General features: G+C 36.3%; 4 protein-coding genes across 5 annotated transcripts; 1 reads left to right on the top strand and 3 right to left on the bottom strand.

Annotated features, from left to right (window-relative positions):
- Nucleotides 1-30,974: 30,974 nt before the first annotated feature.
- Nucleotides 30,975-37,169, bottom strand: LOC113314385 (1-acyl-sn-glycerol-3-phosphate acyltransferase PLS1-like). Its single transcript, XM_026563180.1, has 11 exons — nt 36,890-37,169; nt 36,435-36,557; nt 35,910-35,949; nt 35,736-35,809; nt 35,485-35,544; nt 35,031-35,108; nt 34,774-34,932; nt 33,059-33,184; nt 32,156-32,248; nt 31,965-32,051; nt 30,975-31,588 (listed from the first exon to the last, which is right to left on the bottom strand). Exons 1-11 carry the CDS (start codon nt 36,968-36,970, stop codon nt 31,346-31,348), a joined length of 1,164 nt encoding a protein of 387 aa, XP_026418965.1. The 5' UTR covers nt 36,971-37,169; the 3' UTR covers nt 30,975-31,345.
- A 40,221-nt stretch (nt 37,170-77,390) lies between these two features.
- LOC113312180 lies at nt 77,391-78,888 on the bottom strand. Its single transcript, XM_026560933.1, has 3 exons — nt 78,468-78,888; nt 77,823-78,149; nt 77,391-77,764 (listed from the first exon to the last, which is right to left on the bottom strand). Exons 1-3 carry the CDS (start codon nt 78,886-78,888, stop codon nt 77,391-77,393), a joined length of 1,122 nt encoding a protein of 373 aa, XP_026416718.1.
- A 1,290-nt stretch (nt 78,889-80,178) lies between these two features.
- On the bottom strand, nt 80,179-83,242 carry LOC113311835 (ADP,ATP carrier protein 1, mitochondrial-like). 2 transcript variants are annotated; one of them, XM_026560637.1, is made up of 4 exons: nt 83,123-83,242; nt 81,398-81,913; nt 80,918-81,289; nt 80,179-80,768 (listed from the first exon to the last, which is right to left on the bottom strand). In XM_026560637.1, the coding sequence occupies exons 2-4, from the start codon at nt 81,890-81,892 to the stop codon at nt 80,472-80,474; spliced, it is 1,164 nt and encodes a 387-aa protein (XP_026416422.1). In that variant the 5' UTR covers nt 81,893-81,913; nt 83,123-83,242; the 3' UTR covers nt 80,179-80,471. The 2 variants fall into 2 exon arrangements, with proteins under 2 accessions (XP_026416422.1, XP_026416423.1); XM_026560638.1 differs by having other exon boundaries at nt 81,398-81,904; nt 83,123-83,231.
- Nucleotides 83,243-110,046: 26,804 nt separating this feature from the next.
- LOC113310977 (DCN1-like protein 2) lies at nt 110,047-119,351 on the top strand. The gene is made up of 11 exons (XM_026559808.1): nt 110,047-110,230; nt 110,563-110,624; nt 112,644-112,780; nt 113,269-113,327; nt 113,495-113,518; nt 114,669-114,751; nt 115,244-115,308; nt 115,555-115,604; nt 117,707-117,808; nt 117,901-117,960; nt 118,880-119,351. Exons 1-11 carry the CDS (start codon nt 110,228-110,230, stop codon nt 118,988-118,990), a joined length of 756 nt encoding a protein of 251 aa, XP_026415593.1. The 5' UTR covers nt 110,047-110,227; the 3' UTR covers nt 118,991-119,351.
- The last annotated feature ends 24,828 nt before the right edge of the window (nt 119,352-144,179 follow it).

Here is a 144,179-nt window from a genome sequence, read left to right as displayed (position 1 = left end):
AAGTTGCAATCAAGGAAAAGGTGGGTTAGAGATTTATGACCTTCATTACAAAGCTTACGGATTGCATTTATGTTAGGGAGGATAGATGTTATCCTCATATTAGTTGACAGAATGGCATGTGCAGCTCTCCACATAAAGTGTCTGACAGAGGGGGTGATATCCATCCCCCAAATTGTGTTCCAGTTTTGGTTTATTTTACCAGTAGAATTGATTTTCTTGTACAAGGACTTTACAGAGAAAATAAGGATCAGGGTGTTTTGTCTTCATCCTCTTCTGTTGTCTGATCATCAAAACAAATTTTTAGTTTACCCAAATCGCAGGAGTTTTGGGTAGTAATCAAGTGGCAGACTTTTGTTAAGCCAACAATTTTATTACTAAGTTTTTGAAGAGGGTGTCCAGTTTCATTCCATTTTAGTCTCCACCCCATTTTAGCTAACATTCCTAAATTAAAAAATTTCATGTCTTTTATTTCTGATCCCCCTTCTTCAAGGTCTTTACACATTGATTTCCAGTTTTTAAGGTAAACCCTCTTTTTACCTTCTTGTTTAACCCTTTTTTATTTTTCCCCCACCAATAATCTCTTTGTATTTTAGTTATTTTGTTGCATATTGTTACAGGTATCTTGAAGCAATTCATTTGGTAAACATATAGAGAGGTTGTTACATTTTTTATCATGTTGTTTTCCTCGCATTATTATGTTGGGATCCTTTCCAAGTAAGCATTATGTTAATCATTTTTTCGATTAAAGATCCAAAGCACGCTACTTTAGACGAGTGGAAAGCCTATAAATTTATCCGTTAAAGGGATAACAGAGACTCCTAATATATGTTTTAATTTGTGCATAATATGAGTTTCAGTTTTAGCACTAAAAAAGACTCCTGATTAGTAAGATTAATCAGTTGTACAAAGCATTTATGTTGTTCTGAGACCCCGGAAGACCAAAAAAAAAACGTGTCATACCCAACAATCATAAGAAGCAGCAGATTCAAGGATAACATTTAGTTTTACATAGTGACCTTATACTTACGGACCCAATAGGTAGGACAACCGATACATACCCAATGCATGTAATCAAGACTACCCAACATTTCTGAAAATCCCCCTTCCTGATTTTGCTTTAATATTTCTCTAACATTTGCATCAGTTGGTTTTCGTAAATAGGTCGGACCAAAATGATTAATCATTGCTTCACAAAACAACACAATATACTTGTACGCAGATGCTTTGCCCATACGAAGGTACTCATCGTTAGAATCCGGAGGTTTACCATAATCAAAAACCCTTAAGACCGAATTAATCTTTTGTTCAGGACTATGACCTCTAATATTCATTGCATCATACTGATAACTAAATTGAGGTTATACCTGACAAAGCTCACCAATAATATTTAACACCAAATGTCGGGGCAATGTGGAATCGACGTTCGAAATCTTGATCAGAGAACACATAAAGGAAGAAAATAATCTAACATCAACTTTCATTGGAATTCATCCCCCCGTAGGTATGTATATCTTCTTGTCAATATTTCTCTTGGCTGTGGATCTCTAGGTATCTTGTGATGGACCGGAAAATTATGCCTAGCGTGCATGCCATAACTCCTCAGATGTGCCATAATGATGCTACAAACCGGGCCTTCACGCTAGGAAAAAAGCACGTCCATTTGTCCTTGCAAACATGTTCGTGGAGCATGATGCAGCTAACTTAGCTTCCATACTGTTCTAACTTACCATAGAACAAAGGTATAAAGCCTTGCCTCAACGTAGGAAATTCATCACTGAATTTTCTATCTAGATGAGTAACTGTCAAACTGCCGAGTCTTGACCAGGCATAACGAAGGCCTTGGGTTTACGCATAGGCCATTGCAGGCCTAATACCCCACTTCACTTAGCTTATGCATTGCTGAAAGAATGCACATGTCTTTATCATGCCAAGGGTGCATCAATCAGGCTCGTGTCATACTCTCCTTTGGCTTATGCAAGCCCCGCTAACTTGCATATTTATATAGCTTACTTTCCAGGCCATGCCCAATGCGCCATTGGTACATGCCTAAGTCGAACGCCTTGATAGGAAGTATGAGTATCCAAGGAATGGAATGCAACTTGCCTCATCAAGTTTGACCACAATCATCTCTTTCATCAAACTGCCGAGCCAGATGGTATGAGAGGCCAACATGCTGCAATTATCTCTCAATTAGATGATGTGAACGACAAAATGCTGGACCGGCGATGCTGCAACTTATTGCGGCTGCCTACGTAGGCAGCGGTAATTCCATGCTCTAAGCGGGGGTATTGTGGTTGTTATACCCCGCTTTTTCACAACTCATTGCGGCTTCCTACGTACCATTCATTGCTTTAAAGGGATCAAGCACATACCGTAGTTCATCCTAGAAGGGACAAAATTTTTATTCAACTCGTTTACAAGGCCGTGGCCAGGAAATCATGGTGATGGCCTAGTCCGTATAGGCCGTTCCGTCAAAATGCACAATGATTATGCATTATTAATTCCGCAAAATGGCATAATGATGCCTTCACATCATATGCCCCATGTGCAAGGCTCCGGGGCTATGAATGTACCCAAATATACCTCAATCTAAAACTTTTCCACCTATAAGTCCTTTCTCCTAAATTGATTGTCTATGGACTGAGTCGAGACAATACAACTAATCGGTTCACACTTCGTGTGATCGTCTATGGATACGACATCGAGACAATACGAAAACGAAGTATGTTTACTTGATAAATGGTTCAGACTTAACCAAACACAATAGGATTACTATCCAGTAAATAGGAATTAACGTTTGTGTATTTTACTTCTAATTATAATAAAAACAATTACAATTGCGGAAATAGAAAAGTAAAAGACACAACAAGATTTTGTTAACGAGGAAACCGCAAATGCAGAAAAACCCCGGGACCTTGTCCAGAATTGAATACTCTCAGGATTAAGCCGCTATACAAAATCAAACCAACTTCGTATAGTTGAGACCAAGCAACTAAACCTATAGTTCACCTAGATCCGTCTGTATTCCCACGCCTCCAACTTGTAATAAGTCACGTACTTGGAACAATTCCTTTGGTTCGTATTCCAAACAGTAAAGGAACAACAAATCTGTTTGGTAACAACTCTTTTCAACCAAGTGATGTGAGTTCGACGAAAGGCTCTTCCGTTTATCCCAATAAACTCCTTTGTCAGGTCCTTAGATATATCTAATAACAATTACCAAAGTAATTGTCAAGATTTTGCAATCAATACTTTGAATCACAAAGAATTGTATTGATGCCGATCTACTCAACTAATCAATCCAATCTACCACAAGGATAAACCGATTATAGTTGGATCCTCTTTAACCGAAACAAGTATTATGCACACTAAAGATTGTGAACCCAAATCAGAAATCTTCAAAGTCTTCTTTGTCTTCAAATCTTCTTAGATCTTTAATAAACACATGCACACAATCAAATTGAATCTCTTGTGATCAATCACGTACAAAGCGGAATCCGTTAACAATGGATTGTCACAAGACGTATTTAGATCTACAAACAGTCTAAATATCCCCATCGAAACTTCGATCTAGTTTGAATGAATCTTATATCAGAAGAGAAGATTCTCAAGCATAAACAAACCAGGTACAATCCAAGTTCAACAACCGTTAGTCAATCAAATCAATCGAAAACTAATAATAAACCGCAATTATCTAGTTTCCCACCAACGGTACTAATAGAGCTTCTCAATCCTAAAGAAGTCTTTAAACCGAGCGGTCGTAAGAGATTTCGCCTAATTAGGTTACTTTCCTCTCCGAATAGCGGCTCCACCAGTAACAACACAACTAGGTAGTTTTCCTGGCTCTGAGGATTAGTTTGCTCGAAATGCAAACTTTGATATTTATAGACCAATGAAGTTTGGACACCAAGGAATTTCCAAAACCAAAAATATTCTCAAGATATGCAATATTTTTCCAAATTCGGTTTCCATAATTCCTGGAAATGCTTTGTCCGAACATTGACCGAAAATCTCTTAAAAAATCTCCAACTAGTAAATGCACATTACTAATTTTCAATTTCCAAAAATAAAATTAAAAACCTTAATTAAAAGATTCTCAATTTATTTTTCGATCCGGGATTTTCCTTTAGCTATTAAGGAATATCTTTGAACAAAAAAAGAGCGTTACTGCACATGTTCAAAGTATGTCGACATCTTTGCTTTGTAAGTCCTCTTTCATACTTACAATCTTGAAACCAATCACACTTACAAACAAGTTTAGAATTGGTTCATCATACTTTCAAGAACTATGTGATTGATTAAGAACACTCAATCACCAAACATGGGTTTCACGGTTCTACCGAAACAAGTTTCGGTTCTACTTCCATGTGGGTACTGGATTTAGTCACACTAGATTTCCAAAAATTAGGTTGACTAGGTACTAGGATCGGTTCCCACATATATATGGTATCTAACTTATATTTGTTGCACATGTCCATAGGATCGGTTCCCAATGTCTAAAAATGTGTTGCACATGTTCATAGGATCGGTTCCCAATATCTAGAAACTTGTTGCACCTCTTACAAGGATCGATTCCCATTTGTGATTTGTTGCACCTCTTACTAGGATCGGCTCACCTTTGCCTAGAGTTTGTCATACCAATTACAACAAATCGATCATACCATCTCAGGTGATTACTTAAGATCGGTTTCACTAATAAAAGTCGTACCAATACAAAAGTCAGGCCTTGTGAATAGTTTACCAAGAACATAAACAAGTCATGAGCGGTTATATTAATCACACATATTAGTAATTCAAAAGATATGCAATGAATAACAATACCAATAAGCCTAGCGATTTCCCTTTCCATTCACAAAACGAGTTTATGAATTTACTTCCTTTAAACGAATGTAAAACATTGTTTCCTAGGATGAAATCTTGTATACCCATACATAATCACAATAGCATTCAAACGAATATGTCGATGTCTTATATACAAAGTTTAGCGGTTAAGCAATAAACCTCGTATTGTATTCCTTAGTACTATGTCTAACTAGAGTATAATCATTCATGTTACGCAGTTATGTTTTCAATATGCACGACTTGAAAGATACGTTAGGGAATGAAACAGTTCAAGTCAAATATCACTAACCTCAAGTGGAAGGATGATGTTGTCATTGTATCTCCTTACTTCTTCAAGTCTTCGTAATACTTGTAATGTCTCATATCCTAATACTTTTAGGCTAACCTATACGAAGTTGACTCTAATACATAATCAAGCGACTCTTTAAATAAGTTTTGGCTCACTAAAATATGTCAACCAAACTTGACATACCAACGCTTGGTGGGTTCAACCGAGCTATGCTCTAACAGAATGAGGCTTAGTCATTCATTTATACTCTTCCGGCTAAGCTATGAAGCTTACTTGGTTCATGGTCCGCATATGCACCTTCAACCAACTACCCCTCCCTATATATGTTAACATACCATTTTTACAACTTAGAAAAGGGGCGAGGATTGACATGTTTGCTTCACTATTCATGACCGTTGCCATGTATTCGTGAATAACCGGCAATGATTGTTGAGTTCTATTTTGTGATGCACAATGATTGCGCAATACTGGTTCTGGCTATTGTACAATGATATCGCAGCATTTACTCTGGCATATTGCACAATTATTGTGCAACATTCACTCGGCCAGCCCTCTCTGGCCTGATACATAATGATTGTGCAATATTCACTCGGTCATCCCTCTCTGTCCCGATACACAATGATTGTGCAATATTGTCCCTAGGCCAATCGTCCGCATAATGCGCGATATTTGCGTTGTATCGTCCAAGGCCATCTATCCAACTGGCCTAATGCATCATGATGATGCAACACTGGCTCATGCCATGACGCATCTTTGAGCATACGCCATGCTAAAAATTCGTGGTGTTACATCATTCACCCCTTTAAAGAATTTCGTCCCCAAAATTCAAAATAAAAACTATTGTGGACAATCTCTTCGGTTTGGATTCCTGAGCAAAAGTCTCATACTAGATGCTCAGAAATAACAAGTGTTAGAGCATAGCTTGGTTGAACTCACCAAGTGTTGGTATGTCAAGTTTGGTTGCCATATTTTAGTGACTCAAAACTCATCTAAACTCGCTTGATTGTATACTAGAGTAACCTTCGTTTAGGTTAGACTAGAAAGTCTAGGAATGTTGGGACATACAAGTATTACTCCGAAGACCTAAAGAAAGTGAAGAAGAAGCAAACTACAACGACAACATCATCCTTCCTCTTGAGGTTAGTAATATTGAATTGAACTGCTTTCATTTCTAACGTATCTTTCAAGTCGTGCTATATTGAAAACATAGCTGCGAAGTTGTATGTATTATACATATTGTATGAAACTCTAACGATGTGACATGGTCATATTTGTATGATCATAGTATTAGGGAATTAGACTACGAAGTATAACGCTTATATTTTGAACTTCGCAGATGACATCGACTTAATCTTGTATATATTGTTATGATTATGTAAATGTACTTCCTTTAAACAAATGTAAAATATTATGTGATTGGTGTAACCAGTCCTGGTAATCCTGGTAACTGGTGTGACCGATCACAAGCAATACCGTGAGTATATGGTAACCGGTACTGGTAATTGATGTAACCGATCCTGGTAACTTGTGTGACCAATCACAAGTGTTTATATATTAAGGTATAACCGATCCTAGTGATTGGTAGAACCAATTTAACCCATGTATGTGATGTTTGATCAATCATATAGTGATCTTGGAATACAGGTGAACCAATTCTAAACTTGTTTGGAAGTGTGGTATAACCAGTTCCAAGAATGTAAATCCATGTAAATATGAATAAGGATTTACAGTGAAAAGATGTCAACATATTTTGAACACGTTCAGTAAATCTTATCATTTATTGTTCAAAGATATTCCTTAGTACTCAAGGAGATCTTGTGCCAAAATAAATTGAGAATTTTTTAATTAACGTTTTTGGTTTTATATACTTCGGTAGTCATTGGATAGATTGATCTAACCAGTCAAAGAAGTTTATTACATTAAACGGAAGATCCTTTGCGTATGACTTGAGATAATCTTTATCTTGAAAGAATCGAAAGAGTTGTTACCAAACAGATTAGTTGTTCCTTTACTATTTGGAATACGATCCAAAGGAACTGTTCCAGTGCGTGCACTTATCGAAGTCGGAAGCGCAGGGATACTGAGGAAACTAAGTGAACTAGGGGTAGTTGCTTGGTCTCATATATACGAAGTTGGTTTAGATTTTGTATACCTGCTTAATTCTGAGAGTATTCAATTCTGGACTAGGTCCGGAGGTTTTTCTGTATTTGCAGTTTTCCTCGTTAACAAAATCTTGCTGTGCGATTTACTTTTATTTTCCGCAATTATATTTGTTTATATAATTTAAAGTAAATTACACAAACGTTAACTCTGATATACTTGATAGTGATCCTAGAGTTTGGTTAAGTCTAAACCTATTATTAAGTATCACACTTTGATAGTCGTATTGTCTCGATCTCGTATCCATAGACAATCACACAAAGTGTGAATACCGATTTGTTGCGTTGTCTCGACTTTGTCCATAAACGATCACTTTCGGTAAGAGGACTTATATGTGGATAAATAAAAGATTGTGGTGTATTTGGGTATACTCGTCTTTTAAACAAGGTTTCTTCAGTTTGTCATGGAACATCAGTTAGGACCTTCTGAGAAAACGTCCCATACCGTATTCTAAGGAATCCTAAAAGATTCCACAACGTTACCAAGAATCTCAATTTTCCAGTTGCCAAAAGGATATCTCAAGCAGGTATCCTAGGTGGCGTCCTGATAAGCATGTAAATGCTACATTTTATACCCGTATTTATATTAGCTAGGACTCGATATTTTGGTTAATCACACTATTTTAGTGCTTTTGTAGAAAGTACTGGCGAATTTGATCATCCGGAAATAAGCCGCTAAAATAAGAAGTTAATGGCATTTGCGGCCAAGTCAACCACTTATGTAAGCAGCACCACGTAAGTCAAGTCATCACAGGGTCATGGTCTGCAATTAAACAAATAAATTTGTGTCCACTTAAGCACGTGAATCCCATTAGGGATGAGCGTAACATGGCTTACATTTCCACCACATCTTCGTTGTTGAGAGAAGAGTATCGAGCAGCACAGTCTGTTTTTGTTGAATGCAAGGATTTGCAAGGGTTTAGTGGTGTGGGTTAGTGATATGGAAGGACACAGTTGAGGGAAGAAATGAATGGAAGGGTTGTTAATGCAGACGGTGATTACTGCAACAGAAGTAGTTATTTTTGTCTAGTCTACAATGGGTATTTGATGTATTAATTTGCTGATGATGGTTGCATCGATGGGTTGAAAAGGAGATGCAAGTGGTGATTTGTACGAGTAGTTGTTTGGCGTTGATAGAGGAGATAGAAGAAGCAGCTGTCGAGATGTTGCCGCCGGTTAACAAGAAGGAGATGTATTCGTGACCTGGGTGCAGTAGGAAACGAAGATGGAGTTCTGTGTATTATGGACGGAGTTGAGGATGCTGGTTGGAACTGCAGGCAGTGATGGATTATTGGTTAATGGTAGTCTCGATCGTACAGCTACTGCGACGGGAGTTCGGAGATGGACTGCATATTGCTGGCGCTGGTTTGTTGTGGCATGTATTGCCATGGTCGTGGCTGTAACAATGAGTCTTTGATGTGGATCTGAGATGGAGAATGAATGGGAAGCAAACCAATTACATGAGCTGTTGGTACCGGTCGAGAAGGTTAAGTAAACGGAATGGTCAGGGAACAAGAAAGTGATGTGGTCGAACTGGAAAGTTTCGGGAAGAGTTTGGACGTGGGGTGAGTTCGAAAATTGGTGGTGGACTGGGCCTAGTGGGTATCTATCTTCTAGGTCATATTACTCTTAGCAGCATACTACATAAAAGAGAGAATGAACAGAAGAGAAGAGGGAGGCCGGCTAGAGAGCTGCGGCTATAGACGGAAACGGGAGTAGGGTTTGCATTTCTTTTTTCCAATTTCGTTTCGATCTGTTTCGATTTGCTAGTGATTTTCTCTTATATGTTTATGGCTTTTGAGAAAGCCATGTATTGCTAAGCTTTATAATTAGGTTTGAGTTGAAACCATTCTTGAACATTAGACCACTTTGATTGGAAACATATATGGTTTTGAGGCTATTTTGATTTGAATAAATTAATTTCATAATCTTATTTATTGATTAATCGAAATATGGGTTGTCGCTTCACCGGTTTTGTATAACCTTTGCGCATAATTGTTAGGATCGAAAATATATTTGTCTACTTATTTGATATTCCATGCTTGGGTTAAATCATTTGATTGGGTATGCTTAGAATAGCCAGGTATTATTTGAGGGCCTAAATTTAGTTTCTTATAATTTTCTCACTAACACAATTTGATGGTGCATGCTTTGGTTTAATCTTTTGATGTGTCATGCTTAGGGTGTCCAGTGATATTGCGATTCTAATAAATATAATAGGTGATGTCGATAGAACGAATGATAATTAAATATTCATGAATTATGTTTCATTTCAGTAATTAAATAGAAATAGTGGTGGATACTGTAAACCCTGGTTACCAACTTTGTCATTGAGTTTGCTTTGTTAGTTTTATTTTATTATTTCGTTTTCAATTTATAAAAATCCAAAAATATTATTGTTGGTTCATTTTATTAGAGATATTGATTACAGTATTTCCACCGCTCTTCGTAGAAACGACCCGTACTTACCTCTGTCTACTAGGTGGACATCGTGCGATTGCGGTTATTACATATAGGCATCTTCGGATCCTATCAATTTTTGGCGCCGTTGCCGGGGAGCGGTTGTGGAATATTGTGATTGGTATTTTTGATTTTGTAAATATCTTTTTATTTTTATTCTTTGTACAGTATTTTTTTTTTATTTTTAAGGATTTCTTTTTCCTTTTGATTTGTTTTGTGCTTCAGAATTTTATTTCAGGAGTCTTTTTTAGAACGATGAATGCTTTGCGCGAGACGTCGTTATGACGCTTGGTGAATATAAGTATGGGTCACGGTATAAGGAAGTTCTTGCTTATAATCGTCTCAGGTATGGAACTTGGAATCCACGTAATTTCGCTAGGGGTGGTTATTCAGGTGAGTATCAACCCCAATACCATGAGGGTGAAAATGAACTTGACACTAGAAGTGTTTTAGGAATTATGATACCGATATAATATCTGAATCTATTGTATGTTACCCAACTCATGATCATTTAACTGATTATTTGTCTATTCAAAAGGACGAGAGTTGTGTTAGAGACGCCATTTATTCAGATAATGATGATTTAGAAGAACATATTTATACAGAAGATACTATTGTTGGGTCTGATGACTTAGAGACAGTAGACGTGCATAATGAGATATTTTCTAATCATTCAAATAATGAGTTTCCTATAAGTCACTTAGTTGCAGATAGCGATGAGGCGATTATTAATGATATTGTTGCTCCATTGTGCTCTTGTTTTTCTGATCAATCTAGTGATTTTCTGAATGTTGATGTGAATGTTGAACATATTGATATTGGTCAGATAACTTGTGTCGATGATTTTGAGCCTTTATCTGTTTGTTTAGCCCACTTTTCTGATTCTGATGACCCTATGATTATAGATATTGTCAATGCATTGCGTCCTCCAATAGTTAATCAAGGTAACTCAACAACGGAAGTTATTTCCGCAGACTTAGAACCAGATTTAAGAGTTACTGATTTTGATAAACTTGAACCACAATATGCATACTTAGGTCATTGTGCTGAGTTTGATGACTCTTTGACTTTTGAAAATGTCGATTCATTACCTCCTCTGATGTATAGTGAAGATAATGTGTCGACCGAATGTATTTTAGCTGATTTAGAACCTGATTTAGAGTATGCTTCCCAAATAAAAAATAATATACATTCTATGTTTTTTCCCATGTGAGTGATTTATTTATCTCGACTAAGGACTATTTTCTATTGGGAATGAATTTACACTTCTTTTTGGAGGTTTATAGTGCTTGCAGGTTCAGATTCGCGGCAGACTTGATTTGTTGGATTAATCCCCATCTTTTCAGACTTTATATATATGCTTTGCTGCTTATTTTGGTGCAACCTCACCTTGTTTGAGGTTCTTTATGTGCGCAAACATGGATACAAAGATTATGCTTCATGGGATTCAACCCATCATATTTGTTTTCTTTCCTCTATCTTTTATTTGTTTGCTTGAATTTCCCATCCTAATTTCTATGTTGGATGACTTAATTACATTGAGGACAATGTAATGTTTAAGTGTGGGGGAGTGGCACTTTCGTTAGGAATTTTGATTAAAGAAAAAAAATTGAATGAATGACCAGCTGTTTAGCGGGTCTACAAAAAAAAAGATAGATCAGCTGTGTAGCGGGTCTTAAAAAAAATAATTTATCATATGATTTTCAGGGTTATGACCAGCTGTGCAGCGGATCTTGTGTATGGTAATTATCATGATCAGCTGTGTAGCGGGTCTTTTGTATGGTATTTTCTATGACCAGCTATGTAGCGGATCTTGGTATGGTATTTCAAATTTTCATTTTATGACCAACTGTGTAACAGGTCTAACTCTCTCTTATGATATGACCAGCTGTGTAGCGGGTCAGTTCTTTGTTTTGCTCGAGGACTAGCAAAATATAAGTGTGGGGGTGTTGATAAGCATGTAAATGCTACATTTTATACCCGTATTTATATTAGCTAGGACTCGATATTTTGGTTAATCACACTATTTTAGTGCTTTTGGAGAAAGTACAGGCGAATTTGAACATCCGGAAACAAGTCGCTAAAATAAGAAGTTAATGGCATTTGCGGCCAAGTCAACCACTTATGTAAGCAGCACCACGTAAGTCAAGTCATCACAGGGTCATGGTCTGCAATTAAATAAATAAATTTTTGTCCACTTAAGCGCGTGAATCCCACTAGGGATGAGTGTAATATGGCTTACATTTCCACCACATCTTCGATGTTGAGACAGTCTGTTTTTGTTGAATGCAAGGATTTGCAAGGGTTTAGTGGTGTGGGTTAGTGATATGGAAGGACACAGTTGAGGGAAGAAATGAACGGAAGGGTTGTTAATGCAGACGGTGATTACTGCAACAGAAGTAGTGATTTTTGTCTAGTCTACAATGGGTATTTGCTGTATTAATTTGCTGATGATGGTTGCATCGATGGGTTGAAAAGGAGATGCAAGTGGTGATTTGTACGAGTAGTTGTTTGGCGTTGATAGAGGAGATAGAAGAAGCATCTGTCGAGATGTTGCTGCCGGTTAACAAGAAGGAGATGTATTCGTGACCTGGGTGCAGTAGGAAACAAAGATGGAGTTCTGTGTATTATGGTCGGAGTTGAGGATGCTGGTTGGAACTGCAGGCAGTGATGGATTATTGGTTAATGGTAGTCTCGATCGTACATCTACTGCGACGGGAGTTCAGAGATGGACTGCATATTGCTGGCCTAAATTTAGGATCGAAATCTGGGTTGTCGCTTCACCGGTTTTGTATAACCTTTGCGCATAATTGTTAGGATCGAAAATATAATTGTCTACTTATTTGATATTCCATGCTTGGGTTAAATCCTTTGATTGTGTATGCTTAGAATAGCCATGTATTATTTGAGGGCTTAAATTTAGTTTCTTATAATTTTCTCGCTAACACCATTTGATGGTGCATGCTTTGGTTTAATCTTTTGATGTGTCATGCTTAGGGTGTCCCAGTGATATTGCGATTCTAATAAATATAATAGGTGATGTCGATAGAACGAATGATAATTAAATATTCATGAATTATGTTTCATTTGAGTAATTAAAAAGAAATAGTGTTGGACACTACAAACCTTGGTTGTCGTCTTCCCATTGAATTCATTTTATTAGTTCAGTTTTATTTCTTTGTTTTTATAATTCAAAAATCCAAAAACATCTTTGATGGTTAGTCGATTAGAGATATTAATTATTGGTATTTCCACCGCTCCCTGTGGGAACGACCCATACTTGCCTCTGTCTACTAGTTAGACTCCGTGCGATTGCGGTTATTATAAATAGGTATCTCCGGATCCTATCACGTCCCTTAGATTCACAAGGTTGAAGATGTCATAAAAATGACAATATCTTAGCACAGTACTATGTGGAACAGAATCCAGTTGCCCACCGTCCCTGACTGTCATCCTGGTTGTCACTCGTAAGTGGGATGTTAGCCAGGCCTGACAATGCACACCATTGGCCAGTTCCCAGCGTGTGGGGATGATCAGTCCCATTGTCTACCCACCATCCCAGACGGTCTTCCAAATTTCCATTCGTAAGTGGGGTGCCACTAAGGCCAAGCAAACTCACAGTACCTAAACAATCTCAACTCAATTCGAAAAGTAATTGGCATATCAGTTACAAACTATTCTCGTGCGAATGTTGTCCTACTCTCCAACTTTAAGTTATCAATTCAAGAAAAAATACTCGCTAATGAGTCCACTTCGCACAGTCCCTAGAGTTATCTCGGAACTTGCTCTAATACCAACTGTGATGGACCAGAAAATTATGTCTAGTGCAGGGCATAACTCCCGTGATACGCCATAATGATGCTACAAACCGGGCTTTCACGCTAGGCAAAATGCACGTCTATTTTTCCTTGAAAGCATGCTCGTGGAGCATGATGCAGCTAACTTAGCTTCCAGAACTTTTTCAGATTGTGTGTCACTTGATATTTTGGCCACATCTACTCGCTCGTTCATCGGATTGTCATGAAATTCTGACATTCCATAGAGGACATCCATACGAAGAGAATGGAATATGACCCATCCTCGGATTCCTTGTAGATTGCTCCCAGTTCATCTCTTAGTACATGGAAGAGTTCAGTTTCTTCAGACGAACTCATCGAAAAATGTGTTTTCATGACTTTCATGTTATTTGCTCGTGCCTTGAATGTAGTATGATGAACCTTGATGATGTTGCCTTGCTGGTATACTGTGTTTCATAATCTCCTTTGGATTCGTGACTCTAACCTCATGTAATCTTCGTATTAGGTGTTAAATACCGAAGTTGAGGATACTGGAGCCAACGATGATAACCCTAACCATTCCGGAGTTATTTATGAGGAGACAACCATCCCTGTATTTCAAGGCCATGAGAATGTCACTACTACTGCTGTTATGGAAACCCAGATGGTTGTTGCCTCAGTGATAGAAGAAACCGAGACAGCAGCGGAGAATACCGAAGGAACTGTTGCTTTAGTCGTGGGAGCCACTCCAGTGACCGAGAACCGTATAATAGTGTATGAATATCCAACTGCAGGGGTCGCTTTCGATCCTCCCTTTAACACTTCACTCCTGTATCATGAACTGGTCAGTGGATTCAGCGTTCCCATTGGACATGCACGCTTGTATGAGGCGATATGGAAGAAGTTCGGCCATATGATCGTTGATAGGAACCCTGGGCGTGCTTACGCTTTAATCATGCAAGTAGGCGTTATCTTACGTGTCGTGAGTGATATGCATACGAGACCCAGGAATATCGTGACTCCAGATATACTCTTTGATTGGGAGTTTAACTTGGAGAATTCAGAAACACTTGGCCTCAACGTGAAATGGCTTCGTAAGCAAATAAAAGTTATCAAGTATTCATGTGAGAAGAACATACCCTTTCCGAACGATGCTGTGAAGGAGAAGGAGGACAAGATTTCCAAGCTGACCGAGGAGTTGAACAAGGAGAGGGCGGCTTTGCAAATCTTGAAGGATGCTGATGAGCGAAAGCCTTTTCTTGCTGATCTCTTGAACTTCTGAACTTTTGAGAGATGTGAGGTTTATACTTGGGTTTTTGATACTTAGATGGTTTTGGATTGACTGATGGTTGAGGATTTTCTTGTAGATTTGATAGAGATTTTCTTTTACGAAATATGAACTGAATTTTGATAAATTGCTGAATTCAAATACTGATTGCAAGTATTGCAAATGTTTTGGAGGAATTGAAATACAAATGAAATAAAATCCTAAATGTTAAATCCCAACACCATGAGTGCTTCAAACGTCCAATACCTTAAATGTCCAATAATTTCAGATAAACGTCTTGAGCCAATTTTCGTGAATTACTGGTAGGGTTCTGCCATCTGTGTTGGTCAATTTGTAGTATCCTCCAGCCACGGATTCAGCGACCATGAATGGTCCTTCCCAATTAGAGTTCCTTGTAGAATGAAGACCGCGCTGAACTGCTTTGAGAACCAGGTCTCCTTCATGAAACTTGTCAGGCTTAGTCGATCGTGCCTTGAATATCTTCCGCTGATTCGGAATTCCCTGTTTGATGGAATTCCTCGATTGTGGCCCGTATGGACACTCGCGCGGAAGAGAGTATCCAGCATAGTGTTGATCATGCTTAGCCAAGTCTTCAGCAATAAATTTCTCGATGGAATGGCCGATTTGAAGAAGTTCTGAACCCAACCTTTGAGTGTAATATTGCTGAGGTGAAGTTACCCACTTGTATCTTTTGATGACTACTAAATTATTCATGGGGAGAAGTCTTTGGGACATAGTAGCGTATTTGAACATTGGTAATATTGGAGAAAGAGGAGGAATAAGACTTGCCTGATCTCGAAACCTTCTGAAAAAGGTGTGCGGATTATCTTCAAGTTCCTGTGTAAGTCCCATCAGAGTTTTTACTTCTTCCAGATGCTCAAACGGTGGTGCGTCCTATGCTTCGTCTTCCGACTCGGAATCCTTGTCGATGACAGGATGTGTTGAAGGCATCGTTGTCCTTTCAGCATGAATCCAAGTTCTCCCAAGGACCATGTCGTATCCAGGGTCTTCCCGGATTATGAAAAACTTGGCCTCAGTGCAGATCGATCTTTCCGTAACTTTGAGAGTGATGAAGCCGTATGCGTTTCTGGAGATTCCTTCGTGATCCCTGATTGCTATGGGAGCGTGGGTGGATTCCTGTCGAGTAATACCAGCAGCTCTGAGAGTTTTCAAAGGGATGATGTTGACGGCGGTACCAACATCGATGAACGCCCTCTTGAACTTATTTCTTTTAATGTGCACTGTGGTGAGCAGTCCCCAGTCATACATTTCTGTGTCAGTGGCTGAAGGTCCGGTGATAGTCTCTTGGATCAGCGGACGTCTTTCGGACACGATGTGGTTCAGTGCAGCAAACATGTCTTTCCTTTTAGCTTTCGAAAGATACAACAACTCGCAGACATGTTCGATCAGAGATTGGACCGTTTCCTTGACAGGAGGTTCGGAGATGGTAAAAGTTCTGACTGGGAGGGGGTTTTTGTGCACCCCCTCAGTCCCCAGGTTGAGCTCTCCTGATTCGACCTTTTCTTTGAATATGCGCTTCAAAATTTTGCAATCACTCGTGGGATGGCTGACGTATCTATGGAAGCGACAATACCGAGGATTTTCCATGGCCTCTTCAGTTGGTTCCTTCTTGACATAAGGCAATTTGATTGCGCCGTCTTGAATCCAGGCATCGAGTAGTTCATTAACTTCTTCCATTGAACAGGGAAAATCAGGTGCTTCTGGATCTTCCGTATGCTGAGGAGGGATTTTCGAATTCTCCTTCTTGTGTCTTTGAAGGGGTGGAGGAAGTCTGCTTGTGTTGTGGTTCTGCTTTTCGCTTACTCCCTTCCGCGACAGCATTTGTTGAAGGTTGCAGGTTATACTGCTTGTTGATCAGACGCCTGCTTCCTCGAGTGTCTTTTGAATCTTCAGTCTTTGTAGACTTTGCTCTTTCCAAAAGAGCGGGTGCAGTGGTTGCCGACCTCTTCGCAGCTTCGTGAAGCTCTGAGAAAGTCTGGAATCGAAGGTTTTAGCAAGGCCCTGTAGACCGGGAGCATGCCATTGATGCACAAGTCCACCAGTTGTTGTCCGTGACGTTTGGGTCATGACAATCCAGGGCTTGGACTCTGAACCTTTTCACATAATCATTGGGATTTTCACTGACCCTCTGAAACATTCTTCCAAGGTCGGAGAGGGTGACTTGTTCTGACACGAAGAAGTATTTCCTGTAAAATGCGTTAACCATTTCTCCCCAATTGTTGATGGTCCCTGGTGTGATGCTGTTATACCAGGTGTATGCCCTGCCTTTCAGAGATTTTGAGAATTCCTTGAGACGGACGACATGATTATGTTCATGTTCTCCCAAGGCTTCGAGAAAACGAGAGACATGTTCCCGAGCATTGCCAGTTCCATCATACAAGGTGAAAGTTGGAGAAACGTAACCTTTGGGGAGTGGAATCCTCTGCGTAGCGGCAGGATAAGGAGGTTGATGACGATGGTCATGCGATGTCTTGCCTTTTCCATGGTTCTCTAAGAGGTGCTCCAGATCCTCGCGAGTGATGAAATTCGGTGATCCCTTCGCTGATGAGTTGTCTGCAGCAGTTTTGTGGACTTCGTCGTCTTCTACTGTATGGATTGGAATTACTTCAGGACCGTCGTCCGAGGATTTCTCTTCTCCTTTCCCTTCTCTTGAGTCTTCTCTGACATCTTGTCAGTAAGAGTTTTGAGATAATTCACAGCTCCTTCTGTGTAGCAGCCATGTCAGTCTGGTTCTTTGCAAGAGTCTCCTGCGCTTTGATAAGATCGCAATGGTAGGCGGTGGATCTCCTCTGACTTCTTCAGGGTGTCGTCCGGACAGTGGATGACCTTCGGCGTGAGGAGGAGTAGTTACCACCATCAGTGTTGGAGGTCGGAATTGTCTCCGGGATATTCTGATTGTTGTTGTTGCTAGTGCTAGCACGGTTTGTTTAGGATTCGTAACTGAACCTGACCTGAGATCAACCATCTTGTGAAATTGTGAGATTGCAACCGAGAGATGATCTCCCACTGTGGTCGCCAATCTGTAGATGGGGAAAAACGATTTGCTGGTTTTTAAGGAATTGAGGAGACGACCGTACGGAGGAGACTCCTCGAACCGAGCGAAATGTTAAACCTCACACAGATGCACCGCTGCAAAGGGGGTGCTTTAGATTCGAGAGATCAATCTGTAGTACTCCGGCCTAAATCAAGACAATGACCGTTCCAGAGTAAATTCGGTCACAAGAGAGGATGGGTTGATCTGTAGGAGGGAAGCTGAGAAATGTGTGGAATCAATGGTAATCAAAGATTGTGGGTGTGTGAATTCCGAATGATAAGCTCTGAGTGATTGAAATTGCTCAATTGAGAGTAGTTGCTCAATTGATGAGTTGATGATCTCGTGTTGTCATGACGTGAGATTGATGATACTGATGATGATTCAATCATGATTCAGAGACTTATTTATATTGCTGGAATTGTAGACACCATGATTGATGGAATCAAGGAGTGGGGAAGTGGAGATCGTGTTTGAAACCAGTTGCTCAACGTGTGGAGACTTGGTCGATTTTCCACCCACTACCTCGTGAATTCCTTCAACTGATTGCACGACTTGCTCACATTCCATCGTGTGTTTGAACACACGTGCCGTAGACCGCCAGACCAAAACCCTAAGTGATATCCCCCAAGTGACACGATTGACGTCTCGTGGTTTGTTAGTCAATTGATGACTTCGTGGTTTGATGGGACGATGAGTCCATGTAGTCGTTGAGTTGAACATGATGTTCTGAAACTCATGAATTGAACATGTCATGAGACAGAGGTATAGTTCTTACGATGAAGTGAGCAAGTATTGCTCATTCGATGGATCGTTGAATATTGATTGTTGAACCAATATTGAGCAAATATTCCTCATCTGAGCAAGTGTGCTCATGTGATGAATTGTTGAATATTTGATCGTCTGAGCATGTGTTGCTCATCTGATGGATTATTGGCAGCGTACCAAAATATTAATTAGAATACTGGTCGTTGAACCGAGCATAATTAATAAATTAATGACCATGAGGTCGTCGTAAAATTATTAAGGTTGGAATCTGGAATGATGATCCTTGGATTCAGAAACCCTAATTTGATCAATTGATGATCAATTCATGGTTCGTCAGAATTTCAACCATGGGACGAAGGAGGGAGCGACTACATGGGACCGTGGATCAACCATGTAGTGTCCATATGCTCACGTGAGCAAATACGAAGAACTCCTGAAGAGTTGACGATTTGTTGGTGAAAGAATGATTAAATGCTGGTTTAATCATTTATTCGAAAATGCTCGTCTGAGCCTTAGGTGAGAAAACCTAATTAATTATGACGAGGCGAGGGACCGACCATGGAGTCATGAAACCGTCCCTGGGTTGTCCCGTGACCGCCTGACGATCACTTCATGAAAATCCAAAGTGTTTGGGAGAGTTTTGGACCTAATACGAGCAATTGTGCAAATTAGGTCAAAACTGTGAAACTTGATGGGACTGGCTCCCGTGAGCCAAAGAGTCAATCTTGGTCGGTCAAGATAGCGCGCTCGTGTCCCCAAGGAGTCCGTGTCTCAGTCCTGAGAATTTTGATATTTTCTGGCATGCAATTGAGCATCCACTCGAGAAAATATGCCAAAATTAGGGTTTCGACGAAACTGAGAAAAACACCATGAGATGATGAAAAATAATTATAAAATAAGGAATGATGAGGCGTGGGACCTCCGTGGTCAAGGCATGGTCGGCCGATCGTGACCACAGTCCCGTGGTGCCTTTTCCATAATTTTATAATATTTTGATGATTTTATGAAAAATTCATGAATTTTGAGGAATTTGATGAATTTTGGGAGTTTCCATGAATTTAAGGAGTTTTCATGAGTTCAAGGAATCAAAAAATATTAAGATAATAAAACAAGGGCGTGTGGGACCGTGGAAGGCATGGCCGGCCGGCTAGGGCTCGGTCCCACGAGTTTCCTTAATTTTATAATGATTTTATGAAAAATTCATGAGTTTTGAGGAATTTGATGAATTTAGGGAGTTTCCATGAACTGAAGGAGTTTTCATGAGTTCAGGGAAGCAAAAAAATATTAAAATAATAAAAACAAGGGCGTGTGGGACCGTGGAGGCATGGCCGGCCGGCTTGGGCCCGGTCCCACGAGTTTTCATAATTTTTTAATATTTTTTAGGTATTTTTGATGATTTGAGGGAATTTTTCCTAATTTGAGAGAAATACCATGAAATCAAGGAATTTGATGAATTCAAGGAAAACTAATAATAAAATAATGAAACAAAGGGGCGTGTGGGACCGGCTAGGGCATGGACGGCCGGCCAAGGTCCGGTCCCACAAGTTTTCATAATTTATATTATTTTATTATTATTTGATGATTTGTGCAAAAATACCATGAAATCAAGGAGTTTTTTCATGAAATTAGAGAAATAATAATAATAATAATAATAAATTAATAAGGAATCATGGGTGTGGGGCCGGTTGGGACCAAGGCATGGCTGGTTGGCCAATGGTCACTCCCCACACTCCTTACTTTAATTTTATATTATTTTTTATGGATTTATGGAGGTACCATGAAACCGAGGAGTTTCCTCGAGACGAAGGAAATTCGATAAAATGAGAGAATTTTCATCAAATCATGAAAAATAATAAAATGCATTAAAAATATAAAACTGGCGTGGGATTGACCACGACACGGTAGGTTGGTCGTGTGTCCGTGATCCCAGCACCCTGGTCAATATTTTAATTATTTATTATTTTCTTCTCTATTTTGCATAGGTTCATCGTTTCGTTGTATTTTTGAAATACTCGTTCGTGCGGTGACTGTTAGTGTATCATCGTTGAATATACTTTCACCATTTGAATCGGGGCTTACTTAGAGGTAGCTCAGACCCCCGGTTGTTGATTATTTATTACTAATTGTGGTATTCGATGGAGAATAATTCACAAAACTGAGCAATAAGATGTTTATTATTAATTCATAGGATCAGCTGAGGATTCGACTACGAATTCAGAATGATAAAGTGAGCATCACCATTCCATGGGATCGTAGATTCGACCATAGAATCAGAGTAATTATGATTTATCTATTACCATTTATGAGACCAGTTGTGGATTCGATCATGAAATCGGAGTAATGAGATAATATAGTTATTGTTATTCTATGAGATCAAGCCGTGGATTCGATCATAGAATCAGAACAAATGTTATTTCCATTCCATGGGACCAGTCGTGGATTCGACCATGGAATAGGAGCAATTAGGAATAAATAACTTTGTGGCTCCATATTGTAGAGCAAGCTGTCTAGGAGCATTAATCATCCCGATATGAGCTTGTCGGTAAGTCATAGCTTTTATATAGTCAGGGTAAACTCGTTGTTTGTTCCTGAAGACGTTATCGCTCTATACTAGCAGAGCAAGCTGTCTAGGAGCCGTCCATCACGTGATGCTATATAGAAATAATCACTGAAAGTATTCAGTATTCATGAGATATGTCGTTGTCCAGTCGTGAGACTTCATATCTACATGTACTCTGAGAGAAAGTATTCTATGTTGAGAATTCAATGAGAGACTCGTGTCTCGATACTCACGTCTGATTGCTGAATCAGAGTTTCGTATGATTATGAGTTTACGAATTTAGCCTTTGTCGAAAATCCACCATCTACAGGTTTCAAAACCTAAATTCTGATTGGGAAAACCTCTGTATGGCTGATGAAGATCCATTTGATGAGTTTAATCATAAAGTGTTTGAAATTGTTAATGCATATGTTGCATTGGGAAAGACTATTCCTGAAAAGGACATTGTGATGAAAATTCTCAGATCACTGCCAGCTAGATATGATTCTAAGAAACATGCCATCGTTGAGGGAAATAACCTTGAAACACTTTCCAGAAATACTCTTGTTGGGAAGTTAAAGATCTTTGATCATGATCATATATCCAAATCTGTAAAAGATATTGCTTTCAAAGCACAAAAGAACACTAAATTACTTGACAAAAGTAAAAGTGTCGGAAACTCTGTGGATGATCCTATTGAGACTGATTCATCAGATGAAGATCTTGAAAATTTAATCTCTCTGATCAGAAGACAGTTTAGAGATCTTCTTTTGAAGAGAAGTAAACGGTTCACCAGAGATAAACTCAGATCATCAATTAAACCTCATGATCGTGTTCCTCCTAAAAATAGGGGCACTGTCGACACTGATGGTGTGGATATGCCACAGTGCTTCAAGTGTCAAGGTATTGGTCATTTTGCTAATCCAGCGTAGTTCTAGAGGCGTAAGGAACGCGATTGTACCTTAATCGGTGTGAGACTTGGTTAGGGCTCAACTACATTCCAGTCCAAAGTTAACTTGTAGTATGCTAGTGTCGGTAGCGGCCTAATACAGTGTGGTGTTCAAAGATGGACTAGGTCCCGGGGTTTTTATGCATTTGCAGTTTCCTCGTTAACAAAATTTCTGGTGTCTGTGTTATCTCTTTTTCGCATTATATTTTTTTATATAATTGAAATATCACAGGTTGTGTGTTAAGATCAATCAATTAGAATATCCAACCTTTGGTTATTGATTTAAATTGATTGACACTTGGATATTGGTCTCTGGTACCATCCAAGTTATTATCCTTGTATTTGATAAAGACTCGTAGATTTCTATTTTCTTGAGTGAAGATCAAATCAAGTGAGAGAGATATTAACTCCTCAATATACTTTTCTCTAGATTGAGTCTGACTGTCTAGTTGATTCTCTAGAAAGTATATTGAAGTTGGTCCATACAGATTGCTAATCGAAATATTGGGTGTGGTTGTTATACCCCCGCTTTTTCAATTGGTATCAGTGCAGGCAAACACGTTTAAGACCTCAAAAGTATGTGTTTGTAGCGATCTGACTCTATGGACCAAGGTGTTATATCTGATGAACGCGTCACCAGAAATAAAGATTATGTTTCTAATAGGTCTATTATAGGTCTATTAAATAGAAAGATTTTCAATCTCGGGAATAGACGAACCCAGTGTTCAAATGAAACAGACTAACATTGACATGTGTTATCCTGATGAATCTAACTTTAATATTCAAGAGGAAACAGCTAGAGAGAGTAAACTAATTCTAAACCTTGTTAGAATTCAAGCTGAAAGATTCAAACAGTTGAAAAAACATGTCAATGTTCTTCTCGGTGTAGCAACAGACTGTAACTCCAGTGAAAAGGCTTCTCTTAAAGAAAAACCTGAAGTTCGATCAGCTCATATCTTACTTGAGGCTAAACTTAAAAAGGATGCCTTAGAAATTGAACATCTCTTGAGTAAACTCTCCATTCAAGAATGTTCAGAAAAAAACTGCTATACCGTCTACTTCTATTCAAACTGAAAGAGATCCAGTTTCAGAAGTAATTCCTAATGAGCAGGAGATTCACACATCAGTTGAAATAGAGAAATCTCCAAACAATGATGTTAAGTCTGCAACCTCTAATCACTCCCGTGATCAGAAAATGTGCCTTCTTTGTGATTCAAAAGGGCATATAGTGCAAAAGAGGAAACCCAAGTTGAAAAATAAATCGTGGGTTCAACTTCAACACACCTTAGACTTAATTCTTAAAGGTGTAACTGATATTCGTATGTCTAAACCAATTGGTTTCAGTACACTTCTTGTGTTTCCCACCAGCAAAGTCAGTTCAATAAATTCCTCAAATGCACAAAAGCACAGTAGACCACTTGACAAATATCATTCAAGAAGAACTCATGTTCTCTCTCCTGTCAGTAATGAAGATAATGTTAAAACTGATGTGAATCATGCATCAAGTGAAGAATGCAGATATGAACAGATGGATGACAATCTAAAATTGATTATTGAAGGATATAAGGAAATCATCAACAAGCTGTCAGATCCATCTAGACGTTCTTCTTCAGGTAAGAATCCTTACTATATGTCGTATTATGATGATAGTAAATTTTATAATAACTTTTCACATCATAACAATATTCTTCCTGGTAACATAAGAAAATGGTTTAACCGAAAACAATGTTCATTTGTTGAGCTAAAAGCTCATACTTGTGCTACTTAATCACAAGGTTGGATGATCTCTTACAAAAAACCTAGTTAAGAGAGATATGTTCAGGTATACTTGTTGTAAGTGTGTTTTAGATTCTCAAGCTATGTTTTTATCATCTTTAGCAGGAGTATCCTTACAAACATGTTTACATAAGTATTTGTTTTTCTTCAAAAGTTACTCTCTTTGATTTTTTATTTTTTTGGTTTAAACCATTTGCTGCATGTGTTCTCAAAAATAGGTTCTCTATGAGACATAATTTCTTTTGAGGCACTAAAGGTTCTTCATATAGTAATTTTTTTTTTGCAAGGTCATGTTCATACGACCCCTGTGGTTCTTTTGGGTGGAAATTGTACTCGTACTGGTTACTCGTGTAACTGATACAAACCAATTAAGGAAACCCTATTTTTCCTTCCTATGAAACCTTTAAGTATCCAAGCTACCGAGTTACATAATTCACGTACGCAAACTCTTCTTTTAGGTAGTCAAGGATGTCTTCTTTTTCATCTCATTATGGTGATTTTGTTAAAGGATTCCTTGAGAAAGGTTTTGGTTTAGAAACAAAAGGAAGGAAGAAAAGAACTCTTGTAGAAGATGACACTCCTAATGCCTCATCGTATATTGCTTACTCTCATCAAGATGTTAAGAATGAGGATATGGTTTCTGTTGAAGTGGTTCATGACTTTCTTAAATACTTTGAGAAAGAAAAACAATAACAACTCGTTGAGACTATGAAGGATCTTGATATGGTGAGAATTGAGGTGAAGAAGGTTTCTACCGAACTTGGTCTCATAAAGTCACATATTAAAGAACTTATCAATAAGGATATCTTCGCCGAAGACGCAGTTGATAACATGAATCACAAGCTCGAAGTCCGTGAAGCTGCCGTACGTGAACTCTAATGTAGCTTGTGATCGGTTTCAGTAGATTTGGTCTTATGTTTTTTTTGTCTAGTAAAACTTCTTAAGAGAATTTTATTCTTGTTTTTGTTTAAGAAGGACAACTAGGGTTTGGAATAGCCATTATTGTGAGTACACATAGCTATGTCCAACGTTTTCATCTTCATGTTTTTAGATTTATTTGTTTAAATTCTAAAAGTTGGTTTGGAAGATGATTTTTGCAGTATTAATCTTTATGGTTTTATATATTGCAATATGTTATGGGATATGTGTGGTTGCGTCCGTGAACTATTATTGTCCCATAGAATGTCAAAAGTTATCTCGTTCATACGTCGATATGCATGTATTGATACAAGATCGATGAACTTTTGACAAACAAAAGTAAAGCCTATTATGTCAATTCATTGATGGAAGATAGGTTAAAATCTTTTGTTTACGAGGATTATGTCTATTGTATGTCGTTATGCAAATAGTGATGAAGATAGAATGAATCCTTGTATATTCCGCAGTATTGATCTTTCCTTGATTCATATTTTATGTGTATACTGTGCGGCTCCATAAGTCTTCTTGTGTGAGAATTTCCAACTAAAATAATCATAGATTCATATGTGATTATTTTGGTTGTGTATTCCGGTTAAATTAATCAATGGTTCTCTTATGGTTAGTTTAATTGAGAATTCTTTTGGATACAAAATCATTTTGTGGTTTTTGATGTCCAAATAAATCCTTCTTTTCTTGTAAAAGTAAGTTCGCTCTTGTTGTTCTTTCGGGAATGACATCAAATGGGGGAGAGTTCTTTTGAACTTGCATTTAATTTACATATCTTTGTGGGGAGTGCGGCTGTGGAATTTTGAGGAGTTATCTTATATCTTTATAAACTCCATGATGAATGCATTTATCTTAGGCTATATGATTGCATCAAAACAAGTTGATATGTGCTTTTCTTTGGTCTTGAAGTGTCTCCATGAAAATTTCATTAGGATCCCGTTTTCGTACCTTTTCCAATTTTATTGACAAAAAGGGGGAGAATTAATATGTAATTCACACTACAAATACATATGGTTTTCGGATCATTATGTAAGGGGGAGTGATTTTCGTGTTGAGACGAAGTATTGACTAAGGGGGAGTGATACATATCACCATAGTATTGTTGTCGAAGTTGTGATATAAGAACTTTGATATTGTATAATAATACTATGACACTATATAACAATGATCGAGAGCGTTTGTTTTCTCATTGTTATGGCTATGGAAATTCAACAACTATGATGTTGAATTGAATCATGGGAGTACTTGGAAAAGACGAAGTTTTCGAGTAATGTTGAAGCACCAAGGAGATCAAGCATGTGGACGAGAAGCTACAAAGTTTTATTTATTTTGTAATCCATATGTATTGATAGTTTTGCCACTAAAATTGACAAAGGGGGAGATTGTTAGAGCACTGCTCGGTCGAACTCGCATGCGTTGCTAGCATGTTTGTCAAGTTTAGGTGTCAAAACTATATGTTTTGATTTCTAGACTACTTATAGCTAAGTCTCGGTTTAGGACAAATTAGTGTAGTTGAGCTCCAGACTCCATGGTGATTTCTTACAAAGACGAAGAACTACTCGAGGAACTAGTGGAACTTCATCCGACTAAAAGGTATGTGGAGACTTGAACTTATCTGTCACTCAAAAGTCTATCTCTCTATCTCCTACTCTTGAGACAAAGTCGTATAAGTATGATAGTTTTCGTACATACACATTTGCTATTTCGAGTCGAGTTTACTCGCCTATCTTTTTCTCGAAATATGTGTTGGTAAGCTTTCGTTTTAACCACTTTTCATCTTTATCCGTGACGAAAATCATGATGAGGTTTCAATCTTGAAAATATCTTTGATGACGATAGTCGTGAATAACGATTGTTATAACATTATAGAAGGATGTTTCAATGATTGAAATGTAGAGTTGAGATTATGTAACCAACTATAGATATAAGCATATATAGTGTGTTCGCAAATTAGTATATAAATCCATGTGCCGGAAACCAATTGTGTGCACTTGTGCATGCGATATTGGTAAAGGAGACAGGTTGGGTACGCGTACTGGCGGAAGTTTTCTGACCGAAAAATTCTACTGGAGTTTGTAGTTTACAAATTGGAAAGCCAATCACCTTAAGTAAGCGTACTCACAGAAGTTTTCGAACCGAAAATTTCTGCAGAGTTTCTAAACTCAAATACGGTAGCTAAGGTACACGTACCCGTACGCGTACCCAAGCTGGTTATTTCTCAAATCTGAAGTTCATGAACTTAAAACAATAAATCAGTAAGGAATTCAATTTTTTCAAACCATGGCTATATTGTTCATGAATTGATTCAAGTGAATGAAACCAATTTTGTTTCAATTGTGTCTATGAATAAAGACCTAAGCAATTGAACAACTCTATCAACTAGTTCTTATGAGTCATTTGAACTAGTTATGAGAAAGATGAATATGGTTGATATGAAAGTACCCATATGGCTATTTTCGGTTAAGTATTTGTGAACCAACCAAGTGTAAACGTTTAGGTACGGTTACTCAAACCTAAATGAAACACATTTCATTTGTGTATGACAAGCTAAGTTTCGATCTAACGGTTGAAAGATATTAGCTTGGAGAAATCAGGTTTTTCATCTAACGGTGAATATTGAATGCTTTTTTACCAAGGTAACTTGGATTGCCAACCCTGATTTGAGAACTATATAAAGGAGACTTCTAGCAACTGGAAAAACTAATCCCCACACCTAATGTGTGATACTAGTTAGTTTGCTAGAGCCGATTCTCCTTTAACCTCAGGTTTCTACCCGAGACCCTGTAGGTTAACGACTGAAATACTTCATTGGAATTGTGAAGCCAGACGAAACTACTTTTCTTGCAGTTGAGCGATCTAATCTTGCCATTTTATATCGTACGAGTTCAATTGAATAATTGAATAATTGATTTGAGATTATATCTCCGATAGGGCAAGATAAAAAGAAATCACAAACATCTTCGTCTCATCGTTTGTGATTCCGCAACATCTTGTTTCGGTACCATACGATTAAGATTGTTGTGAGGTGATTGATAATACTAGGTTGTTCTTCGGGAATATAAGTCCGGATTATCAATTAGTTCCTATTCACCTTGATTTATCAAAAGACGGAACAAAAAACTCTTAGGTATATCCGTGGGAGACAGATTTACCTATCATAGACTTTTCTGTGTGATACAATTTTTTTTATTAAAGTCTTCGACTTTGGGTCGTAGCAACTCTTGGTTGTGGGTGAGATCAACTAAGGGAATCAAGTGCGTAGTATCCTACTGGGATCAGAGACATAAGGAGCGCAACTGTACCTTGAATCAGTGTGAGATTGATTAGGGTTCAACTACAGTCCAGACCGAAGTTAGTTTGTCGTAGGCTAGTGTCTGTAGTGGCTTAATACAGTGCGGTGTTCAATCTGGACTAGGTCCCGGGGGTTTTTTGCATTTGCGGTTTCCTCGTTAACAAAATTTCTGGTGTCTGTGTTATTTCTATTTCGCATTATATTTCGTTATATAATTGAAATATCACAGGTTATGCGTTAAGATCAATCAATTAGAATATTCAACCTTTGGTTGTTGATTTTAATTGATTGACACTTGGATATTGGTCTCTGGTACCATCCAAGTTATTATCCTTGTATTTGATAAAGACTCGCAGATTTCTATTTGCTTTGAGTAAAGATCAAATCAAGTGAGAGAGATATTAACTCCTCAATATACTTTTCTCTAGATTGAGTCTGACTGTCTAGTTGATTCTCTAGAAAGTATATTGAAGTTAGTCCATACAGATTGTTAATCGAAATATTCGGTGTGGTTGTTATACCCCCGCTTTTTCATAGAGTATGAAATGGTACAAGGCTTCAGAGCTATGAATGAGGCTTAGGCATTCATTTATACACTTCCGGCTAAGTTATGAAGCTTACTTGGTGCATGGTCTGCATATGCACCTTCAACCAACTACCCCTCCTTATATATGTTAACTTACCATTTTTACAACTTAGAAAAGGGGAGAGGACTGACATGCTTGCTTCACTATTCATGGCCATTGCCATGTATTCCTGAATAACCGGTAATGATTGTTGAGTTCTGTTTTATGATGTACAATGATTGCGCACCATTCGTTCTGGTTATTGCATAATGATTACCCAACACTCGTTCTGGCTATTGCACAATGATTGCGCATCACTTACTTTTGTGTATTGCACAATGAGTGTGCAATATTCACTCGGTCAGCCCTCTCTAGCCAATCCCTGGCTCCGCCACTGCCATCGCTTCACAATATTACCATAGTGGCACCCACAATTTACCAGACCACCTGACATAGCATATGTTTGGGTTTGCCATCCTCACATGAACCGACCTTCATAACAATTAACTGATTTAATCTTAATCTTTGGTATCAGGAAAAATAAAAAGGTTTACAAAGAATTTTTAGTTTTAGAAACAACAAAAATAAATTATCGTAGCTGACCAACTGATATTCTTCTCCAACGTGACTCAACACTGTGGAATGGACGGACCTGAAATCCCAGAAAACACTCGGTTGCTTTTATGGAAAGCAAATTTTCTACCGTTGAGTCTCTTCATCGGGTGCTTTCTCTCTTTCAAACTTAAATGAAAAACTAGATGATGTTGCATTATCATCATCACTCTGATTATGAAAAGTTGAAAACACTTTAAGTAAGGTGACAAATGTCCATAAGTATTACACGCTACGTTATCACTCGCAGGCTGATGGTACTCTTTGTTATTGTTCAAGAGATCCACTTCTCAGACGGAGACACGGATTCTGTGAAAACTTCATCTTGTGGTATCAAATAGAGGGACGATTGTTAGCCCCAATGAACGCTACCATTCTCCAAGCAACAAAAGGTGACGCGTCTCTTTTCTTTACTGCAGAGTCCATACCTAAAATCCCAATATAGCCGTTAGAATGAACTCTTATGTGTTCGTTCATGTATCAAACTTTGATACGGCTCACGATTCCTGGTCCTACTGAACAAGATTTAATGTATCTTGCGGCTATAAATATTTATTAGATACGTGTCGGTTATATAGTAGGTTTTCAAATCTGATATATGAGTCGGTAATATGAATCCATCTAGTGTCTTCTCCTTTGGTAGGACGATGGTCCCCATAAAGACATGTGAAACCTGGTATTTCCTGTTTGTTGGTCCCACCAGCCGTAAGAAAAACGGCAGATTTTTCAGAAAAGAAGAAAAGCCTGTGCCTATAAATTCAAGACAACTCCATCTCAAAACCTCACAACTCATAACTCATATTTCATCCGCTTTCCATCTAGGGTTTTCGATTTTGTCTCTCTCTGTTTCATCATCTCTAAAACTTAAATCCTTCTACAGAAATGGCATTCACCAGCAGAGTTGCAGTTCAATCAGTCTTTTTCTTCCTTGCTATTGCTTTGTTCATTTCAGCAACTTCAGTAAAAGCTCAAATTTCACTCTCACCAGTAGGGATGGATGCTGCACCTTCACCTGTAGGTTTGGATGCTGCACCTGCACCAGTAGGGATGGACACGGGAAGAGCCGGAGGAAACCTTATTTCTGGAGCTTCCATTTCTGCATCTCTCCTTCTATCTGCCATTGCCATTCTATTTCAGTAATTTGTTTGGAAGGATTATCTGGTTACACTAATTCTTTTGCTATTTATTTTTTCGGGGGGATTCATATAGTTGTATTGAATAGTTGAGGTATTTTTATTATGATTGCTTATGGATGGATGATGGATTATCTGGGAAATCTTTTTTCCCTGATGTCTTTAGATACTTAGCGTTTTGTATGGTGAGTGAGATGAGAGTAATGCCACTGTGATGTATGTACTTGATATGATTTATGGAATGGAATAATTTAGTTTTCATCAATGTTCAATGACTCCTTCCTGAACTAACATTTTAGTACTATTGTCTCTACATTCATAAAATACATGTCCGGCTTATCATCTCTGAGAAGTGCTCTTAGTAAAAAAGATGAGAAACACCTAATTTTAAGACCCAACACTTGCCAACTCAATAATACGATGCTGCCATGACAATAACAGAAACCAACCAGCCTGGAATGCCAAAAACGCTCAACTTCAGGTGGAAGGGGAAAAAAGAGTTAGGATAAAATGTCTTGTGCTCCAACCAAAAACCGTTCAACAAAAATGAAAAAGAAAGAATGAAGAAATATAGAAACAAGAATCTTACAGATAAAATGGTACAACACTAGAAATAAGCTACTTTAAAATCTGGTACACCATTAACCTACTTTTAGGTTTTAACAATAGGGAATCAATTTGTTTTCTGCTACAAAAAGAAAAACCTAATGACATACTGGTGTTGCTATTATGCTATCTGAAGAGAAAAGAAGAGAACAGGATGCAGAAAACAAATAAATATGGCCTGCCTATATCATCATCGTTTAAGAAATCCACAAAATAACGACTTTCTTTCAATTGCTTCAGATAATAACTGGCTGCACAAAAAAACAGGTCCGCAGGAATATTTCAATGATAATGAGGGATTTATAGGCTGCTTGCTACTGTTGTTTATCTCGGCTTGTATCTGAAGGTGCTTGTTTTAGTGTTTGCCTGGCATTTGCTGCCTTAGCAGAGGTGGAACGTTCTGACTGGGAGAAGACAACTAAAATGTGCATAAGAAGTGTAACAACTGCCAAACCAGCAACTGAGAATCCAATTCCTTTCCACGAAGATAGGAATGATGACCATTTGAAGAGCTTTATTGCCCCGAATACAAGGAGACTAGACCAAGAGATAACAACCTGTTTATGAAACATAATCAAATGAGGGAAGAATAAGCAGTCAATTCCGAAGACAAAAAAGAAAAGAAAAGAAAAAAAGAAAAAACATTTATCTGGCTTTGACCATGCGCTGTTAGATGTTTTAGTAAGGGCCTACACAGTTGGGAGAAAGTCCTAAAAATATTTTTTAACCTGTTGAACTTTGACCACGTGATATAATAACAATGTTACCAGGATGCCCTTATTGGTCATTAGACTTGGATCACCTCCATGCGTCACTCACGAGATGGATACTGTGAATCCTTTCCGTATAGTTCATATCCTTCTTTTATTAAATTACTGACTGTCCAACAAGTATATAAATTATCTATATTATTGATGAAACTAGAAATATTACCAATAAAGATTTCTTTGGCCGACCGGTGTTTTGAAGTTGTTCGTTACCGAATGTGTCATCTGCCATATGCTTGTCCAGTAAAGCATCCTGATATATCAAGAGTGATACTTAGAAGAGAGGCTCAGCAAAAGTAATCAGAAAAGATGGTGCCAAGACCCAGGAAATTTAGAGGAACAGGAAACTCGACTTACCTTGGCCACAAATATATCTTTACACCATTGTGCAACTCCTTCCTCTGTCTCAGGCAAGTCTTTCATCAAATGTCGCTTGATGTGTACATGGATCTGCAAAAAGTAAGTGGTTAGCTACAAAAGACAACTTAAGCAAATAGATTCCAGATCATGCCTAAACAGCAGGCTAAGCGTGAAAATTATTCACATTGCTTTCAACCTCTTCAAACTGAGGTTTAATTTGCTCTATAATATAATCTCTGCGCAAGACCACTTTCATGAAAATGCAAAGTTTCCAATCAGTGTACGACCAGATGCAAAGTTTCCAGCATTCTATACCAATTATCCTCCAAACTGATTAACTTGCTACACTCGTAGACATACTGTTTCCGAAGCTGAAAGACAAACTTAAGTATGAACGTGTGCGCCCGAAGAAATCAACCTTGAAACAACAACTTCGATACAAACTATGAAAATGCTGGATCATTTCACTGGTGATGACAAGTTTCTAATTTGGTTTTTATCTTCTTTCTCATAGCTAACCTCGACTTGGCAAAACATCCCAACATTCTCAAGCAATTACCTTCCAAACCGATTAACTTAACGCATTTGTGGGCAAACAGTTCAATATGCATAACACAATTTTAAGTATGCACGTGTGTCTGCCGAAGAAATCAGTGATAGTTGAGAAAAATTCACGAAAACTAAGAAGCTGCCTACAAACTGAAAATGCTGTTTAGCTAATTCAGCCAAATAGTTTGGCGAGTTCTAAAGGTAACATACTCCTCAATTATGACACTCCCTAAAGATACAACTGAAACCACACAACAGTGCGCGATGAGATATAAAATACAAATATATAGAGTATGTAAATGACTATTTGTTCTTATCCAGTTATTCAATAATTGTAGAGATCATGCATACCACAGAAGGTTGACCCTTTAAGAGTCTTAGCATTGTAGGAGAGGGCTGATTTTTGGGTACGGCAACTGTTGCGTCATAAATAGCTGGTACGAAGGTGCGCATATTGCTTACAGATGCAACAAAACCCTGTCAGTAGCAAATAGTATCAGAGATAAATCATATGAGAGAAGATATCAAAAAAAAAAATTAAAAAATAGCAAAATAATTGTACTATAAAATTCTGTTTCAACATCGATTGTAACTCAAAGTGCTGTTTTAATGAGTCTTGCTTAGTGCCAGGAGCAATGGAACTACAGATTTTCAATAAAAAACTCCTCCTATATTATTTAACATGCACAATGAACGAGGTGCTCAGTACCAATAATAAACTAGTGGAGCAGCTGATTTCCTTGTTGTTCGGTAAGGCCTGAAGTTAATTCTTTCTTTTTTTTTGTTGTTGTTATTATTTGATATAAGCCGGATGCCTCCAACAACAAGCAAAGCATGACCAATAGCTCTCATGTCGGAATTTAATAAATCGAACACACACAAGAAAAATTCTACACCAAAATAGTTAAATCTACAACATAAGGAACATAACAATAACATAAGGAACATAACAATAACATAAGGAATAAGAAATACAATCAAACGGCTAGTGCATTTAGCAGATAACACTACCCAATACGAGGAAATGTGATTAATCCAGTTATAGAAGTATAAGGAAACTATAGCATCCAAGTTCTCAGGTAAAAAACGGGATTAGCAAGGCAATCGAGTGTGATAACCGATACCAGCTTAGATCGTTTACAGAACGGGGCAAAGGTAGCCTCGACTTAAAAAGTGTTTATAATTTTGTTGACTTCTAAGTTGACCAAAATCTTTGCAAGTAATAATTCCACCAATTCTATCAAATTTCCTTTTCTAAATCCTAGAAAACTTCACAAGTTTAGATACATCCTTATCCCTATGCTACATTTGATTAACCTGGGGAAGATTAATGAGCTGAATGCATCAGAAAAGCTTCAATGGCAAGCCTTACTTCAGATGGAGGCTGCATTCAAGTGAACCATATTCCTATACAATTGAGTTTGAGTAGTGTATCCTTGAGCTTGAGCTTCTATGGTTGTTTTGAAACCCCATGGAGGTGAAGTATATGTATTTCATCCGTATCCTATATAATTACAGAATTCATCCAACCTAACTATCTGATGCCAGTGCGGAACTATTGGTACAGTAGATTTAAGCAAGGACACAAACTAAAATATGAGAAATACCACATTTGACTTCTTACTTTTAAGAAGCACAATTACAATTTCATGACTTGCGCATGAAGAACCTATTATGCACCTATTGATGAATTAACACTGTCTCTCTTCCTTTAGGAGCCCAAACTATGTAGGTGTAAACAAAGCGGAATAAGGAACACTTTTCTGCTTTTCTTACCAATAGCATAAATTTTTTTAGATTCAGACTAGTTAAATGAGACACATCAGCACTACCCTAGGTTCCTTGTTTGTGCATTTTGGGCTTTAGACCCTATGTTGCTTTATGGACATGCTTACAGCTTATTGTGAGTTTCACGTAATCAAAGAAAGTTAGGTATACTTAAGCAAACAAGATTGCAGTCGAAGGAAAAATTATACAAAAGCTGGCCATAACAGAGAAAAGATATTGAGAGGTTAAAAACCAACTATGCATTCTACTGTTAAAAAAGAAGGTAAGCGATATTTGACCTTGGTACGAGGAATTAAGACGTTTTTAGGCACAGGCAACCCCTGTGAAGTTGCATATTCTTGAGCTGCCAAGAGCTTTGCTTGTGTAAATCGAGTTCCCTCAACAAAAAGAGCCAACCAGAATGGACGAGGAAAGTCCTTCAGTCGCTGAAGACCTAACTGCAGTATCGAAAAAGAAACTCTCATGAGATGCACAGAAGTAGACAGGGGGGAAAAAAAGCATGCTTTCGACAATGAATTAACATATTAATTTTAACCTTTAGAGTATTTTCATCCTTGGCCCAGCTTCTTTCCAGAAAAAGGTACTCAGAAAACCACATTGACCAGCCAATGACCTGCACACACGAATCACGTTTTTTATCTCCACAAGGGCATAAATGAATGAGTGAAGCTAAAACATTTACGCGAATTCACACTTTGCAGTTTATACAATTCACAGATGCAACTCGTGCTCTATTTCTCTAGTTAATTATATGTCATTTCTCAGGCAATACTTCAGTCAGTTCAATTTCAGCCTTCCATATTAAATTGCACAACTTCTTTAAGGCTGTAATCCCGCGTGACCAAACAGGCAAACCAAAGAAAACTTGCATACATGATTCTGATGATATGTACCCCAGTTTCACACTTGTCAAAATTAAGTTTCATTATTATGCACTGCCAACCAATAGCTTGAACTTGACAACAGTAGTCTCACATGTAAAAACTCACCGGAAGGAACTTTGATGATTTCTTCATGACAGCTAGAGCGCTACCAAGGCAACCTGCGCGCTGTTATGAACAGAATGGATGATCAATCAATGGGTGACAATAAGTCAGACATGACACTAAGAGCACTATATATCAGAAGGGATAAGCGAAACCAAGTGCATGTGACGTACACCCATAGGTACACATATATGCACCTATAATGCTAACTTATGAATGAAATTTTCAATTAACAACCATAACATATATGCAACCTGAGCTAAAACCCATCCGACAAGCCAATCAATATCACTCCTGTGATTCGCTATCAGAAGTGCGTGTTCTTTACCTGAAAGAATTCTCCAACTTTAGATGTAATACCAACATATTGTAATCAGCATATGCATACAGCAAATAAAATGCTCAAGATAGAATATTTTTATGCATACCCATTAGTTGGAAAGTTTCAGGATCCATATACAATTCAATCTGCAAATAGAAATCCATCAGTTTCTCCGGAAAAAAAAAAGAACATTAAGAACTGAGGTAAACTCTTTCTAACAGAAAGAGAAGAAAAGAACCTATTCCCTATTTATTGCATCTGTAAGCTTGGTTGTTGTTTTTCTAATTCACCAAACTCTCTACTTCTAAATGATAATGTTAAGTACATCAGCAAATTCAACTAAACAACCGATATCAACGGAGTGAATTGGGTGCGTAATATGAGCCATGGTTTTGAATCCTAAAAATTGCAGCTTGTATTCGGGTAAAACAAGATGGCAGCTTAGGGGAGTAAGGAAGAGATGTGGGTTCCAAATTTCAACTCTTAAGCAGGTTAGGGTTATGCAAAAACCCATGGTTCCATTTAATAAAAAACATTTCCACCCTAAACTCAAAGTATGAGAGAGACCAAAAGTGAAAGAAAATTCCAAAATCAAAAATTAAGAGAAACGGACAAGCAAATATGACAGCACCTTAACATTAGCCCACCAATCAACAAGCCATACAAGCTCCACCCACAATAATTCTGCTACTACTCTGTTGATTCTCCTGTACAAACTCTTGGATATCGGTCGAACAAGAACAAAACAAGATGCCTGAAAAAAGAAATTATAATACTTTCAATATAATTTTTTCTACAACTTTCAGCACAAACTTATATAAGTCGAACAATTAAAACCTAGAATCTAAAATTGCACGATCAATCAAGGAAAATTCCAATAATAATAATGTGTAATTTCTGGAACTTGATGAACCACATTTCCCATAAGCAAAACAATAACAATGAAAAAACCAAAATTCTTAAGGAAAATTAAGAATCAGGAACTGAAACTTTAATCAATTTAAATCCCTAGAAATAAACGAAGAAACCTAGTAATAATAGCGAGATTATTACGAAAGAGAGTGAATTGATCTATGAGAATAAGACCTGAATGATATTAACGATGATGCCTGAGAAAAGGAACATAACACCTAAAGGAAGAACCACAGCCGCTGCTGCGATCGCCATGGCTGACGACGATAAAGAAAAACAAACCTCCCAACAGAGCAGAGAGTGAGAGATTCAAGAAATTTGGATGGTTTTTCGTCTTCTGGTTTTATTTATTTATTTTTCAATCTCTGAATCTAATCTGTGGTTTTGCTTTGGTGTTCGTTCATAAAAATTTAATGTTGTCAGACTCTTCTCTCTTCTAATTTACACCGATTTAATCGCCGCTTCTCATTTGTATTTACTCCCTGGTCCAACCAGACTTTTCACATGTAGGTGAAAGTGGATAAGAAATATTTGAGGGCCGCTCACCGGTATTGAATCGGTACAAACAAGAAAAACGTTTGTTGTTATCGTAAATCGGCTTGGATTCTTACATTTTACTGGTGGTCGTAAAAAATGTTTACCGGGGTGTTACTGTTCTGTAAAACCGACTCTCTTGAAAGAATGCATTTTTGTAATTGAATTATGATCCTAATAATCGCAGGTGGGCCGCTCAACCTCATCACCTCGTAGAATGGTTACAAGTCATCCCATGTGCGTGATGAAACTGAAAACAAGAAGTCTAGAAGAATGATTAATAAAGCAATGAAACTTAAAATGTCAGCACCACCAAAAGAGTGAAGAGAACATAAATGTCATTTACATTTGACAACGTACAATCACACTTGCGATCTCGTTTTTATTGAGTCGATAATATTTATCTTCCACTTCCCAATGTTTTCACACATTTCGATCCCAACTACTTTTGCACGATAAGCCTACTCATGAATAGTTTTCGAACGGACCGTTCATGCAACACCTCGCAAACCGTATATCCTTACCGGAAAAAGAACTGTAATATTAAGTTCGGTTCTTTACATGTACTTGTTAACTCGGTCCGGTTCTGAATCGGCCCCGGTTGTATACCTGTGGCATATGTGTACTTATTTACCTTATTGTTGATGGTGGATTTCGACAAAGGTCAAAATCGTGAAATCATGATACTGCATGTTTTTGACCCGGCTTCAGGAACGCATGTGACGATTTATATTTTATGATTCGTGAACCGTTTCACGATCTTTGACTGAGTGCGCGTTCCTCTCAGAGCTATGATGAATATGTTTCTCGAAAGGCCTCCCCGCTGAGCGGTCGATGCTTCACACATTTCATCATCACATCTACGTAGAATCTTAATGATTGGGTGGTTCCCTAGACATAATTGTTTGTTAGAGAGCTTAACGCCTTCAGGACGTCACGTCGTTCGTGGTTCCCTGACTACATAGAGAGACCCACTGATAGACGCATTTATGTTTCTAATTTGTCCTCAATGTTTCGTATTGTTAGTACTCGATTTCGTACTTATTATGGTGTTTTCTGTGTTTGTAGGCATTTTTGGGAAATAAACATTTTTGGAAAATTCGGCTCGAAAAGTTGACCAGGGCTCCCTTGGAGGACACGTGTTATTCGGACTCTCACCGTTGGACACCTCGGTTTATAAGGGGCACCCTAACTGGACAACTGCTATTTACACTCCACAGCCGGATAAGAGGCACTTCTTCTTCTTCACGGGAGACAGAAAATTGGCGGGAATTCTTCAGTTCAAATATTTTGTTACGGCAAATTTCTGGCGGAAGATTTTGAGGCGATTAATTGAGACTCAATGCCCGGTTTTGATTGTTACAACCCTGTTTCGATTAAACAGTGGTGGTAATGTGTTTTATCTCGGAAAATTTGGGTTGTGTGCGTGGGAATGACGTGAAACATGATTGAGAGACTCAGGGATTCTGTTGGATTCGTTTTGGAAAGTTGGAGCGAGTATACAGCGTTGTCATCTCATTCTGGAACGTGTATCAATCGGTTTGGAGTGTGTAAACAACAGCTAGATGCGTGAGAAGTTAAAACAGGGAAGAAATTCCCGTATCTTGCATGAAAATAATTTTTATTGATTACCGGGTAATGGAGGATATTTGGGGAGTAATGGCGAGATATTTTGGTCTTGTTGAGTATATATAGGGTGCTGGGAACTCAGAGAGGGAGGATGGAGAGTTAGGGGTGAGAACAGAGTATAGAAATTAGAGTTGCAGAGAGTTGTTGCTGCTGCCATTAGAGAAGAACACGAAGAACAATAGACTGCAAGTAGCAGTCATTTTCTAGTGTCTTAAAACCGTTTCGTTTTCTTCCAGAAAAAAGACTGTTGCTTCTGCGACTGTTTTGTGCTATAATTTTGTAACAGCTTCTTTGCAACATTTGTAACACCCGTAGACCATTGCAAATCTCTGTTTTATCTATTTCTCCAATAAAAACACCATTTGATCTATGAGTTATCTTTTTGAGTGTGTTTTCACCATGTGGAGCTAGAACCCATCACTGGGACGACGGAGGAAGCTGTATTTCATCCTTGGGGTAATTTAATAAATTCCTTATTTACTTTTTGCATAAATTTTAGATGATTTATGATTTCTATTCATCATTTTTTATCTTGTTAGATAGTGTATGCTTAGTCTTAGATGCTTTAGATACACTATGCTCGTAATTTACAATTGATGTTTTACGAAATCTACTTTCGCAAATTGTTTCTTTTGCTTTGAGCTATAAATGTCTAGGATTAATTTATGAACCCCATGAACATGAAAACCAGTGAAATCCCGAGTCCCGGTCTCTCTTCATTCTGTGACAAATTTTGTATATATATTTTTCCGTATTTTATTTATTAAATCTTAAAACAAATTCTCAACAAATCTGAGTGAACGAATCATCTTACTACAACATCATTGAAAAATCACATCAATTTTTGGCGCCGCCGACGCGGATTTGTTTATAAATTTGTTTTTAGTTTTTTTTTTTATTTGTTCTTTTTTACGCGTTTTGGTACTTTTGTTTGCTTTCAGATTTGGAGCTAAGCTAAAGAAAAAGAGAAGTGCTGAAAAGAAAGACGAAGCCCAAAAAGAAAAGAAAAGAGAAATCCAAAAGGAGTGAAGAATAAGATTTTGTAAATAATTTTTTTTTTTTTAGAAACTGTAATTAAGTTTTTTATTTTTGTAAAGTTTTATTTTTGTAAAGTTTTATTTTTGGACATTTTTATTTTTGGACATTGGACATTTTTATTTATTTATTTAAAACCCTACGGAAGGGTACTTTTAAATAAACTGTTTGCAGAGAAGGACGACGATTACGATATCGTCTCGGCCCCTCGGGTTCGTACACTGACATTGGAGTCGGTGGCCCGAGTCGACTTCAACGGTTCATCCCCCGTCTGGAATGGGAGGTAAGAATTCTAAACACCCGCGAATCTCCTGTCAGCGGGTTTACTGGATGATTTTGTATCCTATATGTTAAGGACCTGAAATCGGATTTAATTTTCTAGTAAAGGGCAAGGCCTGGCCAAATCAAGATAAGGACTCGGATTTCATCACCGTTTCCTTCTTGCCCGCCTTAGGAACACGTAACCTACGTGAACCTAAGCCTAAAATTTTGACTAGAACGAGACCGATAGGGTAACGAGCTTAATAGGAAAGTCATTCGAAAAATATTGGTTACTCTTTTAAGCATACTTCGAAGTTCATGATGGTTTCTGTGAGTTGAATGCGTGACTGCGCCGCCTTGTAATGCGGTGAGGCCTTGGGTATGAAAGCTCCACGCAGCTTCCCTCGCCTCTATTCAACTTACTTTGACTCGGATTGATTCCATAGGGGTTTGCTCAAATTGTAACGAATTCCCTTTCGAAGGATTAGAAGCTGGTCTAGAAACAATCTAAGTGGATCCATCATGCTTTTTGTTTGCTAGATAAAATAGGCTTGTTGTGGTCGAGCCAGCCTTCTTTGTGTTTGTTTAGAATTCTCTTGCAGTTAGGATGTCGAACTGGTATTATAATAGCCAATACAATGAGTATCCGACTGAGCAGCTTGGACATTATCCTTTTTATGACCATAGTGTGAATAGTGATTGGGAACGCGAAACTTTTGAAGGTTATGGTCCATACCATTGTGAGCCCAATTACTATCCACATACCCACAGGTCATGCGAGCAAAACAATCCTTCTATTTCTCTAAAAGAGTCTATCAAGAGTTTCAATGAGTCAGCACGGAAGTTATTTATGAAAGATACTTATAATATTCTTCTCCCAGAAGAGTCCGTAGAGCGGTCAACTAAGATATCTCTAGAAGAGACCCTCAAGCAATTTACTGAGAATACAGATAGGATTGTGGAAAAACTTGCTCAAGATAGTCTTAATTTCCAGTGTAGTTTTCCCAATACCACCCTCGAAAACAAGGATAGTTTTTATTCACATAATCAAGATGACGAGGTTAGAATTGGTAACACTACTTGTTTTGATAAGGTTCGATCATTTTCATGTTATTATAGTGATGATTATGATGAGGATAGTATTGATGAAGAACATGAAATATGTAGGCATAGTGATCAGGAATTTGTTACTCCGATTGAGCGTTATAATGATAGTACTGTTTCTAGTACAAATCCAAATAATTTTACTAATTATTCACCTATTCAAAAGGACGAGGATTTGACTAGAGATACCCCCGTTTTAGATGATGTAGTATTTCCTGTCTACGAAGCCGTGATAGTTTTGAGGAACGAGTTTATTCGGAGAATATTGTTTTAGAGTCTAGAAATTTAGAAACACTAGTCTTAGAAGATGATAAACTCGTAGAAATGAGTGAGTATGAACCCAACTTAGAAGAATCTATTGACCATTTCCAGGAATCTGACGACCTAGAAATTAGGGAAGTTGTGACTGGTCTTTCTAGAGACACAGAAAACTCTAAGTTTGGGGGTGATTATCATTCTCCGTGTGCTTTAACTCTTAGAAAGTATCCTCCTGTAGGACTTGACATTTGTGCCTCAACCATCTTACAAGATTATCTTCATACACATTTTCCCGAACCTAATGATGTCCAGAAAGAAGCTCAGTTGTTAGAAACCCATCCTCTGGTTGATGTGGTTAACCCAGGCTATGATACCAAGATTGACTTTGTTTTCCCACCAAAAACTTTTCAACCAATTGTGGGAACTTTTGATTTTAAGATGTGTCGGTTATTAAGTTTTGAGACTAAACCTAATCACTTTAGGATATTAGGGTCGACACATTTTCTTAAGGAAGACCACCTCTTTCATTGTGGTCAGCTGTGTGAGTCAAATCTGATTGACTTAGAGGATCCCCGGTTATTCAGGTTGTTGTTATGTGCTTGTAAGTTCTTAGTTGAGTTTTTCCAGACTCTAATACCTGAACCGGATCTTAGCTTTGAGGAAATCCAACCGATGAAAACTTGTTATCTAGACCCAGTTATAGAACCTGAACCTGAGCCACAACTAGATGTAGTTGCCTTAAACAAGGGTATGTTAGGCATCTTTTTGGTCTGTTGCAGTTTCCTCTTCTTGTGGGTAATACTTTTTGATCCAGATGACCCACAGTTATTCCGACTACTTCTATATGATTCTATGAGGTGGCTAATTCCTTCCGATGTCTGGCTGAACACTTTAAACTTAGCACTTATTGGGAGGTAACCCAATATTCTTGCGACACGGTAATATCTTTCCTTATCTCTTTTGCTTCAAGTGGTAATAGTTTCTCCTTGTTCAGGCTTTTAATTTTATCTTTAGAACATTGAGGACAATGTTAGATTTAAGTTTGGGGGTATGGGAGAAACATTTTAGTCGCATTTTTGAAACTTCTAGCGTCACATAGTACCCGGTTAGCTAAGTTTACATATTGTTTCTCACCGAAAAGATAGAAATTGGAATGCTAGAGATAACAACCTATTGAGACATTAGAGAAAAAGACATTGAGATCCTTGAAATTCAGGAGAAAACTTGTTCCTTTCAGAGGGTAACCGTGATGGACCTAACCATCCATGATGGAAAGGCGAGTAGGTCGGGAGGAAATGCCAGAAAGACAAAGCAACCTCACAATGTAGTCTTAGTTACTGGATTATTACGACTCTCTCTCAGTAGAAACTTATCATCATCAACAAGCGGAGCAACATCAAAATATATGAAGAAAGTTGAAGACGTTTAAGGTTTAGAAGTAACAATATAAAAGAATATTTCAAAAATCAAAGTTGAAGACTTAGTTACAAAAAGTTATAAGAACAAATGATATAAGTTGTTGAAGTTCATGGTACCAAGACATCACAAGTTGCGAAGATCCAAGTTTTGAAAGTCCTTCTCTCATGGCCATGTAAATTTTTGTCTTGTAATTTTTTGTTCATCAAAAAAAAAAAAAAAAAAAAATGAAACATCATTACGTTCTTTTTTTCAATAAGGCCATAGGGAAGAAGAAATTTATAAGTCAAGCAAGAAATCGAAGAGAAGAGTTAATTGTCAAGGTTATATGAGGTTCGAGAGTTTATCATCAACAGTTGAAGACCGAAGAAGACGTTATTTCTACTGAGCATTGTGAGAGAGTCGAAGAAAGATGTATTTTGGTTGCTTTGTTAGTCTGCTTTCAATCTGGCACAAGATCTTTCTAGCACTGGTTTAACTCATCACACGTAATTAGTCCAGCTGTGTAGCAGATGTCCCTCTCATCTTTATATCTCTCCTAATCTTATCCAGCTGTAAAGCAGCGGACGCATCTTACAATGATTATCTAACTGTGTAGCGGATATCTCTTTATCTAGCAGTGGTGCGGATGTGTCTCCCCTTTTCTTCAGTCAGCTTTAGAGCTCACACCTTTAATTTCTCTGGCATTCTAGTTACTTGGAGATAGGTTGAGAATATGTATGTCCTCATAGCTCTTTGGATACCTGTGACCAATTAGAAGTCATGGTTTTTATGGGTACACCTCTGTTAAACCCATCCGAGACCAACTCGGTTTTATTTTTTTAGTTGTGCTCGAGGACTAGCAAATAATAAGTTTGGGGGTATTTGATAGACGCATTTATGTGTCTAATTTGTAATCAATGTTTCGTATTGTTAGTACTCGATTTCGTACTTATTATGGTGTTTTGTGTGTTTGTATGCATTTTTGGGAAATAAACATTTTTGGAAAATTCGGCTCGAAAAGTTGCCCGGGGAACCCTTGGAGGACACGTGTTATTCGGACTCTCACCGTTGGCTAAGGGGCACCTCGGTTTATAAAGGGCACCCTAACTGGACAGCTGCTATTTACACTCCACAGCCGGATAAGGGGCACTTCTTCTTCTTCACGGGAGACAGAAAATTGGCGGTAATTCTTCAGTTCAAATATTTTGTTACGGCAAATTTCTGGCGGAAGATTTTGAGGCGATTAATTGAGACTCAATGCTCGGTTTTGATTGTTACAACCCTGTTTCGATTAAACAGTGGTGGTAATGTGTTTTATCTCGGAAAATTTGGGTTGTGTGTGTGGGAATGACGTGAAACATGATTGAGAGACTCACGGGATTCTGTTGGATTCGTTTTGGAAAGTTGGAGCGAGTATACAGCGTTGTCATCTCATTCTGGAACGTGTATCAATCGGTTTGGAGTGTGTAAACAACAGCTAGCTGCGTGAGAAGTTAAAACAGGGAATAAATTCCCGTATCTTGCATGAAAATAATTTTTATTGATTACCGGGTAATGGAGGATATTTGGGGAGTAATGGCGAGATATTTTGATCTTGTTGAGTATATATAGGGTGCTGGGAACTCATAGAGGGAGGATGGAGAGTTAGGGGTGAGAACAGAGTATAGAAATTAGAGTTGCAGAGAGTTGCTGCTGCTTCCATTAGAGAAGAACACGAAGAACAATAGACTGCAAGTAGCAGTCGTTTTCTAGTGTCTTAAAACCGTTTCGTTTTCTTCCAGAAAAAGACTGTTGCTTCTGCGACTGTTTTGTGCTATAATTTTGTAACAACTTCTTTGCAACATTTGTAACACCCGTAGACCATTGCAAATCTCTGTTTTATCTTATTTCTCTAATAAAAATACCATTTGAGCTATGAGTTATCTTTTTGAGTGTGTTTTCACCATGTGGAGCTAGAACCCATCACTGGGACGACGGAGGAAGATGTATTTCATCCTTGGGGTAATTTAATAAATTCCTTATTTACTTTTTGCATAAATTTTAAATGATTTATGATTTCTATTCATCATTTGTTATCTTGTTAGATAGTGTATGCTTAGTCTTAGATGCTTTAGATACACTATGCTTGTAATTTACAATTGATGTTTTATGAAATCTACTTTGGCAAAGAATAGAGTTATTGTTTCTTTTTCTTTTATCTATAAATGTCTAGGATTAATTTATGAACCCCATGAACATGAAAACCAGTGGAATCCCGAGTCCCGGTCTCTCTTCATTCTGTGACAAATTTTGTATATATATTTTTCCGTATTTTCTTTATTAAATCTTAAAACAAATTCTCAACAAATCTGAGTGAACGAATCATCTTACTACAACATCATTGAAAAATCACATCACTCACCTCTACATAGAATAATGATTGGGCGGTTCTCTAGACATAATCGTTTGTTAGAGAGCTTAACGCCTTCAGGACATCACGTCGTTCGTTGTTCCCTGATTATACACCCCTCAGAACGAATATGATGCTTCAACTATCTCATATCTCGATTCTGCAAATAGATTAGTTCTATCGTGACATTCATCCACTGAATTCCTATAAAAAATCTATTATATCTCATTACTCCGTTCTTGAATCCCCCGGCTGGATTCATGGATTAGTAATAGATAACCATTTTATCTCATTACTCCGTTCCCTAAATTACCCGACTGGATTTCATGGATTAGTAATAGATACTCAATTCATTTTATTACTCTGTTTCATGAATCATTCTCCGCTGAATTTCATGAATTAGTAATAATTACTCAACAATCGGGCATCTGGACTATCACCGAGTGAGCCCCAAGAAAATGGTGCAAGTGTACTCAACGATGATGCACGAACGAGCACCCAAATGCACGAACGAGCATTCAAAATATGGATAAATGAGGATACCTACGCAAAATAGGTGAGAGAAAATAATAATAAAAAATAAAAGAGGCGCCTAGGGACCGGGCCCACTGGCTGGCCGGTCATGCCGCCATGGTCGGCCCCCCACGCCTCTTCCTTTATTTTTTATCATTTTATTATTTTCATAATCTCATGAAGACTCCTTCGTTCGAGCAAATTTCCTTGTTTGAGCAAAACTCACGGTTTATCCATATTTTCCCTCAAACGACGAAAAATAATAAAAATAGGGGAAAGTGTCACGGGACCCGGGCTACCTAGACGGCCGGCCATGCCCTAGCCGTGGCGGGTCCCACACGTTGCAATCCCTTGTTTTCATAATTATTATTTTCCTCATCTCATGAAACTCCTCCGTTTGAACAAAAACCCTGGTTTTTCCATATTTTCTCAAATATTTCTCAAACCATGAAAAAGCCAAAAAGTCCAATGGTCACATGACCGACTAGGCTACTCACGAAAAATAATATTAAAACATTATCATTTTAATATTCTCAAAATATTGATCAAGTGAGCAAAGTTCCACTTGCTCATTCGAGCAAAATCAAGAATTGCAGTCAAAGATCAAACTCTTCTGAAAACCCAAAATATTGCTCAAAACGCACATCAGAAAATACAAAACTCTCAGGACTGAGACACGGGCATGCTTCCGTGACCGACCAAGGCCGTTCCTAAGGCTTGCAAGGACCCAGTCCCACACATCTTTATATTTTGACCTAATTTGCTCAATTGCTCATATTGGGTCCAAACTATTTCCAACCAACTTGGAATTTGCAAACAGCTGGTCCCGCATGTTTTAATGATTTTAACCTAATTTGCTCAGTTGCTCATATTAGGTTCGAACTCTTTCCAAATAATTGGAAGTTCACTCAAACGACCATCAGCTGGTCCCACGACCACCAAGGGCCGGTTTCATGACCTCTTGGTCGGTCCCTCACTTCTCCATAATTAGGTTTTATTACCTAATGCTCAGACGAGAACTATTTTAATAAATGATTAAACCAGCATTTAATCATCCTTTCACCAATTGGTCAACAAAGGACTTTGGTGCATGCTCACACGAGCACCTGCGCACTACATGGTCGTCCATCATCCCATGTAGCTGATCCCTCCTTCACTCAGTGATTGATTTTCTATAAGTCACCAATTGATCAGCAATCGATCAAAATTAGGGTTTCGAACTGAGTGCTCTGCAAATCATTATTTTGAGCAAGTTTAAGCACTAATAATTTTATGTTGATCCAGCAATCAACATCTGAAATTAATTATATAATATTCGGTCCAACTACCAATATTTTAATTAATACTTCATTTGGTCATGTTACCAATAAATCATCAAACGAGCAATATTCGCTTAGATGAGCAATATTTGCTCAAACTATCATCATGTTGATTCAAGAACTATACGTCTCAACAGACATGTTGAATCCATGAATCACTGAGCATTCGTCAATCATGCTCGATTCAACCGTCTAATCAAGTCAACAACTGAATAATCAAATACACGTCCGCTTTGCGGACTCCACGTTCGTGAGACATCAATCACGTCACATGGGGGATATCAATTAGGGTTTTGGTATGGCGGCCTACAACATGTGTGTTCATCCACGATTAGAAATGTGAGTAAGTCGTGCAAGAAGTTGAGGGAGTTAGCAAAGTAGTGGGTGGACAATCAACCAAGTCTCCGCACGATCTGGAACTGGTTACACGATTTCCCACTTTCCCACTCTTTCACTCGAGCAACTGTCACACTTATAGGGGATCAATGTGCCTAATATTCTGGCAATATAAATAAGTCTCTGAATCCATGATTGAAGGACAACACAATTTTTCGAGCAATCACTCTCAAGAATTCTATCAATCGACCAGAACTTATTCAAACTCAATAGTTCACTGAAAACTTGCAGAAACCCACAACACATTCACAGTCCTTGATCATCATTGATCTCACACAATTATCAGCTTCCCTCCTACAGATCAACCCTCTTCCCTCTTTGTGACCGAATTGACTCTGGAACGACCGTTGACTTGGTTTAGGCCGGAGTCCTACAGATTGATCTCTCGAACTCAAAGCACTCATGTGCAGTGCATCTGTTTGAGGTTAGGAAGTTCGCTTGGTTAAAGAAGCCTCTATCACACGGTCGTCTCTCCATTCCTTAGAAAACCAGCGAATCGTTTTTCCCATCTACACTTACAAAAAAACACCTGAAATTTGACATGAATTGTTTTAACTGCCTGCAAATTGGTAGTTCATACACATACACATACCAAATTACTAATTCTTTTTTAATCCTTACATACACGTACAAGTTGAACAAACTTTAAAACATAAGTTATCAACACTAACAAAATAAATAAAGAGAAATCAAAGTAACATGGTGCTTCATCTGCATTTAACCCTGTAAAGTTTGCAGTGCTTCAAATACATCCATAAGCCATAAGGACCATTTCTTTTAGCATGGCCTTTTAGTTTCTTCTTACAATGCTTACATTGTGCCTAATCTACATCTAACCTTGTAAAATCATTCCAAACTTTTAAATCGATTTGTTTGGCCTTCTTTCCGGCTTTATCACCAGCAATAGTTGTATTTTCAGTTTGATCCCCTGGTGTAGCTTGTTGGGCATCAAATGCAAGTGTAGGTACAGATGTAGGATGATCAGGTGAACCAATTTCAGTTTGATGAGGTGTTGATATTGCTTTAGGTGTAGGTTGACTTGAGTTGATGCATACACATCCATTTGAAGTCAACATATAAGTCAAACTGAGTCTTAATGGATCACAAATAAAAACCTATATAGCTCAAGTAGTCGTTATATACACACACTTACGCAGACCTATATACAGTAAAACCTCTATATAAGAATATCCTTGGGACCATATAAAAATATTCTTATAGGGAGGTTATTCTTATGTAGAGGTAATTTTTACAAAGATTAAGCGAAGTTGGGACCAGAATTTTTTATTCTTATATGGCTTATTCCTTTATAGAGTATTCTTATATGGAGGTTCCACTGTACACATTTATAATACAAATGATTGTTCCTAAATCATCAACATAAACAACAAATAATCACAAAAACCATGCACCTGTTTGTTCTTCTCAATGACATACAAAGGTGGTTTGCTTTCGAAATTTAATGAAAGTTTAGTTTACCCCAAAACAGTGAATACCCATGAAATAAATAGTTCAAGAACGTGCATCTTTAACAATCAGTCTCTTAATTGAAGAACATGCATCAATACAACAAATTACCTGTTGTTGTTTGTTGTTGACCAACAAACCCACTATCCACATAGTCAATCAATCAGTCCATACAAGAAATTAGAAGAATATGAGATAGTGGTGGCTAAAAAAATGGTGGACTGTTGGTGGTGTTCTATTTTGTCTCTGAGACTCAGAGTCGAGCCAACTGAGAATGGGAAGAATTTTAGAGGAAATGGGGAATATGAGACAGAAAGTGCTGGCAACCCTGGGATAAAAGGCTAGATTTAATCCCCTAATATCAATAATTACAAATTCTCAGTGCATCGATACGGTTCGGTCGGGAATAGATATGTGACCAATACTTGTACATATACAGGACTCGGTTCTGGGTTTATTTATATGTATTTATACCTTATAACTACTCGGTTCTGCTACGGTTTCGGTCTGGTTCTTTCGGTTTCAGGCCGGTTCTTAGGGTAAGGTTCAGTTCCTATGCAACCCTAGTACAATTTGGTATTATTTAGACTTCTGAAACTATGTCTAACTTTATCAAAAATTGTTTTGTGCAACGGCCGATTTTTCAAGAACCCAAAGTTTAGGGATACCTCCACAAATTGGGAGATACACCAAAAAACAAAATAGAAACACTGTAAAGCATTATTGAAAACCCATTGGAAATGTGAATTTTTTTCATCCAAATTCTAATACTAAGACGCAGTGGTTCTGTGTAGTCCCTTTCTTGTTCACTTTTCAATTAGTTCAGGTTTGGATTTTGACTTTTAATACTAGAATCTAGACAAGGTAAAGAGTGAATTTTTTTGTTTTCTTAGTGGCTTTCTAAATCCAAGTATTGTCCACTTATTTCTTTTCGAGAGGATGAATAAACAACCTGTACCATTAGGAAAAGCAACTACTAAAACAAGAAATTTGAAAGCCCAAATGTTGCCCTTTTCGGTCCCAACTTTAAAAGGTTTCACTCATGAAAACTCAATCATAGCTGGGATTTTTTTAACTTATGTATTTAACAAAACAAAATTGCAAGATCTTTAAAGTTCATATGGGAAAAAATATTCTTTTCAAAACGACACAAATTGGTTTTAATCTATTTATAATCTCCATCTTGGACAGAGACACCATGATATGTATCCTTAGAAATGTACCTTGACATTTGTATGATAATGGTTTCCCGATTGCTAGGTAGTATCTGAGAGTAAAAATTGAACGAAATACTTTAAAAATAATCGCGGTTTGGGTTAAATTTTTGAACTTACACCGGCTCCATTACAATGAGTACATCATTGCATAGATAGGCAGACACTTAGGTTTTGTAGACAAGATATCTCCTACTAATGTTATTCCTGAGTCGGGTCAAGATGTATTTGCTAGGATATATATTAATATAGAAAAGCAGTTGATTACTTTTGCTAGAGCCAAAATAGGTCATCACGCCAAATCAATTGTTGCTTTCATGTATATGGATCTGCCTTTCTAGAGTATGTAATTTCTGTAACTGTTTGGATCACATAGAGGAATCAAGTGCTATTAAATACAACCACCCTTTGGAGTGTATTGTATGGTGATGGTCCTGATTCCGATTTAGAAGAAGAATCACATAGTTGGGCATCAGATTTCAAAGTGCTCATAAATGAGAAAATAGATAGAGAAACAGTTTCAAATGCAGCAAAAAAATCACCCTTGACTTACCTTTCTCCTGACTCGCTCCTACAAGCTCAAGATCTTTTTGTTGAAACCTTATCCAACAGCTCCATGCTTGTTTACTCGGCGGATGAAAGGGTAAAGAAATTGATTATCCAGACTATGACGGTTCCATTCTTGGTAAAAGATAGTGGTTCTGGGATTCTTCACCGCAAACACTATTTTCACCATTTTCTCCTTATCAAGACATCTCTGGCTATGATTATAAGATTAGAAATTCGGGTCTTCTTCAAGATGTGGTGAACCAGGTCTTATCACCCCTCCTCAAAAAGATGATTTCATTCCTTTGAAAAAAATATTATTGAGATTGAGAATTTTGTTGAGAAGTTTTTTACCCCGGAGGATGCTACCTCAAATCAAAGGGAATATTCGAAACCAGCTTTCCACATCACTTTCTCAGACTCTTATGAATCGGTGAATCTGGCTAGAACTTCACCAACATCTTTTATTAATTGTAACCCTGCATTCTGCATTTCTTTCTCTGATTCCTTTGAATCAGATCGTTCACCTCACAGTTCACTTACATCTAATGAATTAATCCCTTTGGCAGTCCAAAACTCTACTTTTTGTGCGTCCAGGAAGATCTTAATCTTAATAGTTTTAATCAATATGGTTCTTTTACTATGAGCTGAACATCATTAGTTGAAGAAACACTCTCCATAAATGAAAAGATTGAGCTTTTACAAATCCAAGCTGCAGAAAAAAAAGGCAAGGAGAAAAACCAAGTATGTCCTCCTCTCTCTGTTTCATTTACTAATTTCTTCTCTTTGGCACTATATTTTCAATCTACTCTAGATAATCCTTGCTTGCCTTTTAGTTTACTCTTTGTTAGTTAATTTGTGCAGTCTTTGAAGTCTGCTTGTTGAATTGTGATTGTAAGCCTTTGTTTTTGATACTTACTATAACACTTTAGCTGAGGTTTAACTAGACTCGGGAACTTAAGACATCTTATGTTGTTTTTCCTTCTTTTTAGCCTATTTGGTGACGTTACGAAAATTCTGACATGGAACACACAGGGGTGTGGTCAGAAAAAAAAACACGACAACATATTAACACTTTGTTGACTATTGAAAAACCAGATGTTTTGTTTTTGTCTGAAACCAAGTCTCAAATGAACTTAATGAGAAACATTCTTAATTATTTTCCTAACACCCACGTTGTAGACCCATATGAAATAGTTGGGTGGGTAACAATTGCTTGGGTGGATGGATTTCATTTTGAGTTGGTTTAATAGAACCTTAACATGATTAATATCATTGTTAAAAATAATTTTGAAAACACGAGGGTACCCAAATATACCTCAATCTAAAACTTTTCCACCCATAAGTCCTTTCTCCGAAAGTGATTGTCTATGGACTGAGTCGAGACAATACAGCTAATCGGTTCACACTTCGTGTGATCGTCTATGGATAAGAGATCGAGACAATACGACAACAAGATAACTTGTGTGATTGACTATGGATGCAAGATCGAGACAATGCAACAACAAAGTATGTTTACTTGATAAATGGTTCGGACTTAACCACACACAATAGGATTACTATCAAGTAAATAGGAATTAACGTTTGTGTATTTTACTTCTAATTATAATAAAAACAATTATACTTGCGGAAATAGAAAAGTAAAAGACACAGCAAGATTTGTTAACGAGGAAACCGCAAATGCAGAAAAATTTCGGGACCTTGTCCAGAATTGAATACTCTCGGGATTAAGTCGTTATACAAAATCAAACTAACTTCGTATAGTTGAGACAAAGCAACTAAACCTATAGTTCACCTAGTTCCGTCTGTATTCTCACGCCTCCAACTTGTAATAAGTCACGTAGTTGGAACAATTCCTTTGGTTCGTATTCCAAACAGTAAAGGAACAAAAAATCGGTTTGGTAACAACTCTTTTCAACCAAGTGATGTGAGTTCGACAAAAGGCTCTTCCGTTTATCCCAATAAACTCCTTTGTCAGATCCTTAGATCTATCTAATAACAACTACCAAAGTAATTGTCAAGATTTTGCAATCAATACTTTGAATCATCAAGAATTGTATTGATTCCGATCTACTCAACTAATCAATCCAACCTACCACAAGGATAAACCGATTATAGTTGGATACTCTTTAACCGAAACAAGTATTGTGCATACCAAAGATTATGAACCCAAATCAGAAATATTCAAAGTCTTCTTTGTCTTCAAATCTTCTTAGATCTTCAATAAATACCTGCACACAATCAACTTGAATCTCTTGTGATCAATCACGCACAGAGCGGAGTCTGTTTACAATGGATTATCACAAGATGTTTTTAGATATACAAACAGTCTAAAGATCCCCGTCGAAACTTCGATCTAGTTTGAGTGAATCTTATATCAGAAAAGAAGATTCTCAAGCATAAACAAACTAGGTGCCACTAAAGTTCAACAACCGGTAGTCAATCAAATCAATCGAAAACTAATATTAAACCGTAATTATCTAGTTTCCCACCAATGGTACTAATAGAGCTTCTCAATCCCAACGAAGTCTTTAAATTGAGCCGACGTAAGAGATTTCACCTAATTAGGTTACTTTCCTCTCCGAATAGGCGGCTCCACCAGTAACAACGAAACTAGGTAGTTTTGCTGGCTCTGAGGATTAGTTTGCTCGAAATGCAAACTTTGATATTTATAGACCAAGGAAGTTTGGACACCAAGGAATTATCAAAACCGAAAATATTCTCAAGATATGCAATATATTTCCAAATTCGGTTTCCATAATTCCTGGAAATGCTTTTTCCAAATATTGACCGAAAATCTCTTAAAAAATCTCCAACTAGTAAAGCACATTACTAATTTTCATTTTCCAAAAATAAAATTAAAAACCTTAATTAAAATATTATCAACTTATTTTTCGATCCGGGATTTTTCCTTTAGCTATTAAGGAACATCTTTGAACAATAAAAGATAAGCGTTACTGCAAATGTTCAAAGTATGTCGACATCTTAACTTTGTAAGTCATCTTTCATACTTACAATCTTGAAACCGATTTTCCACACTTCCAAACAAGTTTAAAATTGGTTCATCTGGATTTCAAGAACTATATGATTGATTAAGAACACTCAATCCCCAAACATGGGTTTCACGGTTCTACCAAAACAAGTTTCGGTTCTACCTCCATGTGGGTACTGGAATTAGTCACACTAGCTTTCCAAAAATTCGGCTGACTAGGTACTAGGATCGGTTCCCACATATATATGGTATCTAACTTGTATTTGTTGCACATGTCCATATGATCGGTTCCCAATATCTAAAACCGTGTTGCACATGTTCATAGGATCAGTTCCCAATATCTAGAAACTTGATGCACCTCATACAAGGATCGATTCCCCCTTTGTGATCGGTTGCACCTCTTACTAGGATCGGTTCCACCTTTGCCTAGAGCTGGTCATACCAATTACAACAAATCGATCATACCATCTCAGGTGATTACTTAAGATCGGTTTCACTAATAAAAGTCATACCAATACAAAAGTCGGGCCTTGTGAATAGTTTTACCAAGAACATAAACAAGTCATGAGCGGTTATACTAATCACACATATTGGTAATTCAATAGATATGCAATGAATAACAATACCAATAAGCCTAGTGATTTCCCTTTCGATTCACAAAATGAGTTTATGAATGTACTTCCTTTGAACGAATGTAAAGCATTATTTTCTAGGATGAAATATTCACCTCATACTTATACATAATCACAATAGCATTCAAACGATTATGTTGATGTCTTATATACAAAGTTTAATGGTTAAGCAATAAACCTCGTATTGTATTCCTTAATACTATGTATAATCATCCATGCTTCGCAGTTATGTTTTCAATATGCACGACTTAAAAGATATGTTAGGGAATGAAACAGTTCAAGTCAAATATCACTAACCTCAAGTGGAAGGATGATGTTGTCGTTGTAGCTCCTTACTTCTTCACTTCTTCAAGTCTTCTTAATACTTGTAATGTCTCATATCCTAATACTTTCAAGCTAACCTATACGAAGTTGACTCTAGTACATAATCAAGCGACTTCTTTAAATGAGTTTTGGTTCACTAAAATATGACAACCAAATTTGACAACCAACGCTTGGTGGGTTCAACCGATCTTTGCTCTAACAATCTCCCTCTTTGTCAATTTTAGTGACAAAACTCTTACAACATATGGATAAACAAATTACAAGAATTCATTACACATACGCTTGATTCCTGAATTCAACAACACAATAACCTGTATACGTTCAATCCATAAATGTCGTTGTTGAAATTATGATAACAAAGTTAATACTCCCGCTAAAGGTAAGATAAGTATATTTTTTCAATCATCATGTCTTTGTTATTCCTTTGTAGTCCATATAACTACAAGTATCAATATGATATGCTACTCCCCCTTAGTCTATGCTTTACTCTTTCGTTAGATAAAACGTTTAAGCACCAATGTCCTTTCCCTTAGTGAAACCAATCAATATAAATCAGTTGTTTACTCCATATATTTATCCCCCTTTTTTCACAAAATGACAAAGGTACGAGCAAATAAAGGACAAACCGAAAGGATCTTACAAATCTCACAAGACTTGCAAACCTATAAGAGTTAAGCACGAGGGTTCCACACACCATTTTCATAACCAATATCAAAACTGAAACTACACAGTAATTTTGTTTTGATATGTTACCAAGGAAACAATTTCCCGAAGCAATTTTTCCTAATAGTTTAGCAAACCAAAAATCGACCAAGCACCTTAGTTCCTTTGCTAAACCGATTGTACAAATATAATCGCTTGTTCGATAAGACCAAAATAAAGATAACTCTACTTTTCTCATCAGGTTCTAATTACCCATATAAGTTATACCTTTAATTTTTAAACAAGACTAGTACTAGGTTAGTTAACTAGCATTTCTTGTTAAGGCATTCTGTTAGAGCATTGCTCGGTCGAACTCGCATGTGTTGTTATCTCAAGCATGTTTGTCAATGTTAGTGATCAAAACTATAAGTCTTGATTTCTAGCCTATTTAGCTAAAGGTCTCGGACTAGGATAGAAAGTGTAGTTGAGCTCAAGACTCCATGGCAATCATCATACAAGACGAATGACTACTCAAGGGACTGGTGGATCTTCATCGACTAAAAGGTATGTGGAGACTTGAACTTATCTATCACTCAAAAGTCTATCTACTCTATCTCTTACTCTTGAGACAAAAGTCATTTTGGTATAGACTTTCATTATACACATTTGTTATTTCGAGCCTAGTTTATCTCGTATATCTATTTCTCGAAATGTATGTTGGTAAGATTTCGCTTTAGCCAAATTCATCTTTGCCTAGTGACGAAAGTCATGTAATGTTTCAATCACTTTGGAAATTGCTCTGACGAAAAATGGTCTGTGAATAACGGCTATATAACATTCTCTGAGAATGTTTCAAATGATTGAAATGAGAGTTTAGATTACATAACCATTGGTAGGATATAAGCATTGTTGTGGAAACACATATATGTACAAGTCCTTATTCCTTGAACCAAAGTTTGCGAACTTTGTTGATCAAGAGAAATGGAAGTGGCGTGAGCCAAGTCCGCAAACTCAGTCTGCGAACTGGCGAAATTCTCAAACCCGAGAATTTCTGTTGGAGTTTGTGTACTCCTTCCATGAGCTTAAGTCCGCGAACTTGAGCAGGTTATATCTAAAACCGGTTGTTCTTGAACTAATGTTTAAAATAAACTAAGGAATGCTTTTGCAAACCGTGGGTATAAAGTTCATAAACCGATTCGAGCGAATCAAACCGATTTTGCTTCGATTGTGTCTTGTGTAGTTACATAAGATTTCCTTGCAATTGAACAACTCTCTAACTAGTTCATTTGAGTCATTGAACTAGTTATGGTGAAGAATAATATGGTTGATATGAAAGTGATCATATGGATAACCTTTGGTTAACTATTATTGAACCAACAAATGTTAATGTTTGAGTACGGTTCATAAACCCAAAATTGGACATTTCATTTGTGTGTAACAAGCTAAGTTTTCGATCCAACGGTTGAGAAATATTATCTTGAATCTAATCAGGTTTTCATCTGACGGTGAATATTGAATGATTTGTTACCAATCTAACATTGATTGCAAACCTTGATTTGAAAGACTATATAAGGGAGAACTCTAGCAACTGGGAAACCTAATCCCCACACATTCTGTGTGGTACTAGTTGTGCTAAGCTAGAGTCGATTCTCCTTTAACCTTTGGTTTCTTCTTCTAAACCACGTTAACAACTTAAAGACTTCATTGGGATTGCGAAGCCAGACCGATACTACTTTTATCGTAGTTGTGTGATCTGATCTTGTTGTTTCTATTGTTACGAGTACAATTGAAATAATTGGCTCGAGATTCTATATCTCCGATAGGCAAGATAGAAAAGAAGTCACAAACATCTTCGTCTCATCGTTTGTGATTCTGCAATATCTTTTTTCGCTGCGTCGATTAATATTATTGTAAGGTGATCAATAATACTAGGCTGTTCTTCAGGAATATAAGTCCGGGTTATTGATTGGTTCCTGTTCACCTTGATTTATCAAAAGACGGAACAAAAACTCATAGGTATATTCGTGGGAGACGGATTTATCTATTATCGTAGACTTTTCTGTGTGATACATATTTTTTTATTAAAGTCTTCGACTTTGGGTCGTAGCAACTCTTAGTTGTGGGTGAGATCAACTAAGGGAATCAAGTACGTAGCATCCTGCTGGGATCAGAGGTGTATGAGCATAATTGTACCTTGGATCAGTGTGAGATTGATTGGGGTTCAACTACAGTCCAGACCGAAGTTAGTTTGGAGTAGGCTAGTGTCTGTAGCGGCTTCATACAATGTGTGTTCAATCTGAACTAGGTCCTGGGGTTTTTCTTCATTTGCGGTTTCCTCGTTAACAAAATTCTGGTGTCTGTGTTATTTCTATTCCGCATTATATTTGTTTATATAATTGAAATATCACAGGTTGTGCGTTGTTCAATCAATTAGAATATTCGACCTTTTGGTTGTTGATTTAAATTGATTGACACTTGGATATTTGTCTTTGGTACCATCCAAGTTATCTCTTTTTGATAAAGACTCGCAGATTTCTATTTGCTTGAGTAAAGATCAAATCGAGAGATTAAGATATAAACTCTTTGATACACTTTTCTCTAGATTGAGTCTGACTGTCTAGTTGATTCTCTAGAAAGTATATTGGAGTTTGTCCATACAAATTGCTAATTGAATTGTTGGATGTGGTTGTTTTACCCCCGCTTTTTCACATTCGATTAGACTTGAATAAACGAAACCTCCACTTTGATAAGTCTAACTAAGATCAGAATTAACTTAGTTTATCTTATCCGGAATCAAATTGGACTAAACAATTCATCCCGAAAACCTTTTCTTTCGTTAAGCCATAAACAATTCATACAAACCAAATAAATCAACTTGCATAATTATTTACCTCAACCGGAAGCAATTTAAACAACATAGACATTAATGCACCAAAATTTTGTAAGCCTAAACGATTGATACCAAACAATAAAGCAAGATAACAATAGTTTTTCTTAACCGGAAACAATAGAATCACACCCACATCCATACACAAATAATGGAATAAAACATCAATTGTAGCGAAATTTTGTTAAGCAAAAGCAATAAATATACGCAATAAAATCAGGCTTTTCTTAAACAGTAAAATGATTAACTAACAAAGTCGTTACCTCAAATTTCGCATCCTCTTCTCTAATATCTTTGCATCTTCTTTCCAGGGAGAATTGATATCGAAATATCATTATGTTGTCATCCTTATGCAAAACAAAATAATAACAACAACCAACCTTTACCAGAGAAAGGTTGAAAACCGGTTTTTAACTATTGCAAGCAAAAGTTGAAAACCCCGAAACACATATGCTTTTATGCTAAACCAAACGATTCAATATATTGTGACTTTTTCACATATTGTTTCAATCAGAACCCCTCATGATCCTTTGATAAATCCTACCAACATGGGATAGAACTTAATCTTGCTAAACCAAAAAGTCACCTAAACCATAAGGGTTCACAACATATGAGATCGAATATTAAGGTCATGCAACCGAAATCAAACATCCCATACACATCCATAGAAATAAGATAAAGCATTCAAGCACATGCTATGTAATTATAAACTATCACAAGAAAAATTATAAACCAAATAATGTTATTCATAATAAGATAATTTTATTCATAATAGACCTAATACAATTATTGAAAGAAATCAAAAATTGATGTCTATTTTCCTGGATTAAGTATTACAGCATATAATTTAATCTCTAGTGGTGCTCTTGTTGTTCACTGAGGTTTATTCATTATTCAAACTTTTGAAGCATGTCTCAAGAGACTTGTCTGCAACCACTTCTTGTTTCTCAAGTTTTCCAACTTGAACCTTCATATCAGCAATATCAGCTTTTGTTTCCTCAATCTTATCTTTGAGTCAATCCTGATTTTGAACCGTTATTATGAGATTGGTTCTTAGTTCTTCAAAATCTTGGATATAGTCAATCATACTATCAGAACGAATCCACTTGGTTTTGGTAGGATCTTGTACGTAGGTTGTAAGCCAACAGACATGACTCATCTTGTGATCCAACTGAACTATCATAATCCTAATCAGACATGATTTTTGATATGTTTTTCTTCTTCCTCTCTGTATTAATTCCTTGACAATCTTTAACCTTTTGAGCGTCCTCCTTATTAGCGTTTGTGACACTGCGAGTTATTGGAGGCATGCTCGGTTATATAAATAAGGATTTATCAGGGTTTCAATAATATAGGGAAGAGATAGTTTCCCTTTAAGAAGAGACAACTCTCAGACCGAAAATGTCAGGAAATTCCAAAAATATTACAGAAATATATTCTGTTTCCTTTGTCTGAACTTCTCATGCTGGGAGGCTTATTAAAGTTCGAAAATTCTAAATAAAACCTATTTTTGGAAGATCATGATAAACATGAAAACTTTTTAGATACACATGGATTCGCAGTAATCCATAAAATGTCACGGAAATTTCTGATAAGCAACTACACATAAAACAAATGTGCTCTCGTTTTATTGTGCTTTTCTCATCCATAATTAAGAGCACAGAAGGGGATGAGAGTGCACAATTCCGATACAACTAAGTTGTATCAGATTAAGCTTTTTCTAGCTTACATCGAGTATCGGAACCATAGTTCATGTTTCTCCTTGGGAATGTATGTCCAAAATATTTTCTCCCCGAATAATGATATTTTCTAATTCTCGAGATATGATCATCTGGAGAAGAAGCAGTGATGTGTGAATTTCTAGAGATGGATAAATCTCTCTTAATTCTATCAATGAGATTTTCATAATATTTCTCATTCTAAGGATTTTCGTACGGTGCACATCAGCATGATTATCTGAAACAATTATGGGAAATTCCTGATTGTTTCCTTTGGCAGAGATTCTCTCTTTCCCTTTCTCCTGGGGTCGTTCTTCATTAAATCAGAATTGTTTCAATATGGGTGAGGAAGAACTTTCTTACAGAAGCGATTATCAACTCTTTCCTCTGATTCTTTTGAGTTGATCTTATCAGATAGTGGTATAATCTGTCTTTCTACTGAGGAATGGTCTTTCAGTTTTTTAAGACAAGAAACTTCTTTCAATATTTTTACCACCGTATGTTGAAGAAGTATAATTTCCTGTCAAGTGACTGAAAGTTGTATTCCTTAAGATCACTTTCACAGAATCGGTTCAAAGTTTCCTTTGCACAAGATTTCGTTTGATCATCAGTAGATCCAGAAGATGGTTTCTTATCCTCTTCTGACTCGATGTAGTTAGGCAAACTACCATCATCTTGATCTGTTTCAGATGTGACTAAACAAGTTTTATCACAATCTGTAAAAGTCGAGCAAGGACTTTTAGTTTCCTCATCATCAGAAGAAATCACAATAACATCATTAGTCAGAGTCATCGGACGTGTCTCTTTATCATGAGTAAGAGATTTACCAAGAGCTTCTAATTTGACAGTGAGATCCATATTCTCTTTGGCTAGAATATTTAGTTGAATGTCTTTATTTCTGATCTCATTCTTAAGAAGATTTGACTCTGTCTTTAATATCAACACTTTAGAAGACAGAGATTTTATAGGCTTTAGGAGTTTTACCAACTCTTTATCAGCATCCTCTTTTCCATCAGAGAACGACACAGATGTTTTCGCAACTACCGGATCATGAGTTAACGAAGTGCTAACATCTTCAACTTTTGAGTATTCATACTCTTGCATAACTTTAACTGAATCATACATGGATTCAATTTCTTATAGGTTGGATCGCACCAAACACATATTGTTAGATATTTTCATGTTTGCCTGCTTTGATACCAATTGAAAAGACGAGGGTACCCAAATATACCTCAATATAAAACTTTTCCACCTAGAAGTCCTTTCTCCGAAATTGATTGTCTATGGACTGAGTCGAAGCAATACAACTAATCGGTTCACACTTCGTGTGATCGTTTATGGATAAGAGATCGAGACAATACGACAACAAGATAACTTGTGTGATTGACTATGGATACAAGATCGAGACAATGCAACAAAGAAGTATATTTACTTGATAAATGGTTCAGACTTGACCAAACACAATAGGATTACTATCAAGTAATTAGGAATTAACGTTTGTGTATTTTACTTCTAATTATAATAAAAACAATTATAATTGCGGAAATAGAAAAGTAAAAGACACAGCAAGATTTTGTTAACGAGGAAACCGCAAATGCAGAAAAACCCCGGGACCTTGTCCAGAATTGAATACTCTCGGGATTAAGACGCTATACAAAATCAAACCAACTTCGTATAGTTGAGACCAACCAACTAAGCCCATAGTTCACCTAGTTCTGTCTATATTCTCAACCCTCCAACTTGTAATAAGTCACGTACTTGGAACGATTCCTTTGGTTCGTATTCTAAACAGTAAAGGAACAACAAATATGTTTGGTAATAACTCTTTTCAACCAAGTGATGTGAGTTCGACAAAAGGATCTTCCGTTTATCCCAATAAACTCCTTTGTCAGGTCCTTAGATCTATCTAATAACAACTACCAAAGTAATTGTCAAGATTTTGCAATCAATACTTTGAATCACAAAGAATTGTATTGATGCCGATCTACTCAACTAATCAATCCAATCTACCACAAGGATAAACTGATTATAGTTGGATCCTCTTTAACCGAAACAAGTATTGTGAACACCAAAGATTATGAACCCAAATCAGAAATCTTCAAAGTCTTCTTTGTCTTCAAATATTATTGGATCTTCAATAAACGCCTGCACACAATCAAATTGAATCTCTTGTGATCAATCACGCATAGAACGGAGTCTGTTGACAATGGATTATCACAAGACGTCTTTAGATCTACAACAGTCTAAAGATCCCCGTTGAAACTTCGATCTAGTTTGAGTGAATCTTATATCAGAAGAGAAGATTATCAAGCATAAACAAACTAGGTGCAATCAAAGTTCAACAACCGTTAGTCAATCAAATCAATCGAAAACTAATAATAAACCGCAATTATCTAGTTTCCCACCAACGGTGCTAATAGAGCTTCTCAATCCCAAAGAATTCTTTAAACTGAGCGGCGTAAGAGATTTCGCCTAATTAGGTTACTTTCCTCTCCGAATAGGCGGCTCCACCAGTAACAACACAACTAGGTAGTTTTGCTGGCTCTGAGAATTAGTTTGCTCGAAATGCAAACTTTGATATTTATAGACCAAAGAAGTTTGGACACCAAGGAATTTCCAAAACTGAAAATGTTCTCAAGATATGTAATATATTTCCAAATTCGTTTTCCATAATTCCTGGAAATGCTTTGCCCAAACATTGACCGAAAATCTCTTAGAAAATATCCAACTAGCAAATGCACATTACTAATTTTCATTTTCCAAAAATAAAATTAAAAACCTTAATTAAAAGATTATCAACTTATTTTTCGATCCGTGATTTTACCTTTAGCTATTAAGGAATATGTTTGAACAATAAAAGATAAGCGTTACTGCACATGTTCAAAGTATGTCGACATCTTAACTTTGTAAGTCCTCTTTCATACTTACAATCTTGAAACCGATTTGCCACACTTCCAAACAAGTTTAGAATTGGTTCATCTGACTTTCAAGAACTATGTGCTTGATTAAGAACACTCAATCACCAAACATGGGTTTCACGGTTCTACCAAAACAAGTTTCGGATCTACCTCCATGTGGGTACTGGAATTAGTCACACTAGCTTTCCAAATTCGATTGATTAAGTACTAGGATCGTTTCCCACATATATATGGTATCTAACTTGTATTTGTTGCACATGTCCATAGGATCGGTTCCCAATATCTAAAAACGTGTTGCACATATTCATAGGACCAGTTCCCAATATCTAGAAACTTGTTGCACCTCATACAAGGATCGATTCCCCCTTTGTGATCGGTTGCACCTCTTACTAGGATCGGTTCCCCTTTGCCTAGAGTTGGTCATACCAATTACAACAAATCGATCATACCATCTCAGGTGATTACTTAAGATCGGTTTCACTAATAAAAGTCATACCAATACAAAAGTCAAGCCTTGTGAATAGTTTTACCAAGAACATAAACAAGTCATGACCAGTTATACTAATCACACATATTGGTAATTCAATAGATATGCAATGAATAACAATACCAATAAGCCTAGCGATTTCCCTTTCGATTCACAAAACGAGTTTATGAATTTACTTCCTTTAAACAAATGTAAAACATTGTTTCCTAGGATGAAATCTTCACCTCATACCCATACATAATCACAATAACATTCAAACGATTGTGTCGATGTATTATATACAAAGTTTAACGGTTAAGCAATAAACCTCGTATTGTATTCCTTAATACTATGTCTAACTAGAGTACAATCGTTTATGCTTCGCAGTTATATTTTCAATATGCACGACTTGAAAGATACATTAGGAATAAAACATTTCAAGTCAAATATCACTAACCTCGGGTGGAAGGATGATGTTGTCGTTGTAGCTCCTTACTTCTTCACTTCTTCAAGTCTTCGTAATACTTGTAATGTCTCATATCCTAATACTTTCAAGCTAACCTATACGAAGTTGACTCTAGTACATAATCAAGTGACTTCTTTAAATGAGTTTTGGCTCACTAAAATATGACAACCAAATTTGACATACTAACACTTGGTGGGTTCAACCGAGCTATGCTCTAACAAATTTCCATTCAAATGGACGGTTACTAACTTGCTTTTATGGCTCACCAAAACATGAACTGAAACTAGAAATAATGGGGAGTTTAGAGGATGTGGCTCAAAAAGTTAACTTAAACTCAATGACTTGGCTAGTAATAGGTGATTTAAACATAATATTCAATAGTGAGGAAAAGGAATGAGGTCCCCCTTTTGATAGAAAAAAATTAAGCCAGTAATGAACTTAATTCAAAGAACAGGTTTAGAAGATCTAGGATTTAAAGGAAAGATCTTTACTTGGAGCAACAAGAGAGAGTGGAAGGCTAATAGTAAACAAAGGCTTAACATAGCCTTAGAAAATGTTGAATGGAATTTAGAATTCGGGGAAGCGTCACTTGAAAATCTTGTGGCAATAGGCTCTGACCATGGGTCAATTTGTCTATCCTTAAACTTTATGCATTTTCTTTTAACTCCTACTTTCAAGTTTTACGATACTTGGCTAAAAGAGCCTACTTGAATTGAGGTTATAAAAATTTCTTGGAACAAATACCGATAGACTTGTCTTAGATCTACTTGAGAATATCTCTATCTTAGGTGACAATCTTAGTACTTGGAAAAATGATGTGTTTGTAAAACCTAATAAAGATACTAAATTTCTTATAAGAAAACATTAAAAACTTATAAGCCAAACCCTCAGGGTTACAAACACTAATCTGATAAACAAGAAGCTATTAGAACTACAAGATTTGTATGATTCTCAAGAAGAAATTACAAAACAACAGTCAAGAAACAACACTATAGCCTTAGGGGAAAGAAAAACTAAAAAATTTCATGTAACCACCTTAAAAAGAAGGAAAAGAAACAACATAGATTGCATACAGGATAACAATGATAAGGTAGTCTCATCAAGAATACAAATAGAAGATGTTTTGAAACCCTATTTCTAAATGTTGAAGTTGATAATCAGATTGCAAGTATCCTTGGTAATCCTCTCAAATTAATACCCGAAGATGGAAATCCCACTGATACAAATGTTTAAGTGTCCTAATAGAGTTCAATGTTTCCAATGCAATGTTGTCAGGCTTGATGACAGAAAATACAGCCAAAGTTACTCAATGGGTTCCAATTTATTTCCAAAGACAACCAAGAAAACTATGTCCAGTGTGCCTTATTGTGGATCATAATAAATCAGGATGCCGTGATAAGGCAGATCATGTTCAAAATGTCACAAATTATATCTTCAAGTTTGGTAAAGACTTAGGTGAAGTGATTGACCCAAGACAACATAATCCTAAATATAGGAAGGGTGAGAAGATTTTCATATCTCTTAGAATTCAAGGGGCAAAAAGAAATTAGAGAATAAAGTTTTTCAAATCCCGGAAGATGGGTATCATGTTTCTACTATTTATAGTCAATTTGGGGGTGGTGCTGAGACATCTACACCTAAAAGGCTAAAAGGAACAAGAAAAAGTTATGGTGCAAGTAGTCAAGCTAGTATTCAGGTGGGTCAACCTATTTCTGGTTATCAAGATCAAGATGAAAAAGTAGTAAATGAGTATCAGGATGACTATGTTGCTCAGGAATATTATGGGGCTGAGCATCTCATGCATCCAAGTTTTTATAGACCCTATCCACTTATTGGGGAATGGGACAATCCAGTTGCTCAAAATGTGGGGAACCTTCCAGCATAACAGGAGGATCAAGTTAATTTTCTCTCTTACACTCAAATTCAAAGTTTTCATTGTTGTTATTTTCCTTATCTAGCTTTACAATTTTCTTCTACTTTTTTGTTTTTCAATTATAGCTTTATTAGTGTTTTTTTCTCATATAGTTTTTACTCACTGGAAAATATGAGGATTTTGGCATGGAATGTTCAAGGTTTAGGAAATAAACATACTAGACATCATTTACAAGACTGCATGGCTCAATATAGCCGTAATATTATTTTTTTCTTTCGGAAACCAAACAACAAAATAAGAAAACATATTATCTTCTGCGTGCTACGAATTATCCTAATGTTTGGTGTCATGATCAAAAAGTTAGAGCTGGTGGTTTAGCCGTCTTATGGAAGGATGGATTTAACATAGAGTTAATGTATTTTACTAAAAGTTTGTGAAACTTACAATTCATTATGGCCCTCAAAATCATCAATGGTGTTAACTTGTATGTATAGTTCATGTTATCATGATGAGAGAAATCAACAGTGGAGTACTATTGGAGATATGGGTTTACATATGAATTTGTCTTGGATCATTATAGGAGACTTGAATGTAACTCTTTCTTGCTATGATAAGCAATCCTTTTCTACTCATAAAACTTCTACACCTCCTATAATTCAACAAACAATTTCCAATTGTGGTCTTCAAGAAGTCCCTTTCACAGGTAATCCCTTCACTTGGTCCAATCATCGTAAACAACCTCAGTTTTTCAAAACAAGATTGGATAGGGCTTTATCTTCAAGTGAATGATTATCTCTTTTTCCAAATGCTATACATCATAATCTGATTCCTGTGGGATCAGATCATGCTCTGATTTTATTGGATACTAATTCACAATTATCCATGTTTTATAAACCTTTTCGATTATATGACACTTGGAAAAAACATGCATCTTTCAAGTCAATGATCAAAGAGCACTGGGACATTTTACAGTCTGGTTCCCCTGCAGCTCAATTTACAAAGAATTTTTTTTTACTCGCAGTGGTATTAGAGAATGGAGGAAGTTGCACTTTGGTAATGTAGATAGCCACATTCAAGAAGTTCAAGCTAAGATACAAGAGGTTCAGAATCAATCAGGGGTGGATCAGTATGTTATCAAACAATAATAATGTGAACTTCATAATTGGTACCAAATTAAAGCAGATATTAGCTTTCAACAATCTCGAGAGAAAATTCTTCAAAACCAAAATAGAAATTCAATTTTTCATGCTAGGGAAAATTTCAGAAGACGTCGAAATCAAATTGATTCTATAAGGGATGACAATGGAGAATGGTATAATATAAGAGAGGAAATCCAAGGCCTGCTTATTTCTCATTCGGTACCATTGCTACAACTAATAATCCTATGCAGAATTCGCAGGTTTTGGGGTTGATCACTCCTTGCATTACTCAGACAGATAATGAAGCTCTTACAAGAATTCATGGCAAATGGGAAATCAGGCAAGTGGTTTTTCATATTAAATCATGGGCTTCTTCGGGACCTGATGGCTTTCAGGCAGACTTTTACCAAACTTCTTGGGATGAGGTTGTTGATGACTTGGTGGCTATTATTCAGCATTTTTTCAGAACAGGTTATTTTCTTAAACAACTGAATTATACATATCAAGTTTTAATTCCAAAGAAACTCTGTGTTGAAACACTTTCAAATTTTTGGCCTATTAGTTTATGTAATATAACTTTTAAGGTGATTTCCAAGATATTAGCTAATAGGCTGAAGAAACATCTCAACACTATTATCTCTCCTTGGCAAGCGGCCTATGTACCTGGTGGAAACATCTTAGATAACACTATTATTGCCCATGAAGTTATTGATTATATGAAAAGGACAAAAGTGTTTCCATGTGCAGTATCAATATAGTTAGATATGGAAAAAGCGTTTGATTGAATGAAATGAAGCTTCATAGTTACCATTATGCAAAGATTGGGTTTCAGTGAGAAGTGGTGTCAGTTCACAATCAGTGTATTAGTAAATCTTCCATTTCCATACTTCTAAATGGGTCTCCTACTACTTCTTTTACTCCTTCTCGAAGTATGTGACAAGGTGATGCGTTATCTCCCTACATTTTTATTTTATGTATGGAAGCATTGAGTCGAATGTTGCAAACAACTGAAATGAATGGATTGATTTCACCATTACATCCAGTTTCTAAAGGTCCTAAGACCCTTCATCTTTTTCGTTGACGATTGTATATTATTTTCAAATGCTTCGAGAAGATTTATTCTCAACTTAATGGATATTATCAATCAAATTTGCGCAGTCTCAGGACAAATGGTGAACCTTCATAAATCTAATATTCATTTTAGCAAGAATATAAGTGAAGAAGCAAAACACACTTTTACTACAATGGTTCAGATGAAGCGTATGCCACTGCATGAGAAATATTTGGGTATAAGTCTGTTTAAGGGTAGAAATAAAAATGTTTGTTTTGATGAGACAACAGATAAAATGGGTTCTAAGCTACAATCATGGCAAGGTAAATTGGTTAACTTAGTTGGTAGAAGTACGCAAATCCAAATTGTTGTTGGTTAAATGGCTCAATATCAGATGGGATGCCTACAAATTCCAGAAAAATCAGTTAAGAAGTTGGAGTCTCTGCAAAGGAATTATTGGTGGAATAAAGTTAATTCTCATGGATGTCGGCTCATTGGATGGAAGGTAAAAAAATAAACCCAAAAGAATGGGAGGTTTAGGTTTTTAAAAATACTAAGTACTTCAGTAAAGCTCTTTTAACTAAGCCTACTTAAAGAATGCTTCATGAGCCAGCTGCTAAATGAATACAACTTTTACAAGTTAAATATTTTAGAAATATAGACCCTCTTTATGGGGATATAAAAAACAAGGGCACTTGGATATGGCAAGGGATTCAACAAGGTTTATATTAGATTAAAAGGTTTCGTATCTGGGATATTGGTGATGGTTCCACAATTGATATATGGTCACTGGTTTAGAAATATGTCATATAAAGATGGGTATATTAATTATATGTCCTTCCTTTTCAAACCCAACAAATATATCCTTATTCAACAATAAATATGTCCCTACTTTTTTATAACCTTATCCATTTAATATTACATTACCTTAATACCCTCACCCATGTAATATTTTTCTTTATTTCAAAATGGAACAAATTTCTTCCTCTACCACTTCACCACCACCACTAGCACCACCACCACCACCACAAACATTCAACTACCATTCCACCACCACCGTTCAACAACCACCACCTACCAACCGCCACCACCACCAATATTACACCACCACTCCTTCACCACCATCATTACACCACCAATAGTCCTCCACCACCACTAGTCCGTCGCCGCCGCCACCACTAGTCCGTCGCCGCCGCCGTCGCCGCCACCATCGGTCCAGATAATTTTGTATCAACAACAGTAGTTGATCCATTTTAGTTGGATCAACAGTGGATGTTTATCCATTTCAGTTGGATCAACAGTGGATGTTTATCCATGATAATGGATCAACAGTAAGTGGCATAAAACTGAAATTGATACATTTCACAGTGGAAGTTTATCCATTGCAGTTGGATCAACAGTAGAAGTTTATCCATTGTGGTTGGATCAACAATGGATGTTTATCCATGCTGATGGAAAAATGCTACCATTTCATCAGTTGCAGTTTCAGATCCACCAACAAAACCATCAACCAACATTAATAATCCATAGCAGCAACCACCGCCACCATCGCCGCCGCCACCATCGGTTCAGATAATTTTGTATCAACAACAGTAGTTTATCCATTTCAGTTGGATCAACAATGGATGTTTATCCATTTCAGTTGGATCAACAGTGGATGTTTATCCATGATGATGGATCAACATTAAGTGGCATAAAATCTTAATTAATCACACACCCATGTTAACTGACTCACAATAGTTTCACAGTACCAATTAATCACACACCCATGTTAACTGATTCACCATTCATTCGACTCCAAAATCCCAAAAATAAATCCAATCTTGGACTGCAAATAGAACCCCCAAAGTCTGAATTGATGTTTAGCATTGTCTCCTTTTTCACCGTCTTCTTCAAACCTTGATAACACTGGAAATTGCACCACCAGTTCTTCTTCAATTGTATAGCTCGAGCAATTCTTCACAGATGGATTAAGTTTCAAACCCCTAATTAATTCCCATCGTTGTTGCCTCACCATCTCGGACTTCATCAAACCTACATCACGACCTAGTTTTTCTGTCGATCACTATCAACATCGACATCAAATCGATTAACCAGAGAACCCATACAAACCTTCTCCCTTACATCAATAAAATTCTAGGGTTTTTTTCTTTCTTCGTTCTGTCTCTCTGTGGCTTTAGCAGTTAGTGGTTGTTATCATGACAAAGGAAGAAGAAGAAGAAGTTTGATGTTAACCGTAAGTGGCGGAAGTGGTTGTGGTGGCGACGATATAGGTGGTCGTGGTCGGATCGATGGATACGGTAGTTGGGTTTGAAGGAAGTTTTGGAAGTTGATTTTTTTCCGACTGAGTTAGAAGGAAAGAAGAAGTTGAAGGAAGGCTAAATAGGGAAGTATGAAAATTATGTTTTTAAAGAAATTTTCAATTATGCCATTAGGGACATTTATAAAGTTTCGAAAGGATAATTGTGTAGGTCCATGAAAAGGAGGGACAACAATTCAATTTCCACTATAAAGATTATATGTATCCGGTGTTTAATCTGAATTCTTCTGCCATTAAGGTTTCTGCTCTTGTTGATTATCAGAATAAAACTTGGAGGAAAGATATGTTGCATCAGTTCTTTACCAATGATCAGGTTTCTCAAATAGAAGACATAAGAATACCTTCTCAACCAGCAGTTGATACTCTGTGATGGCCTCTTATGAAATTTGGAGTATTTTCAGTTGACTCTACATATAACACAATCCTAAGGCAGCATTCTCATCAGGTGGTTTCAAGGCAGAAAGAAAGGTGGCTTCTCATATAGCATCTTGATGTTTCTTTCAAGTGTCAGTTGTTTCTATGGAAAATAACAAAGGATATTTTACCAGTTGTAGCAAGGTTTCAGAGAATTGCTAGATTGAACAGTAGTAAATGTTTGTTGTATGATATTAATATGGAGACTAAGGACCATCTGTTGCTTCATTGTCCTTTTTGCTAGAGCATTTTCTAGAGCCATTATTCAAGATGCTGATACATACCATAATCTTAAAGATTGGATTTTATCATGGGCAGACATAAATCATTTAATATGCAGTGCTAGAAAAGAATTGCTTAATCTGGATGTGATTACCGTTAGAGCACTGCTCGGTCGAACTCGCAAGCGTTGCTATCTCAAGCTTGTTTTTCAAGTTTAGTTGCCAAAACTATAAGTCTTTATTTATAGTCTACTTATAGCTAAGTCTCGGACTAGGATAAAAAGTGTAGTTGAGCTCTAGACTCCACGACGTTCATCATACAAAGACGAAGAACTACTCAAGGAACTGGTGGAACTTCATCGACTAAAAGGTATGTGGAGACTTGAACTTATCTATCACTCAAAAGTCTATCTACTCTATCTCCTATCTTGAGACAAAAGTCGTATTGTTATATGGACTTCGATTATACACATTTTCTATTTCGAGACGAGTTTATCTCGCTTATCTATTTCTCGAAATATGTGTTGGCAAGCTTTCTCTTTGGCCAAGTTCATCTTTACAAGTGACGAAAGTCATGTTGATTATTTCAATATCTTGAAAATCGCTTTGATGGAAAAATAGTGTGTGAATAACCTCTATTTAACATCCTCGAAGAATGTTTCAACGATTGAAATGAGAGTTTAGAATATATAACCTTGAATGGATATAAACATTATATGTGAACTCATACTTGTGTAAGTCCAAAATACCTTAAACTAAAGTATGCGTACTTTACTGGTTCAGGAAGTCCGGAAGCTAAGTCTACGTACCCGTACGCGTACTGCCGGAAGTTCACATCTCGTGAATTTCTGTTGTTGTTTGTGAACTGAAAACAAACTCAAACCGGGTACTTAAGTATGCATACCGGTATGCATACTTGAGTGGGTTATTTTCTAAAAACGGTTTATTCGTGAACTAAGACATATATAAACTAAAATCCATATTTTGCAAACCATGGCTATAATGTTCATGAATCGATTCGAGAGAATCAAAATCGTTTTTGCTTCGATTGTGTCTTATATACTTCTATGAGATCTAAGCAATTGAACAACTCTCTAACTAGTTCTTTTGAGTCATTTGAACTAGTTATGGTGAAGATGAATAAGGTTGATATGAAAGTGCTCATATGTCTAAACATTTGGTTAACTACTGTTGAACCAACTAGGTGTACACGTTTAGGTACGGTTACACAAACCTAAATGAACGTGCATTTCATTTGTGTATAACATTCGATCTAACGGTTGAAATATATTAGTTTGAATCTAATCAGGTTTTCATCTAACGGTGAATATTGAATGCTTTGTTACCAAGGTAACTTAGATTGCAAACCCTGATTTGGAGACTATATGTAGGAGAACTCTAGCAACTGGGAAACCCAATCCCCACACCTCCTGTGTGATACTAGTTGTATAAGCTAGAGGCGATTCTCCTTTAACCTTAGGTTTCTACCGAGACCCCGTAGGTTAACGACTTGAAGACTTCATTGGGATTGTGAAGTCAGACCCAACTATTTTTTATGTTGTTGTGTGATCTGATCTTGCTGTTTCTATCGTGATTGAGTGCAATCGTAAGATTGGCTTGAGATTAATTTCTCTGATAGGTAAGATAGAAAAGTAGTCAAAAACATCTTCGTCTCATCGTTTGTGATTCCACAATATTTTGTTTCGCTAGTCGATTAAGATTATTGTGAGGTGATTGATATTTCTAGGCCGTTCTTCGGGAATATAAGTCCGGTATATCAATTGGTTCATGTTCACCTTGATTTATCAAAAGACGGAAAAAAAACTCGTAGGTATTTCTGTGGGAGACAGATTTATCTATTCATGTAGACTTTTCTGTGTGATACATATGTGTTTATTAAAGTCTTCGACTTTGGGTCGTAGCAACTCTTAGTTGTGGGTGAGATTAGCTAAGGGAATCAAGTGCATAGTATCCTGCTGGGATCAGAGACGTAAGGAGCGCAACTCTACCTTTGATCAGTGTGAGATTGATTTGGGTTCAACTATAATCCAGACTGAAGTTAGTTTGTAATAGGCTAGTGTCTGTAGCGGCTTAATACAATGTATGTTCAATCTGGACTAGGTCCCGGGGGTTTTCTGCATTTGCGGTATCATCGTAAACAAAACTTCTGGTGTCTATTATTCTTTTCCGCATTATATTTTGTTTTGAATTATCACAGGTTGTGCGTTGAATCGATCAATTGGTAAATCCAACCTTTGGTTGTTGATTGAAATTGATTAATCCTTGAACATTGGTCTTTGGTACCGTTCAAGTTAATTTCTCTTGTAATCAATTAGACTCGCAGATTGTTATTTGCTTGAGTAAGTATTGAATCGAGAAATTGAGATATAACTCTTTGATATACTTTTTATTAAGATTGAGTCTGACTGTCTAGTTGATTCTCTTAAAAGCATATTGGAGTTATTCCATACATATTGTTAAGCGAAATATTGGGTGAGGTTGTTGTACCCCCACTTTTTCAATTGGTATCAGAGCAGGCAAACACGTTTAAAGACCTCATAAATCTGTGTTTATAGAAATCTGACTCTGTGGACGGAAGATTATCTCTTTATGGTGCGCACACCAAAATGTCTTCCAAAGCTTTCAATTATGCCAAATGTCTTAGGGTTGCTTCAAAGGATAACTCCTTAGCTGATTCTTCCGAATAGCGAGGTAGAAATGAGACATTTGACATTCTATCAAAAGCCGAAATGGATCTCACCAAAATCTCAAAAAAAATCTATTGTGGCTATTGATTTTCATAATCATACCCAACTCATTAATGAATTTGAAAAGTCTCTTGGTCGAGAACAGGAACTCTATAGTATAACTGAGTCCTTTTCCAACAATATCGAAAAACTTATTCAAGAAACTATCCTTCATCGTGAAAAGATTAGTGTTCTTGAGAATATTGTTAAAGAAAACTCAACTAGAGAAAAACGTTTGATCGAGACACATTCATCTGATCTAAACAGACTTCGTGTTGAAAAAGAGAAACTAGGTGCATCCCTTATTCTATCCCAAGAACATTGCAAATCCGTGAAGAATGAAAACTCTGTTTTAATGAGAAATTCTTCTGTACCGATGATCAATTCTCATAAAGAATTACAGTACATGAAGAGATGTTCTCCAAAGGAAGTTTCTGCTAAGAAGTGTTTACATAACTTGCAATCTTCTAATAGGGCTATGAATTTAAAACAGGTTCCCGTTGATTTTTCTCCTTCACGAACCTGTTCCTTTTGTGGGAAAAAGAATCATTATATTTGTCATTGTTTTGCTAGAAAGAAACAGATTTATGATCTTCAAAATCTACTTCTTTTCACTGTCGACAGAGTAAACTCTCTAATGACCACTATAATGGATTTCATTCCTGCAGAAAAACAGGATTCTCATAAGATGAATTTCAATGGTCACTCATCTCGAAATTCCCACATGAATCGTGTTTCTCCGAATGGTGCAAAAATACACATTCCCGACATTTATGAGAATAAGTCTGGTAAATCTGAGTCCAGATGGTGGAGACATGTCTCTTCTAATTCTCTGGAACCGATTTCTAGAGGTCCTAGACTTAATCCTCAGAAAAATACTTCTGATGGATCACCTGACAAGGTTATGTTCAATCCTTATAGAATAAAAAATAACCGAAGGAAGATAAGAAATACCAGGCTCAAACCATCAGATAGAATTTACAACTCGTCTCTCAATACTTATAGTGAGATTACATCTCACTTGACTGCCTAATCTTAGGCATTCCTATTCTTGTATCTAACTTGAGAGATGCAAGAATAATTTATGGAAGATACTCAAGTCTACTGTAGATTTCCATCTGTATTGTGTTTGGCTAAGATGTTTTCCTTTCTTTTAAATGAGAAAGTAGAGTCTTTTGACTCTTTGTTGCTATGCATCTCACTTTTATGCTCTGATTAACCTTTTAATTATTGAGTCATGTTGAAGTGGGATATATAAAAACATAGGTATTTATCTTATTTTTTTTTGAAACTCTTATGTTATGTTATTTTCAACCAGTCCATGAACGTCTGTGTCTCTCTTGGGAGTTTAGGGTTTCCACAACAAGGGTTTCACTCTCGTGCTTGAAAACATATATATATATATATATATATATATATATATATATATATATATATCTTATGTTGTTTTACCTTCCCTAATAATAAAAAAAGGGGGGAGGGGTGGTATGGAAAACTCCTCAAGACCTCAAGAGGTTGTGAATTTGAGATGGAAGAAGACTCTAAAGGATGCGATTATGTTCAATAACTTGTCTTGAAAAGGATGATTGAAAGGAAAGAATACAACGCCTGGGTTGGAGAATCTGTCAAGGATTTAATTCTTTTTCAGAATGACTCTAGGTTCGAGTTTGCACATCTTCAACTGCAAATAAATCAGCTCATTGATGGACATGCCAAAATCCTTGATAATCAAAACACCTTTATCAGAAATCAGAAGAAACTCATCATAGTGTCAAAGCTAGGCATCTTGCTCGCATTGTTGATCGAAAAGCTAATATTCTAACTCATTAACATGAAATTTCTACGGTCGAACTTGAAGACTTCGTTGGGATTGTGAAGCCAAACCCAACAATTTTCTTTGTAGTTGCGTGATCTGATCTTGTTATTTCTATCGTGATTGAGTGCAATCGTAAGATTGGCTTGAGATTAATTTCTCCGATAGGAAAGATAGAAAAGTAGTCACAAACATCTTCTTCTCATCGTTTGTGATTCCACAATATCTTGTTTCGCTAGTCGATTAAGATTATTGTGAGGTGATTGATATTTCTAGGCTGTTCTTCGGGAATATAATTCTGGTATATCAATTGGTTCATGTTCATCTTGATTTATCAAAAGACGGAATAAAACTCGCAGGTATTTCTGTGGGAGACAGATTTACCTATTCCTGTAGACTTTTATGTGTGATACAGATTTTTTTATTAAAGTCTTCGACTTCAGGTCATAGCAACTCTTAGTTTTGGGTGAGATCAGCTAAGGGAATCAAGGGCGTAGTATCCTGCTGAGATCAGAGACGTAAGGAGCACAATTGTACCTTGGGTCAGTGTGATATTGATTGGGGTTCAACTACAGTCCAGACCGAAGTTAGATTGTAGTAGGCTAGTGTCTGTAGTGGCTTAATACAGTGTGTGTTCAATCTGGACTAGGTCCCGGGGTTTTTCTGCATTTGTGGTTTCCTCATTAACAAAACTTCTGGCGTCTGTGTTATTTCTTTTCCGCATTAAATTTTGTTACATAATTGAAGTATCACAGGTTGTGAGTTGAATCGATCAATTGGTAAATCCAACCTTTGGTTGTTGATTGAAATTGATTGATCCTTGAACATTGGTCTTTGGTACCGTTCAAGTTAATTTCTCTTGTATTCAATTAGACTCGCAGATTGTTATTTGCTTGAGTAAGTATTGAATCGAGAAATTGAGGTATAACTCTTTGATATAATTTTTATTAAGATTGAGTCTGACTGTCTAGTTGATTCTCTTAAAAGTATATTGGAGTTAGTCCATACAGATTGCTAAGCGAAATATTGGGTGAGGTTGTTGTACCCCAACTTTTTCAATTACTATGTGGCATATTTGGAAGAGTAGCCGTGTGAAAGTTTTTGCGGGAAAAAAATTGCATCCTAGAACCATCGTTCAACAATTTTTTCATTCACTAGTATAATTTTTCTAGTCCTAGTCTAGTTTATCTGTTAATATGCGTTGGCATCCTCCTCTTTTTGATTGGCTTAAAATAAATGTTGATGCTTATATTCTTCCTGCAACTAATAATGTTGGTGTGTTTCATGTGGTTCGCAATCATACAAGATCTTTTCTTTAAGCCTTGGCCTTCACACGGAGGGCTAGAGATGTGGATTAGGCTGAAGCTCTTGCTGTGTTACAAGTTGCAAATTGGATTGCTAAAAAGAGTCTCATAAGGATCATAATAGAAGGGGATGATAAAACTATAATGAAAGCTTTGTGGACAGATCAGATGGAAGGTGTTAGATGGGAAGATATTGTTGTTTGAATGTTTGAGTGTCATTAGTGATATCTGAAACTCAGGTTCAATATCATCCAAGAAGATGCAATAAGGTTGTTGATACTTTGGCAAAAGATGTTAGAATCCATCACTGTAATGGACAATGTGTGTCTGATCCTCTCAAAGTTTTTTTTTTTTCGAAATGAGAAAGCTTATATTCAAGAGAAAAAAGAATCCAATCCATACAACACTCAACTCGACACAGCAGATTAAGTTACATATGGATCACAGTCTCCCGGTTGTGCAAGATATGCACATTGTCTATGTGTTTGAAAGTATCCTTTTCATGACACCACAAAATTAGAACCTGCTTAATATGAATAATGAGTTCATCCATATCTTTATGTCTTCCCCCAAACACCCTCTTGTTTCTTTCATCCCAAATGATCCAATGCAACACATAATGTATAATATTCCATAGTTCTTTACACTTTCCAGTCAGCACATTGTTCCTCGAGGCTTAAAACGGTTATAATATGCTACCAGGAAAAGTCCAAGAGATATGAAATGCTTTTATGAAGTTATCCCAAACTTTAAAGGTCGTTTGACAATGCAGAAATAAATGATCTGCAGACTCATCCACCGTATTGCACATCACACAAAGAGAGCTATCAATTTCCACGCCTCTATGCCTCAACATATCTCTTGTAGGTAGAGAATTGTTAAAAGCTGCCCACAGCATAAAACCAACTTTAGAGGTAAGGTCGTTCTTCCACAAGAACTTACGGTAGCTACAAACTTCCATTGGACCGGCTAGAGCATCGTAGCAAGCTTTAGTTGAGAAATAATCACAAAACTCCACTTCATCATCACCATCAACCAGCATAGACATTACCCAAATCTCTTTTTAAGAGATCCCATTCAAGTTATTCATTAGATTTTAAAGGATGCTTAAACTCACCTGACCATCTTCCTGGAGAAATCATATCCGCCACAGAAGCTTGTTCCTTTGTGCAAGCTTTGAAAATAACCGAGAAAAGATCTTTAATACATCCATTCACCAACCATTTATCATACCAGAATCTTATACCTTTTCCATTCCTCATCTTGAAACTCATAAAGTTTTGAAGTTCAGGGACCATGCTTGAGACATTTTTCCACAAACTCTTGCCTTGAACTTCATCATCAATTGTTGGCAGCATCACATCCTCAGCAGCTTTCATTTTCTGTTGCACAATCCTCCTCCATAGCACTTTCTTTTGTCTTGAGTATTTCCACACCCATTTAACTATAAGAGATTTATTAGTCAAATCTCAAACTCCTAACACCCAATCCACCATATTGCTTTGATCTGCAGATTTTAGGCCATCCCACACAACCATTTTTCTCCTATCTTGTGTAGATCCCCATAAGAAGTTCCTCATTAAGGTTACCATCTTCTTTTCCACACAAACAAGAAGGTTGAACAAGGACATGTAATACATTGGCAGGCTAGATAAACAGTGTTTAATTAGCACTAATATCCCTGCTTTATTTAAGTATTTCCTTTTCCAAGTAGCAAGATTCAACTCCATCTCCTCTATAACTGAGTCTCATACAGAAATACATCTTGAACTAACACCAATAGGGAGACCAAGGTACTTTATAGAAAGGTTTTTAGTTTTACAGCCTAATTCTTTAGCTAGAACTTCTATAACATCATCTGCACCAACACTGATCATGGTACTCTTCTCAAGGTTTAATCTCATACCTGTAAGTGCTTCCAAAATTGATAGAATAATGAAAAGCCTTGTAACTTTATCAGAATTGGCATTCAAGAATATGAGAGTATCATCAGCAAACTGCAGATGGGATATTACTGTACCAGTATCAGCCACTTTGAAACCACTAAGCTGACCTCTTTCCACTGCATCATTCATTAGTTTTGATAGTATCTCCACCACCATGAGAAAGAGGTAAGGAGAAAGAGAATCTCCTTGTCTCAAACCTTTTTCTGGCTTGAACTTCTCAGTAGAGCTTCCATTCATCAGCACAGATATGTATATTGAAAATTATCAATATGATATGTATATTGAAAAAAACCATTTAATCCAACCAATCCAATTCTCTCCAAATCCATGTTTGTGAAGAATGCAAAATATTATCAATATGATATGTATATTGAAAATTAGGATTCTCTCAGTTAGGCTTGAGTTTGTTAGTTAGCTGTAGGAGAGTATGTATTTGTGTTTGTTCGATTCTGATGGTTTAGTTTGTATCTTTGTGTTCTCTTTTGAATTAGTAGTTGGTTTAGTTCGTTGGTTAGTTTTGTGTCAGTTTTCAGTTTGTCCCTTGTATTATATGGTATGTACTCTTGTTGTTTTCTCAATAGAACTTTATGTTATAAAAAAAAAAAAAATAAAAAAAAAAAAAGGGCGGAGCCTGCGGAATTTCAGTTTTTGTGACACCACGAACTAGTCTATCAACAGACTTGCAAAACCAGGAAACATTTTCAAATATTTTATTCTTAATATCCCAATATGATACCTTGATATACGCAGCGAACAATGGATTCAGATTCACTAACAGATATTATTACCACTTCGGTGTTTGACTCAAAGATGATTTTATTATAGCATCTTCAATGCTAGGGGTGAAGGTCATCCCATGTGGAGGTCATATTAACACCTTTTTGTTGTGTGTCAATCCCTTGTGGCTAAACAAATGCAAGTAAAACTTTTTTACCTAAATTTCATCCCCAATGCCAAGGTCCTAATAATATTGTCCAACTAAGAAACCTTAGTTTTGGAACAAAGAATTAATGATGTGTCGATAGACCTCGAGTCATAGAGAAGGTGAAGATATGACTTTCTCCTTTACCCCCTTCCTATGAGATGACAACCATGTCAAAATTATCTATTAACCTTGACCATAGTATTGGAGATAAACTTTTACCTAAAAAAATGATAAATCCTGGGCATGTTTTTTTAGGACCTTCAACCCTAGCATTGGAGATGCTCTTAGATCTCAAAGAACTTGCCCAGCTAACAGCATAAAGCATTTGACCTGTTCTAGTGCATTTTCTGAATTCCTCGTTGATCCATTTTCGTGAAGTATGGGCCATAGAGGAAATGGCCATGTAACAGCTTGGTTGTATTACACAAGCAATTTGAGCATCTAATTTTTGTATGGCGATACTGAACCATCAGACAAACCTTCAGGCTCCATCTCGTTATGGTCGAGCATATTTTCCTTGTAGAAACGTAGCTATAATTTTTTGGAAGATGACAAATAAAAAGACATTTTCCAAAAGAGTACACATTTTATCTAAGCAGATGAGAAACAAAAGAAGCCATAAATTAGGACAAGAATAAAATTTGCAAGCCCTTAAAAGAAGTAAGCAATTGCAAGTTTGCAACAGAACCAACAATCAGATGTATGTAAACAAAACTTGGTCCAAAATGGAAAAGAAAAGGTTTTCAGGGGGAGAAACTCCCCAACCTACAGAAAAATTATTCCCAGCGAAAAGGTAAAATCCCGCCACCTAAACTTATCAAACTGAACTCAAAAAAAGATATAAATTTTTTTCATCATCACAAATGAGGCTACTACAAATCCTAGAGTGTGTTAATTAGCCGCCTCCTGAACCGTACTTCTTTCCAAGGACGAGAAGCTGAAGCTTGTCATAACCAGATAGCACTCCAGCACCAGCAATGGCACGAAGGACATTGGCACCAGCACCCTTGAACAGTGACTTGGCTCCCTCATTCTTCAGAATCTGTTGGAAAGCATCGAAAGAGCTCTTGTACTTAACGGCTTCACCAGAAGTCATCATCATTCTTCTACGAACGGTATCAATAGGGTATGATGCAAGTCCAGCACCATTGGTGATCAACCAACCAAGAGCAAAACTGGCCATGAAACTATCCTGAAAATCAATAAACAAAAGAACATGTATGTCAGACACAATGTCTTCAAAGATACAGCAAGCATTTGAGATAATTTAGCCAATATACACAGATTTGTCTGATGTAGATAAATATGTGAAAGAAAAAAGAGACAAGAATCAAAACTTACTGAAAGGTCCCCAGTCAAAAGAACAGGCTTTAGAGAATCGTACAATCCGAAGTAAAGACCACGGTAGACAATGATTCCAGCACATGAAATGTTGAATCCACGGTAAAGCCCAGCAATTCCATCAGTTTTAATAGTCTTCCTGTAGACATCAACCAAACCATTGAACTGTCTCTCTCCTCCCTTCTTTGCAGACTTGGCGTCATTGGCAAGACGGGTTCTAGCGTAGTCGAGAGAGTACACAAAGAGAAGTGAAGAAGCACCAGCAGCACCTCCAGATGCCAAGTTACCAGCAAACCATTTCCAGTAGCCATCTCTGTCCTTCTTGAAACTAAAGAGCCTCTTGAAGTAATCCTTAAATGCAAAATTCAAGGCCTAACAAAGGTTTTAAATAAAACCAATCAGTAATTACAGCAAATTGCAAACAAAATACAAATAAATCCAAATGTTCCAGTGACAAAATAAATTAAGAAATGTCCGAACCTGGGTAGGGAAGTAACGGATGACATTGGCAGTGTTTCCTCTCCACAATGATCCAAACCCTTCCTCCTTGATTGTACGGCCAAAACACTCTCCAATTCCCTTGTAGGGTTCAGAGAGCCTGCCAGCCTTGATCATCTCATCCTGGTTCTGGATCAAAAGCTTCACACGCTCAATTGGAGCAGCGGCAGTTTTAGAGACAGCAGCTGAGACACCTCCCATAAGAAAATCAACAGCAAAGCTGGCCAATCCTTTCTCAGCAGGTGCTTGCACAAAGACAGGTGATGCACTGTGGTTAATCAAAGATAGATCTTGACTAACTTGGCATGTCTGGAATGCCCTATTGCTGTTTCCATAGGCATATCGCCTTTGGTACATAGATGGAGTGTTAAAAGCTCCATTTAGTGAACCAGCACCTTGAGAAAGGCTGGAACTAAGACGGAAATGACCAGCTACTTTCTGGGCAACAGTTGGATGTTGAGGCCTCTCCCCCATCATGTCTTCCAAAAGCTAAAAACACTACAAAGAAACAAACAGATCAGGGTTGTATCGCAGTAGAAAGCAATCATTGAGTACAGTAATGACTGATAAACTTAGCTACCATACAACAATGGTTATAACCAGAAAAGGTGTAGCATGTAAACAAGTACCAATTGCCTGCTCAATGAATAGAATCAAGAACATCTATATCTATAAATTATTAAGATAGACATTAAGAATTTGTGAAGACAAAATGAAGCTTCATAAATGTTCTCATCATCATACACGAGAAAATATATCATGTCAACCTATAAATTTATCAAGATGGGAAACTAAAACTTTATTCTTTGTCTCTTGAGATATTTCAGTTAATATGAAGAAGCAGATTAAGGATTGGAGGAGATATCTTGAGATATAAAGGTAAGCAACCAGAGACAAAAACAGTGATTGATGTTCTGGATTTCAAGACGAAAATCCATTTGACAGTTCTAGATTCCCAGTAACTTGCAACAAGTGATATTATGAATCACAGTCATACGGTTTTAGATTAATTTTTATCAAATGTAAGACAGTCACAGAATTATCTCCTAGCAACACAAAATGTAGAAAAATAGATACATCCGGTGGCTGATTCATTTGTGGATATAAAGCAAACTGCAAAAGAATTAAATCGGAAGTAAAAAAGTAGGGAAATCAATTCAACCATGAACTCTAAATGTTCAGAGACACTACTGCTAGTAAATCATCCCATTTGAATCTCAAATTGATCTGAATTCTAGGTTATACTTTAAAAACTCCTAGGTCAACATGACAAAATCCCAGATCTACAAAAAATAAAGAATCCACATCGCAAACTCCAAGGCTTCCGACTAAAGAAATCAAAGAAGAATAGATTCATAGCACTCGATTCCATATTAAATACAATATTCAACTATGTAAACTTCAGATCTTCAAAATAAACTAAGAAAATACTATACGAAATCTACAAAAGCAACCGAACAAACCTACAACTAGATCTGTGCAGTCCCTCAAACAAACCAAAGACGAAAACGAAACACTGAACATCAAACTCTAAATACAGATCATATCAATATCATACACATCCAATAACCATCCAAAAGTTTAACAGGAAGACGAAGAAGAAAGATCTATATTATGAAACTAAAACTGAATCAAGATCAAAGCAAACAAAATGCGAGAAAATGAAGACCAAACTAAGAATAAAGAACAATCAACAAGAAATATTACCTCAGCTATAGAGAGATAGGATTAGTCGTCTGTTATGTTTCTCTTCCTCTCGCTCCTCCAAGGGTTTGAGAGAAGAAGAAGAAAAGTGAGAGAGAGTTGAGAGAAAGTCTCAATGAGCGGCTTTAGGTCATTTTATGACCTGACTATATAGATATTTTACGGAGATAATGATCCCGTGCTAACCTGGAACTACCAGGTTCAGTGCTCCACTACACCTTTTCTTTCTTTGCCCTTTTTTAAGCATTTCTTACACCATTTTTACACCCCATGTCCACCTAAGAACATACAAAATCGAACCGAAACTGTAAACTAAAACCGGAAGTTTTGAACCAAGCCGAATTATGATTTTATTTTTTTTTATTTTTTTTTAAGCATGCATTTTATAAAACGAATATTAGGTTACCATTATAAAATGAATTATGAAGGTAAATTTATAGTTTTCAGTTCCGGAAAACTAACAAGTTTCGGTTCAGTTTCAATTCTTTGCTCACAATCGAACCAAAAACTATAAGTTAACAAATCTATATAAGTTATAGGATTGAATCAATAATAGCCATGGATCTTATAAGTTTTTTTTTTTTCCGGAGGGGGTTTTGACACATTCCGCTGGGTTAAGGAGAACCCAAAACCTTACAAACTACAACAAAAAGAAAACAAAAAAAAAACAGAACAAAAATCGAACAATCTACTCCTATAGTAAACCTTACGGTTACTATCATCCTCAATATAAATTCTCAGAATGTTATCAAAAATACCAGGGAACACATCCACAAAGCTCTCATCCGGATGAAAACCAGCCAGATGATCCGCTGCCTTATTAGTTTCCTTGTAGATATGAGTATAACGAATAACCTCAAAGGCTTCCCTCAAATGAAAAATCCTTCTCCATATGTGTCTGACACTCCAGTCAGGCACGCATCACTACCAGAGAGCAACTGGAAAACAATCATGGAGTCAATACATATACACAGGCGTTTACAACCTTTTAGTTGAGCTAGTTTAAAACCTAATTCAGCTCCTTGTAACTCATGATCAACCACAATACCAGGCTTAGAACCACCACAAGCAGCGGCAAGAGGAATGCCCAAGTGGTTTCTAATAATAGCTCTACTACCCCCTGAGTAATCCTTCTTAGATACATCAATGTTAACCATAACTTCGTCTTCACTTGGAAATAATCAGCTACGAGGAATAATCTTTTTAGTCTTGAAAATACAGTCAAAACGTCACCCTGCCATGAAGTTCCGCACAGAAGGAATGTCTGCATCTGAAATTTTAGTAGCAGCACACTTTAATTTAATATCATGAACAATAAGTTGACTTACTCCATCAGCACTTAGACTCTGAGTAGAGAAGACCCTTTTGTTTCTCTCTTTCCATAAATGGTAGACAATACTATTGAGGCATAACTTCTTAACAGTAACAACAGCACCCTCTCCCTTAAATTCCGTCTGGCACCATCTTAACTCATCATCACAGGAAGTTAGTCTAACCTAAAAACTATTTCAGTCTTCATTTATTTTTTTTCTCGGCTGATACTCGGTTCTTCACTTTTTCTTCTTCACACAGATTCATCACCGCTTTATTCACTTTTTCTTCTGATTCTTCTTGTTCTTATTCTTATTATTATTTTATTCTTCTTCATATTATAATCAATTAGTTCAGCCATGCAAGATTTAATCTTCAGTCATATTGTTCTTATTTATTCTCCAAACCCAAATCTTAAGTTAGGGATACCAATATAATGTTTCAATCTTTCTTTCATACGAAGAAATTAAGAAGGCAAACTTTCGACGTATAACAATAGTCCAGATCAAATACAACTAGGTGGATTATCAAAATATTATTTGGATAACTTCTCAGTTCTAGCTACTCGAAAGAGAATGTCCGTCACTATATTTTGTTCTTTAGGAACATAATAACACTTCCAGCTCTTAAAAACTTGAAAAACATAAATAATGCCTCTAATAATAAAATGACAAAACTGCCATTTGATATTGAACTGGCCTTTTGGTTATTTATTCAACTAGTATCATGGAGCTCAATATTAACAATATCTAGCTTTAGTTGTCGTGCCCACTTAACATCCTCCCAGATAACTAGTCCCTCCACATGCTCCGGACTTCGAGTTTTGTCAATGAAACTGCATTTAGCTCCCTTTGTTGAACCTACTACAAAGTTTCGTAGAATTAGTCATGTACCAGCATTATTGGAATTATAACCAAAAGAACCATCTAGGTTTAATGTAAAAATACCCTCAATGGATGTGTCCATTTCATATTAGTTCTTGATTCCTGGGAGATCAATTTAGTTTTCGGTTTAATTGTCAAAGTAGCCTGTTAACAGAGAAATTTATGATATGGTGAATTAATTAATGAGGATTCAGAAACTTGTTTTCAAAAAAAATTGAGCACCTCTCCTTCCAGATAGCCTAAACCGTGATAAATCTTTTATTGATATCCCCTAAAGTGAGTAATCCTTGCTCATATTGTATGATCCAGTTAGAACACTCTTGCTTTACAGAACCGTGGGTATCAAACTGTAAACCAATAATACCAAACAAAACTGCTCGAGCATAATCGCAGTGACGTAGTACGTGAGAATCACTCTCTTCTATAAGAATATACATCAGACGGTGAAAAGGAAATAAGGTTCCACGTATAATCCTTAACAAAGGAAAATACAAGAATGTATTTAAAAGGTTGAGAATTATTAGATTTCTGCTACGTAAAAGCTTCTTCCTCAAAACTTTATTGGTTTTACTTATGAAAAAATGACTATTTGGGGTTAGTGATCTTACAACGGTTATTAACCCTGATACGTACACCATATGTTGTTTAAATACTAAAAAAAAGTTTTGGTATTTTGATTTCCAAGACTTGAAATTCATAAGTCAGTGAATCTAACATTTTTGTTCCAAAGATGATTGGACTGACATACAAATTCCTATTAAAAGTATAAGATCTTAAAGATGTCCATGAACCCCAATCTATTACTTCCTTTATTTTATTTTATTAATCCGCTTTGACTAAGTCAAAATACTAAGGAGATCGGAGGAGATATCATGATTATCCTTATTAAATATTAGATTATTACTAATATTGAAACTAACATGTGTAATATATAAAAATAAAAATAACATATATCGTGTAATTTTATTATTGTCGAAAATGTTTAAAAGAAGATAAAAACAATTATTTCCCCACTAATTTTGGTTATATATTTGTATCTTTTTTTTTAATGGAATGAAGATAAATAAGATAGATTAATATGATTTGTTTCCTATTGATGAATATATCATTTAAGATTTTAGATTGGTTCTGTTTGAAGTGATTTTATAATTATAAAAAGTTGAAGCGTATATTTGAGAGTTCGATTAGAAAATATAACTATAAATAGAAGTCGACCAGTATTTTAGGACATACAAAAATAGAATAAAGGACGAAAATAAAAAGACGGGGGAGTATTATTTTTGCAACTATGTAAACTCATACTCATTGCAATATAAAGAAAAAACATTATGGAATTTCACAAGACAAAATCTAATACATTTCTAAAGAGGTACACAGAATTGGCCATAAAGCATTGGCAGAGACTGTTTCAACAAGTAAAGTTCTTACTAATAAAACAAAAAATAAAATAATCTTAATTATGTTTTACTATCAAAGCTTTGAAGTCACACACTAAATTGTCATTTCCACCAACACATTACACAACATGTATATAAACGAGAACGAGATTCTTAATGTTGATAACATAAATATTACTAGTCTTTCAATATCAAAGTTGACAAAACATAACACTAATAAAGTACACACTTCATCAGAGTTACAAAAAGGCTCGAATATAGCACCTAACCATAACCTTTCATTTAGAAGTAGGAAAAAAAAGTTTCAAAATGGTAAGACATAAGATAATTACACCCACCCCTACCTGATGTGGGTAGCTTTGGACTTGTTTCGCCGAGCAACATCTTTAAATGGCATTGGAATTATAATGATTCAACTGCTTGCTTAATTCATCATACACGTACAACCCAAGAATGAGAGGCGGTATCAACAGGGTATGCAAAGTTTTTCGATAATCAATCCTCCCAACGACTAACACCACTACATAATAAGAAAACTAGGCCACTTTCTAGATATAAGATAAAAGATAGACACAAGATGTCAAGTCTAATTGCCAAAAAAACATCAAAAAAATAGCATATCCTTGCAAACTATAATGTGAAGTGTTATGTGTGAATTCTGGGCGTAGTTACTTGCACTATAACATTCATTTCAAGTACGGTAACCAATGTGGATATAAAAACTGAAACTAAAAGAAGCACACATACTAATACACACACATATAATCCATGTTGGTTTATTCTTATAAGATCAGGTTGTAACAGGCCTTGAAATAGTATATTAACAATATCTTTAAACAACGAGGATAAAACACATTTGATGCACAACTCGTTTACATCAATTAGTACTGGATCGTGTATGTATATCAACGGTTCAAAAACCACTGACGAGCTTTTCTGAAATATCAGTGGGGAGAAACCCTAAAACTAAAAATTAGGGGGAAAGAGGTGGGAAAAAAAAAACTAGCCTTAAAAATGTTAACAAAATAAGGAGTTAATAACACTTCCCAAAATGGTCAGGGTAGTTTGCTAATAAAAAGTTGATAAACACCGACAGAAGGGAAAATGCAAAATCTTATCATATGAGAGAGTAGGACAGGCTTCCCAAATCCCAACCAACAATATAAAATGGGTCTTCCTCTGTTGCAAACGGCTCATCATTCTCATTTTCCCTCACTATTTGTCTCTGATTAGTTTTTAGTTTCCTATATTTCTTCAGTACTTTTTATTTACATGTTTTGATAAATATCTTCCACATATTTTTCTGTATATTTACAACATGAGGAGGAGGAAGCAGACATCACTAGCTGGTGGTGTAGTTTCAATGTCAGATTCTTCATCTCCTCCTTTGAGGGAGAAGAAGGTATAAATTTCATCCCCATCTTCTTTCATTTTAAAGATTTGTTGTTATCACTAGCTAGCTACTGCGCTTTTTTAATGTTTTTTTCAATAGTTGTTACGTTTCTTTGTAATATGTTTCTTTCATCAGTAGTATGTTTTTTGATGAGATTATTTCAAATACCTTGAAAACTTTATTCATCGGAGTTTGTTTTTTTTCTTTTAGCATAGACCCTCAAAATCTACTACTGATCCTCTTGGCAACCTTTTGTTTCAGAAAATCTGCTTAATGATCTTATTGTGTTTAACCATATCATAATTTTTTTTTGTCTGAAAAGAGAGAGAAAGTATTAGACCTTGCATTTTTGTTCTTTGTATATAAAATTTTAAGTTTAGAGGATTTTATCTTGTTTCTGAAAGTTTGCATACATTTTTTAGTTTTTGGATATGGGTTTATATACATCACTATTTAGGGAAGGTCTCAATACTAATTATGTGTTGATTTTACTTAAAACGGCATACTCAAATTGTTTACTCAACAAGAAAGAATTAGTCCATAAAACATGTACAACTATATAATCATTCTCAAGATAAATCTCTCTCTCTCTCTCTCTCTCTACTGTTTCTCTTTCTAGTTTGTAGTCTATACATGTTTGTCCCAAAAGCTGCTTGGAGATATAAATCATCTCAGAAACCGACACGCGCTTGTCATTGTTATTTTTCTCATAATTATTTTTAGCTAGGGTTTTAAAAAACTTATTTAAAAAGAAAAGGAATCGACTTTTTGGGTTTATTTGTTTCCCATGATGTTCTACTCTAGTGGTGGTATGAAGAGGTGGTCAGGCTCACTTGATATGCATATTTTTAAATAACATGGGAAAATACTAATTTTGTCACACAACATCATAATATTGATGTCACTTTAATTTACGTAGGAAATGATTCAAGGTGCCCGAGGCACAAGTAAGTACAAGTCTGATTTGTATTGTTCAGCAATTGTGGGAAGACGGTTCAGGGGTCGCAATAAGAGGCGTGATAATAATTTGGTCATGAGAGAGATGAAAACGTGGTGGTCTTCCCTAATTAATGTCGCTGATTTGCATTGGGGTGTGACGATTGGAAAAATGAAGGCAAAACCTTTGATAAATAAAGATCGAAGTATCTCCATGACCTATATTACCAGTGAGGATGGTGATGTAAATACCAGTTGTATGTCAAATAGCAACAACATCTTATCAGTACTTCATGAATCATCTATGGGTATTTTTGAAGTGGTTGAAATTATCAGGATTAATCAACATAAAACTATTTCCAGCACCAATATTACTAGTGAGGACGGTGATGTAAATACCAGTTGTATGTCAAACAACAACAACAACTTATCAGTTATCAGAATTAAAAATCTTGATAAAAGTGTAAAATGCATAAAGAAGTTCGAATTTGTTTGGGGGTCAGGGATATTTGGAATTATTATACCAAAAAATAATTTCATCCAACTGGGGGCCGACGGGCGTGGTCTTTTTCATGGTTCTCACAGAATAGCAACTGATACAACGAAGAAAACTTATCAAGCCGGATACTATATGATGGGAGCAGCAGGTACCGGCGGCTTCAACATAATAGTGCATAAGCAAATGCTAAGGTAATTCTTTAATTTTTAAACAAAACCGGTCAAGAAAAAATAAATTAGTTGTTGTAAATAAATTATAACCATGTTACTTCAACTGTTTTTGCAGATGAAAAATGAAAAACTAAGAAAAAAAGCTAAAGAGCTAGCTAAATTATGTGCTTCCATGATGAAAATATTGCGACCGATTTATATACAATGGGCTCTAGAAATTAATCCTCTGTCTTACCTACAAAGAATATTAGTTTCTCATATCATTCTAGTTGTATATGATGTTCCCCGTCAAGGTGAATATGTTCCAAAACTGGTGACCATCAAGCTTGATCATGGAGCAAAAGAAGCAGTCAAAGAGGAATTTCCTTACGTGACTGTTGTAGGATCTTATCTCACGACGTCGCTTCAATATCTCAATCAGGTATATCTAAAGATTAAAACGGATAATGATGGAATTGAAATTCTCTATGAGTGTTTGCGTCTTTCAGAAATTGATTGTACAACTGACACAGACTTACGGATTAGCGACCCTTGTGTGGGAGGACATGGTCGAATTTCGCTAATGACTGTGAAGGGACAATAAAGAGCATACAATATTAAGACCAGATCGTTCACACATTATGATTTTGGAATGATACCACCAATACTAATCTTACTAATATATATATAAAAAAAAAGTGTTTTTGGTGAAGCCTTCTTTTTGGTTGGTCACAAAAAGACAAAATAATTTGTGTCACCCCGATATTACTAATATCGGTCTTAAATATTAACCACTATTATACATTTGTATTCAAGGGTGGAAATTTACATTGAATCACTATTTGTATATTTGCAGGAATGCCATTGTTTTAAAAGGGGGAACTTTTTTTAACACAATTTTCTTTTTAAAATATCAAAAACCCTTCATTAAAATTCCATACATGACAAACTCATAAGTATATCAATAATATGACATGATTTACAAAAATAACCTTTTCTAAATTAATTTCATTACAGAAAATAATAACAAAACATGAAAAAAAGGAGTCATTAATCATCTTCCCTAGAAATAACTCTTTGACTTTCCTAAATTAATCCCCTAAAAAAACTAAAACCCATTAATCCTATAAAAAAACTAAAACCTAAAATGTAGGGATTTACAATAATTCCTAAATCATATTCACGTAACATACAAAAAAAAACAACTTAATTATCACCATCAATTTAGGAAAAGTAAAAGAAAGACAATTATCATCTTTTGAAATTCAGGAAAATTCTAGTTTTCACCTGCGTGAATGGTGAAAATTTTAAATTTTAGGAAAATTGTAGTTTTCACGGGCGTGATCGGTGAAAAAAATTAAGTTTTCACCTACAATTAACCAACGGAGATTCCAAAAAATTCAAGTTTTCGGTGAATATTTCAGGTTTCATCCGTAAATTTTAACCATGCGAAATTTGTGAAAATTCAAGTTATCAGTAAATATTCCTGTTTTTACAGGTGATAACATGACGTAACCGATGAAAAACACAATTTTCACTGAGTTGAGATAGGTGATTACGACATTTTTCACATTCATTAATCAATTGCGCCTTGTAATCTTACAATTTTCACTTTGACATTAACACTTCTTGTCTCTTCATTACTTTTACTGGTAAGATGATATATTGATTGACATTCACATTTGGGGGTTAGTAGTGAGATCCGCAAAGCAACTGATAATTCAACCGACTAACCACCGTTCTTGGAGCAATAACATGCAAGTTGTTATCCTTCTCTCTCCTAGTTATTATCCTTCTCATCTACTATTTTTACATGCTTTAAAAAAAAGTCTACATATTTCCATCTGACCTTCAACTCATTATATATACTGCTCCAGCTACATAACACCATTCTTCCCCTACAAGTTGCAAGGGACCAATTCAAATATTAACAAGAAACCACAAGGAGACAAATAATCAAAATACATCATTTATAAAAAAGGAAGATTATCATGTCCTTCCAACGAAAACTCAATTCAAATATTAACTTACAAAGAAGGTGAAAGAAAACGCATTAAAAAGGCGACCTTCAATGGTAAGTGAAACAGATCTACATAGGGTGTGTACTTCACGACATAAATGGTTGAATCTAGTCTTCCTATTCCTTCAAATAATATATGCCATGGAGTTGCTAGGGAAAGAAGGTTAACGAAAGGCAATCAAATAGCACAGGTGGCTATCGTAAAACTCACAACATATATCATTGAATTTGATGGAGATATTATTAAAGAGAGTAAAACCCCTATCCAAATATTTTTGTTTAACTCAGTTTAGGTCCTCTCTTCTCAAATAAGATCTTAGACGTGCACAAAAAACGCCTACGACCAATGACCGATTATTAGCGGAATCATATTTAATTTCTTTTTTAATAGCACAATTCAATCTCAAACTACTATTTTTAGTCGTAAATTATATATATTGGACTACATATATATGCTATCTTAACAAAGGGTTTTCGAAAGAGAGAGGAACCAAACTTGGGTTCCTCATATATTTTCACTATTAAAAATAGATCAAAAAATTTAAAACTTAGATATCTTTAAAAATACACATCGGATTTTTGCAAAACTAGTATATTTGGAAAGCTCTTTGAATTATCTACGTATATGAGTACAAACAAGGATCCTAATGTATAGCTATCACCAATAGAGAAACTTCTCTCGACGCAACAACTATGAGGATCGGGCGATTAATGAGTTGACTCATCAACAAAAATCGGTTTTTAAATCTTCAATCTCTTTGGATTATTCATGATCTAAATCTTTGCTTTTTTACTTAGATTCTTCGCATTATTAGAGTTTTACTTGATTTTATGATAGTTTGCTAGTTCACTGGATATTGTGGAATTATCCTATGAATCTCTTTATCTTTTTGTTTTAAGAAGAAAAATATATTGTTTTTGCTTTAAAGGTTATGCAAAACTATGATTCTCTAACATTTACTTGTTTGTGTCCATAATATCTATTGTCTTTTGTATTTCTTCTGAACTAATGTTTTTTTTCCAAGTGGTGGTAATTTTATTCTCATGTGCAGTTTATTCGTCATTCAAACGTTTGTGGATATCTAGTGGTGGAGTTCAGAATGTTTTTTTTCTGAATCAAACACAGTGGTGCAAATCATCTTGGTTATGATGATTCATACTAGTAGATCAGTGTCTTCTCAAGTCCTAACAGGAATCAACAGAATCAACTATTGCAAGTGTTACGATTATCATAAAACCCAACTCAGTCAATACCGATTTATCAAAATTCAAAAATCTCATCCCAATTCCCTCTTAAAATTAAGCTACTCAACATCCGGTCTTTCCTCAATGTCAATTATGACTCACAATTTAGTTACCCAAATTTTTGTTATCCTCCTTATTTTCTGGAACCAGAAAATACCAGGCTTTACATGCAATATAGTGTCATCTCTTTAGGAATTTTGCGTGTACTCTGAAAGATGAGGGTACCCAAATACACCACAATCTTTTTGTTTCAACCTATAAGTCCTCTACCGAATGTGATCATCTATGGACATAGTCGAGACAATACGACAATTCGGTTCACACTTCGTGTGATCGTCTATGGATACGAGATCGAGACATTATAACAACAAGATAACTTGTGTGATTGACTATGGATACAAGATCGAGACAATACAACAACGAAGTATGTTACTTGATAATAGGTTCGGTAATAACCAAACTATATAGGATCACTATCAAGTAATGCGGAGTTAACGTATATATGTATTTTACTTTATTATAATAGACAATTATAATGCGGAAATCAAAGTAAAAGACACAACAATATTTTTTTAACGAGGAAACGGAAAATGCGGAAAAACCCCGGGACCTAGTCCAGTTTTGAATACTCTCATAATTAAGCCGCTATACAAAATCTAATACCAAATTTGTATAGTTGAGACCAAGCAGACTACTCCTAGCTACTTAGTTCCCTCAGTATCCCTGCGCCTTGGACTTATAGAGTCACGCATGTGAATAGAAAGTCCTTTGGATCGTATTCCAAACAGCAAAGGAAGAATCTGTTCGGTAACCACTCTAATAAATCTTGCTAAAGATTTAGATGAGTCGTTGACAAAGGCTATTATGTTTAATCTAATAAACTCCTTTGCCTGGTTAGATCAATCTAACTTTAACTACCGAAATAGTCAAGTATAGATTCGCACTCAATCAAAATAGATATCAAAGAGATATATTGAGAATGTCTATCTCACGCAACTAATCAATCGAATAAATCTGATTCTAGTTGGAACCCAGCCGATCAAGGTTCTTGCACACAATTCACAAGAAACGAAAACCAATAAGAAATCTTATTTATCTTCAAATATTCTTTAATCTTCAATAACCTGCACAACACCACTTGAATCTCTTGTGATCAAATACGCACAAAATGGAGTCTGTTAACAATGAATTATCAAAAGATGTCTTTAGATCTAACAACAACTCTAAAGATCATGTCGATACTTCGATCTAGTTTGAATGAATCTTATATCATAAGAGAAGATTCTCAAGAATAAACAAACTAGGTGCAATCAAAGTTTCAACAACCATTAGTCAATCATCAATCGAAAACTAATAACACTGCAATTATCTAGTTTGTAATGAATAGCCGAACCAATAAGCCTAATGATTTCCCTTTCGATTCACAAAGAAGTTCATGAATGTACTTCCTTTAAACAAATGTAAAACATTGTTTCCTAGGATAAAATCTTCACCATAACCCATTCGCATAATCATAACAATATATACAAGATTATGTCGATATCATATCTACGAAGTTCAAAAGATAAGCGTTATTCTTCGTAGTCTAATTCCCTAATACTATGATCATGTCACATAAGTAGAGTATTATACAATATGTACAATATATACAGCTTCGCAGTTATGTTCTCAATACAGCACGACTTGAAACATACTTTAGGAATGAAGCAGTTCAAGTCAATATTACTGACATCAAGTGGAAGGATGATGTCGTCGTTGTAGTTCGCTACTTCTTCACATTCTTCAGGTATTCAGAGTAATACTTGTATGTCTCAACATTCCTGGACTTTCTAGTCTAACCTAAACGAAGTTGACTGTATTATTTAATCAAGCGACTCTAGATGAGTTTTGATACTAAAATGTGACAACCAAACTTGACATACGAACGCTTGGTGAGTTCAACCGAGTTATGCTCTAACATACTCATAAATGCAGATAACCCTCATAACATAAAGTTCTACAAGAAATTATATATTGTTCTTTTCATAACAACCAAAAAAGAGAATGAAATATTGGAATCCTCCAATGGACTTTGATCATCGTGTATTAAGACTTGATTACAATCATAAATTAAAGACATTTTATCTACTGCAATAACTGAAAAAAGATAGTTCGGCATAAGCATCAATTGTTGTTTCTGGTAGTTCTCCTTCATTGCTTCTTTACCGATTAGATCAACTGCCTGGTTGTTCATCCTATTACTAAACGTAAAACCCAAAAAAATCTTGCACCTTTTTAAGATCTCAACTGCTTCCATGATAATTGCTTGATTTATCCATTGAACCATTACACCTCCTACAAATTGAATAATTATCCGACAGTCCCCTTCAACCCAAAAGTCTTGAAGCTTCATGTCGTTCACCTAATTTGTAGCTTCAAGCAGAGCTAGAGCAGCTTCCTCGTTTTTAGCGTTGACTGACTGCAATGAAGGTCCCAGATCGAGCTGTTACAGCTTTACCTATATCATCACGAAACATTATTTCGTATCCCGAGTTAAGCAATTCACTTACCCAAGAAGCATCAAAGTTCAGTTTAAACTGATCTTTGGGTGGTGCTCTCCATCCCTGTATAGAATTGTATCAAAAAGTTCCCCTGTCACTAATAATATTGGACTGATGATATGATATTTCCAAAGTACATACATCTGAATCATTTACAATAGGAGACCACAACATAATGTGTCTCTGTATTGCTAAAGATGTTTGGATACTAGTGTTGGTTATATTCTGGAAAATTCTGTTATATTTCTCCTTCCAGATGAACCAACACTATTTATTACTTTGTCATCTACATTTTTATTTCCATCTCATTCGAGCTGGAGCGCTAAGAGATAACTTAGGTCGAAGTTAGGTGAACGAGTATCTGGTACGTGCAAGACTTAAAGGAAATCATATTCTCATAATCACAACCTGAAGAGGAAGACCACACCACGTACACGATCTGAGTTCTGGATCCCACAACGAAGATAGAGACCGAAGACACGGCTAGAAGTTAGGACCAAGAGCTCACAACCTGAATAGAAGACTACACGATAAGAAGGAGTTCCTAGGTCGAGAGGATGGTTTGAGAATAAAGTAATGTTTGAGTGGATGGATAATGATGTCATCTCCATCTAGATTAAGGCGGCTACCAATTAGACATGCATCCTGCGTGATACCTATGATAGTATGAATAGCCATAAAGGATTTACTTGTAAATCAAGTACAATATACACAACTTTTACTGATCAATGAAAAATACTTTATAATGATTCTCTCTATCTGGATATTTTCTGGACTGACAATTTGACTTAGAGGAAGAGAACCTCTACCCATAATTTGTGAGAATCGAGATAATCACATGTAGGAGTATTATAATTGATCAGATTTGGTAATCAACCACACGAATTATCAGACCGCAACTCTATGTAGGTACGTATACGAAGTCTCTACTCCCTGGACACGAAATATGCATCTTCATTCTAGACGTGAAATCAATCATAAGTTCACTACACAATCTAGTAACAAGTTACAAGGATTATGTCGATGTCGCAATTATGAAGTTCAAAAGATAAGTGTTATACTTCATAATTTAATATATCGAGATTGCAAAAACAACTTGTATATTATTCTTTAACACTTTGATCATGATAAGATGATTAAGTCTCCAATACTAGATTTTCATGTATATAACTTCGCATGTTATGTTTTTAATCTAAACGACTTGAAAGAAACAATATAAAAATGGAAACAAATCAAGTCTTATATTACTAGCCTCAAGTGGAAGGATGATGTCTTTGTTGATGTCGATACGTTGTCGGATTCTTCAGGTCTTCAGAGTAATCCTTGTACGTCTCAATATTTCTAGACTTCCTAGTCTAACCCGATGAAGTTGACTCTAGTAATCTGATCAAGCAACTTATGAGTTTTTTTTATACTAAAATATGACAACCAACCTTGACATACCAATGCTTGGCAGGTTCAACCGAGCAATGCTCCAACAGATACTACATAGACGTTTCTTGATCCCATAAAGACTTTAAACAATAAAGGGAAGAGATTTTGCCTAATTAAGTTACTTTTCTCTCCAGGATAGTAGTACAAGTAATATTATTAGTCCGCTACCACAGTGACTACAGAATGAAGTGCGTGTGTCGGGATAAGATTGTAAGAAGAACAAATAAACCAATGTAGATGGGACATCAAGGAATTTTCATAGCCGAAAATATCAAAAGATATGCAATAACCAATTTTCAGTTTTATCTAATCTCAGCTAATATCCGACTAATATACCGAAATTTTCATGGGCGACAACTCAATATTAGCTACTATACAAGTATAATTTACTAATATATCTTCCAGAGATATGTTTTCTTTACTGGGAAAATAAAAAAACATAAATTCGAAAATCCTAATAAAAAATTTGAAACATTTCGGTTTGGGATCTTGTCTTGAGTATCAAGGAATATCTTTGAAAAATAAAATAATAAGATATTTAGCACATGTTCCGAATTACCAGTTATGTCGACATCTTGAACTTTCCTAAATAGCAACTCATATTCTGATATTCACTCAAACCCTACATATGAAAACCAGAAATACGAAATTGCTATTGGGATCGGTCCTGCTATAGATCCCCAATAGGAATCGGACCACCAATCATATTGATTTATTTCAACTATGAAACAAGTTTCGCAAGTTTACTTCCTTAAACTCATGTAGAGTTTTATAGGCATGGAATCAATCCTAAGTTTATTACACAATCTAGCACAAGTTACAAAGATATTATCCATGTCGCAATTACGAAGTTCAAAAGATAAACGTTATACTTTGTAATTCAATATACCAAAGTTACCATACAACTTGCATATTCTTCCTTGACACTTCAATTACAATGAAATGATCAAGTCTCTAATACTGGAGTTATGTTTTCAATATAAATGACTTGAAGGCAATGTAGATAGAAATGGAAACAAGTCAAATCTTGTATTACTAACCCCCGAACAAAAGGATGATGTGTTCTTTGATGCCGACACACCTTCAGGTTTTGCAGAGAAACACGAGTTTATCTCAAAATTTATAGACTTGCTAGTCTAACCTAACGAAGTTGGCTCTAGTAATCTAATCAAACGACGTTGAGTTTTGAGACTAAAATATGACAACCAAACTTGACATACCAACGCTTAGTGGGTTCAACCGAGCAATACTATAACATATACCTGTACTTGCACTGATTCCTTAGACTGGGTCTAGTGGTAATTCAAGGTTTGATTTTAACTTCAAAAAGTGTGCCCTTTCCATTAAATCAAGTTGTGCTTTAAGAGTTAGCTTTAAATTTTGGCATGTTTTGTTTTTAGCGTGAAAGCATTTAACGCATTTCTCTTGAATCTCACCAAGCCATTAGAGATAGCCTTCACCTCAAGCTAACGTGGATAGGTAAGTTGAAAATTGAATTAAAACACCATTAGACTCAACCTTATTCAAATGCACTGTGAACCTAACCTTGGTCGTACACGATGAAGACTAAGGATAATAAAGGGTCAATAATACTTGACATATATGAAACATCTCATGTCATATTTAATTTGAGTATTTGACACTCATAAACACGGAAATGACATTTCTGGACATTTTGTAACATGATTTGCAACGAAAATAATAAGTAAGTATGAGATACATAGTAACACAAAAATTACATTTTTTTGGTTAATCTATTAACATAAATAAAGATAACCATTATCACTGGTTTTATTTCACTCATAATCAAATTCTAACATTATTAGCTAAAGAAATAAATCATGTCTCTACTATTTAATTTTTATTTACTCAAGATTATTTAAAATGAAATTATGTTGATTGTATCATATAGACATGATTTATTTATGCTGATTTTATCATACATACGTGATTTATTACCTTAATCATTATATGTTGGGATGGTTGGAGGGAATCCCATTCATGGGAACCATATTTCTTTAAGTAGAGGGAATCCTAAACCCACCATCCCATGAATTTTAAATCTCTATGTTTAAAAGTAATCTTATTTTTATGCTTCATACTCCTATATATCTACCAAACACGGAGATAAAATTGTATTCTTGGAAAAATGATTTTATTCCCTCCAAGCTCTAACCAAACTAGTCGTAATTTTATCGTGCAACATATGTGTTTTGTGGCTCTCTTCTGATTTTGATAACAAAAATGTTAGATTGACCGAGATATCTCCTTAACGAAATCCAGTGAGAAAAATGGTGGAGTAATTTATGTTTATTACCTATCCCAATGATAAAATGACGCCCCAAATTACTATTGAATCTCCTTGCGGGATTTTTCACAAGATTTATTACTTATTACAGCCAGTCTAGAATTTTGATTTCTTTTCTGAAACTAACAGCCAGTCTAGGATTGGTCGTGCGATAATGTGCATACTATGCACAAGGGTGGTTTTCGGTAACTCCCCGTTGGGCACAACTGCACAAGAGTTCAAGGTGGAAAACCAAGATGAGGGTATTATAGAAAATAACATTTAGGAAAAATCAGTAGGAGCTAAAAAAAACGGAAAAATGATTGGTATCCGACGGATTGTACCGACTGAGGGAGAAAGGGTTTGACCCCAACCTCCCTAATGGGCTATCCCTGCTAATATATCTCAGTAGGTATTGTTAGAGCACTGCTCGGTCGAACTCGCAAGCGTTGTTATATCAAGCTTGTTTGTCAAGTTTAGTTGCCAAAAATACAAGTCTTGATTTCTAGTATACTTATAGCTAAGTCCCGGACTAGGATAGAAAGTGTAGTTGAGCTCTAGACTCCACGACGTTCACCATAGAAAGAAGAAGAACTATTCAAAGAACTGGTGGAACTTCATCGACTAAAAGGTATGTGGAGACTTGAACTTATCTATCATTCAAAAGTCTATCTACTTTATCTCCTATCTTGAGACAAAAGTCGTATTGCTATATAGACTTCGATTATACACATTTGCTATTTCGAGTCGAGTTTATCTCGCTCATCTATTTCTCGAAATATGTGTTGGTAAGCTTTCGCTTTGGCCAAGTTCATCTTTACAAGTAACGAAAGTCATGTTGATTATTTCAATATCCTGAAAATCACTTTGATGAAGAATAGTGTGTGAGCAACCTCTATTTAACATCCTCTAAGAATGTTTCAATGATTGAAATGAGAGTTTAGAATATAAAACCTTGAATGGATATAAACATTGTATGAGAACTCATACGTGTGTAAGTCCAAAATCCTTGAACCAAAGTATGCGTACTTTGCTGCTCAAGATAACCGGAACTAAAGTCCGCGTACTTGTACGCGCACTGCCGGAAGTTCACGTCCCGTGAATTTCTGTTGAACTTTGTGAACTGAAAACAAACTTAATCCGGGTACATAAGTATGCGTACCGGTATGCATACTTGAGTGGGTTATTTTCTAAAAACGGTTTATTCGTGAACTTAAACTTATATAAACTAAGGAATGCATATTTGCAAACCATCGCTATAAAGTTCATGAATTTATTCGAGTGAATCAAAATCGTTTTTGCTTTGATTGTGTCTTATATACTTCTATGAGATCTAAGCAATTGAACAACTCTCTAACTAGTTCTTTTGAGTCATTTGAACTTGTTATTGCGAAAATGAATAAGGTTGATATGAAAATGCTCATATGGCTAACTATTTGGTTAACTACTGTTTAACCAACTAGGTGTACACGTTTAGGTACGGTTACACAAACCTAAATGAACATGCATTTCATTTATGTATGAAAAGCTAAGTTCAGTCTAACGGTTGAAAGATATTAGCTTGAATCTAATCAGGTTTTCATCTAACGTTGAATATTGAATGCTTTGTTACCAAGGTAGCATTCATTGCAAACCCTAATTTGAAGACTATATAAAGGAGAACTCTGGCAACTGGGAAACTTAATCCCCAAGTGATACTAGTTGTATAAGCTAGAGTCGACTTGAAGACTACATTGGGATTGTGAACCCAGACCCAACTATTTTCTCTGTAATTGTGTGATCTGATCTTGCTGTTTCTATCGTATTTGAGTATAATCGTAAGATTGGCTTGAGATTAATTTATCCGATATGCAAGATAGAAAAGTAGTCACAAACCTTCGTGTCATCGTTTGTGATTCCACAATCTCTTGTTTCGCTAGTCGATTAAGATTATTGTGAGGTGATTGATATTTCTAGGTTGTTCTCTGGAAATATAAGTCCAGTATATCAATTGGTTCATGTTCACCTTGATTTAGCAAAAGACGGAACAAAACTCGTAGGTATTTCTGTGGGAGATAGATTTATCTATTCCTGTAGACTTTTCTGTGTGATACAAATTTGTTTATTAAAGTCTTCGACTTTGGGTTGTAGAGACTCTTAGTTGTGGGTGAGATCATCTAAGGGAATCAAGTGCGTAGTATCCTGCTGGTATCAGAGACATAAGGAGCTCAACTGTACCTTGGATCAGTGTGAGATTGATTGGGGTTTAACTACAGTCTAGACCAAAGTTAGTTTGTAGTAGGCTAGTGTCTGTAGCGGTTTAATACAGTGTGTGTTCAATCTGGACTAGGTCCCGGTTTTTTTTTTGCATTTGCGGTTTCCTCGTTAACAAAACTTCTGGTGTCTGTGTTATTTCTTTTCCGCATTATATTTTGTTATATGATTGAAATATCACAGGTTGTGCGTTGAATCGATCAATTGGTAAATTCAACCTTTGGTTGTTGATTGAAATTGATTGATACTTAAATATTGGTCTTTGGTACCGTTCAAGTTAATTTCTTTCGTGTTCAATTAGACTCGCAGATTTCTATTTGCTTGAGTAAGTATTGAATCGAGAAATTGAGATATAACTCTTGGATATACGTTTTATAAGATTGAGTCTGACTGTCTAGTTGATTCTCTTAGAAGTATATTTAATTTAGTCCATACAAATTGCTAAGCGAATTATTGGGTGAGTTTGTTGTACCCCCACTTTTTCAATTGGTATCAGAGCAGGCAAACACGTTTAAGACCTTATAAGTATGCGTTTGTAGCGATATGACTCTATGGACGACAGTAATCTCTCTGATAACGTAACACCAGATCAGAGTTCCTATGAGATGTTTCAAAATCCTGAGACATCTAAGAAGCTTTCTGTACCTGCCTCTCTGTCTGAATCTGCCTTAAAATGAGAAAAATGTCTTGATGACCAGTTGGATGATCTTTCAGATGAGAGTGATTCAGAAGAAGGACAAGCTATTGATGAGGAAGTCTCTCAATATATCAAGCTCTTTGACCATGCCTCGAAAGAAAAGAAGTCAACAGATTGCTTGAGAAAACACCTCTCTGTCAATAAAACATAAATATGAGAACTCTTTAAAGGTTATGATTGTGGATATAAACTTTTACAATCTACCGTAAAAGATCGGGAATAAGACTTACGCTCAAAAAGGTCTGAATGTGATAATCTCCTTCGAAATCTCTTTGTGTTGAAAGAAAGACTTGCGAAATTTGAAGCAAGACATGACTCTCAACAAAAATGTTCTAATGACAGAGAACTCAGTCTCCTCGCCAGACAAAAATCTTTGGAGACCGATCTCGCTCCTGCCCTTAATAAGGTAAAATCACTGGAGGATAATCTGAAAGGATTTCAATTCTAACTCTACAAAATTATCTTCTATGCTTGGAGCATGTAAAGAACATCGTGATACACGTGGTCTGGGCTATAAGGGAATAAACGCTCCAAGTACTGATAAGATCAATTTTGTTCAAGCTAATGTCAAATCTTCATGTAAAAAAACTTTACCAGCAGCCGACGGTTTTGTAAACAAGGATTGTACTCCTTCAGATTTAACTCGTATGATAACAGTCAAGAACAAATCCTTTAACTGTTATTATTGCGGAAATAAAGGACATCTTGAACGAAGATGTCGTTTTCGACTGAAGAATGAGAAACTTCACAACATTCTTGCATGGATGTCTAAAGAAGTAATTAAACCTGTCTCTCATATTGCTGGAGTAAAAGGCAGTGTCTGTAATCAAGAGAAATACTGTAATGGGTCATTTCTAGATTATGATTTGAGACAAAAAATGCCTACAATTGTAGAAGGAAGAATATCAGGTGGACAACTGACTCTTTAAATTACTCTGAGAAGAGAAAAATGCATAGGAGAAAGAAAGAAAAGCTAACTTCCTTATTCTAAAGAAGACAGTGAACCCGAGGTGTCTGCTCCAGATTTCATTCATATCAATAATTGAGTCTCGAAGCTCAAGATCAGCATAAACAGACTCAAACGGAGTATCAAAAAGGCAAGGAAAGCGGCAGGTTCGGGTATTCCTTGTTCCCCTCCAGTTAAATCTCTTTCAACTAATCCTAGTGATTTTTCTGAAAATCTTCAAGAAGGAAAGAGAGAAGAAGTCAATATTCTTGATGAGCAAAAAGCTCATCAAAATACAACACGACTTCTCAATGTAACATCCTTCTTATAATGTGGAAGGATGCGCATAATTCTCAAGAAGCCTTTGTGTCTTGAGAAAGTAGTTATTGTTATATTTTATATATTTTTTGTCCTTTACGAAACAATGATCATAAAATTGTTGAGCCTTGCTCCAATACTTTACATGATGTAATGTTATTTGATGCTTCACTCTTGAAAATAATTCTTGTTGATTGTCTTGATTTTCAACAATTCTCTTATGTTCCCTTGAACTAAGAATGCCATCCTTTGTTTAGAGTGATTCTTGAGTTTTTCAAGACTTCTTCTAAATTTATCTCAATTATTCTTTTGGTTTCGTACCAAGGTTGTAACCATAAGTGCACGTACACCTGACCCACACGGAACGTATACGAGTATCCCTAGGGTTTCCTAAGAAACACTCATATATATATATATATGTATTTATCATGCTCCGTTTTGGTACATATACGCTCCGTAACGTCAAACGGTTCACCTGATTTCTGTGTGCACAATGGATGGATGCAACAAGGAAGAGAATGTTGAGAAGGACAAGACTATCGAGTTTCACGAGAACCCTGTTTTCATAACCTTCTATCATGTTGTTGATCATGAAAACAAACTACCAGTTCAGATGTCATCACAACTGGTAGGAAACATTCTTCGAGATTTTGAGGTCGTACGTGAACAACTTGGAATTGCATCAAGGAATCTTGAATTTCTGGAAAACAAACTGAAGCAAGCAACTGATGAGCTCGTCCATGTTCAATCTCTGGTTGCTGGCTATGTTTAATGTTTTTTCCAAATCATGTTCTCTAAGAGTTGTTTTGATTTTGTCTAGGAAATCTTATTATGAGAATTTTATTCTTGAGTTTTAGGAAGAATAACTAGAGTTTGGAATAGCCATTATTGTGATTACACATAGCTATGTCCAACAATTTTCATCTTCAATGTTTTTAGATTTATTTACATAAATTCTAAAGTTGTTTGGAAGATGATTTTGCAGTATTAATCTTTATGGTTTTATATATTGCAATTTGTTATAGGATATGTGTGTTTGCGTCCGTGAACTATGATTTTCCCATACTTGGTCAAAAATTAAGTCTATGGTATGTTGATATGCAAATATTGATGGAAGATAGGATGAGCTTTTGTTTACAAAGATTATGTCTATTATATGTCATTGTGCAAATGGTGATGAAAGATAGAATGGATTTTTGTCCATTATGCAGTATTGATCTTCCCTAATCCATATTCTTATGTATATACTGTGTGGCTCCATAAGTTTTCTTATGTTGAGCATTTCCGATTGAATTAATCATGGGTTCTCTTGTGGTTAATTTAATTGAGTATTTTGGATACAAATTCATATTCTTATGAGATTTATTGTCCAAAGAAATCCTTCTTTTCATGTGAAAATAAGGTCGCTCTTGTTGTTTCGGGAATGACATTGTATGGGGGAGAGTTCTTAATTGAACTTGTGCTTAATCGCCAAATCTTTGTGGGGAGTGCGGCTGTGGAACATTATAGGGGTCATCTTGTATCTTTATAAACTCCTTGATGAATGCATTTGGTTTCGGCTATATGATTGCATCTAAAAAGTTGATATGTGCTTTCTTTTGGTCAGGAAGTGTCTCTATGGAAATTTCATTAGGATCTCACTAGTTTTCGTACCTTTGCCAATTTTATTGACAAAAGGGGGAGAATTAATGTGTAGTTCACACTACAAATACATATGGTTTTCGGATCATTATGTAAGGGGGAGTGGTTTCCATGTGAGTTGGAGTATTGACTTAGGGGGAGTGATACATATCACCATAGTATTGTTGTCGAAGTTGTGATAAAATTGAACTTTGATGATGTGTAATTATAGTATGACACTGTGTAACAATGATTGAGAGATTTTGTTTTCTCATTGTTATGGCTACGGATTTTCAACAACGATGATGCTGAACTTACAACCTTTGGAATCATTGGAGTACTTGGAAGTGACGAAGATTTCGAATAATGTTGAAGAACCAAGGAGATCATGCATGTGGAAGAGAAGCTGCAAAGTTTATTTATTTTATATTCCATTTGTATTGATATTTTTGTCACTAAAATTGACAAAGGGGGACATTGTTAGAGCAATGCTCGGTCGAACTCGCAAGCGTTGCTATCTCAAGCTTGTTTGTCAAGTTTAGTTGCCACAACTATAAGTCTTGATTTCTATTCTACTTATAGCTAAGTCTCGGACTAGGATATAAAGTGTAGTTGAGCTCTATACTCCACGACGTTCATCATACAAAGACGAAGAACTACTCAAGGAACTGGTGGAACTTCATCGACTAAAAGATATGTGGAGACTTGAACTTATCAATCACTCAAAAGTATATCTACTCTATCTCCTATCTTGAGACAAAAGTTGTATTGTTATATAGACTTCTATTATACATATTTGCTATTTCGAGCTGAGTTTATCTCGCTTATCTATTTCTCGAAATATGTGTTGGTAAGCTTTCGCTTTGGCCAAGTTCATCTTTACAAGTGACGAAAGTCATGTTGATTATTTCAATATCTTGAAAATCGCTTTGATGAAGAATAGTGTGTGAGTAACCTCTATTTAACATCCTTTAAGAATGTTTCAATGAATGAGAGTTTAGAATATAAAACCTTGAATGGATATAAACATTGTATGAGAACTCATACGTGTGTAAGTCCAAAATCCTTGAACCAAAGTATGCGTACTTTGCTGCTCAAGATAACCGGAACTAAAGTCCGTGTACCTGTATGCGTATTGTCGGAAGTTCACGTCCCGTGAATTTCTGCTTGAGTTTGTTTGAACTGCAAACAAACTTAATCTGGGTACTTAAGTATGCGTACCGGTATGCATACTTGAGTGGGTTATTTTCTAAAAACGGTTTATTCGTGAACTTAAACTTATATAAATTAAGAAATGCGTATCTGCAAACCATGGCTATAAAGTTCATGAATTGATTCGAGTGAATCAAAATCGTTTTTGCTTTGATTGTGTCTTATATACTTCTATGAGATCTAGGCAAATGAACAGTTCTCTAACTAGTTCTTTTGAGTCATTTGAACTAGTTACGGTGAAGATGAATAAGGTTGATATGAAAGTGCTCATATGGCTAACCATTTGGTTTACTACTGTTGAACCAACTAGGTGTACACGTTTAGGTACAGTTACACAAACCTAAATGAACGTGCATTTCATTTGTGTATAACAAGCTAAGTTCGATCTAAAGGTTGGAAGATATTAGCTTCAATCTAATCAGGTTTTCATCTAACGGTGAATATTGAATGCTTTGTTACCAAGGTAGCATTGATTGCAAACCCTGATCTGAAGACTATATAAAGGAGAACTCTAGCTACTGGGAAACCTAATGCCCACACCTCCTGTGTGATAATAGTTGTATAAGATAGGGTCAATTCTCCTTTAACCTTAGGTTTTTACCGAGACCATGTAGGTTAACGACTTGAAGACTTCATTAGGATTGTGAAGACAGACTCAACTATTTTCTCTGTAGTTGCGTGATATGATCTTGCTGTTTCTATCGTATTTGAGTACAATCGTAAGATTGGCTTGAGATTAGTTTCTCCGATAGGCAAGATAGAAAAGTAGTCACAAACACCTTCATCTCATCGTTTGTGATTCCACAACATCTTGTTTCGCTAGTCGATTAAGATTATTATGAGGGGATTGATATTTCTAGGATGTTCTTCGGGAATATAAGTACGGTATATCAATTAGTCCCTGTTCACCTTGATTTATCAAAAGACAGAACAAAATTCGTAGGTATTTCTGTGGGAGACAAATTTATCTATTCCTATAGACTTTTCTGTGTGATACAATTTTTTTTATTAAAGTCTTCGACTTAGGGTCGTAGCGACTCTTAGTTGTGGGTGAGATTATCTAAGGGAATCAAGTACGTAGTATCCTGCTGGTATCAGAGACGTAAGGAGCGCAACTGTACCTTGGATCAGTGTGAGATTGATTGGGGTTCAACTACAGTCTAGACCGAAGTTAGTTTGTAGTAGGCTAGTGTCTGTAGCGGCTTAATACAGTGTGTGTTCAATCTGGACTAGGTCTCGGGGTTTTTCTGCATTTGCGGTTTTCTCGTTAACAAAACTTCTGGTGTATGTGTTATTTCTTTTCCGCATTATATTTTGTTATATAATTGAAATATTACAGGTTGTGCTTTGAATCGATGAATTGGTAAATCAAACCTTTGGTTGTTGATTGAAATTGATTGATACTTGAACATTGGTCTTTGGTACCGTTCAAGTTAATTTCTCTTGTGTTCAATTAGACTCACAGATTTCTATTTGCTTGAGTAAGTATTGAATCGAGAAATTGAGATATAACTCTTGGATATACTTTTTATAAGATTGAATATGACTGTCTAGTTGATTCTCTTAAAAGTATATTGGAGTTAGTCCATACAGATTGCTAAGCGAATTATTTGGTGAGGTTGTTGTACCCCCACTTTTTCAGGTATAACCCGCGAGATACCTAGCAATTCCAATAAAAACCAACTGTGTATTACCGTATTCACTTTTTAAAGCTAGTGTAAGGAAACGCCAGTGGAGAGAGAGAGAGAAAAAAAAGGAGAGAGGGAAGACCCAGAGAAATAATTCAAATTTCTTAACCCTAATAATCTTCTCTCAATAAAATCTCTGCAACGAAAGATCAATTCAGAATCAGTTACTCCTTACAAAGTTAAGATGGTTAGTTTCTGTAGATATAGTTTTTTCCTCAATTGAAATACTTTCAAACTCACCTCATGCAAAATTAAGTTATCTTTCTAATATGTATCATTTTAGCTCTAATCACCTTTAAACTTCATGACTTAATCTTTCTATTTTATTAGATGAAGGGGTTTTCGTATTTGAATTATGATGATAATCATCTAGGGTTTTTGGTTGTGTTATGATAAAATGATGTTTTGTTAAGTTCTTAGTTGATTTGTTTTTTCGATTATGATACAATTAAAATCGGTACTACAAAGCATGATTCTAATGGGTTAAACGCTATTATCCACGCCAAAAACCAAGATCTTGAACATCATGTGTCTACATCTAAGAAAGCTTGAGATATCTTAGAGACCGTATTTAAAAGGGAACACCTCAAAAAAGGAAGCAAGGCTTCAAAACCTAACTTCTAATCGGGAAAACCTTCGTATGGTTAACGAAGATTCATTAGAGGAATTTATTCACAAGTGATCTATGCCTCTCATGCTTTAGGCAGGACTATTTCCGAAAGGAATATTGTGATGAAAACCATGAAAGGGATATTGCCTTAGATATGGCTCAATGACTCATGTCTTGCACGTGTCCCAATTTTGGTATCCGGTCTCGCACATGGTTATATTTATTGTTCTCAGGTCGCACTCGAGCTGAAACCTGATACGTTATCTCGACTTGAGCTTTTCTTAGCGCTGAGCTCCAAGACCTTACATCTGTCGAGTGTTCGGTAGATGCTATATTTCGTCATCTACATTATAGACGGAAATTTATCATGTAGATGTCCACTTTAGCGAGGCCTTATTACTTGCGCACCAAGTATCTAAAGTCTATAAATAGAGCCTTAAACTTTTGTAAACACAGATATATGAATACAATTCTCTCCTCTTCCTCTATACGTTGTCATTCTTCTTCTTCTTCTTCTCTATTTTCTAGTTTTACATCAGTATATTATATAAAAAATATGTTATTTTTAATTAATCTAACAACATAAATAACGATAACTATCGTTTTAACACTATCCGTGAAAGAGATAAATGATGTCTCATATTAATTTCTATTTAATTATCAGGTAACTTAACATTTAAGATGAAATTATTTGGTCTTAGTATGAATATTCAATTGTCAACCCACCTTTCAATCCGACTTTTTTTTTTCTTTCAGAAAGACATGGTTTATTTGCAAAATTATGATATGTTTGGATAGTGAGAACTGGGAAGGAAATCCCAGTCCTAATAATCATGTTCTCCGGGGAGAGGAAATCCCATAACAATCACCCTTATGGATTTTCAATTTCCCTATTGTGGGAGGAATTTCTATTCCTATTTTATTTACTAAACTTGAGAACGGATTGTAGTAATTGCATTCTGTGTTTTTTTTCTGAATATAATTAGAACAAGTCTAATGGTGGAATTCAAGCTATTTTAAGCTTGGAAAAATGTGGAATGCCAAGTCTAATGACTTTCAAGTTAATCATCCGCACATTTTCCAAGGCATCTTTCACGGTTTCATAGAAGATATCTTGGAACCTAAACTAAAACGCCAATCCGATCTGCATTAAACGCCAATCCGAATCATGCTAAAGCATTGCGCTTAATTCTGTGATTGATTTTGTTTCTGTATCCAATTGTCACTTTCTGACTATGGATTTTTGTGTGCCAAGATTGAACGCGTTAAGCGCATTTCAGATTGGCGTTTGAGAACCAATTGTGCATCCCACCATTAGACTTAAAACTCCCGTAATCTATTCCAATCGCTGAGGTATCATCGAACTTGCACAAGGGCAGATTTCGGTAATTCCTCGCTAGGCACGAAGGTTCAAAGTGGAAAAGCAAGATGAGGGTACTATAGGAAATAACATTGAGAAAGAATAAGGAGGAGCTAAAAAAGCTGTGTATTAGCGTATTCACTTTTAAAGCTAGTGTAAGGAAACAGCAGTGGAGAGAGAGAGAGAAAAAGAGAGAAGACCCTGAGAAATGATTCAAATTTCTTAACCCTAATAATCTTCTCTCTATAAAATCTCTGCATAAGTTTTCGAAAGATCATTTCAGAATCAGTCACTCCTCACAAAGTCAAGATGGTTAGTTTTTGTAGATATACTTTTTTTTTTCTCAATTGAAACACTTTCAAACTCACCTCGTGCAAAATTAAGCTATGTGTATAATCTGTATCATTTTATCTCTAATCACCTTTCAAGTTTATGACTTAATCTTTCTATTTTATTAGATCAAGGGTTTTTCGTATTTGAATTCAGATGATCATCTAGGGTTTTTGGTTGTGTTCTGATAAAACTGATGTTGTGTTTATTAACTTTACTCAGTCGAATTTAGTCAGTTCAGTTATCTTACAGCATAAACGATGAGTCTTCAGTTCACTCAGAACTCATTTTAAGAGAGCTCTTTTTGTTTACAGCATAAGTTGAATAGAATGCACAAGGAGAAAGTTCAACAGTTTATTGCAATAACTGGAGCGAGGTAAGCATCTCATTGGAATACTCTTGTAGTTTGGATTTATTTCTCTGCCATGATTTAGAAGATGTAAAGAATGATCTATGAATGTGAATTTTTGTTTGTTTAGCTATCCAACAAAGTTGATAAGAACTTTGAGAAACCTGAAAGTTCAAAGAATGCCTGTGAACACGTGAATCATGATTTCTTTATGTAAACATCTATTATAGTATCTCCTAAGTGTGATTCAAATTTTCAAAAATTGAAGTCAGACTGAATCAACCATTACATATGCAAATGGTAGTGTCCATTCTTGAGATGAGGACTCTGAAGGGCCTATCTACTACTCAAATATTATAATTTCGAGTCGGTTTTAGAAGTCGAAGTAGACTAGTTTAACCGTTATAAATACCATTACGTATATGCAAATGATAGTGTCCATACTTGAGATGTGGACACTTAAGGGCCTAATCTACTACTCAAATCACTTTCTCCCGACAGGTTCAGTGTTAACTTTCTTTGTTACCTTAAAAGTTTTCAGCATGGTCAGTTGTTCCATGTTAATGCATGTCAATTTTAGCTCGATAAGTCCAGTATGTAAATCCAGACGACACAATTTTTGTATAATGGTGATTTTTTTTTTTTTTTTGAACTCTAATCTTCAATTTTCCTCACTGTGTTTTGAGGTTTGGATTAAAGCTCTTTGACTATAAGAATTAAAGTGTGTTGTCGGTTTTGACTTGCTTAAGGCTGTGAATACCAGCTAGCTAGTTAGGAAATTCATTCCACTCTCGCAATATTTCTCTTTTTAACAATCTGTACTATTTACAGCTTTCAATAGGACTAGTAGAGAATCTGTTGCTATAATCAAATTATCTACATTAGATTAATTCGCCTAATCAGGGTTTTTTTCAATGGCTGGGACGGTCTACAAATGAATAAGTTCCTAACATAACAAATATAAACGACAAGTATCGTTGAACCTATGTAATTATCATTCATAAGAGTTACCATACTGGAAAGTAGGGGTGTAAATTCGGGCAGGCCGGGCCGTCCGACCCAAAAATTAAGACAGGCCGGGCAGGCCAGGCTTAATATTTGTGTGCCCGTAAACAAATTCAGGCCGGACAGGCCGGGCACAAGTAGATAATTTGCTACCCAAAGACCGCCCAAAGCCCGCTTTTTATACGGGCATGCCAGATCGGGCCGGACAGGCCACTATTTTGATTTTTTTTTTTTTAAGTTTAAATTTTCAAATGAACGGTATTAAATACAATATCCTTTCCTTTCCAACATCGCATATCATAAGTGATAGTATTATTTTATATTTAAGTTACACTGACAAATATTTAATTTTAGCCTATAATAAATAATTAATTAGAGTACAATAAACTTTCTAATAAGAAAATATATTACCATTAATGTTTTGAAAAGGTTAATTATAAGTAAAAAAACAATTATATATTTTATTTTTCTTGACACAAAATTGACAATTATAAAATTGTAACTTTTAAGTCTTTTAAGAGGATATTAAATGATTAATGGCACATAGAAGGCTTTCAGGCCGGGCACCAGGCCGGGTATCAGGCCGGGCATCATAATTAATCGCAAAGCCCGAGACCGCCCAATAAATTAATCCAGGCCAGGCCGGGTGGTCCATGACGGGCCATAACAGGCTTTGGGCTACTTCGGGTACAGGCGGGCTCGGGCGGATACAGGCAGACCGAGTATTTTCGGGTATTATTTACACCCCTACTGGAAAGCACTTTCGACGCACTTATTTTTCTTTTCCTTAGCCTAGATATGTTACAAAATGACTGGATCAGTAAAGTTGGCTATGAGGGCACGCGAAAAACAAATTTAAGGTTCTTCATTGAGTAAATAGTTCTATAATTGACGAGATTCAATTGTATCAGGGGCACAACACTTTTTTGTTTCTGTTCTCCTCCGTAGTATTTCGAATTTGAGTAGATTGATGCCAGCATATATTTTTATATTCCCTTGGTGTTAAAGGCTTAATAAACCATGTATTTTCTTCTTGTGCAGTGAAAAAGTTGCACTTCAGACTTTGAAAAATAGTGAGTGGCATCTAGAAGGCGCTTTTGATATATTCTACAGCCAACCACAAATTAGAACAGCTACTGATTCTAGAAATCTCGAGGAGCTTTATAATAGATATAAAGGCAAGTTCTTTCATTGTTGTGCATATTTTTATAGAACTACAATCCGTCTTCTGGATTGTTACGTTTTAATCATTGGTCTTCAGTGTCTTACCGGTGTCTTCAGTGTTTTAACTGTTTAGTATTTGTTTGTCCCTGATTGGAGGTACAAAAGTTTTAATTTATGCACGAGAGTATTCAAAGCTAGAATCTCAAATCGACTAGTAGATAGCTGGTTCTCCTGAGTTCTAACATGATAGTATATAAAGTAATGAGTAAACTATGCCTGGTCATAACAAACCCGAAATGTTGGAAAATGTTGTTGACATGAAAAAGATATTATTTAGGTAAGGGTATATATGAAAATTTTTAGTGTGAAATGTACTGCGATGCACTATTTTACTACCTAAAAATCATCACTTTCTTTTTACATTCCTTCCTCTTATAAGCTACTTAGATTAAGCGACTTCACCTGTAAATTTCAGACCTAATACAGTTGTTAATGAGTGCAGATCCTTACGCGGATATGATCATGGCTGATGGTATCTCTCTTCTTTGCAATGACCTTCAGGTAGCTTATCTTGATCATTGGTTGCAATACTCTCGAATCTTTTCACAATTTGAACACGTAGAAGGCCCACATGTTGGATATCTAAATCATGCTTTCCTTTTGGAATGCTACTTGGACCATCTTAGAGATTAGTTTTATACTAAATTTCCTTTCTTTTGGTTTGGCAGGTGGATCCTGCAGATATCGTTATGGTATGTATGCGAATATCTGTATTTTTTCCAAGTGGATTGTCTGCTAATGCAGACTTCAGTGATTGTTCAGAGGTTCTTAATTCGGAGGTTTGAGTAATAGGAAAAAGGGAGTCTGATTAGTATTTCATAGCTCTAATGTGTCTGTAACCTTCTTCCAGTAAGTGGCCGTTGATGCTTAATAGTATCAAAAGTCTAGCAAGGTCCTGCTTCTATGAATTTGAAGGTGAAAAAATAAGATCATGATTATAAAATCTATTTATCAAACTGGATGGTTGTTTTCATTTGCATGCACTCGCTGGATCTTGAACTTCCGTTTAGAGTGCACATATGCAGGATCAGATTCAGGATAACACGAGTGAGGTGATTTAACTATGTTTTCTTTACCAGAGATTGGTTTAAGTTTGCTGTGTAAGTGGAAGAAAGAAAGCAAATAAAGTATCAAATGGGGAAAAACATTAAGATAAGAGAACATGGATTGATGTTGTACTGTTGTAGGAGTGAACATGCAAAGAAACTATTCCAGGATGTCGCAACGGAAATATCTTCGTTTCTTAAGTAGATTAGCGGTTTTTATCTATCATTACCCCAAAATAGAAGTGGGCAAGAGCAATACGTTTTTCCTCTAGGAAATAATGGAGCTTTGCATGATTGTTTGAGCTTGTTGTCATTTGACATGGAAGGATTTAGTTAACATGCTATCCGTCGAAGATAAGGGTACGACCCCCTATTGGTTCCCAGACTTTCTGAATTTTAGATGCCTTCCCGAGACTGTCATACCAATCAAAATTTAAAAACAAAAGAATAATCACACTGGTTCTTCTATTATAATTTAAGTTAGTATTACAGTTTTCTTTTCCCATTTGTTTTCTCTTTTCGTCAGCAATTAACCTTTTTGATTTACATCCTTGAACGCTTTTTTGTTCCTAAAGACAAGCTTTCAGCATTCTTAAAAATATTTTGCCTGATGGTCTTCATAGCTGAACATTCAGGAAGATACTTTTAATCAAGAGTGTTCAGTTTTTGGATTGCCTTGAATTTTAAGTTCGCTAATTAATTTTTTGATGAAGTCTTTGAAGCAGTTTTAACTTCGTAATAAAAATGTACAGTTCACTGATAGTTTTTGGTTGCATGAATGTTTGGTTTCTTCCAGTTGGTTGTGTCCTGGCATATGAAGGCTGCCACAATGTGTGAATTTTCGAAGCAGGAATTTGTAAGCGGGTTACAATCACTGGGGTAAGTATTTACCATAATTATTATGACTTTTATATAGGTACCAACTGGTACTGAACTTTTTTGTATTTCTTATCCAATGTCATTAGAAGAATGAAAAAATGAGATCCGACCTTTTAAATGTAGTGTTTCATTTTTTATATTGAACGATACCAACTTTGTCTAAGGAAAACTGAAAAAGGCCGTGCTTGTTTTCTGCACAATAACCTAAGGAATTGACATAAGTACAAAATGCAGGAAGCTGCTGGTAACATCCTTGTAATCTGAAATCTTTTAAAAATATGTACATCGAAAACAAACTAATAAGGTGATATGAGAAAATGGTGACAACAGGAAAAATGTTAAATGGCACAGACCATTTCACCTGTAAACATTTTACCTTTTAAGTTACCCCATAATGGTTGTTTTTAACTGTTGTTTTACTTTTTTCTTGCCCTGTTGGCTTTTCTCATGTTGATTATAACTTATATATGACTTTATATTTCAATGGTTCAGGGTGGACTCGATGGACAAGTTTCGGGAAAGGATACAGTTCATGCGCAATGAACTGAAAGATGAACGTGAGTTTATGGCAATTCCATTCTGTGCAAAATGAATGTTAGTTAGTCAAGGATGGATTTTATATGCTGTTACAGTGTAGTTGGAAACCTGGGATACAAAGTAAATATTTTGTGAGTCTTTTTACAAGCTGGGTTACCCAAACCACTGGAAAAGATTGGTCGAATGGTAGAAGTTTGGCTAATTGTGATATTGATGCTTTATATTTGTTGTTGCTGATTCAATCTTTTCTTCCTCTGCTTGTCCAGAAAAGTTCCGTGAGATATACAACTTCGCTTTCGGCTGGGCCAAAGAAAAGGTATCAGAAGATTGTAGACATTTTTTATATTGATTTCATATATATGTTCTTGTGTTTGTATTTCTTGTCCGACTACACTTCGAAACTGATAGTAGTAATTGTTTAGTAACCAAGTTCAATACGAACTCAGAAATTGCTGAATTGGTTGTTCCTTTTCAGCAACTACTAGTAAGTCATTTACATGTGAGAACGAAGGTTGTGTACCCTAATGTTATAAGTCCAATAATATAAATTTCCTTTGGTAATTCTATAGTGAGGACTCCTAGCATTTTCTCTGGCATTGGGATTTAATGCTTGGTGTTGAAAGGTTTGTCACGTTCCAACCCTTATGTGTAGGTTAGTACATCAATAAGAAGTTAAGAACACATTCTCGCTCTGGCCGTCTGTACCTACTCAATAATGAACTTCAAATGTTTTATAGGCTACTGGATGCACCATGCAGGCAAGGCTTGAAATAATTTTGAGTGCATTTCCCTTTCTTTCTTGATCAATAGGTTCTTGTTTATGAATGCTCCCAAATCTCTGTTTTTCTCTTTTCTATATTCTGATTTTATTTCCATTCAATGATGGCAAACTGCTCCAAAAGAAGAAAATCAACTATCAGCTTTTAAAGTATGATATTCGTTAATCATCTAAAAAACTACTGATTCAAGATCATACTGTTTTCTTTTTTGAGTTATATATATGACACTCTACAGTCAAACCACCTATCTCACAGAGAAAAATATAATTTGTAAAATATACAACATTCAGTGTCTATGTTAGTGGAGGTTGACTAGTTCTGTTGGCAAATTTCAGAAGTTCCTTATTCTAGGAAGTCACTGTATTTGTCTCTTGTAACATGTTACTTCAGGAATATTAAGGTGTAGACATCAAGGGCATTAAGGTAGATTTGTCAGGTCAATTATTTGTGTATTAACTTGAGAATTCTTGCCGCCGATACCAAGCACAGCCAGGTTGTTTTTAATGTTCATATGATACCTAGAGTTCATCTACTTTGCGGATTTGGTTTGTTGTCATGTTTGTACGAATCAAGCCATGTTACTTGAAATCAAGATACAAAATCTCGAACCAACATATATTTTTAGTTTCACACTGGTTTGTGATTGGGTTGACCAAATAACCAGTGTTTCCTTAATACCCGAGGAAGATGTAAATTTTCGGTCAAACTTGAAATACAATTTAAAAATGAAAAGTAGCTTTAGAAATTTTCAGTAGTCCCTCAAAAGACTAAGAAAGAATGGGATAGAAAGCCTTAGAAAAAGTACGGAAAAGAATGAGAGTGATCTCCATCTTTTGATTTCATCCCTTTTCTAGCAACAATCATATTTTCGATCCATCAACAGTGAAAACAACACCATTCTTTTCTATTAAACAGAGAATGTGTTCTAGTTTGACAAACACTAATTGTAATAAGACCTTCATTTTTGTGCCAAACAGGAAGAGCAAACTTTTGCATATTTTCTATTATTTTATTTATTTTGGTTGTTTAGCCTAATTCTATTATTAAAACTCCTCTTGGTTGTCCACTTTTTGATGCTTCACTTATGCTTACATGGTTAAATGCTAATTGCCTCATGAGACCTTGAGATGATCCGGTGAATGATTAGAATAATATTGCATTTTGGCATGCTTGTATGTTACAGATGGTTTTATTCAGGGTAGGAAACTTGTGCCCTGTTTTTATATTGAACTAAGCTCTGTAATATATCAAACTACCCTGCCTGTACACTTGAGTGCTTGAAAAGCTGAAACTAGGCTGATTAAATTAATTAGTTGCACTAACTTTATTCAACTTGCTATGAAATATTTTGTCTTTGAGTAATGTAGTTTCAGTTTAGTAATGTGTTTTTCAGGCTTCCATGTGAACAATGATCTCCAAAAATACTATCTTCTAGGCATATTTCCCATTATTTCTATAATAAATTGTTATTGTTCTCCACACAAACCAAAATATTTCCTTTTCTAAACTTGATGTATATTTAATTTAATTTTCTACCTTGCCTCAAGTGAAGCGGTGCATGGAATTTTTTTTTTTTTAATATAGAAAGAAGTTAGCATCTCTATATCTGCAGATGCTGATATTGATCTGTTAACTGCAGGGCCAAAAGTCTTTGGCACTAGATACAGCTATAGGGATGTGGCAATTACTATTTGCTGAAAAACAGTGGCCTCTGGTTGATCACTGGTGCCAATTCTTGCAGGTAACTTGATAGACATTCTTCTTTATATTACTGTTACTATGATTCCTTTCTTTTCCCCAGTATCATGATCAAATTTTGGTTTCTATATATAGGCTCGTCACAACAAGGCAATATCAAGAGATACATGGTCTCAACTGTTGGAATTTGCCAGGGTAAGATCTAAAGCATAAGTAACATTTTGCTACATTCATGTAGGGAAACATTTACACACATACAGAAGCCATTTTATGCAATATTTATTGTTCTCGTTTTCAGGTGCATGTTCATCCTAGATTCAGAAATTACTCAGTTGCTGTTGCAAAAGAGCTTAGGATTTTTATATCTGTGATTGAACATGTTTAATTTCAAAAGCCTAGATATAGTTGCTTTGATTATCTTGCATATGTTTCTGCGTCAAAAAAGAATGTGCCAAATCCCATCAATTATGCTAGCCATATACTGGTTCTGCTTTGCCTTGACACTACATGAATGCCCAAGTTGAAGAAAAATGGAAGTACCCAGTGTCTGGTGTCTCACCTTCTGTTAAAGAGGAAAGTGGGGTAACCGCTGATCTTCACCATGGCGAGCAACCCTTAGTTCTTGTCTGCTCTACTAATGTGTGAATTTGTCAAACCACAAACTTGGATACTGGAAGTGCAGAACTTTCAATATCATTTCACTTGTTTATGTATACTGTGGAGGAATGTTGATTTGAGCAGCGTTGGGTGTTGATATTAACCATTGCCAGCAGGCTGTCTGAGTCCTTACAATTTGCAGTCACAAGGGTATTCGGCAAAATACTAACTTGATTATTAGGATCTCCGACTGTCATTTTGGATATAATTATGGGCCTAACCATGTTCTGGAAAAGAGCATTCTGCCAAAACTATGGCTTTTGCCAGTAGACGAGGCTTTGTGATACCATAGACTTTTTGTTGTCGGGTCGTCAATGTAGGAGTTTGCTTATTATGTTAATGAAACAAAGAATACGACCGTCTATTAATGATACAGAGATTTCAACTTTAGCTATTTGTATAAACGCTAACTCAGAGGGCCATTTGTTTGTTTGTTGTTTGTCATGTGTGCATTCAGAACGTTGACCCTACTCTGGCAAACTATGACGCAGAGGGTGCCTGGCCCTACTTGATCGATGAATTTGTAGAGTACTTGGTGGAGAACGCAGTCATTCAAAAAACCAGTTGAAATATTGGAGAGAAAGGATGTTGCAGATAATTAGAAGCCCGGTTTTGAGCACTAGTCATTCACTACGTACAGCGTGATTGAGTTTCTGCTTCTACCTATTCAACATTATTGGGATTAAAAACTTTGTAATCATCAAAAGAAGGGGGGGAGAGAAAAAGACAAACATGAAAATCTCATAACCCAGTTCTTATGCCAGTAGATGGTCTTTATTCACTCCCAACTGCTTCAATCCGATGATTGACAGATAATGAGATTGTACTGGTTTGAACTTTTGAGATTATTTTTATAGAAAACTGTGAGCTCTCTCCCAAATATTACAAATTTTAGTTGATTATGTATGTATAAGTACTAGGTATAAGTATAACAAAATTATCTCAAAAATCATAGTCAACAGGATGAAGCCATTGCTGGGCAGACTAATATCCTCTTTCCAGGTTGCTTATATCCTGGTAGGAATATTCAGGATAATGTAGTTTTTGGATGGAGAAGATAATGTAGTTATCACCCATGAGCTGGTACACTCCATGAAGTAGAAGTCTCAAAAAGATAGAATGGTTTTTCAGGGACCGGCCATTTTTATGGGGGACCATTGTTCTATTTTGGGTAAGACATTTAGAAATAAATCTAGATCACCCTTTATCTCAATGTTTATATTAATATCAAAACTATCCTTCTGATTAATTTTGTGTAATGATTAGTCAGTGTAATGATTAAGTTAAAGATAATTAGTGAGATTAAATTAGTAGATGTTTTTTTTTTAAAAAGAACTGGAATTATTGAGAGAGTAAAGTTAGAGAAGAGGAAGAAGAAGATGGAGAAAAAACATTATATTGATTTTGGTGAACATGAATTGAGTGATTCAAGTGATGATAGCTCATCTGAATCTTCATCTCCTTCCTCTCCTAGAGTATTCGTTAATCTTCACAATGATCCGGATATGAGTTATATGTTAGATGGTGAATGTATGCTTCCCCAAACTCAATCTCAAGATGAAAATGATGGATTTTACCAACCACAACCGGAGGAAGAATATTTGGGTATCCAGGTATGCTTCTTATTTAGATAATGTTGGTTGAATTGGTCTAATGTTTCATAAAAATGTAAATTTTTAAAGTAGATTTTGGCTAGGTCAAGGTAGTTCGGTTACCTTTTGTGAAGAACAGATAGCCGAATACACCTGGAAGTGTAGTTTCGACTACTTTTTCCAAATACGCAGGTAGCCGAAGTCGGTTTTAATGGAGGTTTTTGGCGGTTCAGTTAATCAACGTGTTGCCGAACTGTTTTTATAGGATTTACAAAGTTATGTTTGGTTGGCTCCCATATTTGCCGAACTTTAGGAGCTACAAATTTGGTTGGTTCGCAAAATTCATCCAAACTACTTTCCCAGCCGATCTTTACGTACAAAATTAATTGAAAACAAACCCTTAACTTCGGCCAACTATTCCTTGCCGAACTTTAGCCACTAAATATTCGGTTGGTTCGCAAAACTGCTTTACCAACCGAACTTTGGGTTCGGTTATTTCGACAAAATTATCTGCTTGCCGAACTTATTTGTGATTGCAATTGATGTTATTCCATTTCTTGTAGATTGAATGCCAACCTATACCAATGGATGATCAACCTTCTCCGGTTGATATGTTGTTCGAAGATACATCCCATCACTATGTTAATGAGTTGGTATTTGACTTACCTATTGATGCGAAAAATTGGGGTAGAGAACATGCCAAGAAAGACATGTGCGTATTAGTTTTGAATACAAAAGAAAGCAAAACTCGTTTTGAAATGGTTTGTGAGAGAAGTGGAGATCTCGATGTTAGTCACAAGAAGAAGGATCATGTGTATAAAGGAAAGACGACGAGGAAGAACACAATGTGCTCAAAGAAAATTAAATGTCTGTTCAAGCTAGTATTTAAAAAGTGCAAAATAATGAAGGGATGGGTTCTATCTAAGGCTGCTGTGGAAGGCCGTCATAACTACTCTTGTCCGGAACTTGAAGGACATTCAATGGCTGCAAGGCTCATTCCTCAACTAATGGAGAAAATAGCTAAATTTAGGAAAATAGGTATTTCACCACTTAATATGCTTCGCTTACTAAAGGATGATAACAAGGATAACGTATCATCTTTGTCCACCATTTACAATGCAATTGAGACAATTAAAAGGAATGAATGGAAGGATAGACAAGTCATGCAACAATTGTTTTTTTTTTTTGAGGTTCAAAAGAAGGTAGATCCGGAAGAAGAAATAACGCATCTCTTCATTGCTCATCCGAAGAGTGTTCAATTGGCTCAATGCTTTCACGAAGTTCTTATAATGGATTGCACTTACAAGACTAACAAATACAAGATGCTATTGTTAAACATTGTTGGTCGTACGTCGACGAAGTCACCGTTTACCGTTGCTTTTTGTTTTCTAAAGGACGAGCAAAAACCAAGTTACACTTGGGCGCTACAACAATTGAAGGCGATCTACCGATATGATGATATCCCGGGGTTATAGTGACGGACAATGAAGTAGCATTAATGAACGCAATAGAGAACGTCTTCCCATTAGCACATAATATGCTTTGTATGTTCCATATATGGTGTAATGTGATGAATAGGTGCAAGCCTCAAATTTGTCCACCAAAGAGGAAAGCATTTGAAGAGATTAGTAAGCTACCGGAAGATCAACAAGCGGATGCAAAGGAGGAATTTGATAAACAATACATTCTAAATCACGCTAAATGGGTTTCTTTCTCCGGTGAATGGGATCCATTAACTTGGTCTCTCACCGAAGAAGAGTATAATCTAAATCTTTCCGCATTTATTGAAAATTGGTCTAGCCCCGATTATCCCGAGGATATTGTAACATATGTGGTTGATCAATGGTTGGAGTCGCACAAAGAGCGGTTCGTTTATGCATTTACCAACCACCATAAACACTTTGGGAATCAAGCGTCAAGTTTGGTAGAAACGGCTCACCACCGGTTGAAGAAAAATCTTTTTGGATATGTTGATAATTTTGTGATCATGTTTAACGCTATAGAAAATTACTTCAACCGCGAGATTGATAGAATTAACGAGAAGTTTTAAAAAAGCCGCATCATGAAGTACAAGAAATTGAAGGACCTTCGGTTGTTCAAGGGACTCCATTATAATATTTCACATGCTTGCATTAAGAAGTTTATGGTAGGAGTGAATTTGATTGAGACATGTGTAACCAAGCCGGACGAGGTGTGTGTTTATAACATGATGAAGTCTATGGGACTTCCTTGTCGCCATATAATAGTTAACTATAAACATGGCGTCATTCATATAAGCGATATAGATCCCATATTGGAAACAATTAAGTTTTCTCCCTCCTCCAAAGGGAGATGCTGGAGAAGAGTTTGGTGATAATGAAATGGGAAGAACCGCTCTCGAGATGTACCGAAACATGAACAAACTCGAAAGGTGAACGAGATACGGAGAAAAAGGGTCCGATGTTACACTCGCCACCAACCCAACCTACTCCATCGGCACCGAGCCAACCAACTCAACGAGACGTGAAGCTTAAGGCTCCAATGTGCCCCATCAAACAAAGGAGTCGACCAATTGATGATATACCACCGCTTATTAATAAAAACTATTTGGAAGAGCTACCTCTTTACATTAGAGAGCACGTCATATCCACCGACGACGTCCCTCTGGATGGTAATTGCGGTTTCCACGTTTTCGTACAACAACTAGGGCCCTTCACCGAAGGTTCCAAGCTATATAATGAGCATCCAATCACTTATGTCCGACAAAGATTATTGATGAATCTAAAGGAGAACCCGAAATTTTACAAGACAATGTTGTGCGATGGGGATGCTAGTCTCAACGAGCAGTTTTTTAGGTATCAACGCCGTCTCCACGGGGGCCATCCAATCACAAGGGATCATTGGATGGGCATGCCTACATGTGCGCACTTAATCGCCGACGCATTCAATTGTGTGGTTCACTGTTTCTCAAAAGATGCTAGTTTCGCATTCACTCCTAAAACAACCATATGTGTCGAGCAACTTAAACGTAGGAGATTGGTGATTCCGTTGATTAAGAACAACCACTTTTGTAGTTGCAGGAAATCCTACACTACACCCCTCACAAGATTTCATTAACATTCAACTCACTTTTGGATTAACAATCTTAATTTTATTGATGAATCTTTGAACAATCTTCCAAGAAAAGATAAAGGAATCAAGAATAACAACTGCTCTAAATTTTCTCTCTCCTATTTACTTGCTTCTCACTCAAAAAAAGATCTCCATTTTTCTTTCCAACTGAATGACTATTTATAGGGAAATACATAGTGGATGACAGCTAATCTGTCCTTTATTTTCGGATATGGTTTGCGACATTCTCGCAACCTTACAAATGTTAATCTCGCAAGCTCCCTAATTTTCGCAGGACCATCACATTTTTCTCATGATTTAGCTGACGTCATTTATTATGTCGTTTCTGAAGCTGTTCTGCGACACTGTCGTGTTGTGTTGTTAATAATTTCGCTGAGGCATTATTGCTGCGAGATTCTGATCCTACATCTTGCCTCTTCTCATATCTTCTCTGCGAAGTAGAGAATGATGTGAGAAATACCGCAATTATCCATCACTTCATATTCTGCATTTATCACACGTATCCTTTCTCCCATCTATTTCTTGAGACGTCTTTTGTAACTGCTGCTTTTTAACCGCTCACGTCTTTTTGCATTAATCGTGTTTATCTTCTCGAGAAAAATTCCTCTATATATACTCTTCTTACTCTCTTTTTTCTCCTTTTTATTTCTCTGCAACTTCATCGTTCTTCTGCAAATTCCCCATTGCAATTTTTCTTCTTCTTCTTTCTTCTTCTTTTTAATCTTTTTCTCTTCATCTCCATATGTTTCCCTCTGTAGATCTTCATCATTCGTAATTTTCTTCTTTTTAATTTTTACGAATTAATCTTCCTGCTGGTGTTTTCCATGGATTCATCGAGGTTAGTTTTTTTTTTTTATGGGTTTTGCTGAAATTGATCTTGCTTACTGCCTTATTTGATGTTGTTTATGTGATTCCCATACTGTTGTTATTTCAGCAAAAACGCCTCTAACACCAAATTTACGGTTCAGAACCCTAATATTTCCAAATCGCAGCATAAGGTTGTTGTAAACAAAAGAAGTTGCGGATCAGAAGGTGGTAAGAAACATTATTCTTTTCTAATAACAATATTGTTGCCTCTGTTTCTTATGGATTGTGATTCGCAGGGTGATAAGGATGCCAACAAACCTCTCAAGAAATCTCGCCACCTCAAAACCGTTGAAACCTCTGTTCCATTTCACTTACTTATCCCTTCAAAATCTCCTGCGACATCTTCAAGTTAAACCATTATCTCCAATTCGCGAAAAGGTTGCCTCAGATTTCATCCCTTCAACTGACCTTTCAATGATTGAAACCCCCCTTATTAATCCTTTGTGAATGAAACTTCTTCTCCTCCTATTGATAATGTTTCCCAATCTTCTATCATTGCCAGTTCTCCTGAGCCTCTTCCTTTAAATATTGCTTTCAAAGTTTTGTCTGAGGTTCTGGATGATGTTAAGAAGTCTCCCATTGATCCTGTCAAGTCTGGTGTTTGCGAAATTCTGAGTAACTATTTTGGCTCTGACAGAGCTGCTTCGCAAATAGCTTTGAAAAAGAGGTTGAAACCTTGAATAAGAATCTCCAAATGATGACTTTAGAGTGTAATGCTCTTCGTCTCGAAAATCAAAAGCTCCAGAATGTTTCGCTGGATCGCGACAATCTTCGCAAGAAGAATGATGAACTGAGAGGTATGATTTCCTTATCTGTGTCTTCAATTTCCTTTTATGATTTTATCCTTTCCATATTTAATTGTCCTTGAAATCCCTTTTTCGCATGTTAAGCCTTAAACCAGAAACGAATAATGGAGAGATATCAATTTGAATCTGCTGTTGAAGAAGCCCGTGTTGATAAAGAGATTTTGACGGATCAATATAACCAATTAGATAACCTCTATTCATATTCTGTTGATCATATAAATAATCTTACCAATGAAAATACCCAATTAGTTCAGAGGCAAAATTTATTAAGTAATGAAATATCTCGCCTCTCTTATTCTTTAACTAAAGCTAATCTAGGGATGGAAACTTTATCAGATGAGAATAAAACTCTATCTCAAGAGAAGCGAACTTTTAAACAAGATGGCGATATCTTCGCAACAACTTAGCATCCTTCAGAAAGTATGTGATGACCAAGAACAATCTCTTCGCTCTTTGAGAAATGAACTTAAAGAAGTAACAGAGTCATCTATCGCTGAAAGAGATACACTCATTCAAGGTAGAATAGCTTTAAGTGTAAAGGCGAACCAACTTAAAGAACAATATTCCAAATTAGAAGAATCTATTCTTCACTTGCGAAGAAAAATGCCTTTCTTATTTCTAAAGAGAAAAATCTTCAGTCTCGACTTAAAGGTTTAGTTGGAGATAAATTTGATGATGCGATGGACCGTTGGGAGAATAGTTGTCTGACCTTGATTCAACACCTTATTTCGCAAAAGGAAGGTAGTCATAATAGTTTGACTGCCTTAACTATCTTTTCTTTGTCATACCTTTTTGAGTTCTTCATCTTACTGAAATTTTGTATTCTACTTTTCGCAGAGTCTGAGAAAAATCTTCATTCCTCCATTTCTGTTTTGGAGGCTAAATATGCCAAAATTCGCAAAGAAAATGCACTACTCGTCTCTGTCCTTACTGGTTCTCGCGACCGAGCAGAAAGAAGACTTGATTATCTTGCTTACTTTAAGGATATTCAAGATAGGAATCATCAGAGAGCACTTCTTCGTCAAGTTCATCTCCGGGCTGAAGTTCTTGTGAATGATATTTTATTGTCCAAATCTCTTCCTCCTACATCAATCGAACCTTTGGAAGTAGATGATGATGAAATTCCTCGTCCTGCTGACAGTGATTATGATTATGAAAGTGGTGGAGAGAATCTTTTGGAAGATGAAGAAGAGATCCCTTCTAAGGAAGCAACTGCTGGTGCTAATCAAGATGGAAGCGAAAAAGAAATCCCTTCTAAAGAAGTAATTGCTGGCGATAATCAAGATGGCGGCGAAAAAGAAGTCCCTCTCAAAGAAATTATTGTTGGTGAAGATCAGAATCGAAATGAAGAAAAGGCTGGCGATAATGAGAACATTGGCGAAGAGTTTCTTATCTAGTTCTATCTTCTTGAACTGTTTCATCTTTATTATTTCTTGCGAATAATATTCTTCAACCAACTTTGGAATTAATTTTCTCTTTTATATTTTGCTGGCGAGAAAGATAATGCCTCTTGTTTACTGATTCCCATACTTGCCTCTCATTATCTTTCTTGCGAGAAATGATCTGTTATGAATACTTATAAATATTTTGTTTTGTCATGTGGTCTTATTTTCCTTCCTAATTAAAGGTCTTATTATGCCACCTCTTGTTATTGCGACAAAATCGCAGGACGTCCTTGCATTTTCATGCAAAAACCCATTGATCTTGCCTTAACTTTTTCTTTTGTATTATTGCCTCTTCAGGATTGTTGCGACAATATGACAGGCCTAAATATTCTTGCGAAAATAAAGCCCCATGACATTGTCGTCGTGCGACGAAATCGCAGGACGTCTTCGCACTTTCATGCGAAAACCCATTGATCTCGTCTTATCTTTCTCTTTAGTATTATTGCCTCTTCAGGATTGTCGCACAAATATGACAAGCCTTAATACCCTTGCGAGTAAAAAGCCTCATGACATTTGCGTCTTAAGACACTTATCAGCTCCCTAATGGAGGGTGCCGCCCTTATCTCCCCCTGGTTGCCCCTTCAAGGAGGCGTACCTCTACCATACAAGGTTGGCTCCTCCCATCCGGTCTTAACAACAACCAGTTGTTTTCGCAGCCTCTTATCCCTTTTACCTATAGGGTTTATGGTTACGAGACTGCACCCTAAGTGGGGTTTTCTTCGGGCCGAGTGCAGTATAAGCCAAGACTTGTCAAGAATGGCAAGGTACGCTCCAGACGCCCCTGGCACTCTTGACTCAACCGTGTACCTCGGCGCCTTGGTCAGATTCTGCACTCCTTGGGAGAGTCCTTATTACCTTAGTCGCCCAACCTAAGTCATATGCTTAAGCTGAGAATCCAAGGTGCCTCTCCCGGATGGGCTTTATTGACCCCAAATCTCCATGACTCAGGTTCCGGGGCGGTGTAGCCTTTCCCTGAGCCATGCAACAGGTACCCCCTTATATGACGTACTTTAGGTCTTACATTTGCCTCTTGCGAAATTTATTCGAACTAGGGTGTACGCCATAAAGGTTCGCCCCTTTCTCTTTTGTCATTGTTCTCTGATTATCTCTGCGAAAGTTTCGCATATCATGATCTTGTTTTGATATGAATAATCTCGCAACTATTCTTTCATTGAATGTTTATTCGCAATCGTTTTGTTGCGTCATACATAACTTCTCAAAGCTTCTTATGGATAATATCTCTTTAAGTACAATCTGTTCCATGGTCTGTCAAGTCTATGACCAACATCTCTACCTTCTGGATCCATTAATTTATAAGCTCCTGTCCCAACTATCTCCTTAATGATGTAAGGTCCATCCCATTTTTTCGCTAACTTTCCACCATTTTCTCGCTGATATATTGGTGTCTCTCGCAGAACTAAATCTCCTGGTTGAAATTCGCGTACTTTGACACGTTTATTATATTCTCGGGCTAATCTTCGCTGATAATTCTCCATATGCTGTAAAGCTCTTTCTCTTTTTTCTTCTAACTCATCAAGTTTGCTTAAGATCAAACCCGCACTAAGATTTTTCTCCCAAGCTTCTCTCTTTGTCGTCGGAATAACAACTTCTGTTGGTAACACCGCTTCAACTCCGTATGTTAAACAAAAAGGTGACATTCCAGTAGCTTCTCTCCTAGTTGTGTTATAAGCCCATACTGCATTATGTACTTGTTCGCACCATGCTCTATGATGTCCTTCTAATTTTCTTTAATATATCTGCAATTGTTTTGTTTGTTGCCTCTGCCTGCCATTAGCTTGTGGATACAGAGGAGTAGACTTTCCACATTTTATCTTAAATGCATTAAGTAACATTTCTATGTTCTGTCCTTCAAACTGTTTCCCATTATCAGATACCAACTGCGCGGGAATTCCGAATCTGCAAATGATATTTTCGAATATGAATGTAAAGATATCTTTGTCGCGAATATGTGTACTGCCTTTACTTCTGTCCATTTTGTGAAATAATCTGTTGCGACTATTAAGTATCTTCTTTGTCCAGATCCTGGTAAAAATGGCCCCACAATATCTAAGCCCCACTTTCCAAAAGGCCATACACTGGTTGAAGATGACAATGGTGCTCCAGGTGCATGTATTTTCTTTCCGTGCCGCTGACAATCTTCGCAACGTCTTGATATTTGTTTTGCATCTTCGTGCATGTATGGCCAGTAATAGCCTTGCATTTTTGCTCTATGTGCCAAAGATCTTCCCCCGCTATGATTGCCAGCATCCCCACTATGTAACATTTTTAGCACCTTTTCTCCTCTTCTCGTGTCAAACATCTGAGTGATGGCCATTAAAGGATTTTCGGTATAGCAGCCCATCTCTTAATTCATAATTTTGTTGCGCGACTTTTTACTTGTGTGCTTCCAATCTGTTTCTTGGTGTTTCTCCTTTCGCCAAATATGCATGAAGTTTGTTCTCCAATCTGCGATATTGTTCGTTTGTTCTTCTTCTCCACCTTCTATCATCATTACATTACGTTCTTCTTCTTCTTTATTGATTGATGGTGACAGAAGTGTCTGTATTTTTATGCATCTCGCAGTTGGATCTGTCATCATGCTTGAGATGAAAGCAAAAGCGTCTGCGAGTCTGTTATCCTTCCTTGAAATGTGCCTCCATTTTATCTTTGGGATTTTCGCTGACAATTCTTCAACGAGCTTCTTGTATTTCTTCAAGGATGGTTCATTTGTAGTGTACTCTCCCTTTATTTGGCGAATAACTAGCTGCGAATCACTAGTGATCCTGGCATTTTCTAGTTTCATTTCTATTGCGAACTTTAAGGCATGTACCACAGCTTCATATTCCGTTTCGTTATTAGTGGATGCGAATTCCAATCTGAATGAAAAAGCCATCTTCGCTCCTTCTGGCGAAATTAAAACAACTCCAACTCCATTGCCTTCCCCATTTTATGATCCATCTACCAATATCTCCCATCTATTTGGTTCTGTTAATAAGTCTTTTGGATCTCCGTGTTCTTCTTCTATATCCATCATCTCCTCCACCGCTTCATCATCTTCTAAAGGAAATTCTGCTAAGAAATCTGCGACAACTTGTGATTTTGGTGAACATAATATTTCATACTTGATTTCGAAATTTCCTACTTGTGCATTCCATCTCTTCACCCTACTTGATCTTTTTGAATTCTTCATCACTGATTCAATTGGTACTTTTGTTAGCACCCTTATCTTGTGTGCTTGAAAATATATGCGAAGCTTAAATGCGGCGTATACTAATGCTAAAATTAGCTTCTCAATTTTTGAATAATTCCTCTCTGCAGCATTAAACGTTTTGCTGATGTAATAAATGAGCTTTTCCACTCCTGCATCCATTCGCAATAACACAACACTTAAATCATGTGATGTTGTCGCAAGATAGATCAATAGTTCTTCTCCTGGTTCTGCATTTTGTAAAATAGATGTATTCATAAGGTGTTATTTGATTCCTTAAAAATATTTTTCACATTCATCAGTCCATTTGAATTTCGCACATTTCTTGAGTATATTGAAAATTTTTTTACATTTGTCTGATGATCGCGAAATGAATCTTCCTAGAGAATCTAAAAGTCCATTCAATTTTATATATCCTTTATCGTTGCTGGTGTTGGCATGTCACGAACTGCTTGTACCTTTTCTGGATCAACTTGTATTCCTTCTTTTGATACAATGTAGCCTAAATTTTTTCCCGATGCAACCCCAAAAATGCATTTTTCAGGGTTCAGTTTAATGTTATGATACCACATCTGTTCCAAAATCTCCCTCAAATCTTGTACATGATCTTTGGCTTCTTTACGCTTCACCAACATGTCATCCACGTACACCTCTAATGTTTTGTGTATCCATTTCGCGAAAACCTTCTCTACCATTCTTTGATACGTTGCTCCTGCATTTCGCAAACCAAACGGCATTTTTGTATAACAGTATAAACCTCTTGGAGCGAAAAAAGCAGTATGCTCTTGATCTTCTTCAGCGAGAGGGATTTGGTTATAACCTTTGTACCCATCTAAAGAAGACACTCTATCATTTCCCGCTGCTGATTCAACCATTTGAGGAATATCCGGCAATGGAAAACTATCTTTAGGGCATGCCTTGTTTAAATCAGTGAAATCTATGTAAATTCTTATTCCTTTATTCTTCTTTGGAACAACAACCATGTTTGCTATCCACTCTGGGTATTTAGCTTCTCTTATAATTCCCGCCTCAAGCATTTTCTGTAATTCTTCTTCTATTTGAGGATGGTAGGTCGTTGTGATTTTTCTTATTCTCTGTTTAAATGTTCTCACATTCTTGTTAATCTCCAACTTATGACATGCAATTGACGGATCTATTCCAGGTATCTCATCCATGCTCCCCGCAAAAATATCTTTATATTCCCGCAAAAGATTAACAGTTCTTTCTTCCTCTTCTGCATCCATCTTGGTTCCAATCCTCAGTATTAGGGGTTCTTCTATAGTCCCAACATTTACTTCTTTTGTTGGTTCTGCCGCAGTGTAACTGGCTTTGGGTTCTCCCATTGATGTTGGCTCTTTTATCATCTTCGCAGGTCCATCTCCTTCCTCCGAAATTTCGCTGGGTATTCCTTTACCTTCTTTTGCTCTTATCATGTACACTCTAAATTCTTTTTCTTTCTTTGCCTCCTTTTATATTTTTCTGCGAAATTGTCGCTTTTTTGCTCGTCCTTCATAATGCTTTACTTCAATTTGATAACATAATTTCGCATTGTCAATATCTCCTCTAATTTCACCTACTCCATTTGGCATGGGGAACCTGATGCATTGATGCAACATTGATGCTACAGCTTTAATTGCGTGTATCCATGGCCTCCCCAACAACATGTTATATGGTGATTCCATATCCACTACGCATAGTGTCACTTGTGTTTCGATCTCTCCTAGTGGAATTCGCACCACTATTTGTCCTTTAGGTTTTGTTGTGGATTTTCCAAAGCCATGAACAAGATAAGTTGAACAAGACATTTCTTCATCTTTGAATCCCATTCCTTTGAACGCATGATAGAATATTATATCCACTGAACTTCCTGTATCGACTAAAGTTCTGTTCAATATCCATTCTTTCATGGATTTTGTTGTTGTCCCCTTTTCTTTTCGTGTAATAGGTACTGTAATAACTAATGAAGATGTGTGGCTCAAATTTTCTTTTGGTATTTCTGCTGCCATGAATGTGATTTTTTGCTTTTCCCAATCTTTCAAGGGTGATGTTTTTTCTACCACCATAACCTTTCTTCCTTCAAAATATCGTTTATGTATCCTTCCTTTGATGTTTTCATGGAATTCATTAACCATTGTTTTTCTTATCATATTACACTCCAGTCTTTTGTCATCTTCATTGACTCTAATCATTTTTCTTTTAACTGGTTCACTGATTTGTTTAATCACTTTCTTGATTTGAACAATCTCAACAACAATCTTCAATTTTCAATCTTCATTCCCTGTTTCTAGCGCCATTATGTAGTTGCAGGAAATCCTACACTACACCCCTCACAATATTTCATTAACATTCAACTCACTTTTGGATTAACAATCTTAATTTTATTGATGAATCTTTGAACAATCTTACAAGAAAAGATAAAGGAATCAAGAATAACCACTTCTCTAAATTTTATCTCTCCTATTTACTTGCTTCTCACTCAAAAAAGATCTCTCTTTTTCTTTCCAACTGAATGACTATTTATAGGGAAATACATAGTGGATGATAGCTAATCTGTCCTTTATTTTCGGATATGGTTTGCGACATTCTCACAACCTTAAAAATGTTAATCTCGCAAACTCCCTAATTTTCGCAGGACCATCACATTTTCTCATGATTTAGCTGACGTCGTTTATTATGTCGTTTCTGAAGCTGTTCTGCTACACTGTCGTGTTGTGTTATTAATAATTTCGCTCAGGAATTATTGCTGCGAGATTCTGATCCTACAACTTTATAGGTCTCCGATTAAAAGACAGTTGTCCATTGCCACTGATATCCGGAAGCTCTTATTGTCGTGGATTTAACCCCAACATAATGTTGGGTTGGTGCATTATGTATGAGCATAACATGGAGATTTGAAAAGCTTTGAAGAAGTCAGACGAAATTATACACGAAGGTCAAATTGTCCTTGAGGATGATTAAATGTACCATTAATTAAACTAAGTATGCGTTGAACATCATATTATGAATTAAAGATTGTGTTTTTTGGAATTTGGTATTATTCTTGTGTGTATTATAGTGTAGTTGTATAATTTGCTTCTATTTTTCTTAAGGTTTACAGTGATATATTCGGTTAGGAAGAGAAGTTTACGTAAGTAATCGAACCCTAAGTTGAACTGTCATTCAAAGTAGTTTGTTTACCTATTAAATTTTGCAGGTAACCGAATTCCTATTACATTCTCCCTTGTTTTGGAAGCATTGAGTTCGATTACCTGAAAATTTTATACAGGTAGCCGAACTAACCAACAATCCTAAAATTTTGATCAAGTTTTAGTTTGGTTATATGCGCATTTATCTAGGAAGCCGAATAAGTCTCTGTAACTTCAGAAAAAAGTACTAGTCACCCAACGTCCATTATTTTTGAAAAAATTAGCCGTTAGGCCTAAATTTTCTTTAAAAGGAAACATATGACTTGTAAACTCCCTATCACACTCACCTATCTCTTCCTACAAACATATTTGAATCCTAGAAAACCATGGCAACATTTGACTCCGCCAAAGATTTAGCAATCACCAAAGCATGGTATGCGGAAAGTCGAGTTCTAGATCACACCTCATCCGAGACCTTTTGGGCGAAGATACATACCAAATTTAGGCAAGATTATGGAAACCCGAAGAGAAGAAGTGTTCAACAAATCCATGATAGGCACCAAGTCGTTGTAGATGCGGTAGTTACTTTTACCAAAATCCAATAACGGATTTTCAATGCTAGCCACTTAAGATTGTCCATTGAACAATTTGTAAGTATTTGTTAGAGCACTGCTCGGTCGAACTCGCATGCATTGGTATCTCAAGCATGTTTGTCAATGTTAGTGATCAAAACTATAAGTCTTGATTTCTAGTCTACTATAGATAAGTCTCGGACTAGGATAAAAAGTGTAGTTGAGCTCAAGAACTCCATGGCGATCATCATACAAGACGAAGAACTACTCAAGGAACTGTTGAAACTTCATCGACTAAAAGGTATGTGGAGACTTAAACTTATCTATCACTCAAAAGTCTATCTACTCTATCTCCTATTTTGAGACAAAAGTCGTTTTGCTATATAGACTTTGATTATACACATTTGCCATTTCAAGCCGCGTTTATCTCGCTTATCTATTTCTCGAAATACGTGTTGGTAAGCTTTCGCTTTGGCCAAGTTCATCTTTACCCAGTGACGAAAGTCATGTTATGTTTCAATCACTTTGAAAATGGCTTTGACGAAAATGGTTTGTGAATAACAACTATATAACGTCCTCTAAGAATGTTTCAATGATTGATATGAGACTTTAGATTATATAACCATTGTTGGATATAAGCATTGTGTGGCAACACATATATGTATAAGTCCTTATTTCTTGAACCAAAGTATGCGTACTTTGTTGATCAGGAAAACTATAACAAGAGCTGTGAACTCAGTCCGCGAACCCAGTCCGCGAACTGGCGAAGGTTCTCATCCCGAGAAAATCTGCTGGAGTTTGAGAACTCCTTCCGGGAACTTAAGTCCGCGAACTAAGTCTGCGTACTTGAGTTGGTTATATCTAAAGACGATTATTTGTGAACTTATATTTATATTAACTAAGGAATGCAATTTGCAAACCGTGGCTATAAAGTTCATGAACCTATTCGAGTGAATCAAATCGTTTTTGCTACAATTGTGTATTGTATACTTCTATAAGATATAACAATTGAACAACTCTCTAACAAGTTCATTTGAGTCATTTGAACTAGTTATGGTGAAGAAGAATATGGTTGATATGAAAGTGCTCATATGGCTAACCATTTGGTTAACTATTGTTGAACCAACAAATGTACATGTTTGGGTACGGTTACACAAACCTAAAGTCGTTCATTTCATTTGTGTGTAACAAGCTAAGTTTTCGATCCAACGGTTGAAATATATTAGCTTGAATCTAATCAGGTTTTCACCTAACGGTGAATATTGAATGCTTTGTTACTAAGCTAACATTGATTGCAAACCCTAATTTGAAAGACTATATAAGGGAGAAATCTAGCAACTGGGAAACCTAATACCCACACCTCCTATGTGATATTAGTTGTATAAGCTAGAGTCGATTCTCCTTTAACCATAGGTTTCTTATCGAGACCCTGTAGGTTAACGACTTGAAGACTTCATTGGGATTGTGAAGCCAGACCAATACTACTTTCTTGTAGTTGTGTGATATGATCTTGCTGATTCTATGTTGTTGAAGACAATCGTAACGCTTGGCTTGAGATTAATATCTCCGATAGGCAAGATATAAAATTAGTCACAAACATCTTCGTCTCATCGTTTGTGATTCCACAATATCTTCTTTCGCCGCGTCGATTAAGATTATTGTGAGGTGATTGATAATACTAGGTTGTTCTTCGGGAATATAAGTCTGAGTTATCAATTGGTTCATGTTCACCTTGATTTATCAAAAGACGGAACAAAACTCGTAGGTATTTCTGTGGGAGACAAATTTATCTATTATCGTAGACTTTTCTGTGTGATACAGATTTGTTTATTAAAGTCTTCAACTTTGGGTCGTAGCAACTCTTAGTTGTGGGTGAGATCAGCTAAGGGAATCAAGTGCGTTGTATCCTGCTGGGATCAGATACGTAAGGAGCGCAACTGTACCTTGGATCAGTGTGATATTGATTGGGGTTCAACTACAGTCCAGAACGAAGTTAGTTTGTAGTAGATTAGTGTCTGTAGCAGCTTAATACATTGTGTGTTTAATCTGGACTAGGTCCCGGGGTTTTTCTGCATTTGCGGTTTCCTCGTTAACAAAATTCTGGTGTCTGTGTTATTTCTTTTCCGCATTATATTTTGTTATATAATTGAAATATCACAGGTTGTGCGTTAAGATCAATCAATTAGAATATCCAACCTTTGGTTGTTGATTTACATTGATTAACACTTGAACATTGGTCTTTGGTACCGTTCAAGTTATTTCACATAATAATCAGGCTCACGGATTTCTATCTGTTCGATTTGCTGATTGCATTGTGAAATAGAGATCTTAGAACTCTTTGATATACTTTATTAAGATTGAGTCTAGTTGATTCTCTTGAAAGTATATTGGAGTTAGTCCATACAGATTGCTAATCGAAATATTGGGTGAGGTTGTTGTACCCCTGCTTTTTCAATTGGTATCAAAGCAGGCAAACACTTTAAACCTAATAAGTTTGTGTTTGTCCGGTCCTTAAAAATTGTCCCATGGGAAATTTCTTTGGAAAACTTGCTCTTGGCATCTGTACCGCACACCAGAAATTCTTAAAGATTGCTCAAAGATTATTATGGATAAAACCTCTGGTTTCTCATGATAATCTCAATTCATCTAAAAAGGAAAATTTAGATGATGAGATTCAATCTAAAGGAAAAAATAAAAAGAAGGGAAGATTGAGGAAACATTCGTCACGCTCAAATATATGGACTCTCACTAGATTAACTCTTAATCTCTTTGAGGAATACTATCGTAATGGATCAATTGACAAAGATCTATTCAGAGCTTTCGAAAGTGTTTTTAAATTCTTAGAAAAACTTAATTACGTTAAGTCTAAGAATCAACCCGATAAAAGTCCTGTACATGTAAAACTATCGAACAATAATATACGGACTAAAAATCGGAAGAATCTTCTTTCTAGTCATCTAAAGAGGAAGATAGAAAGTTCGTACAACCTTGATTATTATCATTACTTTGATTATATCACTGGAAATGTTCACAAATATCAACCAGAAATGTTGCATGAGGATATATCTGCACATCATGCCACTTGGTAACATTCCTGGCACTACCCCATTTGTATATATCTTGAGATGGGGCAAGAAATGGTTTGATTTGTGTACAGTTGGGTTAAGTTTAGATTGAGCTTTCTACTGCATCTGGTTCCTCTCAACAAATTGTGTTGTCACGGATTGCACATCAAAAGAAATCCCACATTCCTTTTGTGGGTCACGGTTCATAGTGAGCCTATAAAGAAGAGGTACGCGGACCTTCTTCTTCCTCTCATCAGTCCGCATACGTGAACTTTTTAGGGTTCATCTTTTTTTCTCCATTGAATCTTCCTTGGAGAAAAATAAGACAAAGAGGTGGTCAAAGTTCATTCCAAGTAAGCAATTTCCTCTTGTTCCTCTCCAATTTCTAGATCTCATGATGACTTCAAAAAGTTTGGGTTCCTCTAGCATGAATCTTCCTTTAGACCAAAATTCTATTAGAATTAGATTTGTCAATGATTCTTGTGCTAACGTTTTTGAAAGGATTTCATCTATGGGTTTTATTTTAGAAAAGAAATTGGATTCTTCTAGTGGACATAAATAGGATTTAGTTTGCTTTGAAAAATTCAATCTTGGAAACATATTTTATGGTCTTGGTCAAGGATTTGATACTCTCACAAGAATCTTCTATGCCAACATTGATATTGATCTTGGTAAAATGGAATTCAAAACCATGATAAATAGAGAAAGATTTCTTGTTGATAGAGAGTTGATTTCGAATATTACCAAAATTCCATTGGGAAATGTTCGTCTACCTAGACCAAAAGATGAACGACCATCACGTGATGACATCTCTCATGGCCTTTGCAGTAAGAATGTGGCTTGGAATCAAGGAAAGTTTCCTACTAATGTTCTTAGTGTTGCTTTGATGGCTTTTGGTAAACTTGGTATCTCTAACCTTTGTCCCTCCACAATTGAGAATTCTCGATGGAGTCATGAGTTTGCGGAATTAGTCTATTTCCTTGAATTGGGTGTTCCGAGTCTCGATATTTGTGGTTTCATCATTTCTCAAATGATCTGGATGACTTCACCTAACAAGAAGTTAGGTTACCCGTGCTTGATTGGTCAAATTCTCCATGAACGTGGTATTGATGCAATTGGCAACTCTCTTGGGGTTCTGATAGACACATTTTTGTGTCTAAGTTGTCCTCATGTTATGTATTGTTAGTGCTCGATTTTGTACTAATTTTGATATTTTATGTGTGTAGGTATTTTTGAGAAATAAACTTTGTTGGAAAATTCGGCTCGAAAAGTTGATTTTGGCACCCGGAGGACATGACTCTCAGTTTTGGATAAGGGGTACTCAATTACTAAGGGGCACCTCTTTCAATAAGGGCCACCTTCTTTACTATACACACCCCAGTGCTATCGGACCCCTACTCTGGATTGGGGCGACCTTCTTCTTCACCTGGTTTTGGCGGGAAAATGGAGTTTGTAGCTGCGTGACTTCTCTGGGCGGATTTTGGACATGATTTTATACAATCTTTTCGTGGGTTTGGTTTGGTAATAGTCTGCTACGACTAAACAGGATATTTTGTGGACTTAAACCCGAAAAGAAAGGAAGATATGGGAAGATTTCCCAAAACAGGGGAGGAAAAATACTCTGAGTTGGTTGAAGATTCTGTGATGATTTTAGGAAGATTTTGTGCAACTTTCTCGCTGATTTGGATTGCAATGGACCTATTTTGATTAAACGGGGATGGTAAGGACCTTGGATTCGATTGGATTTGGCTGAATAATCGTGTGGAAAAAACAGAGGAGCACGAGTTTGCAATGGTATGTTACGGGATTACAAAGAGTTTGAGCGTGTTTGAAAGACTTGTGGAGCGTGATTGAGTTAAACAAGGAGATTTTGGAGTGAACTGGATTGCTACAGACGCGTACAGGAGAAGAAAAATAAAGAAAGAAAATATTCCCGTGGCTGGCAGCATTAATGAGAAAGATTTCGGATTGCTTACAGTGATTTTGAGCCCCTGTCGAGTATATATAGGATTCTAGGGATGCAGAAAAGGACATCGAGAGTTGGGAGAGGCTATGGAGAAGAATAGGAAGCTGCAGAGCATATTTTTCTGCTGCCGCAGAGAAGAAGAACCTGAAGAACATAATGCCGTAAAAACTGTCGTTTTCAGTGTATTATATTAAACAGTATTGTAACGGTCTGTTTGCAACATTTATCTTCAGCTTGTGACATCTATTTGTAACGGTGGATTCTGTAACTCCTAACAAGTGTTGCAAATTCCCTATTATATAATTTCTTCTTTGTAAACACCATTTGAGTTATAAAAATATATTTTGAGCGTGTTTTCCACTATGTGGAGCTAAACCTTTCTCTGGGACGACGGAGGAAACCAAAATTTATCATGTGGTGAATTCATTTAATTCTTTATATGACTATTTGCATTAAATTAAAATTGTAAAAAGATTTTTCTTAATTAGTTGTCATTTCGTTTGATGGTTTATGCTTAGGATTATTTCTTTTGATATGCCATGCTTAAGATTTAAAATTAATATTTTAAGAATCTACCTTAGGCAAAGAAATAGAGTCAAAATTCTTATTATATGAGCTATAATGGTTTAGAATAAATAGGTGAATCGCATGAATTTGAATATTTGGTGGAATCCTAGTCCTAGTACCTCGCGAAACAGTGTTATTATTTTGTATATATTTGCTAGTTTCATAATTTAAATCTAAAAATCAATCTCATCAAGTCTGAGTGAATGACAACTCTACTTTCCATTATATAAAATTCGATCAGGTTCCCAAACTGGTTTGTCCCTGTACTTTCAAACCTATAAGGGAGAATGTGTGCAAAAGACAAAGAGATGATTCTGACCCTACCACCTTGAGTCTTCTTCAAAAAAGGGTGTGTGTAAGGTAAATTCAAGGGTGAAGTGCGTACAAGAATAATTGTAATTAGTTGCAACTAAGTTTCCCGAGATCAAGGAAGAATTGAACATGATTCAAGCATCTTGGAGTGTTTCCGATGATGAGTAATTTGATTTTTATTTGTCTAGTAAATCTTCTATTTTCTTGTTTTGTTTAGACGAATAACTAGAGTTTGGAATAGCCATTATTGTGATTACATATAGCTATGTCCAACGTTTTCATCTTCATGGTTTTAGGTTTATTTGTTTAAATTCTAAAATAGTTTGGAAGATGATTTTTGCAATATTAATCTTTATGGTTTTATATACTGCAATTTGTTATGGGATATGTGTGTTTGCGTCCGTGAACTATGATTGTCCCATACCTTGTCAAAAGTTAAGTCTTTCATATGTCGATATGCATGTATTGATAAAAGAAAGAATGAGCTTTTGACAATACAAAAGTTAAGCCTGTTATGTCATTCATTGATGGAAGATAGGTTAAAATCTTTTGTTTACAAGGATTATGTCTATTATATGTCATTGTGCGAATAATGATGGAAGATAGAATGAATCCTTGTATATTCCACAGTATTGATCTTCCCTGATCCATATTTTTATGTTTATACTGTGAGGCTCCGTAAGTTCTCTTATGTCGAGCATGACCAATTGAATTTATCACTTTTTTGTGGTTAATTTAATTGTATATTTCCGATTAGATTAATTATGGGTTCTCTTGTGATTAATCTAATTGAGTATTTTGGATTCAAATTCATACTCGTATGTGATTCGTTATGTCCAACGAAATCCTTCTTTTCTTTTGAAATTAAGGTCGCTCTTGTTGTTCTTTCGGGAATGACATATTATGGGGGAGAGTTCTTAATTGAACTTGTGCTTAATTTCCAAATCTTTGTGGGGAGTGCGGCTGTGGAATATTATAGGGGTTATCTTGTATCTTTATAAACTCCTTGATGAAAGCATTTAGCTTCGGCTATATGATTGCATCTAAATAAGTTGATATGTGCTTTCTTTTGGTCATGAAATGTATCTTCTGGAAATTTCATTAGGATCCCGTTTTCGTACCTTTTCCAATTTTATTGACAAAAAGGGGGAGAATTAATATGTAGTTCACACTACAAATACATATGGTTTTCAGATCACTATGTAAGGGGGAGTGGTTTCCATGTGAGATGGAGTATTGACTAAGGGGGAGTGATACATATCACCATAGTATTGTTGTCGAAGTTGTGATACAATTGAACTTTGATGTTGTATAATGATACTATGACACTGTATAACAATGATTGAGAATACTTGTTTTCTCATTGTTATAGCTACGGATTTCCAACAACGATGATGCTGAACTTACAACCTTTAGGATCATTGGAGTACTTGGAAGTGACGAAGATTTCGAGTAATGTTGAAGATTAGGCATGTGGAATAGGAGCTACAAAAGTTTATTCATTTGTTTTTGTATTCCATATGTATTGATAGTTTTGTCACTAAAATTGACAAAGGGGGATATTGTTAGAGCACTACTCGGTCGAACTCGCATGCGTTGCTATCTCAAGCATGTTTGTCAATGTTAGTGATCAAAACTATAAGTCTTGATTTCTAGTCTACTATAGCTAAGTCTCGGACTAGGATAGAAAGTGTAGTTGATCTCAAGAACTCCATGACGATCATCATACAAGACGAAGAACTACTCAGGAAAGCAGACAGTATTTTGATAAAACTTAACACCAAACCAGTCTAATCTCAAACCATAGAGTTTCAGGAAAGCAAGACAACGCTGCTACCGAAACTCCTCTTGAGTACCAAGGGTACCATATTATGCCAAGTGCAAAATTCTGTTTTCACCTATTGATTGGTATTAGCCAAAGTGCAAAATTCCCTTTTCACCTATTTTTGGTAACTTGTATATTGCAATCCATTGTGAGGGAAGAACTATTTTTTCTCACACTTGACTGGAGACTGGACTTGATAGGTCAAACACTTGACTGGAGACTCGACTGGATATTTTTTTAGACTCGCCCCAAAAAAATGCAGACCCATGCTTAATAGTAGTGTTACTGTCCAAGCTTTGTTTAAGTGTTCCGACTTGAGAATTGTTAAGTCTTTGTTATCGCAACCTTTCCAAAACTAACACCTAATTTTCATTCATAAAATTCGAAATTAAGAAGATTACATTGCGTAGTCAATAAGGTATGAGACAAATAAAACCACTACTTCCCGGTCGATGATATCTGAAAGTTTCCATTCACTAGCAGCAGATTTTTCGAGAGTATCTAGTCCCATTTTACAGAAGTTAACTGAATTTTAAAATGTAGTTCGCACATATGAAATGTCAGCTGTTTTGTTGTTCACATCGGTTTGGTTCAATTGGAATCAAGGTTAAGATGTATTAATTCCGAAAGTTCTATTAATACGAGGTTAATTTAGAATGTAAGAAGTTGAGAGCACAGAATGAGTTTTTGTGAGTACACTTCCAACACCAACATAATTTTTGCCAACTTACAAAAGTTCAGAGGGCGAGTGTCTTCTAGGTCAACTCTTCTACCCAATTCACGGAGTATAATCCTGCACAAAATAATGAGGCCGAGTTAATCATCAGCCTCACTGTTGTATATAAGATATAAAGGTTTTACTATCTTTCTACATGCACTTACCTCGATACTTTCATTGTTGTATAACTGAACTGCAAACCTCCTACGATAAGCCTTAATAACATATTCGTCTATGAAACGGTCCACAGAAACTCCATTTATCAAACACAGGATGAAGCATAATGCATACACTCCGCAATCACCGAAACTAAACCAATAAAAATGGAAGTGTAAATCTTAGATTACCAACTGTACCGTCTAGGATGTAGAACACACGCGGATCTAACGATATCTCAAAGAACTCACCTCGAGCTTTGTTTAGGGACCGCTTGATCAAAGTCTGCGTAGTTGCAATTCCATTCTCCATCCTCAAGGGTTTTCCTCAAAACATCGTAGATTACGGTGACCTCAGATGGGTTCCCAGCTGTCCTGGTGGATATTTTTCGATTGTGATGATCGTAAAGGGAATCGTAGATACGAATATTCCGTTTTCTCAAGAGGATTTCAATTGCTACCCAATGACTGCCGTTCACCAGCACCGGAGCGTAAACAACATCCACGTCGGACCATGGTTTACCATCCATGCCATATTCCCCCATGACGTGCAATCTTGTGTAATAAATGCATTCCCTTTCATTGGTCTTGGGATTCGATTTTCGATTTCTAGCGCATCGCTGTTTTTCAGCACGATGTTTAACAGAGCTTGAGAAACCCCACATTACAAGCCATCATAGACATGTATTACTGCACGTGTATTTATTGTCTAAATGTGATAAATTTCTTAGTTATCATATAAAACTTACAACAAAATAACTGCCAACGGTGGTCCACCGAGTTTTCTTTGTGAATCCAGGGTATTTGCGCATCGAGTGCAGTACACGATTAACAGTCTGCAAGAGGTCTCATAATAGATAAGCTGAAGAGTAAAAAATAAAATATTATGAACATATATTATAACATGAACTGGGTGACAGTATATATGAAACGCAGACCCCAGATAGGATTTAAATCAAGAGAGTAATATATGAAACCATGACCAAATCAATCAACTATATCATAAAACAATCTACTTACACTGTCCGATAACCAGTGGGACCATGGTTGCAATGTTCCTCCTAGTAACTTCACATATTCATACCACTCTATATCTCCAGCCTCTTTAGACTCCTCTTCCGGAGAGTTCTTAGGACGTGGGTCATTTGCCTTCTTGTTTTCCTTTGGCTCCACATTTTCCCTGCGCATTTTGACGATCTTGAGACAATGACTTTCGAACTAAACACGGTGAATAAGCAACGAAGACTTGCCTTTGCCATATGTAAACGTTAAAATTCCTTTTATTTTTCTTTGAGATACCTGGATCCTCTATCATCTCCCCATCATAGTCATTTCTAAGCCATCCTTTGTACGTGAGGCGTGCATACGGTGATGAGATCTGACGTCCTGCATTTATAATTCTACGCCTTTTTAAGTTGGGTACGTCAGGGTATTTGTCTTCTTTATTACATTACCACAGAATTTCTACATCCTCGTCCACTGGAGATTTAGATGTTTCATCACCTTTACGATCCTCCCCACTTGACACTTTTAAAACTGCTTCAGTATTAATGACTGATTCATAATCATGCTACCACAAAATTTCAACATCCGCATCCACTGGAGATTTATATGTTTCATCCCCTTTACAATCCTCCTCATTAGGCACATCAAAGATATCTTTTCCAGATCCCATAGGCAACGCATCTTCAGCATTTGGATAGAGACCAGCATCATCATCTTCTTCTTCTTCTTCTTCTTCTTCACCACCACCATCATCATCATCATCTTCTTCTTCTTCTTCTTCTTTGTTTACCAATCTAGCTCCTTCTAAAACTGTTTCAGTATTAATGACTGATTCCATAGGTGTGGAATTTGATGTGGCGGCAACCCTATCTCCATCACACGATGTCTCTCCACCCCTTTCTCTCTCAGCTGTAGCCAAATACTCTCATATAAAACTAGCTACCATATCTGTTGACTAGGACTTAGTAACTTCGTACACAATATCTTGTGCCTGTCTTGTGCCAACCTCCCGTGTAACTTCCTTCACCATTCCCGACCAAGAGGATTCACATACCCTACTAGATTTTTTTGAAAAATCAGATGGTTCCAAAGCATCCTCCAACACCTCCTTGTCATCTACTACGCCCGACAATCTAAGGTAGTCACAATTAAACATCTTGTACTCATCACAATCCATAATTAGCCCTTCTCTCAAGGATACAAGTTCACTGTATTTCGGTGTCTTGGTGCAAGATACACGTTCCATGACGGTGGGCCATCGACCGATTGTATGTTTCAACACAACCCGTCCACACAAACCCCTAATTACAGGAATGCTTGCCAATGCCCAAGCCTGAAATAACAACAATAATAAGAACTAGAACTGTATAAGATGAATAAGTCCACCCAAGCATACAAGATGAATAAGTAAACTTTAA

This window comes from Papaver somniferum, chromosome 9, assembly GCF_003573695.1.
Source record: "Papaver somniferum cultivar HN1 chromosome 9, ASM357369v1, whole genome shotgun sequence".
Classification (NCBI taxonomy): Eukaryota; Viridiplantae; Streptophyta; class Magnoliopsida; order Ranunculales; family Papaveraceae; genus Papaver; species Papaver somniferum.
Note: the sequence above shows the minus strand (reverse complement) of the source record. Positions and strands in the feature narration are given on the sequence as shown.

What these genes read in the sequence shown, in the direction of transcription:
- LOC113314385 (XM_026563180.1), bottom strand. Translation starts at nt 36,970, where the DNA reads ATGGCGATCGCAGCAGCGGCTGTGGTTCTTCCTTTAGGTGTTATGTTC. An exon ending in ATTGGTGGGCTAATGTTAAG is followed by an intron (nt 35,950 to 36,434) that starts GTGCTGTCATAT and finishes TTCTATTTGCAG; the next exon opens with ATTGAATTGTATATGGATCC. An exon ending in TCTTAATTCCTCGTACCAAG is followed by an intron (nt 33,185 to 34,773) that starts GTCAAATATCGC and finishes TGCTACTGACAG; the next exon opens with GGTTTTGTTGCATCTGTAAG.
- LOC113312180 (XM_026560933.1), bottom strand. Translation starts at nt 78,888, where the DNA reads ATGAATGGAAGCTCTACTGAGAAGTTCAAGCCAGAAAAAGGTTTGAGA. An exon ending in TATTGGTGTTAGTTCAAGAT is followed by an intron (nt 78,150 to 78,467) that starts GTATTTCTGTAT and finishes AATCTCTTATAG; the next exon opens with TTAAATGGGTGTGGAAATAC. An exon ending in TTCTCCAGGAAGATGGTCAG is followed by an intron (nt 77,765 to 77,822) that starts GTGAGTTTAAGC and finishes TCTCTTAAAAAG; the next exon opens with AGATTTGGGTAATGTCTATG.
- LOC113310977 (XM_026559808.1), top strand. An exon ending in AGCGGGTTACAATCACTGGG is followed by an intron (nt 114,752 to 115,243) that starts GTAAGTATTTAC and finishes TCAATGGTTCAG; the next exon opens with GGTGGACTCGATGGACAAGT. An exon ending in AACTGTTGGAATTTGCCAGG is followed by an intron (nt 117,961 to 118,879) that starts GTAAGATCTAAA and finishes GTGTGCATTCAG; the next exon opens with AACGTTGACCCTACTCTGGC.
- LOC113311835 (XM_026560637.1), bottom strand. Translation starts at nt 81,892, where the DNA reads ATGATGGGGGAGAGGCCTCAACATCCAACTGTTGCCCAGAAAGTAGCT. An exon ending in TCCGTTACTTCCCTACCCAG is followed by an intron (nt 81,290 to 81,397) that starts GTTCGGACATTT and finishes AACCTTTGTTAG; the next exon opens with GCCTTGAATTTTGCATTTAA. An exon ending in TTTTGACTGGGGACCTTTCA is followed by an intron (nt 80,769 to 80,917) that starts GTAAGTTTTGAT and finishes ATTGATTTTCAG; the next exon opens with GATAGTTTCATGGCCAGTTT.